This window comes from Fringilla coelebs, assembly GCF_963513975.1.
Source record: "Fringilla coelebs genome assembly, chromosome: 1".
Lineage (NCBI taxonomy): Eukaryota > Metazoa > Chordata > Aves > Passeriformes > Fringillidae > Fringilla > Fringilla coelebs.
In genome coordinates, this window is record NC_140028.1 from 24,872,825 (window position 1) to 25,017,003 (window position 144,179).

Genomic DNA, 144,179 nt, shown 5'->3' on the forward strand with positions numbered 1-144,179 from the left:
GTGGCAAGGAATTATTCTGGAGACTCTTGCACTGATCAGTAAAGATCAAGAGCTCAAGGTAGAAGGACGCAGGACTGTGCTTTCTCTGGGATATCTTCTGATATGTGCTTAGGAAAAAGTGTAAATTCTCTTAAAGAAGATCAAGAAGAGCCATACATTAATGCCTTAGGCTGGCAATAAAACATAAGGATTGCAGAAAAAGATAATTTGGCAGTTCACTTCACTGCACAGGTCAACAACAGTACCAGAGAACATGGTGAAGGCAGTCTGTGCCTGCCAAAGAGCTGCAGCTCACACTGACATGGACTCTGCTTTGTCTGCACAGCATCAGTGTGCCTGATGTGTGTGACTGCTTCAGGAACTTGGGCAGACCATGCTGGGCAGTGACTGATGGCATTTCTCTGGGCAGACAGGCAAGGGGCAGCAGTGGAGCAATGGAGACACCCCCAGAGCCAACTTGGGCTCATTACTTCCTTTTTAGCAACTGCAGGTGGGAAGTGCCAGTCTTCTGGAAGTGCCAGTCTTCTGGAAGTGCCAGTCTTCTAACAGGCACTTTCACAGCAGGGGAAGAGTCCTCCATGTCTTTTTTTGTCCAAACCCCCATGTCACATCTGAGTAAGAGCTTGTAAAGAGAGAGATATCAAATATTTCACTTCAGTTGCTCACTTTCTTACCTATTAGCTGGAAAATTGTCATGCCTGAATAGCAGTCAAACGTTTATTTGTTTGTTTGTTTGTTTGTTTTAATAAGAAGCAAATACAAGTTTTATTTCTGAGGACTATATTTGTATATTGTTAATTATCTTCCCCATGAACATGCCAGCTAAAGTTTGAATGAAAAAAAAAACCAGACGAAAGGATGTCATTAAAATGGGTCGCAAGAACCTTTCAAATGATTCACAGTGGTCTTGTCCTAATTAAAATTGAATGTGAAAACAAACATGCTTACAGTTTTCTAGGATGATTCTGTGTATTTATGAATCTTGTCAGTCTGGCCCATATGTGAAAAAAATTAAGCACATGCAGTTGAAGTTTAAGATCCTAATCATGAAGAGTAAGCTGCTTGAATTGAATTGACTTTGTAGGGAATGATACAAGTATTTGATCTCACAAATCCTTACAGCACTTGTAAGTACTGCAGCTTGTTAAATCATTGGAAAGAAATTTAATCTGAGTTTCAACATGTCCATTACACATAGGATAAGCATCTAATAGGAACAGGAAAGCACCTAATGTGCAAAAACTTCAGCCCTGAGTAAGTCATAACAATACTTAAGGCCCCACTCCACCTGCTCTCAGAGCTAGCATGCATATTTCCAAATTTATGCAGGGAAAAGGACCGAAAGAGAAATTTCTTTTGAATGCAATGCATTTTTCTGTCTATTTGAACACAAGGATGGACTAACTGGAGGGCACTAAAAGCTGGACATAGGTGATGGGCCATCAGGTTGGCTAGAGAAAGTGAATCATTGCCTTCCTGGTACAAACCCTTTGGCTTCACTTGGCTTAACACCATAAGATGTTCAGAACAGCTGTAGACTGGATCTAAAACCAACAAACAATTTAAAATAGACAACCTGTGGAAAAAAAAATTAAATGCAAACACCCATATCCCTGGGGAACCAGTAAGGCATTAAGGCAACACTGAACTTGTTGAGTAGAGCACAGCATTCCCTGTTACACCCCATGGGATGGGATCAGGCATCTCTGAGTGGGGGGCTCCTGACTATTTCTTTCAACATATATGACCCCATCCCATGAAGTGTATAGACATCTAACTTTTTTTTTTTAATAAAAAACAAGGTGGAGGAAGGAAGCTGGAACTCTGAGGATCTGAGGGCATTAATTCAGGACTGCAGGTGGGTGTTTGCACTCCTGCAGCAACCAAAACCAGGAATCCTTCAGACTAAAGGTACCTACCTCACTTCTTCCAAGGAATGGAGCAAGATTAACTGTTTTCTTTCAAAGTGGCACCCACTTTTTGCCTCTTTGACTAGTTATAAGTACTCCTTAGGAAAGCAAGAGACCAGAGCTCAAAATACCTGCAATAACTGCTTAAAAGCAGGAGAGGGAAGAAGAGACAGGAACACAAGCCCTTCTGTAAAAACTGCATGCCATTTCAGGGTCTTGTAGGAGAGATGTGGGACTGCAAAGAGAAAGGGACTGAGAAGACTTTGAGGAAGTGCACTGGTTTTGGATAAGGACATTTGACGAAGATAAGGGAGCACCGTGGCTCCCTCTTGTGAGATGATGACTGCAGTTTATATTAAGAAGTCACAGATATGAGGCAGAAACAGTTCTGCAGCAGTGAGAAGGTGGTAGCCCTGACAGCACTTTTTGCTGTCATCTACTTTGCCAAAAAAATGTGTCCTCTGTGTCTTTTCAGGGAAGACACCCCTCTGGCTAATCTGACCTGACTGTGAGGGAAGCCCTGTACCTGCTGACCTGGACTGACAATTTCTCAGCAGGCAGCATAAGAGCTCAAGGGAAATACCTAGGAAACGTAAAATTACTTCTGGACTAGAAACATCCAGTCTGTCTGAATTAATTTCTGATTATAGCCCTCAAGGACAAATCTTGTTCCAATTCTAAGGAATGACAAACCTCCCCTGCACTCCAGTGGGCTGTGGGAGGGATGGTATCTGTTGTACAACCCTGGCTGAGGAATCAGCTGGGCAGTAATTGTCTGCTGCATTCTGCATCTCAGTGTGCTAACACAGGGAGGAGGACTAGTGGGCACAAGGCCATCATCTCAGCAAACTGCCAGAGGGCACCAGCACTGTCTTGCTGCAGCTCATCACCACCAGCCTAACAGCCTATCCCAGCTCCCTGGGAATCCCCTGCACCTCCTTCTGAAAGTCTCTGTGGTGCAATCCAGACCCACACCACACCAAGAAGGAGACTGCAGCTGACCCCTGTTTGTTTTGCCACAGTGCAGACCATTCTGCAGGGAGCAATTGCTTTAATGCTGCAGGCAGCAATCTGCCACGTTTCTTGATGCCTGGCAGTCAGACGATAGAGGTGCATCCAAAGCTCCAGGGGCTGGTGAGGGCTGGTGGAGAACTCACCTGGCTGGGTTCAAGACTGGGTGTCCAAGCAGTGCTTGGATGTGCCACGGTCTCTCTGCTAGCAGGATGCACGTATCTGCACTTTTGCAGAGCTAGCACTTAACTTCACCCTGGCAAAAAGTTGCAGAACACATATCCAGCACCTGTAACTCTGCAGTAAAGACAGCTGGGGATTTAGAGATGAACCTGCCCAGGGATAGAGAGTGCCATGTCTGGAGAATGGAGACAATCAAAGCCTGACATCCTCAAGGACCAAATATCTCACAAACATTTCACTGCTCACACAGTTTTCATAGGAATTAGATGAAAGGAAGAACAAACTACATATGACAGGCATTAACTGGTTAGCACAGCTTTACTGCACAAAGGTTCCTGGGACTGGTGACAGTGACTGTTAGGTGCTCATTTTTACGTACTCATGGTCTAAAAGGAGCTGTCATTGTTCCCTTTTGTACTGTATCCTTTATAAGAGGCTCAGGAACTGATTCTATTAATTTTGCAATTCATACCGTAACCTATGGCTCCCGGTGTTATCTGTGGAAGAAAATAACTGCACAGATGTACTGCAATTCAAATTGTCACCACAACCTGCAGGTTTTTGTGTCTCTACAGAAACAAACCTATCACCAAGAAGAAAAGATATATATATAAGTATATATATATATAAGTATATATATATATACTTATATAGGAAGAAGTAACTCTTCAATTAGCAGAAAACTGGACTAGTCACTTTTTGATCTGTTTCAGCTGAAATCGGTGCTCCAGATAAAACAAGATACTACAGAAATCCACAGTCAGATGTCCCATTTACTGCCCTCACTACTTTTCTTAGCACCCAGCTCTCCAGCCACGAGCTCCACACCAATGATGCGGCACTAGGTTTCCTGCCTGAACACTTTGACATCCCTATAAATAACTACACCAGCGAGGCCGCCGCTACTTTGATCCACCGCTATCGCAGAATCTGCAGCAACACATCAGAGATTCAGAACTTCTCCTCTCCCCGCTCTGGCCGAGCATCCCGAGCGGCGCAGCCCCGGCGGCAGCGGAGCGGAGCGGCGGCCCCGGGCCCTGGGCGATCGGATGCTGCCCCCTGCCTGGCTGCTCGCTCCCCGCCCGGCTCCGCTCCCCTCCCGCCACACGACTCGCACCTTCTCCAGGCTCTCCTAGCGGGGAATCACAGAACTACAGAAGAGCTAAGGTTGGAAGAGACCTGTAAGGTCATCGGGTCCAGCCGTGAACTGCCAGGTCCACCTCCACATCATTTCTCTAAGCACCATGTCTACACATATTTTTGAATACTTTCAGGGGTGGTGATCCCATCGCTTCTCCAAAGCAGCCTGTTCCAATGCCTAACTACCCTTTCAGTGAATATTTTTTCCTGATATCTAATCTAAACCTCCCCAGGTACAACTTGAGGCTGTTTGCCTCTTGTTACCTGGGAGAGGAAACCAACCTCACCTGTCTACAACTTCCCCTCAGGTTTCTCCAGACTAAACAACCCCAGTTCCCTTGGCCACTCCATGATCACAACTCTACTTCAAATTAGCAGGCATGCTACAGGAGGAAGCCAACAACAAGACAGTGGTGAAAGACAAGGAAAAAAAAGTTATTTCCCTGGGAAAATAATTTTTATAGGCTCCAGAGGTCACTTTGACTGAACAGTTGCTCAAATTGCTGAGCATCATTTAAAAGGGGAAGGGCTTAAATCCAAATCATAAGACAGTGGTAAATTATCTCAGATCTTTTTGGGCTGCACTATAGTCACTTTACCATACTTTATGAGTTTTGGGGTTTTTTGAATTTTCTCTTTTGAATGACAACCAAATCTGTAGCATCCTGTTATAACTGGGATCTGCAGCTTGTTGGAGAAATTGTACCTAAGTAGATAAGCTGCAATTAAGTTCCTTCAGCTATTTTGCTCCTTCCAGCTGTAAAAATCAACACTGCAAATCCCACCGGTTTCCTTCCAGGGTCTGCTAATTTCCCAAAAGGAATGCAGCCTCTTTTTCCAAAAAACCCAGTCAAAGTGAACCTTAAATTCTGTGGACAGACTTTGGACAGTGCAGCAGCACATTCCCCCCGCCCTGTCTGCACCCATGCTTAAGCCATAACCAGCAGTGGGAGTTGTGATGGCTGCATCCAGCTCGTTCTGGACTTGGGGGGACAGATGGCAACATGGGAGTCAAGGACTACCCAGAAAGGTGACCTAGAAGCCTTGCTGCTGTGCAAATGGAAGTGAATCATTGTACCTCATAAATAGTGGGCAGCCCTCTAATCATGTGTGTGACACTCCTGTGACCTGCTCCAACACATCCACATCTTCCTTGTGCTGGACCCCAGAGCTGGATGGAGCACTCCAGGTGGGATCTCACCAGCACAGAGTAGAGGGGAACAATCCCCTCCCTCCCCACCCTGCTGCACACACCTCTTTGGATGCAGCCCAGGACACAGCTGGCTTGCTGAGCCACAAGCCCACATTGCCAGGTCATGTCCAGTTTTTCATTCGCCAACACCCCCAAGTCCTTGTCAGCAGGGCTGCTTGCAATCTCTTCCTCTCCAGACTATTGGTAGTGAGGGTTGCTCCATCTCAGGTGCAGTACCTTGCACTTGGGCTTGTTGACCATGATGAGATTTCCAAGGGCCTACTTCCTGAGCTTCTCCAGATCCCCCTGGATGCTATCCCATCCTTCATGTGCCAGTTACACCACTCAGCTTGGTGTCAGTGGCAAACTTGCTGAGGGTGTGCTGATCCCACTGTCTTTATCACTGATGAAGATATAAAACACACTGTTTCCAACGTGGACTCTTGAAGGATCACCTGTCACTGATCTCAGTGGGAACACTGAGCCATTGACCACCACCCTCTGGATGTGACCATACAATTAATCCCTCACCCACCTGACAGTCACCCATTGAATCCAGCTCTCTCCAATTTAGAGAGAAGGATGTTGTGGGGGATCATTGTCAAAGATCTTACACAAATCCAGACAGATGACATCCACAGCCATTCTCTTATCCACTGATATAGTCAACCTGTCATACAAGGCCACTATTCTGGTCAAGCACGACTTAAACATGGACAAGCTGTGCTGGTTGTCCCAAATCACCTCCCTGTCCTCCACGTGCCCTAGCACAGCTTCTAGGAGGATCTGTTTCATATTTCCAGGCACAGGGGTGACAGGTCCATAGTTCCCAGAGCCCTCCTTTCTCCCTTTTTAACAAATGGGTGCAATGTTTCACTTTCTTCTGTCATGAAGGAATTCACCTGACTGCCATGACTTTTCAATGTCACTTATTGCCAAATAAGCATGGAGTATAATTTGGCTGCTATCTGCAATGAACAGGAGGAAGCCAACAAGCAGCTCTACATTGTTGATACTTGAACCCACAGTGCTGCCAGCTTTGGTCATCCTTACATGCAGATTTGCATACCTGGGTATCTCTGCCAGAATGCAAATTCAGGTTCTGTGTGGACAAAAGCCGAGGATTGGAGAGGGGAAATTGAGGGAAACATGAGTAGTTCTAAGGGTTGGGGGGATTTGCCATCCATTTCTAGACCAGGGGAGGGTAACTGAGGGTCCAATAATGGGAGAGAAAATGAGGAACATCTAACCATGCAGCCAAAAAGTTAAAAATGTGAAAGTACCAAAACAGACCCAGATTCCTGAGCAAATAGCTGCACCAAAGCATCATATTGTGGCTCGGAAGAGCTGTTGTCATCTTGCCATGGCAGTGCAAGAATTCTCTCAAACTTATTTTTTCCCATTGCACTGACAAAACAAGAAACATCTCAGAGGAACTTGGAGAACATGACTTCTCTGTATAATTGTATAGACATATAAATACATCTGAATGGTTTAAAAGCTGTAGGAAAGCCTTTTATTTAGAGACAGGGTAAAATTATGATACCATCAGAATGCCAGGCATTATGTCACTGCCTTCACCCATGAGTCATGATCTTATCAGCTATCTTCAGTTGAAAATATATAATTATCTTAACTATGCTTAACCAATGAAAGCCTGCAAAAGAGTAACTTCAGACTGGACCTATAATTTTTTCCTTTTGATGATCAAACACTTTCAATTTGGCTTCAATTTTACTGAAATTTAATATAAATTTTAAAATTAGTTTTTTTAAAAAAATCTAACTGAAAAGTTGAAGTAGGGTATTTGAACAACTTCTAGGCATTTTATAAGAGGTCTTACATTTATTGAAATTGTTATTTTTCAATACAGAGTTTGATAAATTTGCACTTTCTAGTGAAAAATCATTATGCTGGTCAACTTCTGAGCAACTCTACCACTGTCACATCGTGCCTCTCACTATGAGATGTTGCCAGTAGGACTTGAGGTTAGTGGTTCTGCTGATGATTTTAGCCTGCTTAGATAATGAACCCAGGTAAAATCTCTGCCAGAATGACTGGGTAGGCAGCTTTTTCCAAGATGCATTAGCAACTGGGCAGCACTCTTACCCTGCTGTGGCTGACAGGACAGGCGAGTCACCTGCTGCACCCCACTGCTCAGGCACTGCTGAGCCAGGCAGGCTCAGTGACTGCCACCTGCACACCTGGACAGATGTGCCCATTAGGTTCCATCTGAAGATAAAGAATTTTTTTCCAGTGAGAATAATCATTCACTGAACTATGTTCCCAGGGTTGTGGTAGAGTCCCTATAACTGGAGGTTTTGAAGATGTGATTGAAGAGGGTGATCAGTAATCTCACCTACACTCCCATAAAAGGTTGGACTAGGAGATCTTCTGAGGTCCCTTCCATGCTGGACTGTCCTATGATTCTATGATTTATATGCCCACATGCCCACTATATGAATAATAAGTACAACTTATTCTAGTAAATGTTGGGTCCCCTAATTTTTTGGCACTTTTCTATGAAATAGCTCTTCACACAGGAATGAAGAACACTGCTCTCCAAGACAAGGAGAAATCTGGGAGTGAGAGTTTTACTCAGTGTGGCAGACGAGGGCTGTTCCTCTTGTCCCAGCCAGCACAGCTTTCAGATGCTGTCAGGGGATGTGACAAGAGCACTGTGAAAATGATCCAAAGCCCAGAGTCTGCTCAGTACTCCTGTGTGGTGCTGAGAGCCTGTGGGGAGCAGCTCTGTGAAAAGGGAGATGTGAGAAATGTGAGAAAGGATTCATTCTGACTCTTTAAAACAAGCCATTACAGATTCTGTTGGAAGGATGGGCTCAGTTCACCAAAATGTGAATTATTGTAAATTAATGAAATTCAGTACAATACAAGGCTTCAGAAAATTCCAACAAAACCCAGTGTCAACACATTGGAATAGGCCAGACCTGGAACAGGCCTTTTAATATTTTAATACTATTATCCTTAAACTTCTGGAAACAAATGATGATTGAAACAATAACAGGAAAATATTTCTGGTTATTAAATAATGAGGGAATCCTCACTAACAGCATCTGCAGACATCCAGTAACAATTAATAATTAATTCAGTAACAATTAATAATGTTTAAGTGCCAAAATAATACCCAGGCTACACTGGTGAACTGACTTTTCTTACTCAGGGTTTGAGCCAAGTTGTGGCACTCCAAGGAAGGCTAACAGTAACTTCAGCAGACAGATGTGACTCCAATATAAAATCCACTTCAAATGTATAGTTAAAAACAGAAGAAAAGAATTCTTGAGAGGACCCTTGCCTGTATCAGTGATAATTTAAAATTATTAAGGCTATATTGGTGCCACACCAAAGGACTCTCTGGCATATTAGTGTACCAAGCAAACGGGGTTTTTTAAGGTATAAAAATGGCCTGTTTGAAACAAATTTTATACTTCAAAGCTTGCAATTTTCATTTTGGCATATCTTGCATCCTTCTTCTGCTTTTACTTTTTCTCAGATTATGTTATTCTTTTTTTCTTTATTTTGTTTCACTGCATTATTTTTTTGTCCCTTGAAACTGCTTTAACTACAGAGAAAGAAAACATCCTAGCTACTATATTTATTAAGGTCTCCCTGCTATAAATGAAAAATTAATTTAGAATTTGTTTTGAACTTGTCGTGTGGAAAGAAGAATGGAAGAATTAATCAGAACTATGAGACCTGCCAGCCCCTTGTAAAATCTTCCGCAAGTCTAAGCTGCTAGGAGGTAGAAAATGAAAATAAAATTAAGGCCCCACCCATTAAAGGCACAAGCCTTGGTTCCTGTGTCTTTGCAAAATGGCCATATTTATATTCAATGCTGAGTAACAAGGTTTCCAATAATTCCCTCTAAAATGATGCTTTTAAACATAGCAAAAAGTTAATCTTCTAAAGATCATCCATTTAAGCAATGAGAGCAAAGGCCAAATAATGGAAGGAGGGACTTGAGAAGGACATGGCTGCTCAATGTGTGCAGTGTGAGGAAAATCTCTGGGCACAAAGTACTCTATTTGCTGCTCTGTGAAATGGAAATATTTGAGAATTCCAGTTTAAACCAAGGAAAATGCTTGGAGACAAAACCCCAACTATTTTTGCAATGTTTGATGTCAGCTGAAAAGCAAAGGCCAGGCAATCTCAGTCTGCAAAGCTGAGCTGAATCTGGAGAGAGGCATTCCTGACTCATGAGTCATTTGGCTGATGCCAGCCAGGGCTCATCCACACTCAGGCTTGCAACAAGCATTGTGACAGATGTAGGAAATAACAAGCAGAATGCTCTTCAGATGGTGCTTTCCAGCATGGAGTCACAGGGAGTAAATTCAAACATTGCAAACACTTTTCCAAAATTCAAAGCAGAATGTGAGTGCTCCAACCCCCCCTGACTTGAGTAGTTCAGCCCTTCCTTCCAGGAGCCAAGGAGCTGGAGGGCAGCACACTGGGCAACATGCAAACATCATGCAGCTTTTGTTTCAGCAAATGATGGGGGGTGTTTGGTTCCCACTGAGAGGCCAAGTTTAGGAATGTCCAGAAGGTTCACAGATACGACACCAAAACAAAGTGCTTCTTACACTGTTGTACCTCTCTGGCCTTAATTTAGTCCCTATCAGTACATGAAACAAGTTATCTGGTTTTCTTACAGGTGAACCTGATTCCCATAAGATACCAAGAGGAGGACTGAGTTTTGCTAACCATATTTAGCAACACAATAATTTCTAGGTAGCTCAGGCCAGAAGTTCATTTAGTGAAAAACTAGAATAATAAGATTTACCAGAGGATCTACCCAGTGATAATCAGTTATAATCATCTCAATAAATTCCCTTTCCAAAGTCAGCTTCTATCACAGGGGAGTAGTATTTCTTTCTAGGCTGAGATCTGCATTAAATAAGCTCAGACAAATTTTAGCACCAACAGTTCTGTTATGTATGGGACAATGATAGAATTAATATATCATAAATGTCAGGATCAAGTTCTCATAAAATACAGGACTAATCATAAGGACAAAATTTAAAGGAAAAAAACCCCACCTTGTCATGAAGTGGCTGTTCATCTTCTACGTGGTGAGATGGGCAGGCAGATCATAATTTCATGCTTATCCACTCAAATACCAATTTCTCTCCTAAATCAGTCCTGTCAGTTCAAGTATTTTTCAATTCTTTATCTTGTTAGTTCTTCTGAAACTGTTCAAGCTAATTTATTCTTCCTTTGAGGACCAGTATGCATAATGAATTTTAGAAGGTGTCTTTCTGCCAGTCTTTCAGGAAGATAAATTTGCATTAATTACAATACAGTGACATTAGATTCTTCAGGAAAGGCTTGTTTGGATTATTGACTGAACCAGGAATACAACTGCCAATAAATCCACACATCGTATTTATATATTTAATAAATCACTCTTCTCACATTCCGTTATCCTCTGTCTTCTATACCATCTCCAAAGCCAACATAATAGTTTTTTGAGAAAGTTACAGGAAATCCATAGTTTGCAGTCAAAATGTACTTCCTAGGGTGCCTAAAATAGCTTTCACCTTTAAAGATATGGAAGTCATTCTAATTTCTAAATGCACTCATAAAATCCTGCAAGTACTTCAGTTGTTTATGATATCATTATCTCTGTGACAATGACACAGACACAAAGATAATGGATTAATTTCTTCTTGACAAGACCGTTGACAGGTTGATTGTAAGAAACCCTTTCTTTTATAGTTCCTACTTTTATTTCCTTTCATGGCCGTTCAATATACGCTTTCCATATTACAAAATTGGCTTATTTTCTTATACACCTGTACAGAAAAAGCTTCACCTATCTGTATAGGGGTTTTTTTCCTGCATTCAGTAGCATGCATAGTAGATAATGATTCAGTCAGATCACTTAGATAGGTTTTTTAATTATTATTTTCATACTATATTTCTACTGTAATAACTCTAATCAAAATGGAAAATCAAAATAGCACTGTGGTCATCTTCATGTCCCAAGGACCTACCCAGTTACATCCCATGAGAAATCCAAGTTACTGGTTTGGTGACTCGTCTGGTGGCTCTGGTGGCACTTCAGGACTCAGCAGGGTGAAGCTACAGCATGAGGAAAGGGAGATGAGAAGTCCCTGGACCATGTTCTGCTGCCAAGCAGGCTCCTGATGGCTGACAAATGTGCAGACAAAGCTGCAGTGCGTGGCGCTTCAGAGCCAGCGCTCGTGACTGCCACACTCCCAGGCACAGATGCACATCTGGTCACAGCTGTACTTTGAAAGACACAGAAATGTCATCGCTTGTGTCTTGCATAGAGTGCAAATCTGACCAAGAGCCAAGCAAAGGAGGACGGTGGAGGCTATTCCCTGTATTGGATCTTGTCTAATCACCAGCATATTGCTTTCATAGAAGTTCTGTATCAAATCCCTGCTGAACATGTTTGCTAGAGAATAAAGACAATGCATAGACATACAATTTTGCTCCCTCTTCTCCTTCTAGCTTAGAAGTGAAAAGAAAACAGTATTAAAGTGAAGTTGAATAGCTGCTTTTTCCTCCCCTCTTTTCCAAGTGAGTATGGATGTTGCACTTGCCATTTGCCAAAGCTGAGAGCTACACAAACCCCACCAGGACCAGATTCATCCTTCACTGCTTTTCCTGCCCAGGTAATCTCAATGCTAAGTACAAAGAGAAACAGTGCTTCCTAAAGACACCATTAAAAAAGCAGTTAATACAAAAGAAAGGGAAATTTTTTCCTAATTTCTGTAAAGAATGTGTCCGTTTCCTTTTAAGAGTTTGCCTTTCACAAATAACCAATTTTAAATTAATAAAAATTGAAAAGGATTATATCGAGAAAATCTCAGTTTTTTACTTCAGATGGACCTAATTTTATTTTGGCTTTTCATAATTAGATGTGGAACGTGTTTTGTGACTGGAAATATATATAATATAGAACATCAAAGAAAAATTGCATATAAGAGCTGCCTACAAATTCTATTAAGGTAAAATTTGAATTTTTCGAACACAAGTGGACAGTTTCAACTTTGACAGGATCTTTCATTTCCACATAATCTTCAGATATGATATTTTAAGGTTGAAAATGCAGTACATTATTCCAGTTTTACTAATGTTTGACTGAAAACCACCACTAAATAAAACTGCAGGCAGATCGGGTCAGGGCCATTTTGCATTAATTCAGGATGAAGGGAATTGTTTCCTCTCAGAGTCCTTGCCCTTGCCAAGCCTGATGCTATTGGCAGCAGCAGCTCCAATAATGTAAAATTAATTTTACATCACTTGAAGAGTGGTGGGAAAATTTGCTGGTCTCAGCCATTGTACCTTGCAGCACATAAGCTGCTGCTGTGAATAAAAGGCTGGCTGGGCTCCTCTGGAGAGCATCTTCCTTTGCAGAGCCTTAGCCTGGCTCTGCAAAAACACCTCCAGAGCTGGTAACCATCTACCACCCCTCAGGCTTGCACGTGAACCCCCGGTGTGAAGGGCTGGCATACGACTGAAAGGCTTTTTGCACATTAATCCTTAATGATTTGCTGTGCCTAAAGCCAGGCAGCTGCAGGACCGGCCCGCCTCTGCCCAGCCCTGCGCTACGAGCATCACCCGCAAGGAGGAGCCCCGCTTACAATAATTCATTAGAGAAAACAGGAGAGTTCTGCCTTGGCCCTAGCCAGGCTGAAGAGACCAGCGAAGAACCGCTCATTGATAAAAGGAACAGTGGCGTTCTTTTCAACTAAACTCCCATCAGAAAGAAGATTCGCCAGACAGGGGCTGTTTGCCTAATTACATTATCCCAACTTTTCCCAATTACAAGGAGAACAGATGTTTTGTGACTGGAAATGAACCCAAAGGGAAGGATCATCAAAGACCAACTGCCTACAACAAGAACCTACGAAATCAATTTTTTTCCTTTGCACTCATTTATGATGCCAAGGACGTTTTGCCCAGGCAGGAAGGTGTGATTAAGTGAAACTGCTTCCCTGGGAACGACAGGATGATGCTGAAAGAAACACAGTAAAAGTTAGTAGAAAGATTTCCACAATAAAGTTACTGCATGAATGTGCAACAGCCGTTTTCCTTTTGAATTTACTGTGCTTATTTCAGAATAACCCACAAAGCTTAGTTTAACTGAGCATTGTCATTGTGAATAGCCCCATTACTATCTTACAGCTATATCAATCTGGAGAAGAAGAGTAAGAAGAGCAAATGTGCCAACAGTTGTGCAGTTGTGACTTCCCTTGCTCGATTTTCAGGTGTACTGAGCCTTTTGAGAGCAGTTTGAAGCCAAAAGGGTGCATGTGCACTCTCAGCCTGGGCACGGGCTTTTGAAACTGTAATCCAAAGCCTGAAGTTTGCAAATTAAGTGACTGTGTTTCAAAATTTCATCTTGATCAACTTGCTTACAGTTACCCAGTCATGCCTGGTAGAATAAGGAACAAAGTCCATACCAGTCAAAGATAAATAAAATGCTGCCAGATACCTCAAAAGCACAAGCAAGGATTTATCTTGATTTCACATGAGGAAGATTTCATTCAAGATTTCTTTTATGTAGGTAGGTTTTAGCTCAGTTTTCAGCTCACTCACTTTAAAAGCAGTGTGGTTCTTCCTTCCTGTTTGTACATTTATTTTACATACCCAGAAGTCACAGTAAGGTAAGCAGTTTCTCTCTTTTTTATCTGTCTGCTGCTATCTTGATTGCTTTTCAATGTAAGTTGTTGCCTACTTTGCAAAATAAAATCACCTGAGCTGTTAAGATTTCAGAAAAAAAAAATCTCATAATATTTTTTCCTGCATAATTCAGAAACAAGTACCTTCAACAGACTGTTTTCATAAAATTGATTAAATGCTGTACCCATGCATTCTAACAAAACTCTGCCCTGCTCTGATACTGGCTGGAAGGTCAATCCAGAAAGACCCAAGCAATCTCAGGGTTACTGGAGTGAGCAGTTGCTAACAAATATGATCACAGATCTAATGGGGGCAAAACATTCTGCTGGACCCCACACTTAAAACCAAGGAATACAACCAAGGAAAAACTCATCAGGGATGTGAAGGTCACGGGCAGGTTTTGCTGCAGTGGCCATGAAATGGTGGTGGATCTCACAAAAAGGGAACAGGAGAGCAGGTTGTGGCCTCTCAAGGAGTCTACTTGGACCAATCCTGTGCAATGCATCCATAGAGAGAACAGTCAGTTGAGTTTCAAGTATCACCTCCTCCAGCTTCAGAATGATCCATCTGACTATGCAGGAAATCAGTCAAAGGCAGGAGGCAGCTGCAAATATGAGCATGGAGACTGACAAAGCTCAAATAGAAAAAGGAAGTGTTCTACAAGAGGTAGAAGCAAGGATGGGTGAACTGCCAGAAATACAGAGATGCTGTCCAAGCACACAGGGGCAGGGCTAAAAAAGGCAAAACCCATCTGGAGTTGAGCCTGGTATGGAATTGTGGACAGCAGCAAAGACATCTATAAGTATATCACCTGCAAAAGCAAGACAAGGAAAAATGTGGGCCTGCTGCTGAATGGGGTAGGGGACGTGGTGACAAGAAAGCTGAGGTTTACTGGTAAGGCCAGCCTTCAGGAACCTCATGCTCTCAAACCTGTGAGAAAGTCTGGAGCAAGAGGAAGAAGATCAAGTTAAGAAACATTTAATTAAGAAAAAGGCATATTAAAGTCCATGGGGCCTTATGGGATGTACTCATGTCTCCTGATAGTGCTGGCTGATGTCACTGAGGCTACTCTCAATTATCTGTGAAAGATTGTGGTGATCAGGAAAAGTTCCTCAACTGCAGAAAGGGTGAATGCCACTCCTGTCTTCAAGTAGAACACAGGGAACTACAGGCTCATTGCCCTCATCTCCATCCTCTGGAAGGTGATGGAGCAAGCATTCCTGCAGAGCACCTCCAAATAATTGAAGGACAGGTTTATGGGGAGCAGCCAGCGTGGACTTCATAAGCACAGAGCCCTGTAATACAGTGTAGGCATTGCTAGCAATGGGCCATAAGCCTTGTACTGAATTTGCCTCAGGATAGTCTTCCAACTTGCTTTATCCACATTTCTCTTGACCTACCTGAAGCTTTACTTAAATGGGGTAGCTGCAACAGCAATTTTGCTAACTGACCAGGAAGTTAAACAGGAGAGTTGAACTAGATGATGCCCAGAGGTTTCTGGCAACCCCCACTATTCTGTAAAAATAGTCTAATGAAATTCACCTAGAATTTGCCTCCCGTTTAAGAAATGTACAGAGCATCTTTTAAATTCTTTGACTTAAGACAATTTCAAACCACAATTTCCTCCTTATTCTGACCTCTCTTTTTTTGACTCAAGTGAAGGAATGCTAAGCAGAGTTGATGCAACATGTTTGGGAAGAGTTTAGAAATACAGAATGTCTTATTCAAGTTCTTAATTAAAAAAAAAGTTTTCATTTAACTGAAATTTTAAGAAAAAAGATAACTAGCAAATAATGGATATTTAGGATTGCTCTTCATTGCTCCTTTGAACAAGTAATTCAGGAAATTCATGTTTAAATCGTTGTTATTTAAGCATATGAAAATTAATACACATTTTGACTCCAAGATGTCTTTTGCAGCCATTTAAACTTATGCTGCTTCTTAGTTTTCTCTTACAAATACGTCTGCAAACACCTGTTTCTTGAGTAGGTCTGTTGATTTTTTAAAATCAAGAGTAGATCACAACTATCAATTTGCTCAAACATTATCTCTGTCATTATAACCACCAGCTTTTCAGATTTTTACCTTTCTTTTACAAGAAAATCTGGAACTTACAATGGAAATTATTTGTTTATTCTAGATGTGTTAGGCTTTTTGTTGGTTTTGTTTGTTTTTTTCAGCTGGAATGGAATATTTTATTTTATATTTTACAAACTTTCATCCAGACCAATAATGCTTTTATTGTCATGGTATATACAGGATTACACGCTAAATTATTAAGCTTAAGATCTGAGTAAAGTTTTCTTTTTACTTTGGGTTTTGTTTTCCTGTTATGTTTTGCTCTCAGGTGTGGATGCATTACTGTCCCTACTGGTCAAATGCTCTAGAATGCAATTTTTGCTTAGTTCAGTCAATAATTGATCAATTTGCTATAGTGAAGTCAAAATGTGTGTTGCAGCTATGTTCCTGGCAGGTCCTGCCCAAACAATCACACCATCACTACAGACATATTCACTCACCAGTGGAATATTCTGGCAACTGAATTTTTCTCAGAGGAAGTTTCTGGAAATGAAACACCCCCAAAAGTCCTATTTTTATGCTATGATAAAAATTTTAGTTCTCTGCCGGTGAAGCTGCCAGGCATCATGCTCCCAGTTTTGCAAACAATTCAGTCATCTGATTATTTACTCCCCTCTTGGTAAGAGTTGACCCAGTTGTCTCTGATGGACTGGCAGGATCTCCAAATGCCTTGAGGAAATGCTTTCCATTTAAGGAATGCACATGGACACCATTTGCATACTTGCAGCAGCTTGGCTGAGGGTGATTTAAGAGAGATAAAATGAACTCTCTGTCTTCAGGATAGCAGTATTCACCTGAGGTATGGAGAACAAGAAAAACCTGTTGAACAAGGGAATGCCACAACCCTTAGCGTTCATTTGGGCAGCAACTGGTGGAATGCAGGAGAGCAAAACTTTCGGTGTGGCATTTTAACTGTGAAAATGTCAGTATGTAGTTGCTTTTCACTCTACATTCTAAGCCAAACTTAACTTTTCATGGTCTACAAACATAGCCCCAGGGCTCAAATACCTCTGAAAAAAACCACATAGGTATTATTCAAATTGGAATGACTGAAAAAGAGAGACAGAAAAAGAAGTGACAAGTTCTCCTCAGCTCCGATTTTCTTTCCTTTACTTAGTTGTTTCTGACCTTTTTTCTTTCATCCTCACTCACAGCTTTCTTTCTGTCTCTGTACTGAGGTGCCATTGCAATGTAAAATCAGGAAAGAACTGTTTTGTAATGTGCACTGCCCTTGGATTTTAAAATTTCCTGCACCCATACATTTGACTCTTGTCTCTGTTTTCATATTTGCACAAAGGCAGTAAACATTTAAACATCAGAACAACAGCAGCTGTTCTTTGTTCAGCTTTTGCTGTTTTGGGGTTTGTTTTTTTGTTTTGATCTTCAGCTTAGACATTCAGCCATTTCTGATCTCTCGATCTCCTGTTTGTTTGTTTGTTTTCCTGAGCAGGACCATTTCACTAAGCAAAACTGATACAAGATCTTTCTCTTCATGGCCATCTCTGACATTATTGTGGTTTACCTCTGCAGTTATTTTATGACACACACCTAAGTTCTCTTTCATGTGTGCAATTTTAGCTTTAAAGACACATTATATAACAGTTTTTTTCTCCCTTGCATTTTCCTACTTTATCCTGAATTTTTTAGGATTCACACTCTTGTATTTGTGTACTTTTGAAATATTCCATATTTTGTTGCTTATCTGAATCTGTCTCCTAACTTCCTATTCCCATTTTGGTCACTGCTTCACAGCTTATGATGGGCTTTTATGTCTCTTCATCAGCTAGACAGACCTTGTGTCTCCTTTTTTTTTTTTAAGAATTAGCTGCTGCAGCCAGTGAGAGTTTCCAAGCAGGTACCCTAGGAACACCTGATCTCATATCAAAGGGACTTTTATGATTCTCTGACTGCAGAACTGAGCTTTTAATATCACTACTGTGAAATGCTTCAAATGCTCCTTTAAGCTGCAGCATTGAGAAATAGGACCAAAAACACTCCAATATTTCTATTTTAATACAGGTTAACAAATACAGCAGACATCAGAATTGTCTTTTATCAATTAAGTCATGACATGACCAAATATCACTGTCTGAATCCTTGTTGTAGCTCAGACAATTTTAATTCCCAAAATTCTGTATAATACAGTGGCATCAAAATGCAGTACATCAGCTTAAATGCTTGCCATCTACCAACCTCGAGAGCCTGTTATTTTTGGGCCCTAATCTTGTGTCATCTTCTCATTGCATTTTTCTGTCAGTTGGATTTTCACAACAGCTCCTCACATATTCTTCACTAAGTAGTAGGAGTAGAGAGGAGCCTTCCTCAGCACTAACAAGTGTCTCATACACATTGATTCCATAGAATATAGATTCTTTTCACCTGTTTGAACATGATTCGGCATGAAGTTATATAAACATGGCCCAAATGCCAAAAATCTCCAAATACGAAAAATACAAAGTGTCTGTCAAAAATAAACATGTAATTTTTTGCTTATCTGTCTTTCTGACATTGAGCTAGCCAGCTTCTCAGACTCCTTAAGTGTCAGTGTTTGCTGAGCAGTGAATGGTACTTAGTGTTCATTTCCAGACACAGGACTGCCTTGCATTGCCACACTACAGTGCTGCCAAGCCACCCGCTAGAAGACTCTTCTGCCTTCTCTACTATGAGCTCTAAGTTCAGGCTCCCTTCTTTCCTTAATTAATATTTCAGCCTTCTACAAGCTGGACTATTTTGTTAAACAGACATTGTCTCCTCAGTTTTGGATATTTTACTTCTTTGTCATATGAAGGAGGACTATGTAAAGACCTGGATCATCTTTTATGTAGAGCTGATCTTAGGATTGAGCTTTGTAAAAGAATGAGTAGAAGAACATAGATTCCTCTGATCAGCTGTGCTGGAAGCTTTACAGATTCCTACACATGCAAGCAAGAATGAGTGCTCAACACTGTTCCAAGTGCAGGCTTCAGAGGTTATGCCAAGGAAATCGTTTGTTACTCACTTAGTTGTTGAACACTGTCAGGGCTCTGGAGCAGGGGAGATAAAGAGCCCTTGGTGTAACAGCAACACCTCGCAGTGCACAGCAGTGACATCCTACACACCATCTGTGTAGGTCAAAAATGACACTGGAGCTTCAGCTGCACTTCCACATACCTTAACAATCAGAGCAAGAACAAGCCCTTAGAATAGGGCTAATTACAGGACTGTTAGGCACAAGGCAATAAAAACTCTGAAGTAATTATGCAAAAGTGGCAGATGCAAAAACTTCAGGCCTATCATGCCTTTGAAGACCTGGGAAAAAATGTTGAAGATTTGCCTCCAGAAAACACCTGAATGGAGCTACCTATGTGTGGACAAGGTAACAAACCTGCTATTGTGCTCAGTAGAGCTGGATGTAGGCATGGCTTGGGCTGAACAGCTACTGAGACACCCCCCCATATGCTGAACACAGCTCCACCACCTCTAACAAGCACTTCAACACTCACAAGGCAGCACACACACAGAAGGACCCAAGTCAGGTGTCTTAAGGAAAAGCTGGTAAGGGATCTGCCCGTAAGCAACAGTACTTTTACATACACAGGAATACACCAGGTTTTGCAGGGACATTTAAGCTACTTTCAGAGTAGCAGGGTGGCAGCATGCTGTACAATTGAATACATTTTGCTTTTTAGCAGGAGTAATAAATCCCTATTAAACACTACTGTGTTGTGGCTAGGTCTTCTGTACAGCAGCCAGGTTCTGTTAAGAGAAAGATTTCCTTTCTCCCCCTGTAGAAGAGGCTGCTACCAGGGAAGCAACATTCATTCCTCTCCCAGCTGCCTAAACCTGGGAACACTGATTACTATTAGCCATTTAAATCACCTTGCACAAAATGCTGGAAAATAGTATTCTTGTTATTAGCCCAGCTGCTGCACTACCACAGTGGGCATAGTAGTACTAGGGTTGAGCAACAGGAAAGGTTACAGAATTAATGACTATAGGCTTATAGCAATTTTGACAGACTCATTTCATTAATACAGAGCTTTTGAATGAAACTATGCCTAATGCATGGCGTGTATCAGCTCATGGGTGCTTTCCTGTTAACATCAGTGATTTCCCTATATATTGGGCATTTTCCTGTCTTGCAGCATCATGTGACATGAACATGAGAGTCAATTAGCCAGCCCTAATTGAATTATTTTTGCAATTAAGATGTGAGGCAACACATTAAAGGCTACCCTACACATTTTGGATATTAAAACTGACCAGTTTGTTCATGATGCTATAAAATAGTCTGGTATTTGCAAGTTTTATTAAAGAAGATTTTCTATCTAGGAAATCTAATAGAAATGCTGCATAAAACATCCCCTAAAATCTGTAAGACTGATTACTTACTTATCCAGACTAGAAACCATAACAGATACATACTTTTCAGTTCTTTTCCTTCAACACAGAAAGAGGCTATATAGGGAGAACGATCCTAAAACAATCTTGTACTGTGCGGTCCTTATTTTTTCAGCTAGAGAACTTTCAGTCTACTCCTTTTATTTTTGAAGTACTAAAAAAAAGCAAAATCTAATTTCTTATTAATTGCCACAAACAAAATAAAGTACCTGCTTATCATGGTATATACTGAATAGTGCCTGTATTTTCTTATGCTTAAGTTTTATGTAATCCTGGAGTTTCATGACTGATTAGATGAGTCATTTTCAAGAAATGCCATTTCAGAAGACCTGCACACTAATCAATACATTAGATAAGATGCTTGGCGTTTTTTTACCCTCAGACCCGGCAGAGCAGATAGGAACAGATCATTTATGCATCTCAGATTGCTTTTCATTTTGCCACACAATTCTCCTGCCAGCTTATACTTAATATGTGAGCCAGTTATGAAAGTCAGATTATCCTTTCCCTCTACTGAGAAATTTATTATTAATACTCACAAGCAGCAAATAAAACAGCAGGTATAACCAGCATTGTAACAATAGGCTTATCTATTGCATTGCAAATACAACCACCACCATCACCACATCAGTGGTGTGAGCGATAATGAAACCTGTCAGGGAAACTTTTGAATACAGATCTACATAAGCTTCAATTAGAAACAACACCCTTTGTACAACTGACTTGGGCTGTGCTTCAGCATTCAGATGGATGGATGCAAATACAATGCACAGACCACTGAACACAAGGAAAACAGAGTTAACAGAGCCTTAAGCTGGAAGTACAGATAACATATCTCCCACTCCTCTTCTTATATAGTATTACTGTTGAACTGACACATTCATCTAGAACAGTTTTGAAAATTAAGGTAAATCTTGTGTTGATTCAACCATCCTCCATGGTTGAACCACATATCTGCAGCTGTGAAATCCTTATTTAACAAAGTACTCCCAGCATCACCCTTATATGCACAACATCTGTACTTTCCACAATGCAACAATTCTGGTAGACAAGGCAAATGTGTCCTCAGCCTGTGGTACAAGATCTGTTTCTGTTTAGCTCACCATCAGCTCATTCTTGCCCCAATTTAACCTGCACATATTTTAGACTGTTTATGGAATTCAGTATTGCTTGATACAGAGTACAGTATCCAGCTTTAAGATCCAAAATCTTCTGCTTCCTCAGCAGCATTGTCCCTGAAGGTACTCATGGGGTGCTGGGATCTGAGACACAGCAATACTGATGGAAGGATGTGAGCTTTGCTGTCTGGGGGAGGCAGCAGCAGAATGCCTAAGGCAGGGTGGCATTGAACCTCACAGTGGCACTGAAGTGCTCTGAAGTTCAATTCTCTGTTTCCATTTATACTTCACTCCTTCACTCTCCTTGGCCATCTGATGTATTCCTAACAGGGATCACACAAAATAACAGAGTCCTAACAGGAGAGAGATCACATTCTACATCAACTCAATACACATGGATTTCTGCATAATTGATCATTTTATTGGAATCTGTTAAAAGATGTTTGTTCAGATCACCTGTTCAGCAGGCAGTTATGCTGCTTCTGTTCACTGCATACATACTGAGCAAGTCTCCAAGCATACATAAATATGTCTGACAATTCCAAAATATTGTCTGACTCCATACTTAAGTATATTTACTACAAAATGCAGGTTTTCCTCAACAGAAGTTGTATCCACGGGACCAATGTGCATTTCTTCTAGCTATGACTTGTACCAAATCCATATTAACAATCGTAGGTTAAATACATCAATGCATGTTAATAGAGCTTTAACAGTAAAAAAAGTAAGAAAGTTAAATACTGCAACAGCTGAGATACATACTGCATTCAAATGATAGAACATAGTCTATTGACCTAGTAAATGACACAGTCACCAAAACACAACATACAGAAGCAATGTCAACTGCCAGTACTTGTCTAAGCATTTTAGAGTTTCCCTTTTCCCTTCAAATAAAGAAGGGTTGTGTACATCTTGAATGAACTTAGGCATCATTAACCTTACAGCAATATTGATGCTGATAGTTAAGGTTAGGTAGAGACATACTAAAGCTGCAGGCCACTGAGGACACACAGCATTTGTGAGTTTGAGGAGCCAATGTTTACTATAGCACAGGTTCATTGTTCAAACTAAATGCACCCTATGGACAGCAGCATTAATTGGCAAGACATATTTAGTAAAAAATGCCACTTTAGAAACCTAGCATATTTCAGCTAAGTGTTGATTCAACTAGCTATGATGAGGGCTAGGGAGGTATTTTAACTGAAACACCTTGGTAAAGTGAAATAAGTTGACCTATCATTGTTCTCTAGAACCCAGGAATAAATGTGTTCTCTCAGTCATCAAGGATTAGTATTTCAGCAGGCATTTCAGGTTTTAACCTAAGGGCAGATTAAAATAAATCTGTACACAATGCAACATACGTCGAATAGATGCAATGATGACCAATTAGCTGTCAGTCTCTACTTTTACCATTACAAGCCCAAGAATTTTGGCACACAAGTACAGCCAATCTTTTTAAGTTCAAATTCAACCATTCCAAGCCAGAGAGACCCATTTCAGAGACTGCTCTCCAATACTATTCTGGACTGTAAAAACATGCATATACCAGTTGCCCAGAAACACACAACTAAAAGAAATTGCTAGAAATAGCCACTGAACATACACATGCATGCCAGTCAGCTTCCCAGTTAAAATGCTATTTACAAGCCATACTTCAATTTTTTTGTAGTTTGTAGTTTTTCACTCAACTTACACATATGAGTTCAAGTGAAGGACATGTACTGTGACCTTTTGAAATATCCAAAGTGAAAATGAATGCAAGTTACAAAGCTACAGAGGTAAGCAATGATTTCCTGATCTTTTCAGGTGAAAAATTATTTAGTAGATAAGCAATGCCAGGGAGAGGTGGAGTCCATGAAGGACATAACCTTTAGGAAAGCAAACACAGCCTTAAGCAACAATACTGACTTTTCAAAAAGTCTGAAAGTTTCTTCATACTGAAAACTGAAGTCCTCCATGACGTTATCTGCTATCTTGCTGCATGTTGTAATGTGTTATTGCCCTACAAGTTGTGCAGAAAACCACAGCCAAGTATTAATGCACAAGAAATTTAGGAATTACCATGCATAAGATATGATTAAACTGTAGCAGAATCTCAGGTATTGATTATGGCTTAGACCTGCCTTGAAAGTCAACACTTAGACAAATATCCTTACATGAATGACATTGTCCATATGAAAGTGAGACAACTTTGTTACACTGAAGACTTACTTGGTTCAAGTGACCTTCTGCTTAGAAGAAACAATAGACAATATATTCACAGATAACCATTGCAAGAATAAGCCCTGTAAAAAATTCAACAATACTTTTTACTTATCTTTTCCCTAAGCATATATATTTGCAGATATTTTATAAGCAAGCTGTTTCTTGAACAGCCAGATCTTGGATAGTTAATTCTTTATCCTAGTTCCTCCCTCATCCAAATTTGCCAAATTCAAGACATTGTTTTAGCAGCATTCATGAAATCAATAGTGCAAAATTGTTATAAAAAACTCTTTTCCCAAGCTAGGACATCCTCTTCAAGTTCTGTATTGGTTCAATAGCACTTCCCATGTTTTTAGATCTCTGGGGAAAGGCAGGAACAATAGATATGCTGAATCCAATAAATGAAAATTGTTTGCCAAAGACTTTTTAAAATTTATTTTTGGGTGGATTTTTTTTCATTTGCTGCTCATACTGGCCCTTGTTACAACTTTAATAACTAGTTCACTGCACTAAATTCACAATTCCTCATTTTGATATGCACCTATAACATGTGAATTGAACTGCACCACAATAATTGTAATGTCATCTCTATACATTCGAGCCAGCTCTTCTGGAAGACTAAGCATCTTGGACAGTCGCTCATGATCCACAGTTCCAAACTCATTGTTACCCACTGCGTGACGTATCAGGTGAGTTGCTGCATTCTGATCTTCGAATACTGAAGAGATTCTTGCTCTCCTTTCTGTTAAGAGACCATGCATCTGTCCCAAAGTTACCTTATAGCCACCAACAGCTATTGGCTGTTGGTGGTGAACACCAGTGAGGTACTCCCCCACAATTCTAGCCACATCTTGCCTGTGCATTGTCTCCCACAGCCCATCCGTGGCCAAAACCAGGAACTTATCCTGTGGCCGTAACTTGTGATGTATGACTTCTGGTTCAGCTGTGAGGTATGGGGGAGTGTAATAGTTTGGAGGAATAAACTTTGTATACTCATTGTCATTCAGCTGATCTGGGCCTGATTCCACTACTCTCTTCTGCAGTTCAATACTCCATTTAAACTTCACATCACCAAAAGCTCTGAAAGGCATCAAGAGACCCAAGAGACGATCCTGTTTCACAAGACTTTTCTCTTCAGCCTTTGGATGCTCCATTTTCACACGTTCCACTTCATGTTCATTTTGTGCATTGTGGTCATAGGACAAATTAACTGCAGACCAAGATCCATCTTCTTCCTGAACGCCGAGCATTGCTCTGCTGTCACCTGTGTTAGCAATGTGCAAGTCGACACCATCCACGTGGGCAACACAGGCAGTTGAGCCAGAAAATGCTACTCGCAGTACTAGGTAGTTGAGAAAAGAATTTGGATCTCCTACTTGAGCTTCCAAAGAAATATCATTATCAAGCCTCTTAAAGGCATTAATTAAAGCTTCTCTCACATCAGTAGTCTCTCCACTGTTGAGATCAATCAGCTCCTGCCAGTAAGTTCTTAGACTGTTGAAGTAAAGCTTGGAAGCCTCTTTGCTAAAATAATCGTTGGGATGCTTGTGCCACTGTAAAATGGGCAACAGAGCTCTGCCACTCTCCACAGCATTTTCTATTTCAAGTAAAGTTTCATGAGGTAACAAAGAGACAGCAATGTAGTAAAACAGTCTTTCACTAACAGCTTGAGCACAAGCACAGCCTGCATGGCCATCAAACACACCCAGAAGCATCCCTCTTGTCTGTAAACAAGTGGCAGCACTCCTCCGGTCCTCTATCGGAGCATTAGCAGGCAACTGGTTGCTGTCGAAGCCAAGAACAGAACTTACATTTTTACCATCAAATTCTGGGACTTTGAAACTGTATTCATTTGCCTTCAGGATGCTGTTAACCTGTGGAGGGGTGAGGTAAAACCTCTGTGGCGTAGAAGCATAATCCCTTGCGTGAATAAAGTGATTAAAGTGCTCCTTCGGCCTGTAAAGTGCCGCAAATTTCTTCTGTGGTGCATATCTGAAGTGACTGTGAGCAAAATGAGATGACAAACAACACAGATGTTTATGGTGGCAGTAACACGCAGTACTGCCTATTCTGCTAATCTCACAGTTACGAATCAATGGGAACAGATGAGCTGGTGCTGGCATGGCATCAGACAACAATGGCAGCCTGGAGCTTCGGACTGGAATTGCTGAAAGACAAGAGAACAACTATGCTTAGCGGGACAGCTAAGAGATTTTTTTCCTCCCCAGAATTCTGTGTTAAGATGTTTACAGCTCCTAACCAAGTTGCTTATTATATGGAGTTCATAGCTTCAAAGGACTTGACAAAGAGGCATTGCGAGGTGCTTGTTTATAGACACTACATTAGGCTGTAACAAAAAAACTAAACCATACTTCAGCACAGGAATTTTAGCTCTTCTACCCACTCAGACAGCAGGCAGGAAGTGAAAGCATCACCCAGACAGTCAATGAACCTTCAAACAACTTAGCACAATAGTTAGCATGGAGCACTCTACTGAATTGCCACACGACTTTTACACCTATTTGTTTTCTTGGTGATTTCACAGCTGACAGAGACAGATGTGGCACACAGGGAAGAAAACTTTTTCTGTAAGGCTGAAGAAGAGAAAGCATCTAACAGGGAGGCTTAAAAAACAACTCTGAGATGACATACAATGAAGATTGTTTAGACAGCAGAAGCAAGAAGTGATAAAACTGATACTCTTTATGCAATCAGAAGTCAGTAGCAGGTTTTGTTTCTTTCCCCTCTTTCACAGGTAAAGCCTAAAACTTGTGTTACGTATACAAAACAGCCACAGCAATCTATGCAGCAATTTTCTAGCTTAAGATGTAAGTACAAGAGATAGAACAGAAATACAGCTTTTCAACAGCTATTTCATCCCAGTACATTTTAAGATTTTAAAACACCTTGAAAGGCTACTCAGTTGAAGGTCTATATGCAAATTGTTTGCTTCCTTGACTAGAACAGAACCTTGCTCAATACTCTAAAGCTAGTTTAGTGTTAAGATAAGCCACTAGTATCTGAAAAAATATTCTACTGCTACTTGCCACACCTAAAGAGCTTTCTGTACTTTTCACTTCCCTGAATAAAGAGTATGCTACTCTTTCTTGCCTCCATTTACATATCAAATCACAACATTAGTGAGAGTGCCTCTCAAAAGCCTTATTCACTATGCCTCATTAGCAGGAAGTCTTTTACAATGTAATACTTGAGAGACAACTCCGGAGTGGAGATGGAGTTCAACTGTGCCTTGTGTGAAGTACACACATTTAAGGCAAATTCAATTTTCTCTTTTATGATCAAGTTCCATCGAAAAGCTTTTTCTCAGAAGAGGCCATTAAAAGGCTTACTGCAGCCATAACCACTAATCTATCAGCATTGCTAGATGTCAAATTGTTTTACTGAAGAAATGGATATTGCTGTGTTATGCAAGGTGCTTCAGTCAGTAAGTGGATTTTTTTTTAGCCAAGCAGGCATACCAGTATTTCAGAGGAGACTCAACCCCAATAAAATATGCAACAAGCCCCAATACTCAGTCTAAGTGATCATGCAATATAGGAGAAACTGCATTTTGCAATTTCTATTGGCTTTTCATAGCTTCAGCCGTGATTCTGATCACCTGGGCCAGCTAAGAAGTGTCTGGAAACATACGAAGCTTCACCCCATTCTCCTTGTTTCAAGAAAGGGAAGCAAGCCATACTTTCCCTCCAAGCTTGTTTGCTCTTTTTAAGTAAACCAGAGAAGAGCCCATTTCTGTGATACGTGACATCTAAGTGCTGAAAGCAGAGTGGAATTCATGTTCCTGTCACTCCACTGACTCCCCAGTACTAACGAGTGACTGTTGTACATTGACAAAAACCTCTCCTGAGCCCCCCCACTGACAGCTGAAGATTGAAGTTTTCTGTTGTGCAGGTACCAGGAAGAGCCTGGGCTGTAGTCCAGACACCCAGGAGCAGTGAATTGGTTGAAGCTTCCAGATGCATACTGAATTTATGGTAGCCATTTGCTACTCCAGTCCAGGCTTCACATGCACACAGCATGACAGCAGTAGACTGTAACTCCAAATATAGATTTTAAATTCTATTCACTGCCTTCTAATTATATAGGAGCTATTTTGGTAACAGTTATGTATATTTCTTCACACAACATTAAAAAAACCAAAAATTTTGCTTAAGGTTCTATGGATGTGCCTGGCCTACAGCAGCACCTCAGCTTCAGCACTGGTCTCCCATTAGAGTCCACCTGGATCAAGCTGTCCTGACTGCTCAGCATTTATGTTTAGTGCTGACCTACAGTGGTGCCTCAACTGCTCAGACAGTTTTTTTGCTTCATGATGAAGCAAAAATACAAACGTACTGCTGCTGTAACAGTTCTGCAGTGCCACCGGAGGATATTTTTATGATTTTTAATCACTAGTTTATCAAATGAAATCCAAGAGGAAGTAGTAAGAAGTTGACCTCACATTTTCCAAGGCTCATATCATTTACAGCAGATCTATGCCAGCTTACGAGATCAGTCTGTTGCACATACCAGCTTCAATAATTCCAAGTTGATTAAGTAAATGCCTAACTCCAAGTGTTCAAACATGAATTGAAATTAAAGTCTCTCCCACTTATCCCTACAACACAGCTGCCCCAAATAAAACCAGACACTCCAGCTGCTCTTTAAATAATTAAGATCCCAAGATCATTATGGTTGATCAAAGATGGCAGAAAAAAAGAAGTAGAAATGGTACCCTTCAATCAAGATTTGTCAAGATATTAGAATCAATCCATCAATCCTTAGAGAGGTAAATACCTCTCCAAGCCCAGAGCAGGGTACAAGCACTATTTTTCAAGCTGTAAATACATTATGACCAATAATGAGTCAGATAGTCAACTTAACGGGTTTTGTAGTACTACAGTAAAAAAATAGGAAAATGTTCTACCTTTCTTTAATAAAGGCTCGTTATAGCTATACTGTTAGGGCTAATTGACACGGCACAGACAGGTTCCTCCAAAACACTGTGCCAAAGACACCGATGGCTTCAGGTAAAAACACTCAGGTGTCTTTCCTACACTTGACAGACCTGATTGAGCCAGCTGGAGAAGCCGAGGAGGTAGGGAGGAGGAATAAGAAGCACAAAGCAGCACCGTTAATCCTTCCTTCCGGCCTCAGCCCTCAGACACAGCCTAGCCTCGCAGCCCCTTCCCCGGGTCCCATCCGACCCCCGAGCCCGTCGCTCCACGAAGGGAGATACATACCGATCCGCCTGGGCCCAGGACATACACACATTCTCCTGTCACAACATGAAGCCGCCAACATCCACAAAGCAGAAGCCCGGGGGGCGGGGGGAGAAGCAAGGCAGAGAGTTTGTTAGAGAAGACGTAGAGCTCCGGCACGGAGGTGGGACGGCAGACAGGAGGAGACAAGCACACACAGCCCTTCTGCGGGCGGACGGCGCCGCTGCTGCCGCTCGCCCAGCGATGGGACCGAGCCAGCTCCGCAGGGACCGCTCGAACCCGCCGCCCGTCTGGGCACCGAGCCCCGCCGGCCCCGCTCTCCCTTCCGGCAGGGCGACAGGCAGGGCCCGCTCTCGCTGCGCACCGCCGCGGCGGATACCGCTGCCCGCTCAGGCGCTGCGCGGCCCCGACATGGCCGCCCCTCCCCAGCCGCCCGCCCGCCTCCGGCACGACCACCTCCTCCTCCCGTCCCGGGCACAGACCTGGGCCTTTCCCGGGCGGCTCAGGGAGACGGGTGGAAAGACCGTGCGGCACAGGAAGGGGAGCGGGTGGAAGGACAGGACCGCGCCGCCCCGAACGCACCCGCCACCCCCGAACCCCCCGACAGCCACCGCCTCACGCCCGCGGCCGCCGCGCCTTTATAAAGGGCCCTGCGGCGCGCGGCGCGCTGCCCATTGGCTGCAGAGGAGGGCAAGGCGGGCACGTGACGCGGAGGCTGAGGGAGCGCGCGGGGGGCGGGGGAGAAGGAGGGGGCGGTGCGTGCGCGTGCGCGGCGCAGGGGCGGGAGGGCGCGAAGGCGGCGGCGCGCGCTGTGCGCGGTCCCCTCCCCCAAGGGGTCCGTGAGGGCACGGAGAGCCCTCGGAGCGCTTTGGGAGCGGGAAATGGCCGGGGCTGTTTGCCGTGGAATGTTCGTGAAGTGCCTTTAGCAGGTACGAGGCACGGTAACTCCGCAAGAGACCGCAACAGTCTGTCCCCTAAGCCCTCTCTGCCTTGAGAAAAGCCCCCCCATACTCACTCCTTTGGTCGGGAGTCAGAGTCACACAACTTCTGACTGTTACAGAGACTCAATATGGGAAAATGTCTTAGAGTGTATTGCCATTTACTCTGAATTCCTTTTAAAGAGTGGTGCTTTTTGGGTTTTTCCCCCCTTGAAGTGTTCGAGTTGACTTGCAGTCACAAAGCTTGTTAACTCTGCAGGAGACCACTGAAGCTTGTACTGCAACATGGGGGGTCATGTTTGGTTTTGTGGGGTTTTTTTGGTTTGGTTTGGGTTTCTGTTTTTGCTTTTTTTTTTTTTTTTTTTTTTTTTTTTTTGCTTTTGATGGTTCTTTGTTTTGTTTTGCGTTTTTTGTTTGTTTGTTTTTAATTAATTTGCTCTGTGATGTTTTGTCTTCTCCAGAATCCCTGGGGCAGAGCAGGCTGCTGTGCAGTGGAGCAGACCGGGCCCTCTCTGCCCTGACATCGCCACATTGCTGCCCTCACTACCGGCAAGGAACTGCTTGAGGGCAGTGGCTACGAAGAAGGAGCAGCCCTTCCAGCCGGTGCAGCAGCAGCAGCAGCCTCCCCTCCTTCCTTTCTCTCCCCTCTCTGAGTTACTGTCCTGTCCCTGTTCCACATCTCTAGGGTGACACTCCATTTTGCATGTTCTTCTGAGGTACTCTGATCCAGACTTACTCTCCATGTACATTTCTGAATATGAAAAGTATATAAGTTTGACAGTATTTTGATTTCTTTGATCATCTCTCTGTTTACAGGTGCCTGTGCTCTCAAGCCTTACTATTTTTCAGGGTGTCTGGGATGCCCACTTTGCTGTGTGTTGTTGGCAGCAGATGTTAGCAAGCCTTGAGGTGTTGCAATTAGCGTTCCCTCAGCAGCTGTAACAAAACATAGATTTTTGACTATACTTCGGTCTTTACTCAGTTGATAGGATGTGTATAGCTGTGTACCAAAACCAGGAGAAGAAACAAAGGAAAATCTGCACTTAGTGCCAAGAAGGCTCAAGAGCTCTACTTGAAATGTAAGAGTTTGGAAAGTACTGCTCTGTGACCCTCTGTGTGAAAATCAGCTAGAAAGATAAAATAATGCCATCCTTAGAAATGCAAGTCTTTCATGGTAGTAGTTGAAAACACAGAGTATTAAAATTTTCATTTATTGGTGTTCTGGGTGACTTTTGAGACATTTATTTGTTTATCCAGAATGGCATGCCATTCTGGTGCATGCCAAAGGTGCACTATCAAGCCACCTTCTTAGCTTGTCAGAAGGAAGAAGGCTGTGGGAAGACAGACCTCTGCCTGGGTGAATTTGAGTCATCGTTCTAGGAGCAGATGCACTGAAATGGGCTGGGATGAAATCACCACCGATCACCTAATATTTCTCTAAGTGAGGAGTTTGTAAAGTGGCTTCATGTATGACTTTCACAGAGAATGTTGCTGTCTAGGTTGCCTACCTAGAAAAAACATTCCACAAAATAGTTAGCATTTAGCACTTTTGGTCTTCAGAACATCTTGTGCCCATTAGTTCAATTCTCCGTAATTTGCTGTGCAATTGAAAGGTTAGAGATAAACAGTTCCCTGTTTATTGATTTAATTATCCTTTTCTTCCTGATTTAAGGCCAGGAGAGGAGCTGCTTTTAGAGTTGGTCTTGGAATTTGTAGCTCCCTGTCTCACAGTATCTTACTGATATATCTGAACATTAGAGAAAATGAGAATTTTAAAATACTGAATGAGAAAAGATTGTGGTCTTAGCAGCCACATATAAATCCCACCAATTACAGACAAAATGCTAAAATTTGGCTGACATTTTGCTTCTTGAGTTTATGTGAGTTTGCTGGTGTGCTGCCAGAAGTTGGATGTTGCAATTTAACTGGATAGTTAGATTTTCCTTCTCTTCATCTTGCTGCTGCCAAGACCTTTCTGTGCAACTTTGAGCAACAGTCCATTTTTGCTGATGCTAAAGAATAAAAAACATTCTAGTGAATAAAATAATAATGAATAAAAACATATTGTTCCACATTTAACATTTTACACCAGAGAGTGATGGAGAAGCAATTACTTGTAACTACTTCAAGGTATGCAAAGTCTCCCTGTTTCCCTGGATGAAAGGATTATCAACAGAGTGTAACAAGAGACATCAGTTCTTGTCTTAATGTGCCTGTTGCCATCAGTGGCTAATTCAGCACTGCAGAACCAACAGGCAGCTATGCATTATCACTGCAGCTAAAGTGCTGCAGTACTTACCCTAACATGCATTTCCAGAGAAACAATTACAGATCATCAAAATCCATTTTCATTTGAAATCAAGTGTTTGCAATAACCTTTGAGTTTAAATAGGTTCCTGTGTCTGATGTATAAATATTTTATTGATTCATTTTTATTATTGACTCATTTTTACTGAAAGCTAGTTCAGGTGCAGAGTTCTTCACCTGTTTTTGTATCCCTTGACTCCTTAACATTCTTATGATATCCTTGCACACAATGTTACAAGAAATGCCATGTTGCTCCTGTGCTTGTTGAAAAGAGCAGTTGCTCATAAAACCAGTCTTAAAACTGAGTGCAGGGATCAAACACTTCCTCTTGGCAGGCTGCCATACCAAGCTGGAGCAGGAAAAAAGGACAGAAGAATCACAGAAGTTTTGAGAGCAGAAAGAAAAGCCTAACAAGGGAGAAAATAAAGGAGATAAAAAAAACAGGTATGGAATAAACAGGAAGGATTGGACACAACTAAACTGTGTTCTTTCCTTTCCTGAGAGCATTACAGAAGCAATGACAGCAATCTAAGTATTCTGTTCCACAGAGCAGCAATTTATTTTTTATTTTTAGCAGAAATCAGGAGCATTATGTGGCAAAAATAAATGTGTTAGTAGAGCTCAGAGCAGAGGGAGTACCTGCAAACAGCGGCGGCCTGTGCTCTTCAGTCTGCTTCAAAGGGAGAGTTGGGTTGCACATCCAAGTGTGCTGCTGCCCTCTCAGGGAGTGGCTGCTGTGGGTGGTGCATCTGTCCTGCCTCAGCACAGCTGGGCTCCTGAGTACAGTGAACGTTTCTGAAGTTTTACAATGAGCTCTGCAAAAGGTGATTTTTAAAGAACGCTTAAGAGTATCAGCGTTAGAGTAAGCCAGCAGCACTGAGCCACATGATTCATCTCTCCCCTGTCCTTTCTAAAGCAAGTCCAATGGCGAATCACAAACAGTTGCTTTCAGTGGGTATTTTGCTTTCACTGTGGGATTCACGGATAGTTTAATTTATTTTGTCTCCCCTGGAGACCCTTTGTATCTTCACTCTTAATTCCTTTCTGAAATGAAGCAATGGGTCTGACTCATTCAGCAGTCCAGATCCAGCTTCCTAGACTCAGAGAGTAATTGAGGTCAGACAGGACCTGCTGATAGCAGGGCCACCTTCAAAGCTAGGTCAGGTTGTTCAGGGACTTGGTTAGTCCTGTTTTGGTCATCTTTGAGGACTGAGGTTCTCCAGTCTGCCTGGGCCCCAGTTCCAGTACTTCATCACTTACATTTTGAAGATTTTTAATTTTTAGTTAATCAGAATCTTCCATGTTAAGCTTGTATCTGTTCCCTCTTGCCCCTCAGGACTTCTTTGTACCTTCTTATTCTTTGTACCTTCTGATTCTTATCTCATTAGCAGAGAATTAAATAGGTTTTTTTCATTTTGTAGTAGTTGTGCACTAGTTTGCAATCTTCACCTGGGCTGGTTTTTCAGGGTCTGATGTCCAGTTTGGGGAATACAGCATTCTGACAGCTTGATCAAGTGAAGGAAATTCTGTAGAAAAATAAGTTTTTGGCCAGCTTCAAGAATGATACTTAGGACATTATCAGTGTCTGACTATGAGGAAGTAGTTTCAGGATATCAGGAAGTTGGATCCAGCAATTACTTTGCTTTTGAAGGCTCTGATCCCTTTTCCATCTGTAGTTCATCATGTGCACTTTTCATATTTCTTTGTTACAGTCATTTTCAAAAGTAACTACATTTGCAGTTATAGGCTGCCATGCAAAAGATTCAACAGACTTCAGGGGAAATAGTGGAGATTAAAATTGGGAGGGGAATCTGCTCGCATTTTTCCATGCAGAGAATAGCTTACACTTTTCAACAGATAAAATATTGTTTCCCTAATGCTGCTGAAACAATGATATCCTGGGTTCATTTTATCAGATGTGATGTCCTGAAATAAAAGATTGCTCAGATGCTGGTAATTAAATACAGCCTTTTGTCTTTACTTGAGGTCACTGGAGTCAAGGGACGGAAGCCAGTGGTTGGTCTGTAGAAACAGCTGGCTTGAGTTGAGATCTTTCTATGCAAATGTGAATGTTGAAGACTAATAACTTCTCCAGCAATTAGGAAAAGCAACCAATGCCAACTACTAGAAGTACTGGTGTTATTGTCTTAGCATGAGGGGGTACTCAGTCATACTTTTCACTTTGAAGTGAAAAGTAGTTATGGAAGATACAATTAGAAATTTAAATTTAGAACCAAGAGTAGGCTCTGAACCAGTCTCTTAGGTGTCTACATTTCCACTTGTAACAAGGAAGTTTAGAAAGAATACCAAAGTGACCTCCTTCTCATTCCTCTTTGCCTCAGTTTAGCCTTACCTAAATGCTGGCTGGACCTTGTATCCTTTGGGGTTTGTATTTGAACAAAAAAAATAAGCATTTGGGGTTTCTTCAGTAGAAAAAAGATGAGTTAGGTTACTGGTTTCCTTAGTTGATAAATCAACTTATTATCTCAAGTAACCCCATCTACAAAAATATTTACCATTTGCTTTATGTTACAGGTTTCATTTATATTTTTAACAACAAACCAAACATGTAACCTCTTCCCTTCCCTGACTAGATCCAGTATTCTGTTCTTCCAAGCAGGTGTCTCAAGCAGAAGGTTACAGAGTCTCATTTGCTGCCTCTGAGCCAAGGAGTGGTGGATTCCTCTGTGAGTGACCAGTCTTCACTGCATGATAAGGCATTGCCCTCACCTCAGCTGACCTGCAGCCAGACAGTAACAGGACTCCCTGGAAAAAGAAGCAGTGTGGAATGAAGGTGACAATTACACCAGCCTTTTACAGTTAAAAGCTTTAGCCATTAGGCTGTTACATGGTAAGAGAGGAACAAGCAGAAGGAGCAACACTGTGTCTTAAAAGTGGATCTGGAGCTTTGTTTATGGTATTCAGGAACTGGAGGCAGCCAACTCCCTCTGAGAGATCCTAGCCATGTCAGCAGAGTGAAGCTGTGGTCCTGTGCCAGGCTTTTAATCAAAAGAGCAGGCCTGACAGTGATAATTTCCAGCAGGCCTGCTGTAGGGGTGCCTTTCTTCCCCTCGGGAATTTTTTATAAGGTCATTTAGAGATCCCCATTCTAATTTTGCCCTGCATTGGCACTGGGGTGCTTCCCTTGAATCTGAATTCCAGCCCAGGGCTGGATTTGGCTTGCAAGTCTGAATAACCTGCATATTCAGTTGCACAGATCAGTGATGTCCCTGTGGCAGAGGCCAGGGAGGTGGTGCAAGATCACATGTTCCCCCACACATGGGCTGTGCCTCTGAGGAACCTCCATGGAGATCTGGGAGCACTGGGAGGACATTCAGGAAGCACAAGATGACTGCTACCCTGCTGCTTCTCAGGAGCTCAGGACACGTTTCCTGCAAACCTTTGGGGCTTAAGAGTTAGCAGCACAGGCACCTTATTCCTTCCCCATGGTCACTTTACTCAATGTGTTTCAAATGCCCTGGAGCAAGTCCAGATTGCAAGCGAAGTGTTTTAGAGTAGTATTTTAAGAAGAAGGATTATTTTTTCTATTGTGTTGACTAAACACTGGAGCGAAACACCAGCTGCATCAGGCTGTTTCTCTGAAACTTCTTTGAACTTTGGATGCATCTCTGCAGCCTGGAGCCTTGTGTAACTGCAGAGGTTTGTTCAATTTGTCTGGATGTTATATAAGCTGTCTTTTATTTTCCTTTTGCTTGTGATCATGTTATGTAGGCTGCCTTCTTAAATTTCAGGAACCCTAAGGCAGCCTGAGTCATATGTATGAGGCTCTTTTTTGCACTGTTGTGTAAGGTAGTGAATTGCAAAGGTCATGGGAATGAGTTATTTAAAAACTGAAACACGCTGGGCTCTATCCAGCTCAGAATAGATGAGCTCAGAAAGGCATTTACGTTTTAAATTACAGTTTGGGTTATCAAGGACTGATTCACCTAACTCACTATTTCAGTTTCCTTAGCAAACTGCTGTAGCACACAATATTTTTATTTCTTTTAAATGTGTTGCTGATATAATCATGCATTCCCATGGGATAATGAATAAAATATTTACTTTCAATACTAGAAAACAAATGCATTCAAAAACATTGTCATCATAGGCACAATCTTCACACTCATTCATTTTTGGTGCTCACAGCAATTAATCTCCCTTACCATTTGATCCCAATGAAAGGTTCACGTTCAAAGTGCACAGAGGGCTTTGATCTACCCAGTGAACAACTGGGTTGTGATGTGTCACTGAGCCCTTGTGTAAACTGGCTCAGTCATACCAATGCCATGCAGGTTAAAGGTACCAGAACAGATAACCCTGGAGTCTCTAGGGCAGATCGCTGTGTTTCTGTTCACTCTGTCCACTGTCTGGTTTAAGCCATCCAACTGTACCCTCATTTATAGAAAGACCTTTCTTGCTTCCTATTTCATGTCCCCTCTGAGGCCCTCCAAGTCACCATACATAAAAAAGTGAGTGTATCCAGCCATACTTTAATGTGGAAGTGCTCTGAACTCTCCCAAAAGCACTTTTCAACTTGGATAATTTCACAGAGCAGTTCAGGGCACGACTCCACCAACTGCTCAGCACACAGAGCAGGGCAGGCAGCAGTCTCTGGCAGCAGGGAAGGACATTGCAGCAGGCGAGGGGAGCAGGAGGGAATACAAACCCACACCCTGGAAGTGATTTTTGTTCTCTCCATCAGTCTGTAGAGCTATCCCAGCATCATTTTGGCCATTTGCAAAATTAATGTGCGCAATTGTAATTTACTTCCCTTTTCATGCACTAAAATGTAATCAACTTGTGATCACATCAACTCTTGTTGAAAATAGTAAGAAAAAGGTATGTGATGAGAAAAAAATACATTAAACTGGTTTGGCATGAGGAAGCCATTAAATGACTCTGATTACTGAAACCCAAACCAGTACAACCCACCTCCCCAAATATTGCACCAATATCACAAAATTAAGTAATGGCATGTCCCCATATAGGCTTGCAATGCAGTGTACTGGTAAATGATACAGACAGAAAGTGGTTAAGCCAGAAATTGTGGAGTTGTACGTGTGCATGTAGGAGAGGGGGAAAAAACCTATTAAAAAAAAAAGGCTAGAAATGCAAAGAGCACAGTAAAATGAGTTCAGGGACATGATACTGAAAGGAAGGAGAACACTGGGGCAAAGGACTTCCTGGAAAGGGCTTGAATGTAAACACAGGTGAGCTCTTGCTGTTTGCCTGCTTTTTGCTGTGTTCAGAAAAACAAGAACTTTTTAAATACAAGAATTGTGCATGTGAGTCTATTGCATTATACCCAGCATCATGACTCAAGGTGATTGCTAGGAACAGCTAAAAGAAGAGCTGGAATAAGGGAGGACAGGGTCTATGAAGTGTAAGGGTTTAAAGATGTTAGAAAAAAAAATCCAAGTTATTTTCCTATATTCAAGTCATTCTGATTTGTATTTGCATATATCAGTGGGTAAAATATATGAGTCAGAGGTGAGGATTTTTCCTTGCATGTTAATAATGGGCACCTTGCCCTGAGTCAAAAAGCAGTGCCTTAGGTTAATCCAGGAAACACTTCTTCACTTCTTGAATCTGCCATCATGTGAAGACTGGAAACAAGCTCACCTTCCCCGGAAAAGAGCTATAAAAACAAGCAAGAGAAATTGCAAACAGAAAGTCTGTTCACTTCTCTAACACTGCTCTTAACCTCTTGGACTATCTTGGGTCGAGCAGCTGGAAGACAGCATGTTCTGTAGGCAGACAGCTCCTGGCAGGCAGTCAGTACAGCTGCGAACACCACACTGTGCCAAACATGAGTCTGTAATTTCTCTCCAATGGTCAGCTTTTTGAGGACAGCATTTAGTCATTTCCTGGGAAGACAAAGGGTGCCCATCAGAGCTAATGATACTTTACTTGCTCACGCGTTTCCATGTGGGAGGTGACTATAAATCACACTTGGAAAATGAGCACAACTGATTCAAAATTACAGCAACGGTGTTGATGCAGGAATTTGCTGCCTGGCAGTTCTCAGAATCCCTGCACTCTTTGTCAGACAAGGAGGCATTTTCTTCTGACTTACTTTTCTCAGCCATCTGAATAGGAGAGCAAATGTGCCTCAGGAGAAGTAAGAAGTGTGTTAGTTTTCATTAACTTTTAATTTGAAGTCTGCATAACTGAACGAAACCGCTGTAGTAATCTGGAAATGGTATCTGAAAGCCCTGTTGAATCAGAGATAATTCCTCCCTTCTCTCTGAAAAGTACATATTTAAAAGGTGCTTTGTTCAGAGGCACAGTATCCCTGCCAGTACTTGCAAAGAACTCAAAACAATGGGAGCAACTCTAGAAAGTCATTTCAGGCTGCTGAAGCATTCCCAGGGCTGTAGTAAAGGTCAGTGTGTGTGTGTCCTTCAGCCATGTGGAGTTTTGATTAGCAAATCTGCGTCGTTGACAACTCTGGACTGTTTCCAGACAGCCAAAATCAGGGCTCCCATGTGCACAAGAAGTGCACTCCCTGTGCCCAGCTTGTGCTTAAAGGCATGGGACTTGCTGCACAGTATTCAGCCTGTAACACATACTGCAGCCAGGCTCACAGCCAAACATTCCAATCGTTTCAGTGAAGAAAAGTTTAAAAATGTTGTTTTTCTGATAGGTCTTTCTTTAAAAAAAAAAAAGTTACAAAGAAAGCTTAAGGGGAAAGGGACTATAGCAAAACTGAGTCTCTTCCCACACTGTACCATTTTCCACGTTATTCCTTAAAGGCATCTTTACAGCACTCACAGTGCAGAAATTCCTATTTTCATGATTTCTTGCCTGCAGCAATTATAATTCTGCCAATGCCTTGCCACCTGTGCCTTTTGTTTTTTTTACTGTGGCCAAACCTGCTTGGTCTTGCTGCCAAGGCCAAATCACCAGATGTAGTGTGATATTGGGAAGCCAGATGTCCCTGACCCTGTTGGGATTCAGTGATGACTCCTGCCAGAAACGTGCCCATCCCTGTGAACTAGAAATGCCTTCTTTGTTGCATCCAAGCACCACTAACCAAACTTGTGTGGCCATGGATTAGCTGAAGTGTTTGTCAAACACACGTATGGTGCAGTTGCTCTACACGATGCACTTGTGTAGTGAATGTTAAAATAAATACAGCATCCAGAGCATTCTCTGGCTTCTCTTGGACATCAATAGATAGCAAGCAAAAAATTGTTCATTGACTGTCTTGAACCAAACACCTCTATTAAGAAAGGTTTGTTTGAAAATTATTGTTTTTCATCCTTTTGCTTTGTCTTCTGTCAGTTACTTTCTGTACCAGAAGAATAGAGAAAAATGCTGTATAAAGCAGAGATGAACAATGGGCTTGTACCACATACCAGGGAGCAGCTGGTGAGTGAAGCACTCCCCGACAGCCCAGAACACCAGGGGAGCTGGATGTGGAGAGGAAATGTGCTATATTGATCTATTTCTTCTGTTTTGTTTCATTTTCTGTTAATACCACATTACTCCTTTATTTGAGCTTACATATGGGGAGCATTGGGAACTGTGACAATGCAGCAAGCTGAGGCTGCTGACGCCAGTGAAGGTGGGAGGGGAAAACACACATACAAGTGAGAGAAGAATTTGGCCCAGTGTCCCCTTTTGACTTTGTACAAAGTAAAGGAAAAGTAAAATACTGTTGCTGACAGTACCAGCTTTTGACAGTAATTTCAGAGTAACAGGACATTGTATTAGAATTTTTGTTAATACTTAAATTTGTTGGGTTTGTTTTGTTTGTTTGTTTTGTTTTGTTTTTTTGCCTGTCCTCTTGAAATGTATCTCCCTTAATGCTTGGCTTCTTTGAAAAACCAGGTCCCTGTAGTTAACATGAACAGGCAATGAAGACATAATGTCAAATGATTTCTTCAAATACAAAATTCTTATAAAGTAGGGTTTTTTTTTTTTGGTATAAGTTAATGTTTTTGAAATGTTTGTAAGCTGGTGAGGTAGTGATTTATTCAAGCTTACAAAGTACAGTATTATTCTACAGTCTCAGTTAAATACTGTGAATGAAGATTGCCATAGTTACAGTTGAGTTCAGAAATTGGCACTATTGTATTGTAATTCTGGTTTCTTAGCTTGCCTCTCTTGCTCTGGTACAGTGAGAGACAGATTTCCATCTCTGTAATTAACCATGGTGTGAAAGATCCTGCACATTAATTTAAAAATGCTTGAGAAAATGTGAGATGAGGGACATTTTCCATTGTCTTGTTTTCGCCAAAACCAGTGAGCAACATGGTACTTCCTGCATACCTTCTGTGCATATCTTCAGCCTAGTCCTTGAAATTCAGTTTGGCATTTTAATTCATTGCAAAAATATACACCGCCAAGTAAACAGGTACACCGACGGCTTCCTTTTATATAGGATATATTCCATGTAAAGACCTGCACTATGTTGGCATTTATTTTGACAAAAAACAGAGGTCCCGACATGACTGCAGCTGGCAGGTCTTAACAATGACTTCTGTGTGGTTTGGATAGGTCTCAGGATGGTGGCTGGTCAGCAGGAATTGTCAAGGACTTCATGTAATATCCTCTTAAAATCAAATGCCTTCTTCCCTAGCTGAGGAACAACAGGGTATGTCTTACTGTCAGAACAACTTGTCTCTATGAGCTGCTTTCCAACATATCAAAAATGATACATGAATAATTGGCAATGATTCAGGCGTTTCGTCAGGCTCCTGAGTCATTACAAAGCAGACTGGGACCTGGGTCGTACCGCCCTGCAGTGAGTACGCCAGAGCTGGCACATCTGGGTCCGCCCGGTGCTCACCGGAGAAAGCGATGCCTCCCCTGCTGACGGGCCCGAGCGGGGCAGCGGCTCCGCGACACAGCAGTGACAATGCATCCTCACCGCGTCCCCGCACCCCTCACCTGCAGCCCATCCCCCTTCCTTGTGCCGCTGTCATGCTTCACAGACCCTTTGCCAGGACAATACAACAACTTCCAAAGCTGGAAATGGCTATTCTTTTATTTTTCTTTTTTCTTTATTTTTTTCCTGCGTTGTGTGCTGCTGGTTCAGTGAATTGATTCTGCCCATGGAGGAGGCAGGGGGTGGCTGGGCTGGGGCGGGGGGAGCCATTGACCTGGGTGGAAGCAAAGGGGAGCAAGGAAAGCAGGAAAGGAGGTCTGCTTGTCCTCTTGGCTCTTTTCCATCATCCAGCTGTGCCTTTTGAGCTTAAAGGTATGTGTTACCATAGGATTTGTTAAACAATCAGCATCTCCTCTTTAATACAGTAGTGAGAATAAATATGCTTTATTCTCCTGAGATGGTGGGTGGGAGGGACCATTCACAGCACAAGATGGGATCGGGCCAACTTTTGTCCTGCGAATATTTTCCTGTAATTTTTTCCCAGACAGGTTTATGCACGTATGTGCCTTACAATCGGGATCCCCTGGTCATTTGGGACAAACCACTACAAACTGACATGAACAGAGCTTTGTTTTGAATATTTGATACAATACTGGTAGAACTTTAAGGAAAACCGGCATTCACCATGCTTTCCTATTGTAATTGAGCTCTCTGAAGTTCTATGCCCAGCTTATCTGCATAGTGGACATAATGAAATATGCATTTCATACCCATAGTGAAATAAATCTTCAGTTTGCTTGCTACCTGTGATTGTGATGCCATATGCTTGCAAGGATGCCTTACACTGGGGGCTGAGCTCCTTGGTGAGTCACTGCAGTAGAATGCACGGTGGAGAAGGTTCATTTCCCCAGTTACTCAGAGGTAAAATATTTCTGGATTCATGCCTGGTTTGTGCTAGGAATATTAAGGATGGTTTTGTTTTTCTGATAAAGTTCCATTAAGAGAGTGATTGATCATTGCTCCAGTTAGCACTGAATTCTCTCAAACTGCAGCTGAGTTTTCCTTTGCAAAACAGGTATGTGGCTGTGTCTGAAACATGCCTTGAAACAGTATGGTTGGTTTCTGTGTTGAACACACAGGACTGCATTTACTCTTTCATCTTTGCTTTATCTTTAGCCCCCAATGGCAAACTGGCATTGAGCCCTCATCTGAAACATGAACTGTAGCAAATCTATAATTTTTCAAGCTTTGATGCAGTAATTAGAAGATGAAAAATCATGTGGTTTTTTTTTTCTTAAAGCTCTGTTAAAATTACCATAGCTCTTCAAAATTATGAGTAGAATTAAAGCTATGTTTTTAATCAAAATCAAAGCACTGGAAGGAGTGCCCAAATTTTCCTGTGGTGGAAATCTGATGAGGCCTAGAGTGAAGTAGTGCTGGAGATGGAGGTCAGTCAGTAAAGGCATGTTCTGTGCACAGGTGTCTGTGCAAGGTGTTGATCAGCTCTCATGACAACTGGATGTGAGTGACGGAGTGCAGAACTTGCTCTGCCAGCAGCAAACACAGCAAAAGCTGACAGCCAAAGAGAAAGTGGTGAAGGACTGAGCAGTCTTTTGTCTCTGAGTTCAGTAAACCTATGCCATCAGGATAGGAGAAGGACCGGCCAGTCCCCAAATCAAAGTGTTTGTCTCTCCATTTATTGAATCCTAACCGCTTCTTAACATTTTATTTTTGCATTTGTTCTGTTTCTAAGTGTGGGGGGGGAGGCACCTGGTTTCAGAGGGCAGCATTGCCATCTGAGCTGCCTGTGGTTCTGATGGTTTTTTGACCAAAAAAAGCACCACGCTGGGCATGGTGAGGATTTCTGCTGGTTTCTGCTGAAGATGCAATACTACAACCTTGAGGCCGGTACTTTTAATGCACAAGGTGATCTGGTAATCAAGTAATTGTAAGAAAAATAGGGTGATGCATGAGACCATGATTTATTTGACATCAGAATATTTGCATCATTTCATAATCCCTGCTGTAGGCACAAAGCCTTGGTGGTGACAATGGGGAAACCTTTTCTCTCCGCATCATCCTTCCTCATGTTCTCTTCTCTTGTTGTTCCCTATGTCACTTGCTGCTTTTACTTCCCTCAAGCAAAAGAAATGGGATGTATTTAGTGCCTCTCCTCAAAACCGTGTGGAACTATGGGACACCTTCTCTGCTCTCAGCTTGGGTCTGACAGTCTTTGCAGCTGGAACTTCTTTATGCCCACCAGGACCATGTGAGGCTGAACCAGAGCTCTGGAGGAATCCCTGGATATCTGATATGGTTGTTAATGAGGAGTTCAAGCTGGTCCTTATAACTAAGCAGATGATTAGGCACAGGTACTAATCCACAAACAGCAATGGGACCACTTCAAGTTGTGAGGGAGGTTATAAGTGTGTGCCTTTGTGGTCTGGGAAGTGTGTCTGTCAGAGCTAGGCACCTGCATGTGTATGAAATGCCCTGAATGTCACCTTTAGTGTGAGCCCTGGGGACCAGTTTTCTCTGAGCCGAGGGCTGGAAAGGCATCCAAACAGCTCTGCACGGGTAAGACAGTGAGGGCTTGGACTTGTCACCTGGCATGAACAGCCCATGGACTGCACACTGTAACCTTTGCTCCCTGCAGCAGCATTAAATGGACATCCAGTCTCACCCTGGTCGTGGAAGGAAACATTCATCCAGAAGAAGAGACTATCATAGCCAGAGCAGTGCAATCCTTATTTGCCCTATCTCTGCATCTCATACAGGAAATTTCACTCTGTCATACATAAAGGAAGCAACACCTGTTATTAAAACACCTTGGAAATCATTGGCAAATAGCCATTATAAACATCAAACACGGGAGAGATAAGTACTTGGATAAAACAACAAATTGTGTGCCCTCAATGCCATGAAGGCAGCACTGAGGGAAATGCATTTTCCCATAAGAAATATTCAGGAAAACCTGCAGACCCTGCAAGAAGTGAGAGAAAAGGATGGAGACTTAGAAAGCACAAGCACTCTGCTTTCTCAGGGGTGAGAGGACAGGTGGTGGGTCTGTTCCTCACAGACAACAAAGGAGATATTCAATTTCAAAATGAAATATTGATAGTATGAACCCTGAATGGAGATCCTGGGTTTTAATTGGTTTAGGGTATGGTGTTCCTAGAAACTTCCTTTCGTCCAGGAATTTCATTCTCTGTTAACCAAGTCTTTGTTAATGTGTCCAGGCTCCTTGTTCCCTGGGCATTGGAACCTTTATGTCCTTGGTATGATAGGATGTCCAGGCTCTGTCCTGTTCTGCAGAAACCTATAAGCCCTATTTGTGCTAGGCCTTTCCAGGCTTCTCATCCCTGGAAAATAAAATGTCTGAAATAATAGCAGCCCTGTGAAGCTGTGGATGTGTGAGTCCTTGGCAACTGTGCAGCTCAAGAAATCAGAAAGGAATGAGGCAGGTCCTGAAAATAATCAGTTTAGGTTTTTTTTTCTTAGAAGTTCATTAGAAACTGCTCTGCTGGTTCAAAGCCTGCTGAATTTGATGAACTGGCATTTTCTGATTAAAACCTGTTGTTTTGACAGAAATTCCTGCCAGCTGTAGGACATCCATTATTGCCTGGTGGAGCAGCAGTGACCAGTGGGAGCCAGGCACACTCCGAGCTCTAGGGTGCTATGCAGGGAGCTCAGCCCTGCTCATTCTGCGCCTGGCCAGGTCCCCGAGCTGCCTTCCCGGCAGGCCAGCAGCAGAGGGGAGCAGCGTCACAAGCAGCCGGGTCCCTCACAGCCCCTGCAGCCGCTGCCTGGAAGGGCCTGGCCCTCCCCTCCTTTCTCTGTTGACGTAATGGGGCTGCCAGAGCTCTGTCTCTCCAGAGCAGTTTCTAATTTGTTTATTGATGTTGACAAAAGCCCATTTTTACTTCTGTCAGCAGAGGTGATGTGGCTGTAAATGAACAGGGTGCTCTGCCTCCCTCATTATCAGCAAAATTGCCGGCTAAGCACTAACTTCTGGACCCTCTGTGGCTGATACACAGAGCAGAGCAGCAGAACAAGTGGTCTATTTACATTTTGCTATGGGGGTGAGAAAAAATATGGCTTTAACCCCTGAATTGACTGAGTTTGTAACCAAGGAATGTACATGTGTGCAGGTAGCCCATAGCTTCATGGAAATGTATTTCTGATCATAATTGATCTAAAATAACTGGGGTTTTGGTAAGGTCTAGCTATTTTGCCTCAATTTATACTTTCTGAATAAAAGTCATAAGATATAGATAGGGATGGCAACAAGCTGATAACCCTGAAGTGATTTGCATGTTGTTCCATATAACATATACATAAAAGAATGTTAACTCAGATTATTGTAGGCATGACATTACAAAATGACCATTAACTTGAGATAATTACAGGGAGACTGCTTTAATTAAGACTATACTTTCACAGTTGTGCCTCTCCCTTACTGAGATCCTATTCCTATGCTGTTTTGATACATATTATGCTTTTGTTGGGCATTTAAATAAGTGGACTGGTTCAGTGGGGAGATTGTCACAAGCAGAAGTGGAAGGCTGTTCCTTTGGCTTTGGTCCTGCGGCAGCCAGCAGAAAGACTGTCTGACACACAGCCATGGATGGGTGGTCAGGGGAGATTGGCACAGCTTTGTTCATTTTGAAGAAGCCTCAGCATTGAAACCCTGCTGGCAGCACTGGGATCGCTGTTGGAAAGGCAGTGTTTAGGCTAGAACTTGTCCTTGTGCAAGAGCAGGCTGCACAGAGCGGGCTTGGGCCAGGGATATCCAAATGCTTGGCAGATATTTGATGACAAATAGGTGATAGAACATTTTGCAAAGTATTTGGGAGTATTCTAGAGTGTTTCAACCACCATTCTCTGTGGGCATCCCTGACTCTCTGTGCTGCAGTTGCATCACATAAATTAAATTGCCATATCAAAATGTTCAGCATTCAACCGAGGTGTTTTTTGAAAACAACAGGTAATTTCATCAAAAGGCATGCATCCAGATGTTTTTACTCTCTTTGGTTCAGTGCTCTCTATCCCAGGAAACAAATCCTGTATTGGTCCTGGGTGGAGAATTTCCCTGGGCCAAGTGTGGTCCTGTAGTTCCTTTCTGTCCAAGAAAAAGCTTGGCTTTGTCTGGCCTGACTTCTGTCTTCTGGACAGGATGGTGGTAGCAGAACTGCCTGGGGGCCAGCCCTGGCCCCGTGAAGAGACTGCAAGGCAGTGGCACTGCCTGCCGTGCGACACAAGGGCAGGGGGACGCTTGGAGTGTTGCAGTGTGGCGGTAGTCAGAGACGTAGTGATTGGAATAGGCAGGTGCATAAGGTGAGGAAGTGTCCTTAGAGAGGATGAACGAGTGGACTTGAGAGTTTAGAAGGGAAGAGGAGTTTGGGGCGACAGCCAAGCAACTCCCAGCAACACGTCCAGGACGAGCGCGACAACTGCTCCTTGTCCCTCGGGCGCCGGGCCAGCTGCCCAGAGCCTCTGCGGCTCCTCGTTCTGCAGCAGGAGGAGTTTCCTGCTGAGCAGAGCTCGGCCTGGCGGCAGAGCCGCTGCTACGCAATGGCCTCGATCCTAACGCGGCGCTTCCCGGCCAAAAAGGCCCTTTGGGCGGCGGGCGGGCGGCGCAGGGCTCTGCGAGCGCTGCTGCGGCTGCGCTGGGAGCAGCAGCTGGAGGGAGGAAGGGATGCCAGAAAACGCCCTTCCTCCTTCAGCCTCCGCGGCTTGCACAAGTGTGCCTCTTGTCCCGCAGCTTTACAGGCTCCCAAAGGTGCCCCTGCATACATCACCCCTTTCAGATCTATTCCACGTTTTTGGAGTGCACCCCCTGACTCAGGAGCCAGCCCAGCCGCAGCAGGGCTCCAGCACTGGCACAGCCTTCCAAAATCACTGCTGTGAAGCTGAATCTCATTTAAACCTGCGTGCTCAGGTATAGGCAAAAGGGGAATTACCAGCTACTTTAATTTGTGCTTTTCCACAGCCCTCCTTTTTTTCCTATGATGGGCCAGTGCAGCCTTCCAGCAGAATTAATGAGCACAGACAGCTGCCTGGGGAGTGCCAACCCCTGCCACTGCCAGAAAGAACCTTCACTGAGTGGCCCCCTTTTCTCTTCACATTGTGAAAGGAATTTAAACTTTTTCAACAGGTAATCATCAAGACAATATTCTTAAATCAACACTGCTCTGGGACTGAGCAAACAAGAAGGAGGTTGTTTGAAACATTTCTATTCCAGGTTTGACTTGAGTACAACCTTTTTATGTGTGCGTAAACCCAGAGGAAAATTGTGTTTAACAGTGTAGTTTGTTGGGAGCATGAATACCTTCTCCTGCTAAGAAATTAACCCTAAAAATAATTCTCTTGGGAGCAAACTGTGCAAGAGCCTGTGCTATGACACAGCAAGGCCACCAGTGGAGCTTCAGCATGTGCTTGGTGGGTTTCTTTGAGAAAAAACATTTTCAGATAAAGCAAATGGGGCAATTTCCTCTTTCTTTTAGCTAAATCACTCCTTGGCAACAAAGGAGACACAGACCTGTAGCATCCCCAGATTTTGGACAGGGATATGACCTTTGGAGCATTTTATCATTACTTACAGCCCTCCTTTAAACTCTTAAGCAATGACTTGGGGCCAGGAAGGTCACTGGTCTCTACCGACTCTTGGGCTAATGGTTACAAACACCTGGGGGCCAGGTACCTTTAACCTGCTGGCGTGGCTGCCCTGCTGGGAACCATCAGGTTTGTTTGCAGAGGTGGTTTGCAGGAGGAAAGTGCACTCTGGGGTTACCCAGACCCACTGCTGGGAGCCCTACAAGATGTTGCTCTCTACTCCCCACCTTGCTGATGGCTTCAGTCCTCCCACAGAGTTTAATTTGGTTCATATAGCCTTCTGTACCATGGATCTCCTGTGCCTTCGTCATATGGAAAAGCTGGAAGATGGCAACTTCCTGGACTGTAGGCACTTTTCTCAAGAAATGCCTTTCTGATGTATTTGCTGGGACAATGGGAATCTGGCAATTCTTGGCTAAGGTCTGAATACAAAACCATATGAGAAGGTGTCATCACTGGGTGATTGTCTCTGCTGCGTTGGCTCAGGTCCCTCAGTGTAGTCCCAGTTCCCCCCTGTTGGGTGTGTGGATTGCCAGCAGCCAGGGATGGGGCAGAACTGTGTGTTCAGTGTTCACGTTTACTGCACGCTCTCCTTGCGGCAAAGGGGCTGCAGAGGAGCAGCACACAAGAATGGGCTGCCTTGTTCCTGTGCAGGGCCAAAAAACAGCTGAAAGAGCTCGTGATCCTGGGCTGGTGCCGTGCTTTGCTCCGGTGTCTCTGGGCAAAACTGAGGCCTGCTGCCCCGAGCACCTCTGCCCAGGCCTGGCTCCGCCACTTTTTCCTCCCCTCGCCTGGTGCCACCAGCACCATCCTGGCCCTGCAGGACAGCAGACCCTGCCAAGGGTCCTTTCTCACCAACAGCCCTCTGAGCCACTTGCCCAGCTAGATCCATTTCAGTCCTACTGCACAGATATTATCAGGGGCTGAGGCTGGTTCCCAGCTGTGAGCTGGGTTCTGGAGGCACTTATTTCCAAGCACAAGCATCTGCAGAGCTGGCTTGTGCTCCTTGCACATGTCTGTGACACTGTCCGTGAGCCAAGAGACTGACAAGGGATGTGCAGAGCAGCCAGGCTTTTACTCTCCTGTATATACACAGGCAGAGAATGTGAAAGCTTCCACCTCCTCTCATATACACTGTGGCTTCCAGTACAGCTTTTATAGCTATGGATGGCATGGCATCACTGGTGGGAGGTGAGACTTCGAATTCTCTAACTTTTGCCCTTACCTAGTGCATCTATTTCAAGCTCTCCCAGGTAAAGCAGGAGACAGAAGTCATTCCCCAGAGGAGATAAACTCCTTTGTGTTCTCCTATCTAGATACATTTAAATGTCTGCTACTTAATTGCATCATAAAGAATCCCAGCCCTTCCCTGGCAATGGTTGCTGCGAAGGCAGCGGTTCCCTTGATGAGGAGGGATGGGGAATCAGTGTGACTGTGCCAGAGGAGCTCAGAGCCCTGAGTGGCCACCAAGGGAGGTTCCATTACCTCATGGTCTCTTCTGGCTTCATGTCTGCTGAGCATGGGCAATGAATATTATTATTATTACAAAAAAGTGTGTCATCAAAGCATTTCTCTGCATTTATTCAGACTGCCAGAAATAAACCACTGGAGCTAGCTCTAAACAGCTAAAGAGATTGAAGAAATTGCGGTTTCCTCACAGTATTTGGGGTGAGGAAGCAAAACTTCCTCACTGAGAGCAGCCAACCTTTCCTTACAACCTGTATAACAGGGGTGTCACAGCTGCACAGTTGCAGCTGCAAACCAGACAGCATCGCTGTAGGATCCTGCTCTTCCTGCTGACAGACCAGATGGTCCTGATCCACAGGTCTCAGACCCAGCACTTTCCCTCACCATGCTCACAAATCCCTGAGAGTCATCACAGCATCTGCAACCTTCAGAGGAATTCAATTGTGTTGCCTTCCGAAGGGCACAGGGCTGGGGTTTCTGCAGATGCAAAGACAGGGTGTCACCTAAGAGAAATATGCAGTAAGATGTTAGCCACCAGTGAGCTGCAGCTGCCTGTGCAAGCCAGGCAGCCATATTCTCTCTCTCTCTTTTTTTTTTTTTTTTAAGGAACTGTAACCATGTCTACACAGATGCATTTGTCAGGCTTTGCCTCCAACCTCATGAAAAGGTGTACCTCCCTGTCCCTGTGGATTTAGGGTGATGTGGGGAGAACCCAGAGTCTCATCAAGTTCTGCACTGAGCTTTTGGCTGCCCCATGTCACAACACTCACTGCATTGTAATTGTAAAAAAAGAAAACATTGCAAATAGGAAATGCAGCCTTTTCCTTTCCCTTCCTGTCTCAAACTGTTGAAATAATAAAACTAGTTTCTGACTGCATAGTTTTAGGAGAAATGAGCACCTGAGGGGTCCCTCTCCCACCATCATTGCTGCTCTGACCTTCCAGGATAGTGCAATAAATAACAAGCTTTCAGCACAGCTGTTATTAAACACAAAGATTTCAGCTTAACTCCTGCAATCCTCTTGACAATGTTTCTGGGGCTTGGCTCTCTGCAGGCACAGGTGAGCCTGAAAAGGAGGAGTCTGAAAAGGAGAAGGGCTGGTGCAGGTGGGGCAGCAGCCTGGGGATGTGCCCCAAAGGCAGTGCCCAGATCCATCCTCCAAGAGGCTGCGGAGGGGGAATGCTGCCCCAACAGCTCCATAAAGGAGCTCACGTGCTACAGGGGGAACTGTAGCACATGAAAGTGCAAAATTTATTCATCCCAGGTTGGCTACCAGTGGCAGGGCATGGATAAGAAGGGGAATCAGGCTCTGGGAGTACTGAGCTGTTTGCTTGTGAGGTCACTTGGTGCAACTCTTCTTGTCCCAGAGATCAGACAAAGACAAAAGCAAATAACCCCATTCAGCATTTGCAGGAAGAACTGGAGACTTATTTCTTGTATGATTTGAAGGGGATTATTTTCCTGCAGCTGTCAACCAGGATGAGAAGATTATGGCAACCATGGGGTTACAGGTAATTTTATCCATTCCTGTGTCCTCTATACTGCATGAGCCTTTCTGCTACCCTGACATACAGACCTGTAAAATGGAAATTTGATAATTCCATAATAAAAGGCACTTAGAGAAAAAACCCAACCACTGAAATAAACCATCTAGATCTGTCTCTTAATTGCTGCAGGTTTTCTAGGAATAACTGCTTTAGTGCTATGGCAAGTGCATTTCCTCTCTGCTCAGATTCAGCCTCTGGTTTGGTTCCATGATCACCACAGGTTGTGAGTAGGTTGACAGGTGTGGGCTCAGCTTTCACAGATTAACAAAAGAACAATTCTGAACATTCAAAGGGAAATCCTCTGTGTCAGCTAATCCAGTGCTGCCTCCTGACCTCTGCAGAGCTATTCCACAATGAGCTTTGAACATCAAATATTCCCTCAGTAGCCCCAAGGGCTGCTTCACCTCTCCTAACTCCCAGGCTTGGAGCTGCTCCTGAAGTCACAGGGGAAAACTACAGGGGTGACAAGTCTTGAGTAGCATCAGTAGGTTGGTAAAGCAGCTGGAACAGAGACAGATACAGCTGGTCAGGCCTTTGGACCATCACAGCTCACTGAAGCTCCACCAAAGTAAAATGTAACTCAGCTTGCAGAGAGGCAAATGCGTCTCCCATGGAGTTCCCTGGGGATTGTCCCGCAGGCTCCAGGATCCCTAGCCAACCTGTGGATCCAGGTCCTCCCCATGGGCACTGGAGCCCAGACCTGCCTGCACAGCTGTGCCCATGGAGGCTGGCCCAGTTTGGCCACCCTGTCTGCACCCTGACAGCCCCGCTCCCTTTGGCAGCCAGTGGTGGGCCAGCAAGGACTGTGACTTTCTCACAAGGGTCATCTGTCTGCTGTGTCAGGGTAAGAGCGAGGAAGGGAGGGAGGGAGGGAGGGTTGGTTCTGGGATGGAGACGGTAAGTAGGCAATAGACGAAACAAAGCTGTAGGAAGCCAGTGCTCAAAGAGCAGGGGTTTTTTGAGGCATCACGGTTTCATTCCTTCTTTTAGACATGCATGGAAGTTGGGACTTCACGCTTTTAAACTGACTTTTAAGGCTATGTTTGGATTTTCATTCTTCTCACCAAAGAACCTGTGCTGCAACCCTGAGGCACACCTTGGCAGCATTCTCTTGCTGAGGTCACATCTCTCCTCATTTGCCCAGGGAAGTGGAGAAAGGCAGCATCTGCCCCGGCAGGGCGTGGCTGCCAGACCTGCAAGAAGAGAGGGGCAGGATGTGGCTCTCAGTTGACAGTGATGAGGTGATGGAAGAGGTGTCAGGCACTGCCTGAAGACAGTGGCTTGGGGCACAGGAGAGTTGAGAGCTTTTAATTAGTGAAAAAGTACAGGAGAAATGGGTGTGGTACTGGGTAGAGGAAAAAAGTTAGGGCAAAGTAGGTAGCGTTGAGGGAGACCAGTTTTGCGAGGTTAGGTAGTTACTTCCCTCCATCATCCATTTACTTGTGATTTTCTTAGAAGTGTGTCACAATCTCACTGTCTCTTTCATCCACTGCTCAAACACTCCTGCTGAGCCTGAAAACAAACCAACACCCCTCGAGCTGGGCTTGGCTGGCATCACCATGCTGCAGCAGCTGATGGAAGGGTGTGAGCTGAGCACCCTGCCAGCACCACTTCTCATCTCTGGTAGGGCTTACCTCAGTCACAGACCCACCCCTGCCATTCAAATGAATGTTATAGTAAAATGGCAAATCCTCACCAGTAAATGCAAACTGTAAATGTTAACATATTTTTGAAGTTACTGTACTTTGTCTGCACATAAAAATTTTAATTATTGGTAGAAATAATTTGTTTGGTATCTAACTTGGCAAAAAACAACCATCTCATTCCATTAGTTTTGACTATCCAAAACTACAACCTCCACCGTTGCATGGACTGCAAAACTCCTTTCTCACACTTGTTCTGACAGAGCTCCTCCGGACTGCAGTCAGCAGCAGCCGCTGGCCCTACTCTCATGTGCATGGAAGAAGAAATGTTGTAGGTTTGGGTCAACTCAATTAACAAGTGGGAAAAAACCTTTCTCAAACCTTTGACATTTTTTTATTGCTCAGAGAAACAGACAGGAGAGACTGAAATGCCATGTGGGCAAACAGAACATTTAGAAACCTCAAAGACACTCATCATATGAACACATCATAGATGCATATTGATGTTAAAAAATAAGAACCATTAAGCTGGAACCACAAGGGATATTTCTGGAACAAATATCAAGCTTGATATTTCCTGAACAAATATCAAGGAATAGGGGAACAAAACTCAGCCAACCTGTTTCAAGTGTTCACTGGACAGCAAGAGTGGAGAAAACCTTCTTTGAATTCCTGGAGCTTTTGCCTCCCGTAATTATTTCCTAAATCATGTAGAGTGCCTATGTTAGGAATATTAACATTTTAGACAAATGATCTGGAAAAATAAAACAAAACAGAGTAGTGTGTACACTGAGGAGAAAGAGAGAGACAAGTGACTGAACTGTTTTGACAGGATGTTTTTAGATTAATTTATCATTTATCTGTTAAGAAGAGTTGCTTTTAGCAGTTCTTGCAAAATGCAAGGTCATTAAAGCTTTCATGTGCCCTACTGTGCAGCAGATAATTAAAGGCCTATCTAAAGCAAACTCAGAGCAGGAGTTTTGTATGGAGAAGTGTACCTGGGTAGCACAAGCATTGAGAACAGGGTACAGAGTGAGAGCCCCATGCTGAAATGTCTCCATTTCTGCAGGTACTGAACTGATGAGAACTAATTGAAACCACACACCTACAGATGGCACAACCACATCTTCATTTTGCTTTCAGACATTCTCTGATTCACCCAAGTCTAGTTAGTTTAGTTATTCTGACTGAAGTTGGTCATAAATCTGACCACTCTGGAGAAGACATGGTTGAGGTGTGGTACTAGAAACACTTCATGATCATGAATACATCACCAGAATTCAGAGCCTGTGCCCACTGACAGTGATGTACAGTTCTATTCACAGTTCTGCTGGCCTAAAGACCAGTATTAGGGCACTGCACCAGGGTCACTCTCGCTCATTAATGGACCACAGCAACTCCCTACACCCCTTTAGTCACATCTGTTAGCCTCTGTCAGTAAACATGGCCACATGACAAAGATTTTATTTCCTCTCATACACTGACTTAGCAGGGACTTTTAAAGACTTAAGTTTAATTAAGCTATGCAAAGATATCCACGAAAGAAATACAGGGACACCAGGTGAGGCTAACTTTGCCTTGTGAATGTCCTGCTGCAGACTTTTTGTCAGATGGCTCCTTAGCTTAATTTACACTTTTGGCTCTCAGTAGATCACTAACAAGAAACCTCATAACTAATGAGGTCATATAGTCATGGTTCCCAGTGGAAATAAGATTTTTGGCGGTTTAAACAGATCCAGAACCTAATGGACACTTTAATCACTACATTCACCATAAATGCAACAACCTTAATTTTATTGATCCTGAACACCTTACTGCATTTATCCTGACTTCACTCTATTAGAAACCACCTTTTTTGAGGCATAGTGTGCACCAAGAAAATAAGAATTGTGTCCATAAGCAGACAGAAGCAAGGAAAGCATGAAATGGAAATGTCCATGCTAAACTTCACATTAATAAATGGATGCCCCACTGCAAATCAGATTTTCATTTATCTCTCTGGTCACAGCCTTACTGGCAGGCACAGTTCTATCACTCAATACAACTGCATAGGACTTGCAAGTGACACAGGCTTTGCAACACTAAAAGCAAATGCAGTGAAGCAATAGCAACTGTGAGATTTATGCCCATGTTACTCTCAGTTTAGTATGATATGACATGGTACCAACATGAGAACATGTTCCTCTTTATGAAGCCAAAAATTGTTTGAAATGCAATGCTGCTTCAACTCAGATAAGCATATATGCACTGGAAATCTGCTAAGTTCAACTAGTCATGTCCTCAGTCTGTTTCAGAATAAACATGAGATAATTGTGACTGATATTTTTCTGGTATTTTTGCTCCTGTAAATCGCTTGTTGAATCATCTAAAGACAAGTAACAGCTATAAACCCAGCAAATACTATTCATGTTTAACCATTTATTGAAAAACATTAAGTATAAAAAGACAGGGAGACTTTTCAGTGACAAGAATGGGAGGTACACACCTCAGTTTAAGGTGATTTGAAGGCCATTCACAATCTCCCTTGGCACTTGAGTAATAATTAATCTGTCTAAATTCCAAAAATATGATGACAGTAAAATGATATGTCTCTGTTATATATAAAGATAATAAAATCAGAAAATTAAGAGACCATGAGCACCTGTGAAAACAATTCTAAAAAGATTTTTTAAAATTGCTTCCATTTCACTTGTGTGGAAAAAGTTAACAGAATAATTGCTGTTGTTTCTCTGAACATCTTGCATCACAAGACAGAAGATCAAGAACAAATCCCAAATACTGATGACCATCTCCTCTGCTCTATCATAGCCTCTTTCTCTACATCACTGTAACACAACTGTACCTCAAATACATGTTTGAGATGTCATGTGTAGGCCACACCCAAGAAAAACAATGATAAACTCCAAGAGAGGAGACAGAATTGTACAATACTGTATGACACAAGACAGAAACATCAGAATTTCAAGTGAAAGTTGCTGCAAATAAGTGATCTTTAAAGATTCCTCCTGAAATACTAACTTAATTCAGAACAAATCCCGTGCTCTGTAAAATTAGACACAGATTTGCTAAACATTACAGCTCAAAATAACTGAAAAAAAGAACAAATATTTTCAGAGAATTTCAGAGTTGGCAACCTCTCCTGTCAATCAGATGCTCAAATTGTTGGCTCAAAGTCAGCGGTCCACATCTTATCAAAAGCCATAAAATAATTTTAATCTTATTCTAATAATAACAAAAGTAAGTTTACTTCTTATTTGTATGTACCTTTCTTTTTAAAGGTCTATGGCTTAGTGTTCACAAATTAAAAAAAACAAACCTATAAATACAGAAAAATAAAGCTTAATAGCACACAATATAAAAAATGACAAGTTTAAAACCCATTACATTGTTATTGTTGAAAAGTGCACTACAATTAATCTGCAGGTCAGAGATGCTTTGATCATGTTCATATTTTCCATGATTAAATCCTTAAGAGTTTTTCATCTTCTCAATTAAATGAGAAATCTTTGATCCACCAAGGTTTTGGATGCCAAATTCTTCTGCCCAAGTGTAGTACGAATAAACCTAAATATCTAAGAACATTTTGGAAAACATGTATTAATGAAGAAATACTTACACTAATATGTTTCAGTATCTAACATAAATAGTAAATTCAGATCATCTTTAAATTGTAAATAATATGAATTAGGTGCTTAATTTCCTTTAGCATTTTTAAAACATCATCCACTACCTTTCCACCCTAAGTTATGATAGAATTATGTGAGAGTAATTTGAACAGATATTCCTGTTTTCTATTGAAAATTATTTGTAACCTCTTCATTCAGGATCACCATGTGAACAAAATGAATTTCTCACAAGTCTATTTGACAAAATAAATAAAAAACTACTTCATAAGGTCTCAGTACAATCTTCTCTCACTGCACACTGCTAACTCACTACATTTATTATCTAGTTAACTGTTTAAACTGCCATACTGACTCCCATTTAAAAAATATTACTTTGTTCTTAAATTGAAATTTACCTCTTGTTGCAAATATGTTAGAATAGCTGCTAGAACAAAACTTTGGGAAGCTAAATCCACAACTGAGAAAAACAGGATATCAAAGATGAGCAGTGTTGTTTCATTGCCATAATAGAGAACATCAGTGAAGGAGTGTCCTTCATCTATGGAAAGAGAACATTTAAAAAAAAATTAGTATTTCTGTGAGTTGCAAATTTGGGGAGTTCATCAGTCCGTGTTAAGGAAGCTGATAAGAAAAAGGAAGATCAGAGACAGAGCAATTTATGACATTCCATGGCAACACAGAGATAGTCCTGTCATTCTATTGACAAATAATACAAACTTATAAAATGTCATCATACTGATGAACACAATAGGTAAAACCCCTGTGTCACACACAACTCTATTTACTCCTAAAATCTCAATCAGGTCAATTTAAAAAAAGTTGTTTTAAATCAAGAAGCAGATGTAGCTTCCTTGTCAGTGAAATTTTTAGTAGCTGTTAGCTCTAGCCCCAACTCAGCAAAATCATAAAAACATATGCTAAATGCCTGATTTAGGAGGAGGCTGAGAGCTTTGCATTATTTTTGTTTAATGGTTCTGCAGAAAATGGCTCTTTTAAGGTAAAAGTACCTTTTTCACACCCGAAGTACTCTAGACCATTTACCTACCTCTTTATTTTATCAAAATGCAACATTTCTATAAGAGAAAAGAATATGTAAACAGTTACAGAAAACATATTCTTTTCCCTTTTCCTACTTTTTCAAAAAATGTCAAATACAAGTTTGATTGGAAACAGTGTATTTTCATTATAAATTGTATTTCAGTGCCATAAAATCCTGATTTATAGCTAAACTTCTGGGAACCATAGCAGTCTAGATTATCAAACAGTGTATTTCTATCAATGCTTATAATTATGAACTTCATAAACATGTGCACATCTGTCACTTTCAGCTGCCTTAAATAAAAAAAAATCACAGTCAAATGACAAATAATAAACAGAATTTCTATAGCCTAAAGAACTTCTCTTAAATACCTCCTTCACAAGTAGTCATTCAATGAACTCTCTGTGAAGTCCATTTTAAATCCTGGGAAAGAAATCTACACAGAAACCAGGATACTTAAAATAGTACAAATACCACACATCTTTTTACCATTATAAAAAATACTTTTCTCTATTGGTTCCATGAACTCCATGCCAAGAATTCGTTCAAGCAGCAACTTATCTTTGACTATATAATCTATTTCTTTATGAACCTGTAAGAAAAAGAAAAACAACACTTCTTGTTTTATGATTTCAAATTTACTACAAAGTGAGTACAGCTACTTAGACCTTTATCAATGAAACAAAACACACTGGTCTATTCCAAGACAAAAATAAGTACATAACAAAAAAGGATTTGTCATTTTTAAGTGCAGTTTGCACTGCTGGACAGCACTCCAATTGTGGTTTTTTTTTTTGAATGAAGCACTGTTCTGGATGCCATAAAATCTTTAGCAACAAATCTTAAAGCACATATGCTTAAAGAGGAACTACTGTCCTTTAGATTTACAATTTTTAGTCTGTACTTTAAGAATATTTTCCTTAATACAGTAATGTCAATATACATACGTGATCAATAAAAGAACTGAGAAATTTGTTCATGGCGTTGTAGGCCCTTGTGCTTTGTTCGAAAGTATTTGCAGATGAGCCCAAAAGCCTGGCAGGACCCCGTTTCTGAAATACATCAAGGCCAAGACTTTACCAGAGAAATTTCATATTTTAAATAAGATTTAAAGAATACCAGTATCTCACTTACTTTTGTTAAGGTTCCATGAATCCAGTCATAATTTAGCCGCATTTTTCTTGAAATGGAAATCTGAAATGTCTGGCCATCTGTGTTTGGTAACAAACCTCTCCGACTACACAGATTTTCCTATACAATTAAAGCAATTGAAAATTAACATTATTAATGTCATTCATAGACCCAAAAATAGTCAAAAGCTTTTCATTTCTTCTCTTTCATGTATAGATAATAGTTAATATCTCTAAATATTTGAAATTACTGCACTCTTGTTCTACTGCAGCAAGATTTCCTTAGGACATGAAATCCTGACCCCTGCTGTCACAAAGTCATATTTCCATTTTCACCTGTGTTTGGTTCATTACCTCCTAATAATACATATTCTGATATTTATTCTGAAGACCTTTCTTTTAGGTCTATAATTTCTTCTATACTTGTCTCACTTTTTTTGTTTCTTTGTTTGGATTCCTGACTTTTTCCATGTTTTTTTCAGGTCACATTTAATAAATCTCAGAAGCCGCAAGAAAATAAAAAATTTGACATCTCCATGGGGAAAATGCCCTGTTTTTCCCAAAATCATATTAAAAAAGCAATTAGGAAAAAAATTGTAGGAACACCTAAAAACATCATTAATAAGATTCTAAGATTCCTCTCTATTTCAGTGTTTGAGATTTAATTTTCACATGGCTATGTTTTTTTCTGCCCACTTAGCACTGAAATAGCAATATCCTTATTTAAGGTACTTTCATAGTTGTCCCTAAAATGAAACAAGATGTCATGAAATTTAATGCAGTCCCTGATCTTGTAGTAGATATTTTATATTTGCCTGATCTTGCAGCAAAGATATAACATATGACAAACTAGAAAAAATACTTATGCAACTTAATTTCTATGAAGAATGGGTTGTATCACCATAGTAGAAGAGATGGAATAAAGGAATTGATTGGCAGATTACAAGTTTCTTTTTTAGTGTTTCAGATCTATCTCTTTATGAAAGCCTTTTGGTATGCATCGTTTTCAATGTGGCTTTGGCCTTATGAAAAGCTTAAATATTGAAAAGAAGGTTCTTAACTACATGAAAAAAACTTTTTAAGAGAAACAGGAATTTAATATCCTTGAGATGTAAAGAAATAACAAGATGAAATAGTGAAGAAAAAGAAAAATGAGCTAGTTGAAAGCACTATGAGTCATATATTTACTTACTAACAGCTGTTATCTTTAAGTAACACAGTTCAATGTAGCGCACAATTGGAGATCCACAATGCAAAGGTGCTTGGTCTTTATATGAAATAAATAATTGAGCAGATATAAACTTGAATACTTTTACTTACTGCTTCTCTCTTCAGGTTCATATTCATTTCTTCCATATTGGTATCTGCATGTCCATGCACTGAACGACCGTGGATATAATAACCAAAGCAGTTGTGTGACAAGAGAAACACTGAAATCTAAGAGATGGGGGAAGAGAGAAAGCTTTAATCAACAATTATAATTTTATTTTTCATCTTCTGAGTTCAGAGTGAAGATCAGACTGCTACAAATACAAAGTAGGAAGGTATTGAAAAAATATGGGAGAAAAATATTTAGCAACTCTTTTACAAATTAGTTTTTTCTATATGTAACTAGAAACACATACCAGCTTCAAGTTTAGTTTATCAACAGCAGGGATCTGCTGCTGCTTAATTCCATTGAGGCAGGAAATTAAAGCTATTAGTTTTTTCTTTATTCAAAGGTTATTTCTGTGCTACATAATATATATGCATGATTCCAGCTGTCCCTCTATCCAACAGAACTTCATTCAGTATGATACAATGCTTATATATCACATAAACTCCAAAGCAAATTCCTTTCTACAATCCAAGTACTATATAGGTGTTTCAAAGAAGAGGAATAACCATGGCTGGAAAGATTGATTAAAGAGGTAAATCAGTATTTTTAAGAAGTTCTGGACAAATGGGGCAATCCAGTCTCTTCTGACTGCACTCTTCTTTGGTTAAAAGGAATTCCTGCAGTACAATGCTTCAAAACCAGTATGTAAAGAAGAGAAAGTTCAGATGTGAGTAAGAGAAAGTGCATGCAAAAGGTGATAATTGTTAAGAGGGACAAAATTAAGTTCAGCAGTTGAGGAATAAGCACAAGACAGGAGCAAAAACTGGACATATATGTATTAAATAAAACCAAGACAAATTGCAAATCAGAAGGACTAAAACACAAACCAGTATAAAGAATGGCAGTAAATGGTTCCATGCCTAATTTCTGTTACAACTTGTTATGTTTGAATTCTGTATCAGCACATGTAATCAATTTAAATTGAAAAAATAGAAACAACCAAAAAACCTAAAAATCAGGTGTTTAAAAAAACATATTGATACCTATGCTTCTGAAATAATTTTCCTATTAAAGTCTAACTGAAATCTTGCAGAGTTCACCAATAAAATGAGCTGAAGAAAACATCAGCTTTGACTGTTAGCTAGTAATCTAAATTAAATTAATAAATATTATTTAATATTGTTAACACTATCTTATGTACTATTCTATTTAGAATACCATAAATGAGACACAGAAATACTTACATTGCTCACACAACACAAATCAACAAATTGGCTTATCTTATCTTCAACAAATCTTTCATAAATCACAGCAAAAAATATAACCTGAAATAAATCAACCAAATTTTCTTTCATTACTTCATCAGATTTGATATTAATAAGCAATTAATTTCATTACTTAACACCCACAAACAACAGACTTCTGTAGTGGCCACCACTGCATTGGACTTAATGAAAAGGGATTGACATACTACTTCCTTTAAGAAGTTTTTGTTTTGAACTTGTCAGATGCTTCAAACTTGTTTAAAATAAAACAAAGTATGTGCATAAATTCACAGCTTTGAGAGGATTGAAATTCTGATCCAAAGTCAGATGTCTTAGAAGATTCATTTTAATTCCCAAAGGTGTACTATGCTAAAACAACTAAACATAGCAGTTAAGAACACACCCCATGCTATGATAAGCAGTTTGGACAGTCTAGAGATTTATTCTAGCTTCCAAGAACCAGACTGAAAGTAGTAATTCAGGATGTCATGTGTTTCACATACTTGTAGGATGGCAATGGCTACCCAGAGTGCAGCAGACACACCAAATCTTAAAATGCGGCTCCAAGGAGCTACATAGCTCTCACTGCTCCTTGTAAGACTGGAAGAAGCATCCATTAAGGCCAGGTTTGAAAATCCCACCACCTGAAGAGATAAGAAGGTAATATAGCAACAGCTGAGAATGAATAGTATTAATTAGGATCTTGCTGTTTACATCGGGAAGTAAGGAACGGGAAGTAAGGAAAAATAATGAAAAAGGGACCTGGGAATAGGAGCCTGCTCACTATGACAGATGTGTGATCCAAAAGTCAATATTGAGTTCTACTGAAAAACTCCAAAAGATTCTACTGCTGTACTGCATAGGGATATAACTTCTGCCAAATTTCAGCTCTTTGGTACTATATATTCCAGTGTTAAAGCAAATTTTCATGTGCTTTGCAACTTTTAAAAGACTGATTTATTTTGTTTTTATTGTATAGAAATATTTTTTCCTCCACCATTTGTATGGCTGAATCTATTTTAAACAAAAAAATCTAGAAAAAGTTCCAAAATAAAAAAGATGAGAGGAATACTATGTGTTGAAATACTTAAGAGGTGAAAAATTAGTGAAAATCTTTCATAACAGAAGTTGCATCAAAATATACTTGTGGTGGGTTGACTATTTCCTCATGTCCTAGAGCTTGTCACTTGGGAGGAGAGACACCCACCTCACTACACCTTCCTCTCAGGTAGCTGCACAGAGCAGTAAGAATAGGGGCTCTCTTTTCTCCCTCTCTTGTAACTGCACCTAAGTTACCAATAGCAAAAATGCTCACATAGTGAATGAAGAAAGTTTCAGGACTTTCATTATTTAATTTAAAGGAAACATTTTAAAAGGATTATAAAATTGAATAAAAGTGTTAAAATATGTATAAGAACCTCACAAAAACAACTGTATGCTACACACTTTAAGAATACTTCCCAAGATAGAAAAAATTACTAAACTACAAAAGAAACAAGCCCAAACATTTTTTAAAAGCTAAAGCAGAGTTTCTCACACATCCTGAAGCTGTAACTGAAGGCATACTGCCATTGGGAACAGAACTGGCACATTTTATTTCCTGCATAATAAAAGGGTGCTGCAGCAAATTAGCAGGAAGGAAGCTTAGTTCAGACAAATATGAAATCAGAAATAAAGCTGTAGACTGTGGCAGGAGGATGCCAGTAGGCAAATAAAGAATTGAGTGTGTACACAGATTGATCAGTCTCTTAAGCCCTTTAAGGTAACTCATTACCTTAAAAAAATCCCCAAACACTACAAAGATCTAACAAAGATTTCTAAGGTAATTAAAGGTTGAATTTTTTTTAAAATCTTCCTTAATTAAATATTGCAATGACCTATACATACATATAAACTAAAAAAAAAAAAGCATTAAAATAATTGCTTTACTAAGTTACATGATTTCAAGTAAATTTAAAGGTGACTCACCATTACCACACAGAATGCAAGAATTAAGCATCAGACCCTTATGTTACACTCTGGTTGTGAATTATAAACGATGATGATGATGATGATGATGATGATGATGGTGATAATAATAATAATAATAATAATAATAATAATAATAATAATAATAATAATAATAATAATAATAATAATAATAATAATAATAATAATATTACCTCCAGAAAAAAAAGAACTGCAAGCACTTGAAAGAGAGGATTTATTTTCCTCACTGTCTGAATTTCATTCCACTCATTTGCTATAAAGTATGTCCTCCATATGCTCACAGGTGCAGCAGCACTTTTAGTAACACCTTCACCTAAAAAAAGTACATACAGTAAAGCTCTAAAATTTAATATCTAAATTTCACCAAAACTGATTATACAAAAAAGCATAGTTTGAATTACCTTCGACTGCTTTAAGAACTTTGCCCTTAGGTCTTTCCCAGTCAATAAAGAAAATATCAGTAGCAAGTTGTGAAACCAGCAAGTGTAAAAATTGCAGAGCCTAAGAGAGAAAAGTAAGGACAGAAACAGCATATACACAAAGATGGAGGAATAGTTATTGCATGGATTAGTTATTAAACATAACAAGCAATATCTTGATTATACTGCAGCTTTATTACCAATTTTTGATAATATTTTGTTTGTTTAAAAGCTTGGAATAACGTTAAATCCAAAATTATGAAGAAAATACAGCAAAGTAACAAGTAAAAAAAACCTGACTATTTCCCCATAACATACTAACCTGGACTATGAATTCCAATTCAGCATAGTACCCACAAATGATACAGTATTTGTACGTGCCATGAAGACAGAACAGTGATCTTAGAATTCAACATATTTGAATGTAATTATTTGGATCTGTCTTCTTTCTAATCAGGCACTCACAGCACTTACATTCTGCTTTAAATGGAAGTACTTGCTTTCTTGATATGATGCTATTTTATTTGGGTTTCTTTATACCTTTATCCTTGAAAAAATGACTTTTCAATCTTTCTTTTGTGACCTTCTTGAGACATTTATTTTCCTATAAAGACTCCACAAAATAAATTTCTATGGGAAAATTACTTAATTCTCAGAAGAGCATAACTATTAGGACATAATATCCACACACTAATAACTGTACAAGATATTTAAAAACAAGCCAACTGAAAAGAGGATACATACATAGAAGCACACTGACATGTATTTTATGGTGAGGAAAAAAATTATTTACCTTTAAACTAAACGCACATGCTATGTATGTAACAAAATCTTCTTCTTGAGATGGAAGAGGTAAAAGGACAGATACAAACTGCTGAGCCTATAATTGAAAAGTTACATTGAAACAGTACATTGAAACAGTGGCAGATGTGACAATATAATTAAAAATGCTTAAGTGTGAATAAACTTTTCCAGAAAAAGATCAATGAAAGCGTAAAATATTTTAAGAGACTATTAAGCAGACTGCAAGTACAACAAATCCTAAGGAAAAGAAACAGATGAACACAAAATTTAAGTATACACAAAACAGAATGTTATATAGAACTTGCCTCAACAGTCTGACAAGAAAAGAAATAAAAAAAGAAGAAAAAAGAAAATTAATGTCCATATAAAAATATATTTCATATTAGTAGGTTTTCATACATCCAAACCTGGAAGAACACTTACTTTGAAGAATACAAGCCAATAAATCCCTGTGCCCAGTGTGATGATAAAGAAAACGTTGGCAAGGTCTCCAGCATAGAACAGTAGGAACTTGAAAACTGTCTGCAATTATAAAAACATACTGTAGACATCTGTAAAGCTAATTAAGAAATGCATATGTTCACAATGCATGCATATAAAATGTTATGTAGCTCACATAGGAAACTCTAGTACTGAAAAGTAGACCTGAACAAAAGCTTTCCATAGTGGTTATATACTTATGGTATTTTCACTAGCTGAAACTCCTACATGCTGGTTGTTGTTCAAGGAAGAATTAATCTGAAAACCAAGTCTACTCAACTGATCAGAACAGCCCTGTAAATTTTTAGAGCAGCATTTCCTGAATGACAATATCAGAATCAAAAGAATGCTAAACAACTACTTCCTCAAGTGAGCCTAACTCTGGGGCACGGTTATGTGCAGCTAGGCTAGAAATTATTTCAGTTACCTTAAGAAAACGAAGTGTTATCATCACAGGGAATGTCAGCAAAGGTGCCCTTAAAGAGAGAAAGAGAGTGTCCCATTTCAGTTTGGCAGCTGTTCATACCTGCAAGTCAATTATAGAGCTCCCTGTCCGCCTCTTCCAGCCTGCAGTCTTGAGAAGAGACCATAACACTGCCAGTCCACCCAACACACCCAGTGCAATCTGAAAATAACAAAAAATTATTTGCAGATATTTTTAAAACACAAAATATAGAAGTAAATAATTATATCAACAAATTAAAGGGAATTACAACTTACATCAGTCTGAATCTGAGCCTCTCTCTGATTCATCTCATAGCTGACTGCGAAAGAAACCTGAATATTAAAATACAAAAAGAAAAAAGGCATAGTAATTCTATGTGCTACAACCATTACAGACTGTGGTAGCTTTCAGTTTTAATTGGTAGGAATTCCCATCTAGGGCTACTATACAAAATTGTCATGCAGCATCAAAATTGTTCCCTCTAGCTTAAATTTAACCTAAGACCTCTTCTGACTTTGGTCTGAAAAATTTGTCATGGAAGAGAACGTTTATCTTGGTTTTATAATATTTTGGCCTGAGTCTCTGTCACTGCACAGCTAAAATTACATAAGCATGACAATAAGCAGTATTTCTAATTAAGTTTAAATGAAGCATCACCTCCACCCCCAAAACCAATCCCTCCTTCCCAACATCTTGTGTTCCCCAAACATTTGTTCCTGTCAGACCTCCTTCTATCACCGCACTTGGACTTAAGTCTAAATATCCTCAGTTACTATGAGCTCAGTGGTTACAGAAACTGGAAACAAAACTCAATGTATCTTTTCAGTTGCATAAAATTTTTTAAATGCAACAAGACATACAAAATTTGCAATACCCAAATATATCTCACAGATCTAGATGGAAGGATGAAATAATAGGACAGAAAATGGAAGAATTGAAAACAATTGTTCCTACCATCACTATTTGAATGAATTACTTTCTAGATACAGTGCTGTCTCAGTGGTTAAATAAAGACATCATTTAGGCAGGAAGAAAATGTCTTGATTTTTCTATCTTTCTAATTCTCTTGCTTCCATGCAACTAATATGGAACTCAAGGAATGCTTCTAGCACCACAAATTTCTTCTAGCCAGATGTCTATTTGTACTGGAAGTCTGAACAGTTGAAGGCTGACAAGCAGAAAATGCTAATAATAATTTTTTTTTTTGTTCTACCAGCCTAAGATCAGTATTTTTACTTTTTAAAGCAGTGTGATCTAACATACCAACAAGAGAGAAGAATGGGACATCTGTGCTGTTGCCCATGAAAGGGAAAATAGGAAACGTCCCTTCTGCATCTGTCACAGCAGAATTGTGTGGTTTTCAGTACAGAAAGATGAAACGCTAAAGGATGTTTTAAATATATAACCAATCTTTTAACTTAAATTACAGGTGATCTGAAATGTTTGTGTCATAACAACCTCCTCTAAATGCATTGTTCTAAATAAAAATACTAATTCCTTGCATAAATTGCTTGCAGTGCTCCACAGAGTACTTTATCTGTTATTTTGTGTGTATAATTTTATTTGAACTGTAGCCCAATTTAGCATTATAAAACTAATTTCAAATTCCAAGTGTTTTAAGTTAAAAAAGACTGAAGATAAACTGAAAAGAGAATACTTTAAACTGATTTGTTTTAAAAGGTTTTAGTGAAAACTTGTAACTTCAAAACTGATCAGAACTAGAAACTGCTTATTAGATTTTTATAACCTACTACCAAAAAATGGAATTCCAACAGAACTAAAAGTATAATTAAGGTGGCACAAAGATCTCACCATCACACTCTGGGTTTCAGGGTTTTGGATAAGCACATCTGTGTAACCAACAGTAATTAGAGGAGGGTAGATGGTTCCTCTCTGTGTATGGGATACCAGACGGATACTGCAGAAATACAGAGTATTATTATTAATTAAAAAACAACTGGATGAGTGCTTGGGAAGCAATAATTGAAACATATAAGAAAATACTAAATGAACAGAACAACCTGATCAATAAAATGAGAATTTCTAACTCAATGACATGGCACTTCACATTTTAAAAGTACAACTGGAGTGTACAAAGGCATGTACAGAAATATATAAAAAAAAGTCATGGGAAGGATTGTTTACTTGTAAGAAAATACCTGAATCAATCTTTACCTGTCTGCATCTTACAGGAGGATGTCACATAAAGAAGGAGAAAAAAAGTTTCTTCCAAAGTATATTCCAGCTGAGATGAGCAACCAGTACTGACCCTAACAGGCAGTCTCACAACTTTAGTTAAATGCTACAAGCCTATTCTGGATTGTATAACAGAATATGCAATGGGTTGTAAAAATACTGCAAAAAAGAATACGGAGTATGAAATAAGATCCTTGCATAGTCAGCAACACACACATTGAAAAAGAATTAACAGAGGAGTTTTTAGGCCTTTCCAGACAAAACCTGCTTTTAAGAAGCAACTGAATATCTGCTAACTTGTATTATGCAAACATGGTCTGATCCTTGTACCTGGAAGGGAATCATGGTGATTTTAACTCCCACAAGTCAAGGTTGTTTTCTTTCACTCATCAGAACAACCTATGGAAATTCAATCCATTTCCAAATATGCAATTGAAAAAGTGGAACATATTACATATTAGACATATTAGAAAATACATAACAAAACAACTTTAGGGCAATAAAATGCAGACTGTACAATTATACAATAATCACCTTATTGTTATTTCGCTAGCAATCCGAATTACCCTCGGTGGTTTTCCCAAGTCATTCTCTTTTCCACTAAGTGCATCCACCAAAAAAAATCGACGAGTCAAAAGCCAGTTGTTCATATTATTGCCTAGAAAACATGACAGTTTCACACACACAAAAAGAATGAAATGTATTAGAAATAACACATATAATTGTATAACACATAGTAACTACTGAGGATTTAAAATTGTTTATTTTCAACTTATACAAATATATAATGAAATAAGATTATTTTATTTGTTCATATTACTGATTGGAATGGTGTATGCAACCAAAGCTTGCACTTAAACTATCAGAACTTGCCCACAAATACTACATTTTTAAAATGGAAAGAAGTTATGGTTGCTGTGGTATCTTTAAACACAACACAGTAACAGTAGTTACTTGTGTATAGGTTATTTCTATTTAAAGTTTTCAGATTGTTTAAATTCATAGAGATCTTACTATCACCATCTTACCTTGATTAACAAATTTTTCATTGTATTGAAGATTCAAATTTAAAACTGGCAGAGCCCAAAGATGTTGCTGTCCATTGCCACCATTATATTCAAGGAACAGGTCATAAAAAACTGGATTAGCAAAATCCGATAAAATCTTAGAAACTGAAATTTTGCACTACAAGAAAAAAAAGTGAAAATTAAAAGATCACTTTAACCATTTAGTAAGTTTGTCAAGCTGTGGATTCCTTCCCTACAAAATTATTGTGGAATCTGTCCCACTTCTTCACAATAAAAAAGAATCACAGAATCATCAAGGTTCTGCTTGAGCCTCCATTTCTCTGGGCTAAACCCTCAGCTCCCTCACCTGCTCCTCACAGGACTTGCTCTCCAGACCCTTCACCAGCTCTGTTGCCCCTCTCTCCATGCTCCAGCCCCTCAATGTCCTTTTAAAGTGGGGCTTTGGACACAGCCCTCAAGGTTCAGCCTCACCAGTGCCAAGCACAGAGGGCAATCACTGCCCTAATCCTGCTGGCCACACAATCCTGGTACAAGCCAGGATGCCACTGGCCTTCTTGGCCACCTGGGCACATGCTGGCTTATGTTTGACCAACTGGCTGTTGAACAATCTCAGGTCTTCTGCTGGGCAGCTTTCTAATCACTCTTCCCCACGTCTAAGCACTGCATGAGGTGGTTGTGACTCAAGTGCAGGACCTGCCACTTGGCCTTGTTACCTCACACCATGGGCCTCAGCCCACTGATCCAGACTGTCCAGATCCCTCTACAGAGCCTCTCCAGCAGATCAACACTCCCACCCAGTGTGGTGTCAGCTGCCAACTTGCTGAGGGGTGCTCTTGATTCCCTTGCTGACATCCTTGGTAAAGATGTTAAACAGGACCAGCCTCAGTCCTGAGCCCTGGGGAACACAACCAGTGTCCAGCTGGATTTAGTTCTATCCACCACTCTCTGAGCCAGACATCCAGCCACTTTTTTACCCTGTGAAGAGTGTACCTGCCCAAGCCTCGAGCAGAGAGTTTCTTGAGAATGCTGTGGGAAATGGTATCAAATGCTTTACTGAAGTACTGATAGACAAGGTATTCCAGCTATCTGCAAGCATTTACAAACTACTAATTATCTTATGCAAACTTCTTGGAAATAATTGCAATTAACTAGAATGACTAATGTGGAGAATGAAGCTCTTAAAATTTTCAACAGATTTGGTAAAAATATCCTAGCAAACCTCACAGACATAAAATTTGAAACAGCGTAAACATTAAAGTCAAGAAATGTAAATGCTGAAGTCATGAAATCTGCTTCTGGGCTCACCAGCACAAGAGAGAAATTAGACTAGTTGATACAGTCCAGCACAGGCCACTGTGGTAAGAAAGAAACTGAAACATCTCTGCTATGAAGAAGAGCTGAGACTCTTTTCCCTGGAGATAAGAAGGCTCAGGGGATCTTATCAATGTACAAATATTGTACAAGGGACGGTGTATGAGACAGAGCCAGGCTCTTTTCAGCAGTGCCCAGTAACAAGACCAGAGGCAATGGGCAAAAACTGACACAGGAGGTTCCCTCTGACCATCAGAACACAGGTTTTCACGGACATAGGTTGCCCAGGGAGGCTGTGGAGTCACTCCCTGCAGACAAGACCACGTGGATATGGTCCTAGGCAACCTGCCCTACAGGACAGGACAGCCTTCCGAGGTCCCTGACTACCTCAACCACTCTGTGATTGTGTGAAGAAGTTACATGTGAAAGCAGGTAACTTTTTGCAAATGTGAAAAATCATGCATTTTAAATATTCATATAATTTGTCAACCACTATTTCTCCAAAGCAACATGGAAAAAAAAAAAAAAGTAATGCAAATAATGGACGAAAATGACATTAAAATATACTCAGTAAGTTACTGATGTATCTATTCAAACCCAACAATATTACTGTTATTAATACTTAACAACAGGTAATACAGAATCAATGTCAAATACTCAAGATTTTAAAAAGAAAAAACCCCATACTCAACTAGACCAATGATCGTAAATAGAACATGTTTTCATTCTATCTGAAATACTGAAATATGGATTAAACAACATTAAACAATATGAAAGATAGTGTTAAATATCTTGATAAATAAAAATATTTTTAAAATATTTGTAAATGTTATTTGGTAAACACATTAAATTTCCCAGAGTAAGCTTTAACAGCTATTGCTTTTCAAGATTTTCACACCACCTAAATAGCAGCCAGTTTTGTATTTTCACACTTCAACACATCATGTGGGGAATGGTTTTCAATGTTCTATGAGTTAATGAACAATATTAATATATAGGTATGAGATGCTGTGCACATATATGGAGTTGTATAAAGATGTTTCTTTCTCCACTCCATTGCCAAAGAGACTACCACCTTCCCATCTAACATATTAAGTGACAAAAATTAATGATGCATTATCACTGGCAGAACCATTTCTGCAGCTGACATAATTTAGTGTTCTATTCCCTCTTCCTTTCCTGGTGTTTAGTAAAGTGTGAAAACCCCAACAGTGTTTTTTCATAGTTAAGACAGCTAAAGAATCTCCTTTCTCTGATGAGTCATCTGTTCAATTAAAATACGCTTTCAATCTCTTTACTGAATTCACTAAACTCAGGGCATACTATAAAGAGTAAATAGGAACAATATGCAGGCATGGCATGACCGGATTAGCCTTCTTTCCATATGAAAACTGGTCAAAGATGGTGGTAGGAAAATTTGGAGATATGATACAAAGCACATGGCTGTCATAATTCAGGCACTGTGTTCTTCCACTGCAAAGTCAGCAAGCTCATAAATACAAATGCCAGTTTAATTTACTGTGATTATGCTACGTAGTAAACAAGTTTTGTGACGTAGTTAAATAATTTTTAAAAACCCACACTAAATTTATTAAATTTCCCAAGAAAGAACTCCATGTTGTAGCTTATGCCTAAACACCAAAGGTTCTTTAATATGCCATGAGTAACTAATGACATACAAGACAGCTCAATAAAAAATTGAAAATAGCATTTTATATCTTACTTACATTTTGTTGGTAAGTTGTTCCAAAAACATAAGCTGCATTCAATTTAGTTTGGGTATCAGGACAAAGCTGAATAAAACATAGTTATAATTAGGTTAATTCAAAGGTATCATCTTCTCATGTGAAAAATATTTACAAGTACTTATGTATTAAGAGTTCTCACAAAAGATATTTTTAGAAGTTTTTTTATTAAGAGAAGGATTTATTTTGGAGTAAACACCATTATTTATTTCACTAACACTGATGTGCTTAAAATGCTGGTTTAGCTTATTCATACTTGCATAGTATTTTTCAGTTCCATCACTGAAATTTGTGGACAGCAGCATCCAAACAGGCAAGAATAATCTTTCTGTGGACTGAATATTCAGTGCACTGTATTGCCTCAAGCTCAATCAGAGGCTTCTGCTAAATTCAAGAATCCCATAAGAAAAGAAGTCCACATTCATACAGCCTTGTTTCTCTTAAGCTGGCATTCTCAGAGAATCAAAGTTATAGCAAGTAACAGATTTTTTTTTTCTTTTTCTAATACAGCACTTATATTTTCAGCAAAGAGCAGCAGATTCAGCCTAATCCAGAAAAAAATGGTCCAAAGTCTAATGTGGAGGCCAGAGCCATTTTCCCAAAATGAAAATGAAGTCTAAATTTGCATAAAACACAATTCTATTAGTGTGAAACTGAAATTCTGGGAATTGCTACAATTATGCATTGAGACCATTTTAGCACTGTGATGTCTTATCATCATGCACAGTCTATTAAAGGAGGCTTTGAATGGAAATGCTATTCCTTCCCCATTGGCTCTTGATAGCTGTAAAAAGCTTTGCCCTAGAAAATAAATGTGCCCCAAGAAACCTAAACTTATATGTCAGAATATATAATTTTCTATGCATAGTACCCATCTTAGTAACCTGTTCTCTTAAACACTAGCTTTCCTTAAAACTGGAGACACAGACACAAGATGGCTCATCCTGAGGCAATAACAAAGTAAATCCTGAATGTCAGTTGCTTTTCTATAGACGCTGTTTGAAGTGATGTTCTCCAACAAAAAAGGAACCAACAATTCCCAATTGTTCTTGCTAGTGTTCCTATTGTTGTCTGTCTAGGGAAATAGTGAGAGTGCCTAAATCACCACTGGACTGCTAAACAAATTCTATTCTGTAACATGTTGCAGCTGCCCATTGTTCTCTCTGATAGACTAATTACTATTGACCTTTCTAATTGCTGCTTACTTGCATTTTTTCACAGCCTCACTACACAGCGTGGTAGTGCTGAAGGAGAGTGTGTGTCCCTGAAATCTGAGGGTGTAGTGGCCAAGGGTACTGCCAGCCAGTATTCCCCCTTTCTATGTAGTCTCCCACCATGTATTTATAACTTTCTGTTATGAAAAGGGCACATGCTGGTCATAGTCTGCAGTTTATAGTTAAAACAAAAAGAAACAAGCAAGCAAAAAAATCCCAAGACAATGCAAAGAAAATGGTGTAGATCAACTTTCCTACCTCCCCTGACAGTGACATAACCACTGATTTGACTGTCACCCCAATGATGTGTGAAAATAGTTGACAGCATCTAATGGGGACATATGCATAGCATCATCTATAAACACATGTGGGCATAGAGCAAAAGAATACACTTTTCTCAACAAGAAAAAGAGGTTTAATAAGAAACTACACACGAGCAACTATGCGAAATGGAAGACAGAGATAGCTGGTTCTAAATGATTAACACTATTTTTCAGAGCTTTCCAATATGCCAAATTTATACTGGTCCAAAGGATTAAGGCAGTGTTGATGAATCTATACTTCTGATTTTCTAGAGATCATTGTGAGCAAGATCAAAGAGCTGTTTTCCCTAACCTAGTGCTACAGTTATGAACTGTCATTAGTGTAATAACCAAACTCTTGGCTTTTGTCTTAATTTGGCTAAAGGCACTCAGAACATTGTGTTATCAAGAGAAGATAACTATAATCAAACATACCTGTAAGAGACCTCCTTCCAAACTTTGCCACTTAAGAAAGTTTCCTGCTGCATCAAACGAGGCTGCAATAAATTTCAGCTTTACATCCTGTTGATGAAAAAAAGATAAAGACCAATGAAACTGCCTTGAAGTGGACATACACATTTTAGAAACTGCTGTCTAATTGTTTGATGCTTCCTAAAACTTTCAGCACAATCCTTAATTTTTTTTTTTGCCCTTTTGATTTTGTTTTTAATTTTGGGTTTGGTAGTTTACTTTTTTACAAAAACATACCTTTCTTCTACAACTCCACTGGAACTTATACATATGTAGACATGCCCTAACCTAATCAGGAATCTATGCAGATTTCTAATGTATACAGTGCTGGAATCTAGAGGGCTTCCAGGACCTTCAGTGTTAGGAGGAACAACAAGTATTTTAGTTATTAAAACAACTGCTACACTGTCATGTTGTTTAATTTAAAACATAGCCTTGTAGAATATGGCTGAAAAAGGCACAACAATTTTATTTTTGAGTCAATAAGAAAACTCTAGATAAATGTGGCACTATAACTGACAAACAGGTTATCACTAGTACTATTTTCAGTGATTAGCTGAACTTGAATAACCTATTTCAGTGATTTGATTTTACAACGAATTTGGAAAAATAAATCACTTTACTGTTTGATTTACTATCTGATTTCTTCATAAAAATGTGCCAATTAACAAACTACTTAAGCAGTCCATCCCTCCCAGGGATGTATATCTGGCTTTGTTAACCTTAAAATTATTTTGTTCGCCTCCTTTTTTTCCCATAATTAACTGCAGTAAGAGGAAAAGGCTGGAGTAATACACTGAATCTATCTCTGATACAATCAGCTTGTAGAGATTTGTAACAGAAATATTACAAATAAATTGAGTAGGGGGAGAAATGTGTGTGTAAGCATCAGAAAGCAGTAAACCCCACATAACACTGATGAAGAATATTTTTCTCAGCTACAGAGCTGATAAATGGATTGTAATAAAACCTGGCACAGACAACTTGTCAGCAAAAGACCTGGCACTTTGGCACAGCAGGAGGGTGGCAGTAAAGATACAGCACATCACATTTACCCCTCTTTTTCACGAGTTCACCATGAAATCTGACAAAAGGATGTACATATTTTAAAAAAAGACAAAGATCGACTTTGCCTCAGATTTACGAAGATGGAAGTAAACAACACTCTGAAGCAAAAGACAGTGTCAAAACAACTATGGACTCCTAAGGTGTCTAAAAGGTTTGTCTAATTACTAGTTTACCACTGCCAATCCAGATCCTTGGGGACACAATGAACAGTTAAAAGCTGGCATCCTTTGTTCCTTGTGCCCTGGTCACACCACACAGGCAAGCATGTCTTGGCCTTATGAGAATGTGGATATGAAAGTGTAACCAAAGGAAGAGACCAGATATTATTTTAGGTAAATATCACCTTCCTCTGCTGTAAGATCTCACACTGAATTTTGTTACACTAACTGCCTCAAATTTACCTTTAGTAGAGTCACATCTATAATAAATCTAAGCCTTTTTATGTGATTATGTCCTTTTCCTAATGGATGCTTCCTTATGTCTATCACCCAACACCTACCTTATCTGCTCCCTTAAAAGTGAAGACTGTAGGAAAATGATTTTTCTCAAGCACTTGGGATGCTAATCCTGGTTGGTCACCATAATACAGCCATGGAAGATTATGTCTCCTGAAAAGAATTACAATGTTTTCTCTAAAGAAGCAATATTTTTCATCAAAGAACATTTAGAATAATAATTCCCATAAAAAGCTATTAAAGACCAAAAGTTATGGAAAAGGCAACTTACCAGTAGGGTATTGAATGAATGATGCCTACCCTTGCTGTATTGACAAAAATATACTGAAACAAACCACAGGCATCAGTACTTGAAGAACTCAATGAGTTCATATTCATCACACACATATTTCCAAGAGCTTGGCATGCTGTTAGATTAGAGTACAACTGCAGTGGAGAAACAAGAATACAGAAAAAAAGTATTTAATTACTCCTTCCTTTTGTGAGGCAGTCATAAAATTATAATGTTTTTAGAAGCCACTCCTAAACCTTTGTGTTCATTTGTAAGGAATTTTATTTTGTCAATACCTAGTATTTTCTTCCAGGTATTCAGGTACCATATTTTTATAGATCTGCAAATCAATACTCTCACTTTTTCAGCTTATTTTAGTTGCATCCACTAGATGGTAAAAATTGACAGAAAAGTCAAAACCTGCACTTAGAAAACAAAGTAAGAATGAAAATGTTTAATACCACTTAGACTGTGTTGCAAAGATTACTCCTTCAAAGACCTCGGACTGACAACTATAGATACACATAGTATTTTCTCTTCAGCTTCATGTACCTTGTTCAGTTCTGGTAAACACACCAGTGCCAAGTGGTATGCAGAGGGGACACCTGGCATCTGTGTGTAGGGCTCATTGCACTGGCATTAACTTGCCACCTCCTTACCCCCATTTGTGTGGGTCAGACCAGCAGCTGCTCATCACATGCAGGCAGCACCTCTGAATGGCTGAGCAGAGTGAGGCAGACAAACAGGATAAACTGATGCCAGTGATAATGAATGGGACCAGTGGGAGAATTCATCTCAGAGCTGTGTGTATGAGATGGTGATAGGAGCAGCTGCAAAGGTGATCTGGGAAAATTCTGAACAAAAGTCTGCTGAAATACTGACTGAAAGAACACCTGCCAGCCTGAGAACATGGCATGGGAGTCTGAAACATCCTTGAGAAATGCAGCTGGGTACCTGAACTTCAGAGATACCTGAGATACCATCAATAAGCATGAAGCCAAGGAATTGTAACATCTGGAAAGATGAAAAAGAGTCTAGACAAGGTTTAGGGTTTAGAAGAGGGAAAACATTCCAAAAGAATAGGAATAGGCAACTGCTATTGATGGTTGTACATTAAAGAATAGGAAAACAGTCTGGAAAACATAAAAACTAGCCTGAGATATAAAATGTTGTCATCTCTTGGCTGCTCCAGGTGGTGCTGCCCTACACCACCTTACGTGTCTTTGATATAAAAATTACTTTTTTCCCAAAATGTAGAGTGAATCTGTTGTCCCTGCCTCTCATCTCTCTCTCAATCTCTACACACAGAGGAGGTCCCCTACACAAACTTTTCTATGAACTCCCCTAGGCAAGTTACCAGACTGTGGCCAGGGATGCCTGACTGCCTCCAGATTCTGCAATGTTGATCATCTTTGAAGTGAAACTTCATCTGTCATCAGTTTTGAGGCCTCACTCCTGGGAGTGGTTTCTTGAGTACTATACTGGTACTATTTGGAATAAAACATACACATATGGGTAATTCATCATAAGCACCTTTGCTGCTTTCCTAGTGATCATTTTGCAGCAACTTGTAATATTGAAATGCATGCCTGCTGCTACTATGGACTGCTGCTACCACTGGAGTACATATATACACTTGCTTTACTAATCATAACTATACTCACTTTACCAGTAATAACTTGCAGTAATCTCTTATAAAAAAAATATAGGAAATAAGACTACATGTGGTCGTGTATTACAGAATCCTGCAAATCCATATCGTGATCTTTAGAGACTTCCTGAACAGGTAATCCTTTGGGTTGTGACAGATAGGGACAGATAGCAGAACCTGAGAAGTTAAAATCTCATCTTCAGGAGAGCATTACAGAAGGAAATGAGAATGTGTGATGACAAGAGTTGGTAAAAGGGAGGCAGAGGCATATGCCCTTCAAAAGTCTCTGTAACTCTGTTGCCGTAGCCATTCTTTCACCCACAGTTACAGTCACCCAGAGCAACACAGTGGTAAATAACACTTGCACACAGAAAGCAAAGCAAAGCTAAAAAGGGTGGTTCCATGGTTATGAATAATTGAAAATCAACTAAGAGGTAAAGAGCAGGTGCCAGTAAATACTGGATATGCTCATTTATATCCAAATATATGGATTGTAGATCACACACTACCGAATATTGAAGGATTTTTTCTTTAACACCATTCATCTTATGAAAATTCCAACACTGTAGACTTGTATTAACATTTCCTAGCCCTCAATATTTCTATGCATTCCGTATATATAGTTATTTCTTTTCTATTCTCATCTCAAAATAAAATTCTTCAAAAATAAGCAAGGTAAGTTCCAAATATAAAAGTGACATGCTTTTATAGAGTACCATTCTGTACAAAAAAGCAAACTGCAGACATTAATGAAACTCACCCAACAGGCAAAGGCTGAGGACTGAAGGTTTTTCAGAAACCATGCTGATGCCAGTGTTATACCCTGCAAACAAGGAACTTTTTCACTGTCTTTGTTCACAACAACTCCTACATAGTGTAACAGTCTGGAAAACTATGTCAGCTAGACAATGCTACTTATTTTTTTCCAAGACCATTCTGTCATTTGTAAATATCTCAGTCTAACAATATCAGTTCAAAACACAACCATAATGCAATAATTTCTTTCACTTCACTAAATTAGACAAAGTATACAGGAAAAGAACTGAACTATTTAAGCTTTGAATATGGATTCTGTGACGGGGAAGTTTTCTTTACCACAGAAGGGAAGTACTAACAATTTCAAGGGTAAGATGTTGACTTAATGGAAAATCTAACTCAGGACCAAATTTGCCAAATTAATTAGTTCCTCCTTTTTATAATCTCCTTTTTATAACTACTCACATTTGAACTACACATAGCCTTCACACATACTGTAAGCAACTGAAAAGACATATTTTCAATAAAGTATTACTTAGAAGATGGCATTTTCAGGGAGCAAATGAATGTTTGATATCTGAAAAACTGAAGACTGCTCTTCACTTTCTTTCAAGTGGTAGCTTTTAACATCAGCTCATTTAGGAGCAAAATACATTTCTTAGCCACACAGTATTTCTTGAATTCAGAAACACTTGGAAAATGGTTCCAACTTTGATCAGATTTCACATTTAATGAAAGTTCATTAGCTAAAACAATGAAAACCCCTTCAAGCTTGTCAGTAGAACATATTTTTATTCATTAGCCAATTCAAGGAGTTCAGCAATTTCACAGACAAACTTTATAGGTGCCCATTTTCTACTATAGGCTCTAAGATCAAGCATTAAACTCAAGCCTTGTATTTTTTTCAAATGTTTTACACAAATACAAATTTTATATAGTGAAAAAGTCCAGAGGCACTCATGGACTCTTCAGCATGTTTTTGTGATACAAGAGTATGCTTTAAATGCACACAATTAATACAAAAGGTCACGTCCTACTAGTTTTGATACTAAAGTCATGTAAATTACTTCCCTTTTTCAGTCTCCAAAACTGCATGACTTTTTAAAAGCTTACTCCATTATAACAATGCTTGCTTGGTGTCCATACCTGTACTCTATCTTGATGCAAATGACCTTGCCATCACTGGGATCAGACAAAAAAAAAGGGAATTTGAAATATTTACTGAAATTAAGTAATGAGAAAGCTTAAAAGTGTTTTAGAATAAATACACTTACTAGCTGTGCAAAACGAACAGCTGCAACTCCCTTTGGGGGTAAGCCTTCATGAGCCAAGAAGCACAACCCCCCAGTCTGAAAGAAATAAAAGAATAAAAAATTATTAATAAGATATTGATACACTTGTCAAAATAACTTTTCTTTTTCTGAACTTCAATAAAATAACCATTCTTCTACTTACTAGAATATTTGGGCTGTTGCAGTCACAAGACTTGCTTACTTGGATGAATGTCTTTTCACATCTTACACACCTATGGATCACAAACATGAAGAATGCACTTAAAATGTAATTAAGTATGATATTTAGTCCTCAGAGAAAGTTGATTACATAGTATGCCCAGGAACAGCATCAGCAACTTCACTAGTTTGAACTGAACTTCAAAAGTGATTACTGATTTGTTTCTACTATCAGCGAAGTAGAAAATAAATCAAATAATAGTTTATCAGAATAAGAATTCTCTTCTGCTTCCAATCCAAAACCTGCTTTTTAGTCACACTAAAGCAAGACAAAAGAACCAAGCTGCTGGCCATATAAGGACCTCAGTGAGCACAAAACATGGTGGGTTTCATACAGGGTTGAGGATTTCCAATTCCCTGCCTTCAAAACTGTCATCCCAAAGAAACAGTCTGTTCCTCAGGAATATCCCATTTAAACTAGCATGACACATTTAAATTTATCATCACAAAAGGCAAAGAGCACCCACCTGCTTCCTGATGCATCTGAGGCAGAGAAGGACTGCTCACTTCCATTACAATGTATGCATGATGCTTCATCAAGCAAAACACCATCCACGCTTCTTTCCACTAAGCAGAAAAGAAAAGCAACTCTGATAAAACTGCCTGATGCAGTGTCACACAGTTCAAGATAAATGTGAAAAAATTCAGCAACTCTGCAGATCTAAAATAAATTCAAAGAGTTTATTTTGAAAAAATCAAGAGCACAACATGCAAATAACATCCACTATAAATGCACATTCATGCACGTATGTATGTGTGCACTGCTTATAGCTGTGCACATGCAGTTTAGTTTTGAATGAGAAATGCAACATTTCCTGTCTAGTTTGGCTGTTCCTCTGTTATTTATCCTGAATAAGATTCAAACAAAGGCCTCACTGCAAAGCAAAAATTCAAAACAACAAGTTTGCAAATTACTGGGAAAAAAATTACATTTAATCTGAAATGATTCATGGAAATGTCACAATTTCCAAGTTTCAAAACTGCATCTTCCAGCGACTATATCATCTGGCAAGAGATTTCAAATCTAATTATTAAAAAAAAAAGATCCAAAGAAAAGTAAAAAAATACAGTACTAATGTTCTTCCTCCACATCAAATTACAGAATCAGCTTTGCTCTCAATATTTTACCATAAAGGCCCGGAATGTATTTTAAAGTTTAAAGAAGAAGACTGGTATTCAGTGTTTTCCAGATCCCTAGGAAAATCTAAAATTATTGATCTGGAAAGCAGTGATTCTTCAATATACTCTGTTAGAAATATAACCAAAGTGGACATTTGTAATACTTATTCAGAGAATTACAGGCATTCCATGTCTTTGAAAATAAGGAAAACTAGAGGTCCCAAGAGCTTTTATGTTTTACACCACTGATGAAAACTGTACTTTGTTCTTATGTTTCTACCATGCAAAATAAGCAAAAATCCATTTAACACAAACACTACATTTAACATTATTTTTCTGTCTCCCGAATATCATCTGCAACTACAAGAGAGCATCAAGTAAGAAGCACAAGTATGGGGAAGCACATCTCAGAAAGTCACAGGTACAAGTGTCTCAGGGAGGCAGGAAATCCACTGACATTAATGCACAGCCATTTGCTTGATTTGCTCAGCCTGTTCTCTTCCACCTACTCATGCAGGTATGATTCCTTTACTGCTTTTTATACTTCAAAACACTGTAATGTTTTTATAGTCTGTATTGACATCATTTTTATTCCAACTTTAATGACTCCATCCAATGCCAAAGAACTTGAAGAAAGTGATACACCAGTATTCATTTATGGAATGTTTGCATAATAGTTTTTATTGCAATGAGCAATGGTACAGATTTATCTGCTGTCTTTCACGACAATTAAGATCAAGAGAAATGTTGAATTTTTACATTAGATAAGAAAACATATCTAAAATTTTCTTTCTTACTGAACAGAAGAGCATATCTTAGCAAACTCAAATATCTAAAAGAAGTGCTATCTCATAGTTGGCATATATTTTTTACCTAGTATTTCATTATTGGGGCATTTACAGTTTCCTTTTGAAGTCAGGCCTTTGGGGCAAGTAATACAATTCCATCCATCTTGAGTAACTCCGCTCTAAAATAAAATATAACACATTAGAATTTTCAAAAATAGAGAGATCAGCCAATATCTGTGAAGAATGCCTTATCCAGCCTTTAGTTACTAGAAAATGTGTTCAGATAAAACATCAATAACATTCATGAAGCTTTTAAAGATAAAAAAAGGCCAAACAATCTGGCAAAAGTAGTTTCTAGCAGACACACAAAAAAAAAGTTAAGCACTTCTGAACCTGTTAACTTACATCCTTCAGGGAAAATTAAAAGTACAATGTTTAAAAAGTGATACATTGAATAAACATAACAATGCATACATAGACATTTTGCATATAAATTGCATATTGCAATTGCAAATAAATATACAGAAGTAATGAAAATTGAAGAGTTCTAAGTGAAGCAGTTTATATAATTGTTTGGAATTTTGTACCGACCCAGACAATTCACATTCACACTTATTTTATACTATGAAGTAACTGCACTACAGATAAAAACCACTGAGGAAAATTAAGACAACTGCTCACCCTTAAGCGCTACTAATGTTACTCCCTTCTCCACTATGACCATTTTATCTTTGCAAAAGCCTTGGCAGTAGATCAAAGGCAAATGCCACCATAGCAGGAAAGAGGAAAGACAGCAAAAGACCACAACACGAAAGGGTGTGTGCCAAAGTCTTTGTCTAACACAAAGCCAGAAGACGGAAAGAAAAGGGAAACTACCTACATAGCCCATTAGCCACCGAACACCTAACTCAGGCAAGTAAGCTGCTCTCCTGAGAGTTCTTCTATAGCTATTGAAGAGAAAGAAATATTCAGGAAGGCTTCACACTCAAAACTTGATTTGATGGAAAAATACATTTCTTTGCTGACTATAGTGGGAAAAATCTGGTTTAGCCTGCTGTCTCTGGATCAATGCTGAGATTATAACACAAAATGATAACAATTTGTCAAGGAAGGTCAGAAGAACTGATCAAACTATAATTGTAATTAAAGTAACATAGTAGGAGCAGGTCATTTAGAAGAAATGAGATGAAATATTGTAGAAATATTGTAGATTATGAAGACACAGACTAAGTATTACAATAATAGTATTTACATAAATAACCAGTTAAGACACTATGAGCTGAAAAGCATCTTTAACATTGTACAGAGTTGTGCTCTCTGGACAAGGATAAAGCAGAGAAGAAAAGCAGTGGAAGGAACTTAAACACTTAAAAAAATTCTTATTTTGTCTGTGGGGTCAAATTTGTCATTAAAAAAAGCCTGCAAAATAATAGAAATAGACAATTCTAAATTGAAAAAAAAATACTACATATTAGCATGGTCTTAAAAATTCCCAATCAAAGACTATTATGCAAAAATATTTTAAATTAATGAAAAATAACTCGCAGTCAGGACATAATTTAAAATTAAAAACCCCATAATGGTAATGATTTCTATTCTATCATTATGGCAAACATGAAACATTCAATACTTACCATATTTTCTGGGCATTTTTCACAAGTAACAGAGAACCCACCATTACTAGAAACCATCCTGTATCCTGGCTCACATTCACAGGAACTACCTGAAGAAAATGAAACAAATGCACTTTTAATCTATATAGAACAGACTGGTTGTAACAGAATACTAAGAACAACTACTATTGTTCTCAAGAGATCAAGATGGATTATTAGATAGACACATAAAACACTTGAATGAGATGTGAATGAAAACCATCTTGCTTTTTAAAAAATGCCCATGTTACAGTTTGCACATAGATGTTTTAGGAGAATATTACAAGGCTGACTGATCTACCAGGGTGGAACAGGGACACAGAGCTTGTATTTTGTGGCTTTTTTAATTAAACCAAATTTTACCAGTTGGTCTGTAAGAGATACAATCTCTCCGTGTAAATCTTGCTACAGCCTTTCCTCTCTACAACACCAGCATTATATGTTTGTATACAGGTTTTATTTTTTCAATTTGACATCAGTCCTAAAACCAAAATGTGTTCCTATGAAAAGGTTTTTCAAAATATAACTGTTGTTTGAACTGCTGTTTTAAACTCAAGGCTTTTAAAATTGTGCATGGGGATCAAGGTTTATATTGAATGGTCTTCAGTGAGCGAACACAACATACTTAACATTTTGTATGAAATTAAACACTTTTCACAGCACAGTATAATGCCCACCTGCTAGTGCTCAACAACTACTTTTTTTAGAAACTTTTCCAGTCTCAGTGTCATGAATTTCCCTCTGTACTTTAAAACATATACCGGAAACCAAAACTGATTATATGTACTAATAAACTGTTTTTATCGTTTAAGCTTATTGAATTGTGCAGGCAAAAATAATGTCAAATTCTGTGGAAAGTTTTATAACCTTAATGTACATTCTAATGAGACCAGCTGTACAGAAACATTTGTCAAAGTGATCAAACGTTTCTACTTTATTCTAAAGAAGAAAAAGCCCAGTTGGATTAGATCAATGAAAAGTCTGAGTTGTGACACTCACAGTGACAACACCTAGATTTTTAGGCATGTCACCTGAAAGCAGAATCCAGACTGATGAGCTAGCCAAGGAGTGCAAGGGCAATCACAAGATGAATTCAGCCAAGATGCAAACAGCACTGAGTGGCACCTACCTACACTGCCTCAGTTAGATCTGCAGGTAAAAATAAACTGTTAACCTCCCCTTGGCATTTTCCTCTCCTTGAAGCCCTTTATTTAGAGGAAGATTCAGCCTAAAAAGAAGTTATGGATCTAGACACCCAGGAGATCTGAAAACAAATAGTGTATTTTTTTCAGTAAGTGAACTATGGGATCAGTCTTTAGGACACCATGGTGGTGGTGGTGAAGGTGAGCAGCTTCCACGCAGCAGCTGTGAACACAGCCCTCCACATCACTGCTTCCCACGAAGCACCAGCTGTGGAAAGAGATGTTCTTGGGTCTCAGCCTCAAATTTGTACACACACCAGGGAACTCTCACTCTTGTTAGACTGTGTATTTTATGAAAGATGGACACTTCAATACCTCCTTATGCCCCAAAGAAAGCAGGCAACTATCTGTATTTTCCATTTAGTACTGTCAGGCTGTGCTGTACCTGCTCCAAGCTCCCGTGTGGGACTTGGACTAGTATAGGCACAGCCCGAGGATCTCAGACACTTGGTATCTCAGACTTTCAAGTCTGACAAGGAGTTACAAGTTACAGAAGTGATCGAGAATCTAAATTCGGGGTCCTGCAGAATTTTACAGATGAAAATGCAAATACAAAATAATGCTTGAGGAAAAAAAAGGTTATTAGAAAAAGGTCGAAAGTGATTTCTCTGAGCTGTATCTCAGGTACATCACAGCTGCGCTGGGGCCTCTCAGGTCTTTGGGGGATCCTGGCCCTTTCGCGGCTTTCCCAGGTCTGTGTTACCGCCACAGCCTGAGCCCCGACTGCGCACCTCCCGCTGCTGGGGGCGGATTCAGCGCGGAGCCGCCCGAGCTCCGCCTCCCCATCGCTCACCGCCCGCGCTCTGCCGCTGGTGGGCCCCGCAGGGCGCGCAGGCCAGGCGGGAGCTGTCGAAGTAGTGTTCGGTGCCGCAGTCCTCGGGGCGCTGGAGCGGGACGGAGAAGCCGCGGGCGGGGGGCAGCGCCGCCGACACCGCCATGAGCAGCGCGGCAGCGGCGGCCCCGCGGCCCCGCGTCGCCATGGCCACCGCGCGCCCCGCCCGCGCGCGCCCATTGGTCAGAGCCGCGCGGTACGGCGAGCGCCGGGGGCCCGCCACAGCACCACGCGAAGCGTCCACGGGGCGGGGCGGGGCGAGGGAGGGGGCACTGGCTCGGGTTTGTGTTTGGTCTATTCAGTTTTGTTCGTCTTGTGCGAGACCGGGAGCGAGAAACGAGAGGACACCGAGGCCCGGTTTGCACTTTCCGATACCTCGTCTCTAGAACTGATGCACAGCGTATCATCCAAATGGAACACGTGTTTCTAATTTCTCCCCAGAGAGGGAAGTGGTGTCAAGGTGAAATCACAAAATGCCTAGAACAATGGATACTCAGCCAGTGTTACTCCCCTTTACCTTTTACACCGTTGTCACACTCTTGTTCACATCGCACAGAAGCACAGAATGAGTCTGGCTGGAAAGGACCACAGAGGGTCATCTGGTCCAACCTCCCTGCTCAAGCAGGGCCATCCCAGTGCACATGGCACAGCATTGTGACCAGAGAGTTCTTGAATATCTCCAGTGAGGGAGACTCCACAGCCTCTCTGGGCAGCCTGTTCCAGTGCACCCGCACAGTAAAGTTCTCAATACTCAGGTGGAACTTCTGTGCCTATTTCTGCCCGCTGCCTTTTGTCTCATTCCCTCAGATGTTACCAAAACTCTGCAAGACACCATGTCCTGGATTTTAGTTATTTCTGATTGTCCCTCTCCTGTGTGCTAATTGCCTATTATTATTTTCGATATTAGCATGTTTTATTTCTCATTTTGTTTATTTTGTTGGCTCAACAACTGTTAAAAGGTTGAGTTTATGTTTTCAAGTCGAATTACTTGTCTCCAGGCTCAGGTTCATGTAAATTTGACTGTGTAAATACGTAACTTTCTTACTGGCGTGCTTGATTTGAGGAAACCTCCACATTGTACCCCGCACAGAATAGGCAAAGTCTTTTTTCTAAACAAGACTCCATCTCTGTGTTGAGAGAGCTCCTAAAGTCGGTAGCATTGCTAGGTGAATCTTTCATAAATAGTACAGGGGTTTTTTTCCTACGTAAAATGGAGCAGGTAAGTACTGGATATGCATAAAGAGACGGGAGAACGTAAAGTCAGGGAAGGCAGGTAGAATAAACATTAAGATAAATATACCTCGCTTGCACAACCAAGGTACTCTGCCTCTGCCCTTCCCTTTACTAAATCTTGAACCTTTCCTTCTTCTCCTCCATTCCTGCATGCCTGCCGTGCCCTCCTGTCAGAGCCCAGGCCGGAGCCGGCCCCGGGCTGCGTTACGAACCGTGCCAAGGGCTCGGGCCCGCGGCGCTGAGGGGCGCCTGAGGCTCGGCACGCGCCGGCACCGACGGGAACGAGCCTGAGGGCAGCGCACAGCGCGGCAGCGGCGCCCGGTCCCCGTGTGACCGGTCTCTCTAGACAGATCTGTCACGGTACAGGTCTGTCTCTGCGCATTTCTACAACCAAACCGATCTATTATTACACAGCTCCCTCACATTCACATCCACTTAAGCGCAGACCGCACGCGCGCCTCCAGCGCAGCGAGCGCACGCGCACGCGCCCGGCAGCGGAGGGGGCGGGGTCGCTCCGCCCGGAGGGTGCGCGCGCAGGTCCGCGCTCGCGCAGCGTAGCTTCCCCTCAGCGTTGGGGGGGGGCAGTGGACGCGGCGCCATCTTGGCGGAGCCGTGCCGGGACCTGCGGCGCTCGCTGAGCGGCGTGTCCGGTGGGTGCGTGGATGGATGGCGTGAGGGACAGAGCACGCCTCCCCTGGGTGCGGCGTGTGGCCGAGGGCGGCGCGAAGTTTGCCTGTTCTCGGTCACCCGACCTTCGCGGAACCCGCTGCGCGGCCGCTCCGTGTGCCCCGGCCCCGTGTGCCCCCGCCTTCTCGTGTCCCTGGGCTTCCCACCCCACTTCCCCGCTCCCGGTGCTTCCCTCAGCCCTGTCCTTGTGTCGGGAAGCAGACGGGCTTCTTCGTGGGGGCGCGGCACCGGTGGCTCTGGCGGGCCGCAGCGCGTGTGGCGCGGGGCGGCCTCCCCTCGCCCCGTGCCCCTCGCCTGTTCCCTGCCATGCCGCCCGCGGCGGGTCTCTCCAGCAGCGCTGGGGCTGGCGGGCCGGCTTGCTCGGAAGCGGTTCCGTGCTACATTCGGCACGGATACGTGTAGCGTGTAGAGGGGCCAGCTGCAGAACTCACTCATGTTTTCCTTCAGCACTGTGCAAACTGCTATTCGGAGCAGCCTGCTTCCTCTATTGAGGCTTATTTTGAAGAACAGAATAAGAAACCTTCCCCTGTTCCGCTGGTTATTCTGTACTGGTCCAGTTTCGTGGACGGGATGTTTCTGTCGGTGCTCTTTCTAGCTTGCAGTCTGTGTGTAATCTTTCAGTGTTACGTTAAAAATCCTAGTCTAGTGCAGACTTAGTTTCCTACTGCGTTTACAAGTTGTGGATTATTTTAATGGCATTAATGTTTGGAATTTCCTGAGACTGGAAGAATAGGCATTGTACTGTTTTCTAGCCAATTTTGCTCATATATAAAATTTCATAAAACTGTACACTTCTCTGCTTTTAAGCTGTGGCATGAAGTTGTTTATTTATTCTCCAAATCCTTGCTCTCTGAAGTCCTTGTTCAGTTAATGAGTTGCTCTTACTTTTCATGACAAGTCAATTCTTTTTGTTTATGCACTTTAAATTTGGATGGCTTGTCTGTGCTTTCTGCTCATGTGTGATGGTTTACTATACAGTCAGTAAGAGCTATTATTTGAACTTGCATTTGTTTATGGACTTCTTAGAGATCCCGTTATGATCTGGAACCACTGGTCTGGTTTTCACCACTGAAGGTTGTGTATTGTATCCCTGGTGCATCGTGGAGAACTTGCTGTTTATCACCGAAGAATTATGGAGGAGAGCTGTTGAGAATGATGTTTAAAAATTGGGATAAGAAAGCGGAGTTGTAAATCCAGAAGTACTACAGATTAAATACATCACGAAGTAGCAGGGCAGCGGATTTGCTTTTTCAAGACATGAAGGTGCTGTATGAAAATTCTGCCCTTGAATTCTCCATGCTTTTTTGGCACTGTCATTGCATCTGTTGAGAAGACACATTGTAAAGTGTTCTGGGTCTGGCTGGGATGGAGTTAACGTTCTTCACAGCAGCCCATACAGTTGTTTGGATTTGTGGCTAAAAGAATGTTGAAAACACATCGGTGTTTTGGCTGTGGCTGAACAGCGCTTGCACAGTATCAAGGCTTTATCAATTTTCCCTACTCTGTTCCTACAGTGAGTGTGCTCAGAGTAGGTGAGAAGCTGGGAGGGAACATGGCTGGGACAGCTGACCCAAACTCACCAAAGGGATATTCTGTGACATGTAACATCATGCTGGGCAACGAAAACTGAGGTGGAGGAAGAAGTATTTTAATGGTTTTGGTTTCTTTGAGAGGATTTTTTCTTGGCTCCCAAGGCAGTTGTTATTTGGAGGAAGGCTGGACATCAGTCAGCCTGTAGGAGGTGGTGAGTGATTTCCTTTGTTTTGTGTTTTTCTTTCCACTGATGGAACTGTCTCTATCTTGACCCACAAGTTTTCCTGACTTTGTTCTTTCCCATCCCACTAGTGGGGATTAGGAGTGAACAATCAGCTGTGTGGGTGCTTGGCTGCTGGCTGGGGTCACCACCACAAAAGTACAGAGAACAGATGGTGTTTAGTGAAGTTTCTAAATGGGCAGTTGTTTTTGGTTCATTGTGCTTATGGAGTACTGGTGCAGAAGTGACATGGAGTCTGACAGAATTTGGGTGGAGTGGCAGTAATGGTTATTGGTAGGTAACTCATCATCAGGATCTAGTGCTTTATTGAGCAAGGTTTGTAGAAGGAGTGTTTGCAGATGCTTGGAGCATTGGGATGTTGTGTTTGTTTTAAAGGGATGCAGTCATTTGCTACAGAGGCTTGTGTTGTTCTGAGAATATTGTCCTATTTGTTGTGTGATGTTAGAAAATGTTGAAAGTCAGGGTATGTTAAGTCAGTGTATTCAAGGTCTTCTTGTTCTTATGCTTGAAAGGCAGTAGAGTAAGGATTTAGGGAAAACACTGAAGTTGGCTTTGTAAATTCAGGTACTTTCTGAAGTTTCTCCTTGTTGGATATTTTTGCTCTTTCATTTGATGGTCTTCACTGTGTATGTTAAGTGCAGTGCTGGACTGGTGAGTAGCATACTCTTGCGAAGTTTGAAACCAGGTGGATTTCAGAAGAATGGACATGTCGTGTAATCCTGAGATGGACCTAAGCACCTTTCAAGAACTCAGCTGAGAACTGTTCCCTCGATACACTGTCAGTCTGTTTCATTGCGACAGTTCATTGTGGCACAATTGATGACCAAGTAATCTCATCGTATTTTCATCGTTTCCAGAAGTCAACTTAAATTATGAATTTCTTTTGCTTCTAAAATGGAAACAGAAAGATGCGGTGCGTGGCATTTTGGAACATGGAAGGAGTTCTTCACATGGGTTCATAACATGCTTGGCTTTAGTATTAGCCGCTGCTATGGATGGGCTGCAGCAGTGTAGCACAGTGTGTAAAGCAAAGTACAGGTATCAGCCATTAATTATGTTTCGTTTTCTTTCCACAGTTAAGTTGATTTTACAGAATTTATCAGGTCTCCAAAGCAGAAACAGGTAAGCTGTCAAAAGCTTAACACTTCTCACTGAGTATTGTGGCAAGATCATACACAGCCTTTTTTCCTCACAGACTTGTGGCTGGCAACTAGGATATGCTTGTGGCCACTGCAGTTAATACTCTGACTACGCCAAAGAGACAACATTTTTGAATGCTGAGAAAACATACATTATTGAAGAAAACTGATCACTGGGTAGAACAACTTGTCAAAGCAGTAAAGTCATCACTGTTTGTGAGTTACTTCATTTTCCAGTGACATAGTTATTCTTTTTCCTTTCTCCTTTTATCAATTAGTGTCCTGTTCAAAAGTAAAACGGATTTTTTTTGTTCCTTAGGAGTGGGTAGAGATCTCTGGCACATAGTAACTATGCCGTGAAAGACTTGAGGTGTTCTTTAGGTATTGTGGATGCTGAGGAGAGACTTAGGTGGATTTTGTTGCCCTTAGGGTAGGGAATATTGATAGATTTGTGCACGAGTGCCGGTGGAGTAGCTAATTGTTTTGACTAATCAACATTCAGTGAATTGTTTTAATCTCGTTCTTGTGAACTTGTGGGTTTTTGGATACCTTCTCTCTTGATGAGACAAGGGCATTCAATTAAAAGGCTCTAGCTTCTTAAGTGATAAGATACTGTAATAGCTGAGTACTAAAGACGTGCTATCATGTGTACCTTTTTGTCTGCAGGTGATTTTTGCTGTGGGTTGAGCTCAGCATGGCTGTAGTCATCCGTTTACAGGGGCTTCCTGTTGTTGCGGGTCCTCCAGATATTCGTCGTTTCTTCTTGGGATTGAATATTCCTGATGGAGGTGTGCATATTATTGGAGGAGAGATTGGGGAGGCTTTTATTATATTTGCAACAGATGAAGATGCACGGCGTGCCATGAGCTGTTCGGGAGGGTTTATCAAGGACTCGCGCATAGAGCTCTTTCTCAGCAGCAAGGCAGAGATGCAGAATACCATAGAAATGAGCCGGAAACGATTTGACCGTGGGGGACGAGAAACTATGTCTGGCTCTAGAAGAACAGGTACTAATGGTTCTAGTACATCAAGTATTGGAGATATACCACATTTAGTTACAGCTTCCCCAAAAGGAATAAGGAAATCTAGTTATGGGCCACCAAATCGCCTGGAGGCTGGTTTCCATACCAACGGCACAAGATATGGTGATATGGGTATACCTAAGTCAAACTATCAGTTAAGAAAGGATTCCCACCCGTTTAACCCAGATGATCGTTACCTATTTCTACGTGGTATACCTTACTCTGCAACAGAAGTTGAAGTACGTGCTTTCCTTTCGGGGATTCGCGTGGATGGAGTGATTCTGATAAAGCACCGCAATGGTTTAAACAATGGTGATTGCTTGGTAAAATGTGCTACCCCTGGCGATGCCTTAGAAGGACTTAAACGTCATAGACAATACATGGGTCAGAGGTTTATAGAAATTAGTCCAACTACAGAGGAACGGTGGATTGAATGTGGTGGGCGGATAGACGTGCCAGATGAAATGGATCATTTTTTGTGTGAAGACCATTCTCCAAGAAGTTCAGGCTACATGCATTCAAGCAAGCATTCTCGTTCAAGATCACCAAGGAGACAAAGAACACATTCTCGTTCATCTCCTGGCCAGGAATATTACATACACTTAAGAAATCTATCTTTTAATGTGGAAAAGAGAGATTTGAGAGATTTTTTTCCTGAACTGGATATACACAGCAAACAGATCAAGATTCTAACAGATAAGCATCAGAAAAGGACTAGAGATGCCTTTGTGGTTTTAAGGAGTGAGAGAGAATATCAGGCTGCTTTAGAATGTCATAGAAAGGTTCTTCTCAATCGTCCTGTGTACATTTTTCCAATTTCAAGAAAGTCAATGTTGAAAATAATTGACTCTTGTGAGAGGAAAAGATCACCGGACAGAGATCATCTTGGACAGGCCATATCAGAAAAAAGTTACCGAGAAGGTCATTCCAGCCCTAAGAATTGTGTTTATGTAAGGAATTTTCCGTTTGATGTGTCAAAAATTGAAGTGCAGAAGTTCTTTTCAAGGTTTGATATTGATGAAGATGATATTTACTTGCTCTATGACGAAAAAGGAGTTGGACTGGGAGAAGCACTAGTGAAGTTTAAATCTGAAGAACAAGCTATGAAAGCAGAAAATTTAAACCGTCAAACGTTTTTGGGAACCGAAGTGTTAATAAGACTTATATCTCAAGATCAGATGCAGAAGTTTGGTGTCGCTGCATCATTATCTGCACCAAATGAAATGCATGGTCATTCACATCCGTATGACAGAGGTGACCTCTCCCGTCCAGTTGGTTCACCATCTGGGCCACCACAAGGGCCACCCATGCATTCTTTTGGTCCCCCTGGGAACTTCAGGCATCATTCTGAATTTAGACATCCCCCTGAGGACTTCATGTGCCCTCCTAAGGATTTTAGGGGTCCACCACCCCTCATGGATTTTGGTGGTGACAGTGAACCTTTTGGTAGAATGGAGTTTGGGAATAATAAAATGGGAAATTTTCCTGAAGGAAGATTTATGCCAGATCCAAATTTCAGTGGTGGTTCTGAACGTGTTGTTCCTATTCTGTTGAAAAATTTACCTTTTAAAGCTACTCCTAATGAGATTCTGGATTTTTTTTATGGCTATAGAGTGATACCGGAGTCAGTTTCTGTGCAGTACAATGAACAAGGATTACCTTCTGGTGATGCCATTGTTGCTATGACAAACTATGAGGAAGCTGTGGCTGCTATTAATGAACTGAATGATAGGCCCATTGGTCCACGGAAAGTTAAGTTGAGTTTGCTGTAAAGGAGGAAAAGATGCTCTAATAACACGTTCTAGGTTTGACAGTATTGAAGTTGTTTTAACTTTTAATTACTAGAAGATGCAAAACAGTTTCCATCAACGGTTGTAAATACCCAGTTCAGTTGTTTAGCTCTTGGTTGAAATACCTGTAGGACATTGAATGTCTTACATCAAGGTATAAAAGGATGGAGTTGTAATGCTTTGGGTTTTTTTTTTTAGATTAATTCCAGTCTTGTGTCTTTGCACCAAATAAAAACGTAAGTGCTGGTTGACTGACCACACAAACGGTTCAAATAGAAGATTTTCAGTGCTACCTGCATTAATAAATGACACTTCTTACTGAGGTTAGCCTAATAAAATTTAAAAATTACTGATTTTTTTTTTCTTTTTGTGTAAACTTTACAGGTTTTATTCGGTTTCATATGTTTGCAGGCATTCCTGTTTAAGAGCTTGCTGTTCTCATTAGCTGGCTTTGCAACTTTTTTAAAATAAAAAGGAAATTGCCATTTAAATGTGTGTCTTATATTTAAAACCTGTTTAGTTAATGATCTCAATTACTATGCTCAGCAGATCTGAGTCTTGGTGAGAATGATGCTGGCTGCTTCATCTGGAAAGAGTGAACTGGTAGTTTGTCAACACAGCAAAGGATTGGTATTTGACAGAGTTTGCAGAGGCTGTATTTATCAGTTAGGCTTTTTTCTCACTCACTGTAGTACCTTGAGGCAGAGAACAAATGTTGGAATTAGATCAAGAATTCTGACTTCAGTGGTTTTGTTTTATTTTCACATGCTGCGTAATATGAATACTAACTGGCTAATGATGTCTGGATGCATTCCAGGTCAATCTGTGATTAGTTTTTACTAACATCTGTCACTGGCAACCAAGCTGACAAGCGTTATTTTCTTACGTAATAAAATAAATGCTTATGTCAGCATTTAGAATGTGTTGTTTTCATTGGTTTGTTACCAGCATGTTTAAATTTTAAGAAGAAATCAAAGCTTGGAAAAGCTGTGTCTCCAAAATTAAGGTTTAGTAGGAAACTTTGATTGTGTGGGCAGGGACTTTCATTGACATTACAACTGTGCAAGATAGTATCTGTAGTACTAAAGGATTAAGTCTCAGTCCACTCAAACGGAGACAACAGAGTTGCAACTTGGCAGTGAAAACTTCTAACCTTTGCTCATTCAATAACCAGAATTCTTAAATTCGTGAAGTAGGGAGGTCTCTAGTCCAGTTCACTCCCCAGAGCAAGTTTTGGCTTGAATGGGCTACTCAAGGCTTTGTTTTTAATAAAAGCATCTATAATAGCTTTTAAATATAGCTATTAGAGCATCTTTAATAGCATTAAGGAAAGAGCTGTCCAGGCAGCCTTTCTGGCTAATGATCCCCCCTCACTGGTGGTCAAACCTTTATTAATTTATGTGAAGTCATCCTTGTGATTGCAGAACTTCCATGCCAACTGTTTGATAGAAGAAAACAAAAAGAATGTGATTTTTTTGTTCTGTAATATTTAAAAGGTTAGTGTAGCTTTATTTCTTCTGCATATTATTTATTCTGTGTTTTAAGTGCCAAGAAAAAAACTTTTTGAATGATATGCAAGGTCTGTATATGTAGATTCCTCTGAGCAAAGAAACACAATGGCCAAGTTTTCAACTTTGAACACATCCTGATTTTTGCTTTCTGGTAGGAATTAGCTTCAGAATCACAGTGTTTTGAATCCTCCTCTGAACTTAAAAAGAATTAAAACCCAACAATTTTGTGCTTTATTTAATAGCTACTTTAAAAGAGATCAAGGAGCCAGAAGATGTTGCAGGAAAAATCAAGACATGAGAATTCTCAAAATAAACTTCCCTGACTATCATGTTGAAAACTTCATTGTGACTATTTTTGTAAGCTATCATCTTTTACTAGTAAGCTGTGTTGAAAATGTGAATACAACTAACTTCTCCAGTTAATCAGTTTTAGATGATTTATTGATTTTTAAAGTGCTTCTAGTTACTACACAGTAGATTTCAAACTTGGAGGTTGGAAAGGTAAGAGAGTTTAATAGGTTGCTTAGCCAGTAAAGTGTGAGATTATCTTTTAGAAAAAAAAACTGTTTTCAGAAAAGGTTAAGAGTAATTGCTGATAAGATAACATTAGTTTTTCAGATGGTAAACCTTACCCCCCCCCCCCCCCCCCCCCCAGTGAACATATAAAAGGTATCATAAAGCTTGTAATGGCAGAGGTCATAATTAAGGCATTACAAAATGGTCTTTTGATTGCCCTGTAGCTGATTTGTATTTAATCTAAAGCCAGATTAGAGTTTATGACTACTTTAGGTTAATCTGAAATGTTTGATTGATACACGAAAAAAAATTACTTTTTCACAGTGTGTAAAGGGCTGCATCTCAAAGTACGTACAGATGCACTGAAGGATAGGAAACTTGGGAAGGGATGCCAGTACATCAGCTAAATAACAAGGTTAATAGGACAGCTGGTGCTTAGTTTATAGCTCTTACCTAGTTGGTGTTTTGGGTCTGAGTGTGTCTGTATGCCTCTGTTCCCCCTGCCTCTCTAGACTGGGCATTATATTCTGATTCTGCCTGAATAGATGGTACAGGTGCATGGTGCGATGACAGCATTTCCTGATTACAGGGTTTTCTAACATCAGATGTTTAGTGGTTTGGAGGCACTGTATTTCCAGTACAAAGGACAAATCAGAGACTATCTATAATTACATGGCTTGAAATCCTGTGCTTCCTTTTAAAGTACTATCGATATAGTAAGGAGCAGTAAATTAAATGTTACATTTGGTGATGCTTATATAAAACAGGAAATTTATGTCTTCTCTGAAGTTGCTTTTGCTACCGTTGTCCAGAAATTCTGATGTAAAAGAGAACGGTTTCTGTTGTCAAAAACTAGAAATAGTGATCACCTGTGAAAGCAGCTTGAGGCATTTAGGGAAGGTCTAACAGGACAGTCTGATGAGTACCCTTAATCCCTAAGGAATGTGCCAGTGTGTTCAACAGAGAGGCAAAATAGTCTAGGCAACATGGATACAAGTCTGCATCATCTAGGGCCAGTAATAAAAAATACAAATGAGTGAATGGAGTAACTGCAAGTCATTCTTGGAGCATGCACATGTACAATGAGAAAATTCTTTGCAGAAGGATCTTTAGGTAATATTTAATTATTTATTAACATCCTAAATTATTATTCTGGCTTCTACTTCTGGTGAAGTATTTTAGTCAGGGACTTTTCATCTGTAATTCTGAGGTTACAATTTCTGTGCAATATGCAAAGTTAGGACATCACGCACGCAGGACAAAGTTGCCCTAACACTGTACTTTTCTGGAAGTTTTTCTGTGATTCCTGGAGTTGATTTTTTTGTGATGTAGGGAGAATGAATTTTATGCTTGTGGACTGCCTAATCTTTTAGAGGGTAATTTATTTAAACAAAACTGCTTTTTTTTCCAGAATTGCTTTCTGAAGGCATAGTACACAAACACTTGCTATTTGCATCTATGTATATGATAGGAAAACCTGAAGTTGTTATAAAGTTAGCCATCTGTTTTGGAGATGGACTACTTCATTGCGTATGAAATGGTAAAGTGGTGATCACCAGAATTCTGATGTGATATTACTATTTATTGAAGAACCTTAGTTGCTGAAATAGGAATTAATTACACAGATACTTTTAAAAGTTTTGCTCATTGGTATTTACTCCTTGCCAGCGGTAATTCAATGTCAATGGTATGTAATGCTGGTGTAAAATTTTTTGGGGGGTTTAAAATAACCCTGTATTGTGAACTTTTCATTTATTTTCATCTCATTAATTTTTGGCAAAACCTTTTTTTCACATGTCAAAACAGGTATGCATTGCATACTTTGCATCAGTGAACAAAAAGTAGTATCAATATTATAAATGCACTTCTTTTTTTTTTCTGTAACTGAAAGGAAGATTTTGTTGTAACTTAAAATTGTTTTCTCAGTCACAAGTTTAAATTCTTCTGCATTTTTTCTTTAGCATCTACTAAAGCTGGAGGTAAACAGTGTGGTAAACTTTCTGTCAGACAATCATGCACTGTTAAAAAATGAACACATGTAACCTCTACCTCCAGACAGGATAAGAAACTACACCCAAAATGTGTAATTTCTTGTATGTTTGATGCAACCAGTAACTGAATCGTGTAGCTAAACACGTGAAATTTGTACTATGTACAGCATGTCAACTAAAATAACAAACATCAACAGCATAAAATATCCACTAGTTTTATCATGAAGGCACTTTTATTTAAAAGCAAAGCAGCATTGAACATAAGATACTGGGCCAGGTCCATATTTGTGACTGTTCATTCTGTATGTGTAAAGGAATCAAAAGTCATCTGTACCTGATGAAAGCCTGAGAAAAATGAAAATAAGATAAAAAGTACACCTCACCATGCCTTCTGCCATCCAGGGTGGATAGCAAAATGAAATCTTAACAGGTTGTTGCTGCAAACAGTTTCGTAATAACCACAGTTACTTTGGGATGTATAAACCCAATTAGTTACAGCTAGAGTACTTAAAAAATCCAAGAGGTGTATAGCTAGAGAGGTAATATATTGGCAACGTAAGGAGAAAACAATGTTCGTAACTGCTTGAAAGCTTAGTGCAGTTTCTGGACACTGTTCATCACGTAAGTTTAAGCAAATGTGATTACAATATAACATCTATGCAAATATAATACAGGCATCTATTTAAATATTTAATTTTCTAGCTACTGAAATTGCCCACTTGCAGTGGATTTTTTCGCATTCTTTGAAACTGGTCATTTGTTGTCTGGCACTCTAGAATCAGCACTGATTTTTGCTCCTGCTGGAATTCTAGATTTATATCCCTGGTGAAATTTTAGATCCAACATACAAAAGCCTTTAGGTATAGGGGTTTTTTCCCCCCCTTAATAAAAAAACCCCTCTTAGAACAGCTTTGTTATCTCACTTCCTTAGAAGTATCTAATTCATCCTCCTCATCATCCTCTTCATCATCTTCATCTTCCTCCTCATCCTCTTCTTCATCTTTTCTTAGCATTCTGCGGGAAATCTGATAAAAATCCAACAGAAGGATATCAACTGTTTGTTTTCTGCAAACAAAAAGTAATTCCCCATTGGCATTTTCAGCCTAAATGGTTGTAGGGTTTTCATTTAGGGGAGGGGGTAAGTTGTTTATTTGTTAACTCTTCATAACACGCACACCAATGGAAAGATATATGCACAGAATGAAAATACTATAATGATTTTTAAAAGCTAAAAAAAATCCATGTAGTCTTTCAGCACTATTATAGGATGGGGAAAATGTTTTTTTACCAAATTAATGCTAAAAATCAACAAGATGCAAATCACTTTTTTCCTGGGTTGGCTATTGAAGCAGCAGGCTGAAGAGGAGTATTAGGGCCTAATATTATCTTGAAGACATCAGACCTCATCAGTTAAAAGCTCCAAACCATGCTGCTCTAATCTTTTTACCTTTTTTGTCCCCCAGAATTAATTAGACAAACTTAGAATCTCGATTCACAGATGAATTTCTTTCCCTGCCCATCAGTGCCTGCCTTTACAGTGACTCCTCTTTTTGGTTCATCAAACATTAAAAACAAGTGCCAGCTGCCAAGCTTTCATCTCATTTGACAGATTCTGCAGTCTGTACTTTTTTTTAATGAGGGCTCAATCTAATTCCTATTGAAGATAAATTCTTCACAGACAATGCAACATTTACACTTTAAAGAAGGATACATATTTTTTTTCCTTTCCCCATAAGAAAGAGAACATTGAAGACAGTTATCCAAGTCATCTGGAATGCTTTTGAAAAATTTCAGGTTCAGTAGTTCTCTAAGGGCATCTGCAGCTCTAATTTTGGTTATATTTTCTGTGTCTTCTCACATACAGTGATATAATAAAAACTTCTGCACTGAAGACAGAGCTTGCCTTTTCTTTTAAGCAGCCCCCTATTTTAAAGGTCCTTAAATGCTCATTATTAAATTGATTTCTGACATGTTATAATTCATACAGCCATGTATGTAATGTAAGTTTTTTGTGTGTGCATAAAGCAAACTGTAGTCATTGAACTTCTGAAAGAAGAAAAATCCTGAAGTCTTGCTCACGCTCACCAAGTACATAATTTAGCTTGAAGCAAATAGTTGCTTACAAATTCCTGAACACAACAGAAAATGGAGTTAATCATTGGGTGAAGCTGGGTTAACTTGAGCTGAAATGTCTAAAGAAGCAGTCTCTCATTCCGTGAAAGAAGAAAAAGACAATGGCAGTGATTTGTAATTGGAGTTTAAGGAATGCTGCAGATTGAGCCTATTAAGGTGTAATGAATTTCACAGACTTAATTTTCTCATTTTTTTCCTAGTTCAGAGTATCTGAAATTCTTCAGCAGAACTTGCATCATATTTCTGAAGAAAAGCTCCCCCCCCTTCCTGAAATAGGAACTGTTTTGGCTTTACGGCTTTTTTCCGCTCACTACTCAAATACCTCTGACCATGCAGCATTTAACTAAATAGTATGTTAAATATTGCTGGTGGTGGCAAGATGGCTATCCCTAAGAACCAAATTGCATCAGTGAAGGAAGGTGATTAAAGAAATTATGCACTTTAAATCCAAGTTATTGTGCCAAAGAACTAAAACATACCACTACTGAAATTTCATTTTTCATAACTTAATGCAATAAAAGAAGAATATGGTAAGTTTTTGACCATAAATATTTTTACGTAAAAATTACTTCTATGAGTTGCATGCAGGTGATGACAGTCCTTGCTGTCAGTTCCATCTTTCACTGCAGATGCTACTTCAGAAACATGGCAATTCTCTCCATGCCTTAGTGCTGGAACATCTGGATGCAGCCATTTTCAGTAACAGTTAAAATGATATTTTTCTGTCCTATAGAGTGTCAGTGCAAAAGTTTGTTATTTTTAATGCATGTAGATAAAACTTGTGTAGTTAAACTTGATTTAAAATATCTGGAAAAGGTCATTCTGTTTTGCTATAGTTCTAAAATACAAGCTATATCAACATGAATTGGTAGACCAAAACACTGAAGATAAATTGCCTAGTGAAGCGTTGTAAAATGAAGGACATAGCTCTTTGTGAGAAAATGAATCAAGCTCAAGTAGTACTTTAGATTTTTAACATACAGATAATACAAAAAGTTAGTCCACGGAGCCAGAAATAAATTCAAGGATGGTATGTGTTAAATCCTCTGAAAAGACCTGAATTGTGTTACTGGCACACTTTATTCCATCTGGTATGCAGTGACATCCCACACTGTCCCCCACCTACAGGTTAGTGTTAGGTTAGTGTTTATGTGTGTGTGTCTGTCCTCCCCTGCCTCACAGACTTGGGCCGTGTGATTCTGTGAACTGCTTCCCACATCATTTATACTGCTTTACACTGGAAATTGCAAAGTACTACATTACAGACAGTAAAGGATTACTGTGCAGCAGGAAACTAGATGTGTCAAAAATTTCAGAGTGAAAGATCCACAGAAAAGATGAAACAAATCACCTGAAGATTTTTCTGAATGCAGCTTTTTTTTTTTTTTCCTCAAGAGATGTTTGGTGGTTCCAAAGATTAGAGCCCTTAGTGTAATTCAGCACCATGGCTATTTACAGAATCAGAAAGGGCTGCCCTTTCTTCACTGCCCTATGGTGACTGCATTAGTAGGGTGTTCCACCCCTTTTTTCTGCTGTATGATCCTCCTCTGCACACTGCACAGCCAAGTAAGATGACCTTATTTTGAACTGCATTGCAGTTTCTCTCTAGGTCTAGATGACTTCCTGTTCTTTTCAGGTAAGTTAGAGGTTATGAGAATCCTAACACGCAAAGTTATAATTAAGAGCAGTCTAGGAAATGAGAAAGGTTAACCTGCAAGTTAGAATGGAGTTCCACTCCACCTCTGGGAGAAATCACAATGTACATACTCTCAGTTTTCTCGTTCTGTGTTTTTTCTCATATTTTCTGAAGAAGCTTGAATATGAAATTTGCTTGAGTGATAGAGAGGTCTGGCAAGTTACTCAGTCAAGGTAGTACTTCATGCACTGAATCACCAGGTTGTATCTCTTCAGATGACAAAATTCATACTTTCAACAGAACAGCTCAACTGTAATAATTGATCTGTTCTGTGTTGAGAGCAGAGAAGGGGTTAAGTGTGTACGAAGTCAAGAAAAGTTTTCCTTACTACAGTATCAATGCCTGATTCTATTCAAAGAAGAAAGGTAAGATACATGCATTTTAAATATGGTTTTGTCTTTAACTGAAACACTGGTAAGAATCATTGTAGTTACAGGATTACAGTTGCAATCAATTAAAAACAATTTAACCATTTTTGCAATGTCTGCAAGTTTGTGGCTGTAAAAGTCGCAGAGATATTTGCAAGGTAGCTGGTCCAAAAAGAGTGGTACTGTCTTCAACTGTTTCACTCGTTTTTATCATCCTTTTCCTCACCTGCTGTGAATTTTCAGACTATGAAAGGACAGGTGTCACCCTGATTTTTTAAGATTTTCTAAGCCTTCTGATGTTGACATTCTTCTAGAGAACTTTCTCACACACTTTCTGCAAATAGCACATTGTTTTGCATTCTTTTATGAAAGAGGAGAACTTTGATGGACTGTTGATTTGTCCAGTGTCATTGGAAAGGTGGCACTGTCACCCTCCAATCCACTGTCACTTTTGGAAAACTATAAATGTTAGAGTCAGAAAATAAACTTCCCTTTTGCTCTTCACCTTAAAAGCAGTGGTGTGCGCCTGTGTTCTTTCGTGTTCCATAGCGACAGGTCTGTTGGTCATGGGTTTGCTCTGCAGCTAGAAGGTATCCCTAGTCTGGATTAGGATCTGGTAGAGAGGCCACACTCTAGAATCTGAGTACTTAAAATATGCAAGTACTTAAAGTATGTCACTACTCTTTCAAATAAGCTCCTAGATCTCTTCTCTGCATGATGCCACAGTTTGTTGATGGAAGACCAAGTTTTGCTGGAAATGGCATTAGTCAAAATAAGCAACAGAACTTTAAAAGCTCAGGGTTTTTTCCCTTCAATAATAAAGCTGCATTATCAACAGCCTATGATGATATTTATGCCATTGAAAGTTTCTTTACATTTCTGATGGTCCTGAACTGAATGAAGACAGTGGATCCATATGCGCATGAGCTAAAAGATTATCTTAAGTAGAGCTTTAATATAGTGATTTAGTATTTAATTTTTTTCTTACCTGTGCTGTTCTCAGTGAAGATTTTGAGGAGCCAGTTCTTTGCAAGGGGGACTTGGAATTTGCACGAACTATGTCTAAGCGAGATTGATAGTCTGGTGGATAAAGTGAGCTCCGAAAAACCTAATCAAATGGAGAAAGCTGTGACTTAGATGCTTGCAAGCCAAGAATCACCAAGACTGAAGCTTGCAGAAATACATCATTGGGGAATGAAACTTGATATAGAGATGTGCATTGACTGTAGTTTGGACTGATCACTTTTAGCTGAAACAAAGTCCTTATTAACCTGGGACACATCAGCATACTTATGTGGTAAAGGTAAACATTCTTCAATGCTTTAAGGGCATTTACACAGGGAAAACTGCAATGTTTTCCCACCAACATATGTAGCTGAGTTTCAGGCTAAGCTAGAAGTGTGAACCCCAGCAACTCCTTCAGGCTCTCCATTTCTTGCAGAGATGAACTCAACCCCTTCACAAGCAAATCCCTGCTGTCAGACACAAATGCATCAGAAAGATGTTACTTGAATTGTAAAGAAGATGTACAACTCAAGAAAAATTTGGGAAACCTCTCAGATTATAGGGGAGACCATGACATCCATTATATTTTCAAATTATTTCAATAACCAATACAGCTATTTGTGCAAGACTTTAAGTCAAGAAAATGGTATATTATGGTCATTATTTTTATGAAAAATAAATAATTGTCCAATTAACTGAAAATTTAAAATGAGATTAAAAATTTGGTTGTGAAAGACAAAGTACTGACTTCAAGGAGATTTCTGAATTGGTGTCGTGTGACATTAAAATTGTGAAACTAAAATAGTACAAAATTGCCATGGCAGTTTAAATGAAGTAAAATTACCAAGTAGTCTCAAGTATGACTGTCACTGAATACTCATGGTTTTCTAAGTCTTGTGCTAACTTGGTGCTGAGCTATGTCGTAGACAGAATAAAATGACGACTGGTAGGATTTACAAAAAAAGACTGAAAATGATCCAACTTTTTTGACAAACCAAACACATACACAACACACACTTCCATGGTATTAAGTTTAAAGACCCAACATCCAGAAGAACTGCAAGAATGAATAAAGAACTGAAAAGCCTTTCTTGGGAAAGAGAGAATATAATTCAGAAAGAAAAGAAAGGGTGACTTGGAGCTGGTTACTGCCACAAGGCAAAAAACCCAATGTAGTAAATAACAAATGTCTCTTTATTCTAGAACAGCCTAACAAAAAATGATTAGAAGATGAAAACAATCAAGCAAAATTCAGGTTAGAGTGAGATCTTTAATGTAGTAGTTAGTCATTACATCATCTTATCACAGCAGTATAAGATTTTTTCTGTGTGCATCTTTAGAGCAAGACACTGCAGAAGTGTTCTGTAGAAACTGTTTTATGTTTAGCTGAGCTTGGAGTGGCAGGTAATTTTGTGAGTCTCTTTTCTGTGTTTTGTGGGAAAGATTAGATTGCCACTGCAGTTGCTCTCTGTGTTCTCTGAGATTACAAACCTGCATGCTCTTGCTGAAGAAGTGCAAAAAAAAAAGCTTGGTATACATGAGTTTCTTCTGGGAACCTGAAATATTTGTTGCATTTTTTCTGTGTGGGACATGTGTAGCCCAACTGTGAAAACTGTATATAGGAAGTAAACAGAAAAGCAAATCTCAATCACTCTTACCTCCAAATCTTCATTTTCATCAATATTTTGGATAATTTGATATGCAGCAGTATAGATCTCTAAAGCTTTCCCATGGAACAACATTTCAATAGTTATAAATTCAGAAAATATGTTCTGAAAGCAAATGAAAAGAAAGATTTTCTTAAGGCAGTATATTTGCACTTCCAAATATTACTGTATTCTGTGTTTGGTATTTATATGATATAAATAACTGCATGATACTTAGTACTTTTAAATAGTCAGATTTAATCTAAATGAACTTCAGACATTAACATAAATTCTGGCTGGGCTATCACTTATGTAGTTATTATTTAATAATAAATTCTAAATAAATACTTCAAAAGTAAAGAGGAAATGTATTAGGAATAACAGGTCTTATTGAAAAGCCACTTGATAATCTCCAATATGTAATCCCAAGATATGGTCTGTCAGAAACTTTGCTGTTTTGAAGACTGTCTTTTATAGTAGGATAAGTTATCTGTAGATTCTATATCTATAATTTACAAATCTCTGAAATATTAATGAATAACACAAGATTTGCATTTCAGTGAATACTAGAATGTTGCTAATCTTGCCCCCAACTATCTATAGTAATTTTATTATGCAAGATGAAATGTGAGTACACATACTTTGATGTCCCTTATCTTCTGTTTCTCAAAATTATCAATGGTTTCCTCTAAGTGCCGAGTTGTTCGAGTAGCATCCATTGTCGCTCTCTGCAGTTCATTTTCAGCCTGGTAAAGTAACACAAAGGTGACATTAGTCTTGCATTTAATACAAAGCTATTTGCTGTAATTGCCATTATTTAAGTCTGAGTTTGCAAGACAATACATATCTGTGTTACAGTATTTTAAATCTCTAGCTTAATGAACGTATAAAGATGCCTTCTACACTGTTGTGACTTTGATGTGAAATACGAAGAGTGACCAGCTGCAGCCAGTCAGGAAAGTCCCTCTGCCTTGATTCATTGTCTGTAATAATCATGAGAGAGTTTTACTGAGCCAGCCCTGACATCCCACTGACAGCACAGTGACTGGGTTTAGGTACTTAGCACAGCCTGAGTGGTGGGAGAGCAGGAAAGATCACCCCTTGTTTTCTACTGCAGATCAATCTGATGGGTCCAGAAAGATTCTTTTCCAGTATAGTGTGCTGAACGTCATCTTAGTAAATTCTTACAAATTATTTAAATAGACAATTATAGCAGCAGCTGGAACTAATGTACTTGTCCTGTAAATATCTCAATCTTGCAGGCTAGAGTTATTGTAATTTTTAGATTCAAATGCATTTCAGGTATTTTATGTTTTTAATATTTTTGTATTTTTAAAATATCTTATAAAAAACATTTTCAACGGGGCACTGGGAAAGGGACACATCAACCAATTTTTAACACATAAATACACAGTTTTTCTTATTTTGTTACTACAAGAAACATTTTGGACAGCTATTTTAATTAGATATAATTATAAACTTTATAGAAAGTTCACTACCATTTAATGAAAGATATTGCAACTATTCTGATTAAGTCAAGTCTGAGAACTGTGTACTATTACAAATTAACAATATAATAGCTTGCACTTGAAATCTACAAGATTTGGCCCTAAACTTCTGTTATTTTCCATACCTTATTGGTCAAACATCATACACTAGTGATGCTTACAGGCTCAGTCAGTAAGTATCATCACAAATCTATTTTGTCATGAGATTTGAAGGTAGTATATGCATCAGTACTGTATCCTATCATCAAGTTGTAAGGTTCTTCCCATTTCTACAAAACTGCAACTTGAGAGGATTTTTTTTTAATGGAAAAAGACACCACAGGTCCAGTTCCTGTGATCTAGCTTTTAGTGTTACATATATGGAAACCTAAGGAATAAGGCATGCTCTATTCACTTCTTTGATTGTAATCTGCTAACGTTATTTTACAGGATTAGCAATTTGAAACAATCTCCTTTCAAAAACAGCCTAAAATCATAGACACAATTCTGCCATTACGGGGCAAACAAAATTGATAATGATCTTTAGTAGTACATAAGGTCACATGTTCATCTCTCTTTCTTGATTTTGCCCAAACCACAGGAGGGAAGAAAAGACATTTTGTGTATTTTCAATTACTTCAATCAGTCAGTCTGTAAGTGATGGCAGCTATTATGCATATGCTTACACACACAAATACAGTATGTTATTTCTATGGTAATCACATACACCTCCTCAATAAATTTTAGATTGGACATAATTTGTGCACATAAGCTTTGGGAGAGGAATTCTGGTAGTTTTAGAGTGACGTGTCCCAAGTCGCAGAGCCTGCATAGTTTGGACAGCAGCAGTTTGGTATTTTCTGAACACTCACCTGTGACTGGAAATATTAGTAAAGGAAAAAATAGCAGTGTAACAATCAATATTCATGGACGTGTTCATTTTCACTTCTACTTTTAATATACTTTGAACAATTTACCTTAGTTATTTCAAAACATCTATATATTTAGGACTATTTTTATGTTGTCTGAAGCCTCTGGCTGTAAGATGTAAAGTTTGTTAGAGCTTTGCTAGAATTCAAGTATCCAGGCTGAAACATTTCAGGACAGCTGTCTGTTTTGGACTGAGAGCTTGGTTATTTATTTTTAAAAGAATAAAATAAAAAGCAGGCAATCTACAGTTTAGCAGACTACTTCAGGAAAAAAAAAATCTATTTTGATTTACACAAGTGTTTTTTTTTAAATCTGGTAATGTTTTCCTTTCAAAGCTGTGGTAACACACCATTTGTACGATGGGAGTGAGTACAGATTCTTTGCTATCTGTGGCCAGAGCTGTTCACTGCTGCAACATCACAGTTGCTCAAGAATAAGAGAACTCCTGCAGGAGCCCAGTTGCTGTGCTCTAAAGTGGTAAAGCCTCTTTCAGAGCTGAAAACCTGATCTGCATACATCCTCAAGAGCAAATGAACACATTCCTGCTCCTAATACCTTTTTATGTGTTTTAAGTGTCAATCTGACCTTTTTGAGTGTCAATCACTTTAAAATGCTAATAGGCAGCATTTGGTACTTTTGCCATGTGCAGAATTAAACTGTACTGAGATTTTGTAACTCTTCAGGCAAAGCCTTAAGTGTAAAAAACAGGTGTTACATACAAGAAGCTAAGTCATAGAGGAGTATTTGAGAGAAGCTTAGAAAAGAAACAAGAAGAAATTAACTAGGTGCCAGTGACATACTCATGAAATTAAATTAAATGGAAATTAGCTCAAGGGAGAAAAATGGGACCAGTCTCCCTTTGAGAAAAAAACAGCTTATTGTCATAATTTATTCCCTTAATTCCAACAAAAGAGAACTTTGCAACACAGCTCAAGTTCTAACCCTATGGCTAACAAATGTCTGTATTTATTACATGAGGAATCCTAATTAGTCATTACTTGATTTAACTGATTTGATTAATATTAAATAGAAATTCCCTGGCAAAGACAAAAATAAAATGTAGTTCTCCTGTGTTCAGTTTGACCACACAGTCATTTTCACTCCTTCTACAGTCTCACACCCCAGTCACTACAAAGATCCTGAAGATTCTGAGAGTTGATAAAATCCAACAATGAATAGGACTCCTTAACTCCCAAGTTCAATGCTAAAATGTAATAAAAAGTAAACAGCCCATCATGAACCTAGATCCTGCATCATAATACGTAAGCATTAAGGGACTGACATAGGATTGCCTTGATCCATTTATATTGGCATTCCCTAGATTCTGATTGCTTCAAAATTTGAAACTTCAATAAGACTTTATGGAAATTCTAAATCAGTTTGATGGAGGCTTAATTTTTCCCACTGTGATACAGAATAGTACACTGGGGAGGGTGACTGGTCTTTGGAAAGGAAGAGTAGTCTAGATGAGTATTCTACTAGCAGAATAACAACTTATCCTTTCATGCAGCTGGAGGAAACTCATATCGCATCTAGGTACCAGGAAGCACAATAACCAAAATGGCAGGGAGAAAAACAGTAAATCCACAGAAATAAAAAATAAATTGTCTGATAACACTTACTTTCAAAAACTTCCAAATTCCTGGATGTAATCTATGCCTACCTCTCTTGCATAAACATAGCAAATAATTCATAGTTTCTTTTCAATTCAAAAGTGAGTAACTACTGCTCTATAGCAGCTCTAACTCTACATTAAGTTTAAGAAAAGATTCGACATTGGGAACAGTTCCTCTAAGGAGCATTATTATTATAACTACTTCGTAAACATAACAGTTTAATTCCCAAGAAATGCTAAAAATATTTCTCATAGTGACTAGAAACACAGGATACGATAACGTGTAGATCTGATGGATTCCGCTGACGTGTCTTTTCCAGTTGAGATAATTGCTTGGCTTCTCGGCTCTTTGCTGTTAAAGTTGCTCTAAGATCATCCTGGAAATAAAATGTTTTAGACATGTTTGAAATACATCTAGGATAATACAAAATATGCTCTCCTTCATACATGCATTGCCTAGAAAACACGGACAAAAGTTCTGCTTCAAATAAAAAACAGATTTTAGTGATCTGTTAATTGATCCTATGAAAGAGAAGTCAGTGGGGACTGAGAGAGTTTAGCGCCTTGTGCAACTGCCTATAGCACATGTTATAATTGAAAATGTGGGGAAGGAAAGAAAAAGATATTCACAGCTTTACATAAAAAGTATAGCAGATGGTCACAAGCTGAGATTCCCAAAGTGTTAAGAAGGCAGACTCATTCCTGACTTAGCAATAGAATAAATGTGGTACTTAGAAATAAAAAGCAGCATCAAATAAAGTGGCATTATTAAAAAAAAACCAAAGCAGGCAGCAGTCAGTAGTATGGAGAAGTTATGAAGAAAATGTAACTCTGTCGCCTGTCCACTGCCAAGTGCTGTCACTGCTGACAGTGGAGCAGAAGTCTGATGAGGAGTGGCTGAGGGAGCTGGGAGGGTTTAGCCTGGAGGAGGCTCAGGGGGACCTTATCGCTCTCTACAGCTCCCTGAAAGGAGACTGTTGTCAGGTGCGGGTCAGTCTCTTCTCCCAGGCAACCAGTGACAGGATGAAGACATATAAGCTGCAACAGGGGGGGTTAAATGAAACATTAGGAAAATTTTTTCTACCACAGGAGGGGTGGTCAGGCATTGCAATAGGCTGCCCAGGGAACTGATGGAATCACCATTCTGGAAGTGTTCAAAAAAGGTGTCGATATGGCACTCAGGGACAAAGTTTACTGGTGAACATGGTGGTGGCTGGGCTAATGGTTGGACTCAAAGATTACAGAGGTCTTCTTCAACCTAAACAATTCTGTGCTACAAGGTACCATAGGAATTCTAAGGGTTAAACAGCAGATTTATATATATGAATTTAGTAAGGTGTTTAAAACCATTTGAAACAAAATACATCCAAGTAATGATGGAGCTGTAGAAGATAAAACTTAACTGATCTAGAAAAGGCAGAAACTGTTAACAACTGGTTTTGCTCCATTTCCAAAGGAGAAGTAGTATGTACTTCTAGGAAGACCTGTGACAATTTAAGAATGTTCATCTACCAGTTTTCTCAAATTTTTGTTCACGCTACAAAACTGTTTTGCAAACTGTTTGGTATTCATGGAATGTAAAATTGTCAGTCAAGTATTTACCACTCCATTGATGCTCGTATGGAAAAGGTCGTTAATTTTGATGGTTCCAGTTTAAAGGAGCAGTAGTTTAGAACAAGCAGAAATACAGTCTAAAGTCTAATAAAATCTGAGGTAGGATTGGACATGCATTTCAAATGACCTTTCACTCTAAAATACCACTTCCACTTTTATTTACTACTCCAGAATGGAGTTAGAGCTATAAGAAACTATCATATTGGGAAGTAGTCTGTGCTCCTTCCTTGGATTTCACAATTTTAATGCTTGTATGTTGCCGTAACAGAAGGATATGCGTCTAAGAATATGTCTTTCAGTAAGTTTTGTGATCCTGTGACCAGGTCACTACTCAGTGACAAGCACAAGATTGTCAAGTTTCACAATGCTGTGTGTTCCTTCAATAACAAGGCTGAACATGAGAACACGGTTGAAACATGCAATTTCTTCCTTGTTTCTATTCTTACTGTCTGTATGTCCTTGTATATAATTGTCATTTAGCTTCATCTCCAGGGACACAGAGCTGGCTTCTGATAATAAAAACTACTTCATCTTCAGCCCATCCATGCTGGTTTTACTGCTGTTCTTTCAGAAGGGAATTTACACAACCTCTAAGGTCAAAGACTACTGAAAAGGGCTTTTGCTTTTATGAGACCATGTGGCTACAAGAAAAGCAATAATAGAATTTTTTAAATTGTTTTTTCCAGTTTTAAATTTTAAAGATAGAGAAAGAGAAAAAGAATGTATTTATTTCTGAAAAAACAAAGTTTTTCATCTAATGGTCACAGCTGCATGTTTAATGCTATTTAATGACTGAGCCCCATTAACAGCACTGACTTTCTTGGCCCATTTAAAACAGTCAATCAGATTTAACACTGTGGCTTCAAAGGGTGCTGACTTGCACACAAAGTGTACTTGAGGATGCAAAGTTCTAGTCACCATTATTAAATTCAGTGTTTTCTTTCTAGCACATAGTGACTTTGGAAATATCTACAGAGACCAAACTGTTCCCTCCTCTACCTCTGTTTTCTGTAGCAACAGCCACCATGAAACATACTTCTCTTCTAGGTGAAGTGTGACAAAGAATTAGTGCTACTATGGCCGTAGTGGCGAAGCTGTGTACAAGTTTTGGATGTACAAAAGTAGGGCACAGTTACATACGTATTTTGTCCAAGAAAAGGGTGCAGAAAAAACCCAGTAAAAATATAAAAAAGCTGGGGAAAATGTAATTTATGGTGAAAGAATCAAGGTGTACATTACCTAACAGAAAAAAAAAAGAAAAAAGAAAAATTTATTTTATTAGCATCTAAATACCTTCATCCAGAAAAAAACCCAGAGCATTACAGAGCTCTTTCATCTCAGTGGAGCACGTAACAAGAACCGAAGATTAGATGAAGTCTTTCATTTAAAACAAAATCCCACAAACATCAACTAACCACTAACTACCACCAACAGTCCTACATTCACCTCCAGTGTCTTTAGACCAAGTTTTGACATGTTTTTGGAAAATATACTTTAGTTACACTCAAGGAAAAAGGGAATGGAATAGGCAATGAGATAAAAGGTACAAAGAATATAAAATTATTCATAGTTCCTCTAGGTTTTAACTATGAATTCAAGTGACATGTAAGAACTCTGGTCACCCATCTATTTTCAAATCATACAGAAGCACAGCTATAGTTCCTCCACCAGACAATGGGCTGGCAGAGTCTCATCACTGTACTGTTACCTGCTTTAGTCACTGAAGTTATTAAAGCAAATCAATCCTTTCTTCTGCATGTGGATCACCTTGGTTTTATGATGTCCTGTTTTACAGGAAGAAAAGGAACCAGGAACAGAGTTGCCAAAAAGCAGAAAAGTGAAGATTGATAAATAGAACAATGAAACAGAAAGAAATCCTCATATCCTACATTTAAGCTGTGTTACAGGACAAGAATATTGTTTTAGCTTCTACTGAAGCTATTCAGCATCATAAACCAGAACAAGTAAATGAAACAATTTTACTGCATTAGCAGATCAAGGACAACACTACTCTGATTGACCTGGGCCTTTTAAAGCATTTAGTAGCACAAGACATTGTTGTCTTAGACCACAGGCAAAGCACCAGTTGTTTTTAGATAAAGCACAGAAAAACTGCTGTGTACTTCTGGAACAGATCCAGTAAGTAAGTAAGCAGCAGTGAGAATATCCTCTTTATACAAAGTAGCTATAATGACATACTCTGCCTGATTTTACTTAGTCAGCTAATGTAGTTACAGCTAAAGCAGTCCTAGAACTAGCAGCTTGTGCTAGATTTACATGAGTGACAAAATTTCCTTTGTCACGAAATATGTCCCAATGATTACAGATGATAACTGAAGACCAGGCAGTTGAAATTTTAACCAAGGTTTATGGTCAATGTGCAAAGGGGAAAAATAACCATTTAATGGCCTACATCTTTAGTGAACTCTATCTTAGTTCAAAGGTAAACTGGTAAAATTAATGATCTCATCTACGGTTTAAAAATGCTCTTGTACTCCTCACTGTAGCTAAAATAAACATTATGCAATGCTTTCTGACATTCTGAAAGGCAAAGACCACAGGAAATTCAATTCACTGTTGCAAGCAATGACTTGATTTCAGTTGCTTCTGTCCTCAGCATTACTTACTGGCTGTCAGTGGCACTGCACCTCAAGACAGTCTCTTCAATGCTTTGGAAGCCGCAGGCATTGCTGTAATGTTTTGTGTTTCCTCAGCAACCCTACTGCCACAAACACATGAAACTTGTCTTCCACCCCCAGCATTTATACCCTACAAAGTACCCAGTTCTAGATCTCACAAAATGGTGACCATTAAGGTTTTAGGCACTACAGTCTACAGCTCTGCTAAGGACTACTGTGGGGAGTCCTACTCAAGCGAGAATGCATTTCCTTTGCAATTGTTTCTCTAACCACCAAGTGAGGTAACTGTGCAGGAAGTCCCAAACACTACTTGGTTCTTCACCATATGGAAAAAACCCCACAAAAAACGCCATAGGAAAACTGCTTGCTTGAGATGGAGTGCCACCATCTACTCAAATTAATCATGATGAACACACCGCAAGATTTTTGTTTCAGTATTTTTGTAAAATACCACCAAATAATAATAATAATTTAAGCTTCTTATTTATATAGATTATGGTACAGACATCTACATCAATTACAGATTTGAGTTTGCAGGACTAAGGTATTCTCTGTATAAGATACAAGTATTATGAAGATCTACTTTTAGTATCTGCTTATTAAATTCCTTGCTCAAGCTTATCTTTCCTGGAGGAAAGAAACTTACAGGTATTTTAAGGGAATATTTCAAACCCCTATAAATACTGTTTCGAAAATATAGTGAATGAAGAGACCTCAGAGTTTTGTGTATCTTCAGGTCAACGTGAGGATTTAATGGAGAGGGATCTAGGCACTACCTACTTATCAGGTTCAAATGTGTTTTCTAAGTTATGAACTGTAATGTAGAGCTTAATTCTGAGTTAGAAAAGCTGTTAAAGGCAGTATATTGATGACTAAAAGCCAAAGCAGTAATAATAATAATAGTAACAATAATATCATCACCATCATCATCAAAATCACACAATAATAAATGACATTATTAATAAATAAAAAGTCCTGAATTTACACTACCCAGGGAATTTCATACTAATGCCTTTTCTGAGCATTTGTTTGTGCTCAAAGAGCCTGAATATCCTTGTCTTCACATCAAAGCTCTTTCCTCTAACATATATATAGCTTCAGTTCAGATGTCTAATTACATAATTAAGTTAAACTGATTACTGAAATATGAAAAATCAGAACCATTTTCCCCATTAAAAAATGTTTTCAACTGAGTGGCCAGGACACTGAAATGTACCTTGTGAAATGAAATGTACCTTTTGAGAAAACACACGTTTAACCTACCCTTTTAAGTTTCACTATGGTCCCATAACATTTCAGAGGTTCAACAACCTTGGCTTCCAGCCTGTCAACCTACAAAAAGAAATCACAAGTTGCTAAAATCATCCATATCCATGGCGTGCAGAAATGGGAAACAATTACTTTAATAGTGACTCACCTTATTACAAATTAAATCCATATATGCTGAAAAAATATTAGGATAAGGGTTTTTAAAAATTTTGTAAAAACTACAGTCAAGTACATTAACAAAAAAGGAATTTATTTTCTGAAGAGCTCAAGCTGATTTCTTGTGGAATTCCTTTTTTCTTAATTAGATCAGGATAAATGAAACATGGAAAATTATGAATACATCCAGCACTGCATCTTGGAGTTCTGTAGTTTTCTATCTAAAGATCAGTGTATTTGTTCTACACTTACTGACAAGGTTACAGACTAAGCAATCTTTGCTATCAAATACACTGTGCAAAATGGAACACTTCTTAAAAATAATGGAAACAGCATCACTGGTACTGAGTGCACTAAAAATACCAATAACAGGGTATGTAAAATGCATAAATGCTCTCACAGATGAGTGGTTCTGAATTTTTGTTTCAGTTCTCCTAATCAGAAAAACAGCTACATATGGTCAGACAGGCAATAGGATAAGACCTGCTTGTCAAATCTGACAAAACTGTCTGAGCGGCCCCAGCATAATCTGCCAATGACTTATGGACCGTGAGTGAGCCCTGTGGCCCATCGCTGCTACATCCAGATTAGGACAAGGTGCATACCTCTACTGGGAAGGGACGGTTCCCCCCATACTGGTAGTCACCAGTCAGCCAAAATCTAGGCCAGATGAGCAAACATTTCTCCTTGATACCATCTACTAGTGCACTGTCAAACAATTTCACTTGAATTGCCAATAGGATAGAAAGGAATAGGTCAGAAAGGCTCTAAACAACACACTTATTACAGACGAATCAAATAACCTGCCCATCTTACTTATTTACTCTACCCTGTGCTGTGGTACCTCACACCTCAGTATTTATGTACCTAGCACTGCAGCTAAAGACCAGAAATTGATAATCCTTACAAGCTAATTTTCTCTTGCCCACTTTGCCAGCATACAGGAAAACTGTAAAGTGACTTGATGCCCAGAAGAAATACAGCTGAGATAATATTTTTTGTTTTCAGGAGCAAAGGAGAACTTGATTTAAAAACTAAAAGCTTCTCTTTTCCTTTACTGCTTCTGCCTTTTTTCTTTCACAGGACAATGTTGGTTTACAGACAGGCATGGCAGCAGGGTGAAGCCAAATGTCAAGTTTTTAAAAACACATTTAAAATCAACAAAAGGAAAACTCAAGGTGTTACATATGTACCTCAAAATTACAGGTTCACAGTTTAATGATGAAAACAGAGATCATGCAGTCTGAGTTTACATTCACCTTTGGCCAAAATATAAATGCAATAGCAGAGGATAATTTGCTATTACATCAATTGAAGCAGAAGGACCTACCTGTGGCTCAGCTGGAGCCAGATGTATAAGGGCTTATGGAAAATAAAAATCATTTCTTATTACTTCTTAAAAATCCCTCCCTAAATAGATTGTTAAAGATCCACAACATTCCTTGTATTTCAAACTCTCTGCTTCCCACATCAATTACTTTTAAAAGGTTTTCTTTTTCCACTTTGTTATTATGAAGAGATGACTTGCAATGCTCTCCAAAATAAAAACGTCCTATCTGAAGGCATAAAGAATGTCAACTACTTCAGTCTCTTTTTGAATTATAATGGATCTCAGCTGTTCAAAACTATAAATGGGAATTTTCTATGTTCTACTTAAATAATAGATACATACTCCAAAAACTAGTTTGAGTACATGTGAATCATTTTTTTTAATCTCAGTATTTGGAATTCTGCATCATAAGTTACAGTTTGACTGGCACCACACATAAATGTGTAAGTGGCATAAACACCTTTGTTTGCACTCTCACTCATCTAGCAGAAATGTGACTATATAGTCACATATGGTCCAAATCAATTTGCACTTTTAATGTTGAACTACAAACTTATGAAATCTACAGTGGTGCCTGACAGTACCTCTTCAATACTATTTCTGATAATGCTCAGCAAAAGGAAAATGACTGATTTTGCCTCAGCTGCTGCTAGACAACTCAAGTCACACAACTAAAAAGAACACTTTATTAACTATAAATCATAATCTAAAGTCTAACACCAATTAAAAAAAACTTGCTCTTTTTCAAATACTTCAAGTGTTCATATGGATAGTTTTCCCGACTTCAACAGTACTAATTTTAGGCAGTTTTCCCTGAAGTGATTAGGAGTGTAAATGATGAATGCTTTGGCAGCCTACCCTGCTTAAACATTAATATATTTAGACGTGTTTTCTCCTGTTTGTCTTCTGATTGCAGAGTATATGATTTCCCTTTTAATCACAGATAAGTAACTGAAAAGTTCAGATGGCAAACACAACATGTACAGCTTTAATTTTGTACCTCTGCCTGGCGATAATCTTGAAGTCTGGAGAATTCATCTGCAAAGTTTTTCAGTCCAACTTTTAAGTTCGGTGTCTCTGTAGCTGCATATGCATATATTTCATTTACTAGAAGATCTGCTTTGTCTCGTAGTCTGGCAGTTTTACGTACATATCCAGCAAATATTTGGCACAATTCACCAAAATGTTTTTCCACATTTGAAACAGCATCTTGCATTTGTCTAGTCTGATTGTCCCTGGATACCAAAGAGAAATGAGAAAGGCAGGAATGTTTACAACACATACAGAAGAAAAACTATACAATAATACCACTAATAATTTGGATATCTCATTTCAGTGCAAAGCAGAAATTTATTCTGAAAAAGAGAATGTTGTAACCGATGTAATATGTGCTTATTTATGAATGAATAACAAACAAACAAAAAAGCAGATTTGCACTTAAAGATTCAATAGATGACAATCGAAATCACAAAAATCTGCTTGGAAGTTTTCCTCCTGAATTTAAGCAAAAGCTCACTACTACTAATGTTATCAGTTACTAACATTAGTGGTAACAGTTGCTGTCTCAAACAAGACTTCTGCAAGACCACCCCTTCCTGCTATGGCCTGCAATCTAAACAAGCAAGGCAATGGCTGGAGAAATTAGGCAGTTGAGGACCAACTGCTAAAGGTATTAAATGTTCTTTAAATTGCAAACAATTACCAAACTGCACTACAAAGGATAAAAACCACTGAGAATTAAAGAAGGTAAATGGACACAAGAGGTGAAAACTGTACTAGACTGAAAGCACATTCAACACACTAATAAATTACTTTCTTTTAAACGACCTAAATATAATTAATTTCTTTCATCCAATGCCTGTATGTTTCATTATTAATGATTTAGATAACTTATTCCAGTAACTCACAGATTTCACTTTGTATGTTGCTTTCATATTCCTATATTATTTAATGGTCATGTGAACTCATGCCCGTTGTTGATCTGAGTGAATCAGCTGTAACACAATTAATTTAACAGTACCTGCCAGACACTGGGTCCTAGGATGTCTCTGTGGTCCAACACAAGGTTATTGATGTGAAGTGATAGAATTCTCTGCAAGAGAATTCACTCCTACCACTATCTCAGCAAGGGACAGAAATAAAAAATTCCTTCATATCTGTAAGGTACCCCAATACTGCTGACCAGTATTTAAACACTGACTTTGTATCCGGATATATGACCATCAGAAAAATTTGAAGAAATGTGGTACTTTGAGACTAAACAACAATACAATCAATTCAAATGAGGAACACCTTTACTTCAGGAAAAGTACTTCATGCCAAAGTTCTGCCAAAACCCAGCTGGGTTGCTTCATGGCAAGCTGTCTGGAAGACTGTTCAAAAGAGATTCCGTTAATGTTAAAAAAACCCAAGGAAGTTATTCAGTCCTCCAGGACACACTGGAGCACAGAACCGCTTGAATAGGGATGGTTTCATCTGGTGAGCAGGCAAGTAAATATTTCATTAAGTACTAATAAAGCTGTTTTTCAAAATTATATTCCCTGACAAGATTTTCAGTAAAAGGTATATATTTCCTATTTTCTTGAAAGATCTTCATGTCAGAAAGTGTTTCCCTCCAGGAGGAAGACGTAATCATCCACTTTACAATTCAAATCCTACAGTACACCCACGCAATCAGTATTTAATTTTGGGATGAGAAACACTACGGTTTCTTATGTGGGGGTGTAAAAGTTTTTATTCCACCCTCGTTACCGTGATCGCTTAGAACTGTCCACAGAATTATTCGCGAGAGGTCCAAATAAATATCGGCAGCACATCTTTACTCCATCTCTGCACAGCACGCTAGGCCTGGAAAAGTTTTGCGGCCTTTACGGGAGGAAGGCAGAGGCGGCCCCATCTCCTAGGGAGGCAGATGCTAAGAAGGACCAGGCCCGCATCGCGCTCCCCGAGCCCCGCGCCTCCCCCGGGCACGCTGCTGGACGCGGGGTCTCCTCGCCGGCAGCAGCCCGGGGCTCCCCCGGCCCTCCGCGCCCCCGTACCTGGCGTCCAGCCCGCGGCCCAGCAGCATCATGGTGGCGATCGCGGCGGCGGCCGGCGGGAAGCAGGGAAGGAGGGCGGCGCTCCGCGTGCGCTCCGTTTCCATGGACACCCGGCCCGGCCCCGCCTCTCGGCCTGCGGGACGGGCCGCGGCAGCTCCGCGGCCGGGAGGCGCCGCGGGCGGAGCGCACAATCCCCGAAAAGCAGAATCGGTGCGGTTGGAAAGGAGCGCTGAGATTATCGAGTCCAATCTCTGTGCGAACACCACCGTGTCAGCAGGAACATGGCACTGGGTGCCGCGTCCGGTCTGTCCTTGAACACCTCCAGGGACGGTGACTCCGCCACCTCCCTGGGCAGCCCATTCCAGTGTCTAATCACCCCTTCTGTGAAGAAATTCCTCCTTATGTCCAACATAAACCTCCTGTGATTTATGTCTTCTTGTCCTATCAGTTGTTACCCGGTAGAAGAGGCCGAGCCCTGGCTACAGCCTCCTTTCAGGGAGCTGTCCAGAGCGATAAGGTCTCCGTGAGCTCCTGTGCTCCAGGCTAAACACCCCCAGCTCCCTCTGCCTCTCCTCACAGGGCTTGTGTTCCAGCCCCTTCCCCAGCTCTGTTTCCCTTCTCTGGACACGCTCCAGCCCCTCAATGTCCTTCCTGAAGTGAGGGGAGAACTGGACACAGCACTCGAGGTGTGTCCTCACCAGTGCCCAGTACAGAGGGACAATCCCTGCCCTGCTCCTGCTGGCCACACCATGGCTGATACAGGCCAGGATGCCATTGGCCTTCTTGGACACCTGGGCCCATGCTGGCTCATATTCTGCCACTGGCCACCAGCCCCCAGGTCCAATTCCACGGGACAGCTTTTCAGCCCCTCTTCCCCCAGCCTGTAGCACTGCAGGGCGTTGTTGTGACCCAAGGGCAGGACCTTGCATTTCGCCTTGTTGAACCTCACACAGTCAGTCTTGGCCCTTTGATCCAGCCTGTCCAGGTTCCTCTGCAGGTCATTTCAACACTCCTGCCCAACTTGCTGTCATCTGCAAATTTATTAAGGGTGCATTTGATTTCCTCATCCAGGTCATCATTAAAGATACTGACTAGGACCGGGATCAATACTGATTCCTGGGGCACACAAGCAGTGACTGGTGCTCCCCACACATGAGCCTGCCCAAGGCAGGGGCAGGGTCTGTTCAAGGACAAGTGCAGTGTCAAGGCCTGGGCTGGTACAGGAGCAGAAAGCCAGAAAGCTCAAGCCTTTCCCATTACCCCCACCCCAAAAAAAAAATTCAAAAGGCCAACTTGTCTTCACCTAAGGGAGAGCTGTTGAGGCTGGGCAGCCATGGGAAAAATCCCATGGAGCGCCAGAAAAGATGTTAAAAAAAAAAGAACAACACAATAAAACGAAACCAAAACCATAAAAAATCCCCTAACCCCCTCTCTGTAGTGGTAACGTATTGGGAATGTGGCTTCAGAACTGTGTGGCCATGATCCTGTTGGAGTCCCTGCACATGCTATATGAGACTAATACAGAAAAGACTCTTAAAGGAGGAGAGTGGGAATTGTGCTGTGTCCAACATTAGCCCCTCTGATATTACAGTGGTCCATGAGAGCTAAGGACTCAGACAACTGGCAGCATGAGGGCACAGAGGTACATGGCAACAGCTGCATGCAGATAACAAACTTTAATTTCCAACTAGAACCAATGGCCAAAAGTAATGAACAAGGTGGGTAACGGTGATGTTTCCATGGCATTTAGCAGGTTACAGGTTTGGTGTACCCCATGGGACTATGCTGCTACACAAAACTGTACATGGGCACACACACACACACACACACACACACACACACATAAAGAGGCCTCTCACTCAAGGGCACCCAGAAGATCTAAGGGTGAAAGGATCACTCAGCGATATCCAGTCTGAAAATAGTCACTGCTGTGCAAGAGAGTGGTGAGGGGCACTCAGACCAGGGAAGTCTCCTTGGATGGAGGTCATGGTGCAGAAATGTCTCTGCCCTGTTGGCTGGGGTTCTGCCTCTTCCCATTCCCACCTTGGGTCATAAAAGGTTGGTTGTCCCCATGTGTCAGCCAGGGAGAAGGTGAGTGCTACTACCACACATGTATGAAAATAATTTTATAAACTTGCATGAGCGTGTGAATAGAAACTGATTTAGTTAAAATTTGATTTTTAACTTTTCATCTTGGTTTTTCTCTTGAAAGCAGATAATTCAGATCACTTCAATGAAAACTTCAATTCCATAAAGCAAAATATTCTTCAAATAATGAGGCTCTAATTAGTGGTTTGGATCAACTTAAGCTAAAACAAAGTGTTGCCAATTTTTCTTAAGGCAAGTTTGTGAAACCAGTGGTAAAACTCACTCCAAAGGTTTGCAGTCTTTAAGGACTTGGTAGTGTAATATGTCTAAATGGAAAATGTCTTTCAGAGGATGCAAGGGTGAGAGGGCAGCTGTTACCTGGAAGTCTTAATTTCTCAACTGCAGGCCTGAGAGGAGAGGCTGCAATGTTTATTGTTGAATCTACCCCCTATTAATAATCTAATAAATCAGCTAAATGACCTAGCAAATAATGATGTCACTATTATTACTGTGCAATTCTGTAGTTCCTCACACTGTAGGAAGATCTAAGTTTATCACTCTAGGATCCTATTCATTACATACAACTACCACTGAATTACAACACTATCACCCCTCTCTTGACTGCACTACACTGCTTGCTATCAAGCTGTAGAACAATCCATCTCTGGATGGATTCCCAAATTCTCCTTCAGTTATGTAGTTTTTACTGTCTGCATGTTGTTTATGTGCCACACTTTCTGAGACATATTCCATTTTATTCCTTCCTTCACTTAACTCCATTTACATGTAAGCACATTATCCTATATGCAGACAATTGACATACCAGAGCAAGGCTTATCCTCTTTATTTATTTTTTTCCTCACTATTTTTGTGCTCAGAAAGCATCCTGCTCTCAAGTGCCTAATTACAAGTCATTGCCCTTGACATGTTCTTTGGACAATCTCCTGGTCTCCTGATGTAGTCTTGTCTCTTCACAATGACCTGTGAAGCAGAACTTCCCACTCACAAATTTTAAGAGCTCTGAAAGTTGAAAACATCTATTCCATTACTGAGGGCACGTTTGGACTTCAGCACCCAGGAATGGTCAAGCAAAGCAAGTTCCAGAATACCCAGAAATTCTGAATAAACAGCAGAATGGTGCTATATGAGATACTGTACAAACAGTAAAAAGAAGTACAAGTCTATTTGCTTCAAATTATGGGTCAATGAGAAACAGAAACTGCCACTTAATGAGAGACTAAAAGATTGAAAATAAGGAAAAGTTACTTGTGATTAAAGTTCAAGAAGTACTTGTCATTGGAGTAAGACATGAAAGAGGAATCACAGCTCATCTTCAGTTATTGCAAACAAATTCTGCTTCAGTCCTGAAGTATGGTACTTGGCATAGATATTAAAAAACTTAATTTATATATGCTGATTTCACACATGGTTTGACTTAATAGTTCTTAATATGATGCTGTTGATAGTCCTGGAATATATGGCCCACCAGCTCCAGCTGCACATAGAAAGTTGGAAATAATGTCATGAGGGCCTGTTGAAATTTTGAGTCATCAGAGTGTACAAGAGCACAAGCTGCATAAATCATGGAGTGGAAAAATATTTTTGTACGATGATTTAGAAATAATTACGGAGAATTATGTTGAAAGTAATGCCAAATTTCCTGCTCATTACCTCTAAGTAAGTTTCCAGAATAACATACTAAAGATGATGACATCTTATAAATGACAATTTCTGCAGATAAGAAAGCTCTGAAATATCCAGTTGACAGTGTTTTCCAATATTCCTCCAGAGGATAAGCAACAGACTCCTCCTGACTTAATTCAGCTTGAGTAAATTCTCTGTACTGGTTTATTGAACAGCAGTATGTAACTCCAGCAGTGTTCAGCAGCAGTGAAGAATTGCCTGTCATTACTGCATAGAAAAAACAGGGTATGCATAAGTCTGTGGAAATTTATGAAACATTAATCGGGATAAAATTTCTTCCATCATATTTAGGGAATGCCTTAACCATTAGTAAGGTAAAGCCATATTTCTGTTTGGAATTTAATCAATGAGTGTGTTCTAGATGTATGTAAAATACCCACAGAATGTTCAGTCAAGTTTTGTTTTTGCTAACTGATGTTAATTTATATGGTGTAGTAATTACAGAGTGATCCATACAGGTCCAGAGGTTCATCTGTGCACTGTAGTTGATTAAATCTGTGTGTATTGATGAGCTGCCTATATATTCATGTTACTACTGCTTTTCTCACTATGTGTTCATAACTTTAACATTTTTTTTGCAATCTTTGAACTTTTTATATGGCATTCCATTTTCCTGTTCACCTATGCTATTAATTCTTATTATATGTATTGAAACATGATTTTAGCAGAGAAGTTTAGCTCCTAGTGGATTTGGCATTATATAGATTTAATAATTTCAAGTGTTTTCTCCTTCTGTAACTGTTTTCCTCTTTGTGCTGTTTCACTTCTTTGGGCCTGCAGCTCCCTTACTTTATGCAGGAACTAGACCACCTCTTATTCCTAGCTCTGTGTTTCCTCAGGAACAAGAGGCAGCTTTTGCAAAACATCCTTCTCTGATGCACAAGCTTCCAATACCAAGTTTCAGATCTTAATTAAAAATCAGTTAGTTTGTTAGAGAAAAAGTTGTCAAGATAATTAGAAAAGCAGTAAAACATTGTTTCCTCAGGCTAATACCCGCAGGCCGGTATAACCTTCTGTCATCCATTTTGTCAGCATTGGTGAAAGCATAGCAACCTCTTGATGATTTATGCATTTGCCTGTTGTTTTCTTACTTCTGTAATAGAGCTTTAGCTGCTGTCAGAGGCAGAATGCTGGGCTAGCAGGGTCTTTGTTCAGCACAGGCACTCATGTTTTGAAGGTGTTATTTTTTTATAAACAAAGAGGAGTCCTTTTGTTTGCTTGAGTTCCTTGTTTACTTCTGTATAAGTATTTCTGCTCCTGTGCTTCTCTTTATGCAAACTAAGTTCAAAGGTGAAATGCAAAATATGTCTGGAACATGCTGCTGTACAAGTTTTTGTTTGTGTCTCCCTTCAGTGATTTGTCAGGCAGTAAGGTTTTGTTCAGTGTTACTGCCACTTTTTTCTACCATGTAAACTTTCAGACTTGCTTCTCCCAAACTCTTATTCATGTAGTAAGACCCCGAGTCCTTGGCTGGCTTCCCCTGCCTGAGTAATCCATGTTGTTTCTGGTTTATCAAGATCACTGCTCAAATATGGACAGATGATGTTCTTTGTTGACACTGGTTTATACTCTGTTTCAGGTAATAATATTTGTTGTGATGCAGACCATGATCTCAGTAATGTTTGGTGAGTGCTGATTCATATTCCAGGGAAGGAATTGGGAAACATCTGTTTCTTGGATTCACTGTCTATGTGATTCTGAGTGTTCTTATTCATTAGTATCAGTAAATATGCTCTGATTTTTGTTAGTTGCACTGTAGAAATCCAAGATTAGGCTGTCAGAATGCCTCACCTGAAGCCTGCTCATGGTTCCTGAGCTGTTTGGGCACATTGTGAACATTGCCAAGGACAAAGGGCCTGTGCCAATCTACTTCTGTTCTTGGAAAGACAGGGACGAGGGGACTTTTGGAAAGAGACTATTACTACACATCTCCATGGAAATCTTTAGTAAAAGGCAAAGTATTTATTTGAACTTTGTGTATAGATGGTGAGGAAAAGCAGTTTTGGATAGCAGGTCTGTTGCTCTTTCTGCAGTAGTGTCTCTCCTTTCTTCAATGGCAGGAGCACTGTCACAGCCTGCTCAGCTTTCCAGGGCTCTGATTGATGAAGGTGGGCAGTGGAGCCAGGCTGCTTTGCCATTCCCCTCAGGCTAGTGCCAGAAGCAATCTAATCTGCCTTTTGTTTTCAGATAACTGTGTTAATAAACACATTAATTAAATAGACAATCTTATTATTAACATAGTACATAATTAACATACATAACATAACTATTTAATTAGTAAATAGGTTTTTTCCAGACATACTTTATAATTGAAATGAGTATGAGTCAACAAGAACAAGCAAGTCAGAGTTACTCACTTTCAATTTGGTATTTATTAAACTACAAAACTGGTGGCAAGTCACTTGGCTGCCTGAAAAGTAAAGCAGAGGGTTCAGAGTTCTTTGATTGGCCCATTCAGCAGGCAGGTGATTTCTCCTAGGTCCTTCACAACTGACGTGAGTGAGATTGGAAGAGTGATGATATGGATGGAGCTCATGTATTTGAACCGGGAATCTCCAGCATGTTCCAGGTGCAATGCCTTTGATGGAAGGTTTTTCATGTCTTCTATGCAGACTTATGCTGGTACTCATGGCAGAATTCCTGAAGGATGTCTGTAATGCTCTCCAAGAATGAGATCATAGACAGGGAGTGTTTCTAACTTACTTCTCACATAACAAACTTCTTCCCTGAAATCCCAACAAGTGGCAGGAATTGTCTTACACCCTTGCTGTAGTTCCTGGCTCAGTAGAGGTAGAGGCTGCCCACCCCTGTGCTGTGTGCCTGGATGGATCCTGTGTGCCTCTTGCTGAGCCACTGTGGCTGGAATAATGCAAAGGCATGAAATGGCCCTCATGAGTGCTCTTATGGCATGGGACTGAGGCTATATATGTCCTGAGATGTGGTTTATGAGATATTTGCAAACCTTGCTGCAATAATGTTGAAGGATGGTAGAGAATGCAGGGGGTTAATTGCAGAGCAAACGGGCATGGCAAACCCAGAGCGGTTTCAGCCAACTGGCTTTTGTGATCATTCCCTGGAGGAAATTATTCCCAGCACTATGCTTATACTTTGTCTGAGAGAGAACAACTTGCATCTGACAAAAATCGGGTAGTGATAAGACAATTAAGCAATACTAGGATTTGTCTCATGTGCTATGACATTTAGTACCAAAGAACCATACACCCAAAGAATCAGCTGCACACAGGGTCTTTTCCAGGTACATCTGGGATCCCTCTGCAGGTCTGAACTGCAGATCTGGTCTTTTGGTCAACCTTGAATTTGCTCTCAGAATATTATAAGTATTTTATAAGATTTCAAAAGGAAGTTGGTATTGGTCTCATTTTAGTCCGTGACAGTTCTGTCATTACTAATAGGAATCAAATTTTTTCCTTAGAGAATTCTTTTCCTCTTTTTGCAGTAGTAATATTCCATTCCTGGCAAATGCCTGTACCGGGAATATTTTCTGCAACTGAAGTGTTAGCCTAGAGTGAGGCCATGCTGAAGACACTGGTATGTGATAGCAGCTACCACTTGGTGGCATCCACACCATACTTTATTTAACTGAAAACTCCACAGCCAGCAATCTGAGAAAATTTTTAGAGTACCTGGCCTGACATTCACTCCTTAAGGGTGTTTAAAATACTTAACCTTACACTGGTCTGGATGCATGACCTTACAGGGCCTGACATGCATGACCCAGTTTCTGTTTGTATTTTAGTGTGGGAGTATACACATTTATTAACTTTGCATTTGACTCAAATAATCAAAGTGATTAAACTCTATCTTGCTGCCCTTCTTTGAAAGACTGTTCAACTATTTTTTATTCACTGGAAACTTGCTTAAGCTCTTGGATCCTTGGTCTTGACCTTGCTGTTTACCTCACCTAAGTTTAAAATAATGTTTGATTTTAAACAAGTAATTTAGAAGCAAAAATATCATAGATCTGGTTAAGGGGAGAGTGTACTTAGAAAGACTTGTTGAAGCTTTGATTTTCACTTCAAAGGAAAAATATTCAGACTCATTCTGGAAAATGTGAAACATTGGCGTGACTAAAGAATGTTTATTAGCAGATAGAAGCAACTACAGATTCACTTTACCTAAATTTTGACATTTAAATGAGACATCAGAAATATATTTTTCACCTGCCAAAATCTTAATTTGAAGGTATTTGTCTCTCTCTAAAATGGCATATAGCGCAACAGTCACATTCAGTTTGAATCTTACGAGTACCTAACTTCAGATTTAAAGTTGCAGGCCTGTCCTGCTTGTATTTGTTGTCAAAGCACTGAGAAGAGAAGCAAACACAGGGTAAATGGTTGGACTTGACAGGTTGGAAAAGTTTTTTCCAATGAAAACAGTTTGGTGATTCTAAGACAATTTTTTTAAAATGGCTGCTAATTATAAATTGATTTTTGATTGATTAATGCATATATCCTTAAGTGGGCAATTTTTCTGATAGTCAGGTGTAAGGACAATGAAGAAGTTTTCAGCTATTCAAGACTTGGTCTTCAAGTCCTTGTCACTTCAGGGAATACAGTATAGCAATGAGCATGGTGTGAGATACAACTTAATGGCATTTGGCTCTTTGTGAACTGGTACTAGAACAATATTTCTACTTTTACATTTTTCACACGTAAAATCCACTTGTGGTGGAAATGAAGTAATAAATAAATGAATAAATAAAAATCTAAGAAAACTGTATATTTGTAACTTTTAATCTAATTGCATTACGTAATTATAATTGAACAGTATCTTGACATTTGAGTACTATTCATTAATTGCTTTCATGCTTAGGTTCTTTAACCTCTTGGAGCTGAAGTTAGAAGATTTGGAGGTTATCTCTCTTTTTTTTTTTTTAATTTAAAATAAATTTCCTTCCTAATTTTCATTCATTGGGGAGTTTGTGGAAATCAGGTACTTCCCAGTGGTTTTTAGCCTTTTTCCCCCCAGCTAATAAAACTAAAATAAAATTGAAAAAATTTCTAAACACTTGATAAATAATCATTATTAATAGATGAGATTGCTCCTACTTTTGGAGGCAATAAAAGATTTAATTATCAGTTGAAACTCACTGAATTATTTTGTAGTTCTTTCATCCTAACCTTATGAATCTCACTTTTTTCTCAGTGTCCTGTGTCAGTGTGGTGAGGGTTGGGCTTTAAAGCACTCATGATTCTATTCTGTTAATTTTCAGTTTTATTAAGAAGAATAAAGCAATAATCTGAATTAATTTCTTCTTGAAAGTTTGATAATCCCAGGAGGAATACATGACACTGTTCCATGTTTCAAACAGAATAACCGGTGTTGTTATCAAATAACTGAATTTAGAGAACACTTCAAAATTCTCAGTACCTCCTAGTTCCTCTCATCCCTCAAGTCCTTTGCTCTTCACTGTTGTTAGGTGCATTTTTAAAATTGCACCTGACAACAATGAAAATTGTACCAATACAGCAAGAAGGCCTGTATTGAAGTAAACTAAAGTGCATGTGTCAGTCTACTTCTAGAGGGCAGCAAATGACTGTGTTTCAGCCACAAGAGAAACAAGAAGTCTGCCAGCAAAACCAAAGGCACAATCCAGCATCTTGTAGTCAACAGGAAAACTTCCTGTTGTCTTTGATGGGAGTAGGGTCAGGCCCCTGGTGCTTTCCTTGCTTTCTTCCCACCTCCGCTTTTTCAGTGGATAAATAGTGTGCTTAAAATGCATTGGACTCCTGTTACCAGTTGTAAGATTTTTAAACTATGAACTATATATGCAAACATTATGGTTTTTATTAACATTCTGAGGCTACAGATCATCGGGTATAAAAAGTACATGACTCAAATGTAATATTATTTATATAAATATGAGTTCATTGCGGTTTTTTATCTGTTTTGTTTTGTGGTATTTAAAGGAATGTGAATGAATTCTTTGCTCTGTCCACACATGGTAGAGAACATGGGGGAGTGCCCTTCTTTTGGAAAAAACCCACCACTGGTAAATTCACAAGTGTTGCTTAATACAATCAAAAGAAAGAAAGAAATATTGTAAATAAAAGATTTATTTTAAATGTATTTCACTTTTTTATTTACATAGGTCTACATAGCATAGGTTTTTCTATAGCCCTCCTTATCAATGCCCTGGTATGTTCACAAAAGCTTATACCAATGTAGTGTAATCTAAATGGTGATGAATGGACTAAACATCTCTTAACTACTATATTTTTCTCAGTTGGTGATCTATCTCCAAAGAAGCTGTTCTAACTTTGTAGCCCCCAGGATCCCTTCCTCTTCCTTTTTCTTTTCCCAGAAAAAATACACAGTTCCTTCTCAAAATTTCCTTAGTTGAATTTGTGCAGAGCTGGAAGAATGGGAAGAGGTCAGATAGCAACTTCTTTAGTGAGCCTTTTTTTGACTCTTGATCTCTTTGGCTCTTTGCTTAGAATGACTTGAAGTTTTGTGCTCCCCATACCTAGGGGACAACCTGGCTCTAGATATAAGGTGATGAAATTGTTGAGCTTCTCTAAGGTGTGGTTTATTCCTCATGACTACCTATGATTGTAGAAGACTGAAGGCAGCCACAGTTCAGTACATTCTGCTAATGCCAACTCTGTGTTGTTGGCTGGGAACATGGGTTGTATATCCTCCAACCTAGAGGGCATTTTTACCAAGTATCAAGTATCAGAAATGGCAGTGCGACAGAATCGGGCTCTGGCTGTCATCATGTCAGTGCTATGCAGGTCAGGAAAGGGGATTGTCCCAGTAGAGATGGAGAAACTCTCTTTCAGCTGTGGAACATCCAAGAGCATTGGGATGACTCTGGCTGAGGGAGAACCACTGTGGATTGTGTTTGCTCCACTCTTGCCAGTGGTGACCTTTCTGGGGAGAGTTCCCTCAAGGGTGCTCAGAGTCCAGAGCTGTGGCAGGAGGATGTGTGTGGTAAAACACTTCTCTTCTGGAGTCCAGTGAAACCTGCAGCTATTATTTTTTGTCTCAGAGACAGCCCTTACTTCTTTCACTAGGGAATGATTCTGGTGGCAGTCCTGGTGCAAATCAGGTCTCTTTTCCATTGCATTTTAAAACATTGCACTGGAACCGCCTTTTCCAGGTCTGCATTAGTTTTTGCTCTGTTTCTAGTGCTGGTCCTGGGTATCTATGTCTGAAACCATTTACAGTTCTGATTCAATTTTCTAATAGAAAATCTAAAGAGTGACTCACACCAGAGTTTCGATTTTTCTTTTCAATGGTTATGAATAAAACATAGCATAAAGGAAAAAAAAGCTTTTGTTGTCTACTTCTGAGGGTACAAAGGAAACATAGAATATTCTGTGTGACTTAGTGCCTGAAAAAATCACAGCAAGGCTTCTAGAAAAGTCAAGAGGTGAAATACTTTAGCTAGATATGTTATCTTTGAGATGCCTCAAACAGGTCGCTGTAGAATTTTGCACCCATAAAAAGACAGGGCTTGTTCTCCGAAGTTTAGGTTTAGTTTTTGGCAGTTTGCATATCTAGAAATGATGATGTTAGCAGTCACATACTTGTTTCTCAGAATAGAATAGCTATTCATTACTCATTTCTGAAATATTTGCACAGATACTGGCCCACAGCATACTGTAGTTAAGGCTACTAACTGTATTACTTCTTGCCTGCTGACTTCTCCAGCATATGGTACTTTATTTTGTTGGCCACAGAAATGCTCTATAGCCTTGTAGTAGCTTTGAGTGTGGTTCATGGCTTTCAACTTTAATTATGCTTAATAACATAATACATATACAGCAAATAACATTTCCCATATTTAAAGTGCGGTTCTACTCTGAAATGTGATGATTTAAAGATAATTCAACAAATAAGTTCCTTGTGCTAGTCAAATCATAACTTACTACTAAACCCAATAAATTTCCATATCTGCCTTTCCCTTATGTAGTGGGGTTGATGCTGGCCAGACTCCAGGCACCCACCAAAGCCTCTCTATCCCTCCCCTCCACAGCTGCACAGGGGAGAGAAAATATAACAAAGGATTCATGAGCTGAGATAAGGACTGGAAGAGATCACTCACCAAATACCAACATAGGCAGAACAGGCTTGAATTAGAGATATCAATTGAATTTATCACTAAAAAAATCAGAGAAGTGTAATGGGAAGTAAAATAAGACCTTAAAAACACCTTCCCCTTATCTCCTCCCTCTTTACCAGCTCTGTCTCCTCCCTGCAGCAGTGCAGGGAGACAGGGAGTGGGGCTTGTGGTCAGTTCATCATGGTTTCTCCTGCTGCTCAGGTAAAGGAGCCCTTCCCCTGCTCTACTGTGGCATCCCTCCCTTGGGAGACAGTTCTCCATAAATGTCTCTGATGTGGCTCCATCTCAGGAACAGCAGGTCTCCACAAGCTGCTGCAATGTGAGTCCATCCCATGGGCAGGTCTCCTCAAACTGCTGCAGCGTGGGTCACTTGCCCACGAGGTGCAGTCCTTTAAGGACAGGCTGCTCCAGTGTAGGCTTCTCTCTCCACATGCCTACAGGGTCACAGCCTCCTCCAGGCATCCACCCTTTCTGGCGTGGGTCTTCTCCATGGATTGCAGGTGGATTCTGCACCTGCATGGCCTCCATGGGCTGCAGGGGCACAGCTTCACCATGATCCTCCCCATGGTCTGCAGGGGAATCCCAGCTCCAGTGCCTGACATCTCCTCCCCCTCCTTCTTCACTGACCTTGGTGTCTGCAGAGTTGTTCCTGTCATGTTCTCACCCCACTCTTCTCTAGCCTCAATTACAACTGTGCAATAATTTGGTTTTTTTTTTCTTGTTAAACATGTTATTGAAGAGGTGTTACCACCATTTCTAGTTGGCCCAGCCTTGGCCAGTGGCACATGCACCTTAGGAGCTGCCAGGGATTGGTTCTGATGGACCAAGAGGAAGGTTTTAGCAGCTTCTCATAGAAGCTGCCCCTGTAGGTCCCTGGCTACCAAAGCTTGGCCATGCAAACCAAAAACACCATAGCAGGGCAGAACCAGCAGAGGTGATGCCCATGCTGGTATGCCACCCTTCAACCTCCATGCAGAAAAACATCTGGTGCATTCAAGGGTGAGTCTATTGCCCTGTGGCAGCTCTGTGAACTCATCCCTTATTATAAAGATACCCTTTAGGATCTCTACCTCCACCCAGCTGAGTTTTTTATACAGCTATTATTGGTTAAGCTATCAGAAAATTCTTGAACAGACCTCAGTAAATGACTCAATCTTTTGTTCACATTTCAGCAAGGACATCAATGAGAATCAATAAAAATAATTTAAAAATCTACGGATTGCTGCCACTTTTTTCTTTCTCATGCTGTACAGAGATGATTATGCTGAGGTAGGGTTTTTGTTTTGTTTTGCTTTCTTTAATTTAGACCAGAGGATTTTGTTGTCAGCCCTTTTAAACTAGCCATGCTTTAATTTTGACACAGAAGAAGACAAGTAAGCCAGCTTGTCAGGCACAAGCTCAAACACAAAGCGATCAGGAAGTTAAGGACTGAGATAACAAAAGAGAAGTTGAGACAGCTTAGAGCTGTCAATACCTTCTTAGTATAAATCTAACCTTATATCAAGGCATAAATATGCTGTGGGCACAAGAGACAGCAGGGCTGTGTGCTACCCTTGGAGCAGGAGGTACAGCAAGGGATGGGGAGGTTGGTGCTGGCTCTGAGAGCCATGCAGGTGCAGTGTGTGCTGGCTGTGGGCTGATGGATGTGAGCTGGTGTCTCTGCACAGCAGTGAGCTGTGCACAGGGCAGCTCACCTGGAGCTCCCTGCCACAGGCTCCCTTCTTTGCACATGAGATGGCTTAATTTTCCTACAGAGAAATGGTTATGAATAGTTCCTAGTTTTTTGCACAAAACTGATAAAAACCAGGAATTTGATCCTTTTACTTTAATAACCATGACCATCTTTAGAAGCCAATAAAAAACTCCAAGCCACCTCAGACTGACATCAGTGAAATAAGCAAAATAAGCCTTTGTTGCTGCTTTGAATTTCCTAAAAAGTCCATCCTATATCTTACTGTGGAGGCAGTCTGTACAGTAACATGAACTGCAATAATCTCATCCCAGTACATGCTGAAGTTTCATGTACTCACACACACACACACACACACAAAAGTAACCCCTTTAACGTAATGAGAAAGTAATTGAAAATGGAGATTTTCTTTTTCTTAATGACATTGAAAATAACTTTATTTTAAATGGTGTACTAGTTTTCATTTCAAATTCTAGATATGGTGATATTGGATGAAGAATTCATGTTACACTTTTTCTACAGCTTCCTCAGTACAGGTCTCTGGTTTGTTATAAGGGTAAGGTAAAAGCTGATTTGAAAAGTAGCACTAAACAAGGCAACTGTTGCTTAGACTTTGTTTCAGAGATCAAGGCAGCCCAGGGAAACTGTGTCTTTTGGCAAAACCTAAACTCAAAGCTACAAAGAAAACACCATACCCTAAAAATAATTTCATAATAGATTTTCCTTGTGTCTCTGGCCAAGGCTGCAGTTAAGTCCACACAGAAGAAAGATAAATCATTGATCATTTTTGTCCTTTAGAAAGTTGCATTAACTCTGGCCTCTCTGCAGTTTTAAGCTTAGATCAGACACTGGCATTCAAGAATACCCCTGGAAAGGTGTGCTAACAGCTTTGTGAATAGGGATGTTCTCTGCAGAGGTTCAGCTAGTGCTTGCCACAAGGCTTGGAAAGGTAGTGCCAAGGGCTGTTTTGACTGGGCCTGGCCACCCCGAGGTCATGTTCTTCCCGTGGAGTTTGTCATCCTGGCTGCACAGCTGCCAGCTAGGGAGCACTTTGGCAAGTCCCCTTCTTGATGTGATACCGAATGTTCAACCCTTAACACATTCCAGGTGGAGAGGAGAAATGGGATCCTTGGTTCAGTGAAGACAATAATGGAATGTGCCTCTTCAGACTTGCTGTAGCTTATGCAGAAATTTTGCAGCTGATCATAGTGGATTGCCAGATGCAAGGCAAAAGCAGGTCTGAAAAGTTTCAGCATGGCTTCAAATAAAACACACAGAATTTTTTTCTAACATCTATAAAAATAAAATTCCTTAAGAGTGAACAAAAAATGCACAATAGAATTTATGCTCACCTCCAAAGCTTGAGAAATGACAATGACAAATTAGTGTTGTTTTCTAAGGTTCTCTTTGATTAAATGACAGAAGATATTGCTTCTGTTAACAATATATTATATTCTTTTTTCATTTTAGAAAATGAAGACTTTTGAAATGGGCATGTGTTTATTTTGGACTCACATAATGGAAATATTAAAATGTTTCCCATAATTGTTTCTAGCTGCACAGTTTAAAGCAGGATCATCTACCATATGCATGATTATTTTCAAGACATTAATAATACCCCATTACAAATGTCTCCAGCTCATAGAGACTCCAGCTTTGAACTTTGATAATGCATCATTGTGATGTTGTATCATTTGTAACAGATAATGCTGAGGGAGAGCGTACACAACTTAATGAAAAATGGGAAAGTTATTTGTTTTCAACTAATTGTATAGTTCCTCTACTACATAATATATGAATAAGTGTAATAGCTACATTATTATTTCTTCTTGAGGTTGTGTGTAGACACTGCATCCTGTCTGTCAAAGAGTTTAAAAATTACAAGGGAGATTTAATGTTGTCAGCCTTGAAGATGAGAAAATAATGAAGCATGTCCCCACAAGGTGGTTAATTCTATATTGTTCATTTGAAAGAACCTTAAAATGGTCTTTATCTCATATAAATTACTGTTAGGTACGAACTGCACAACTGCAATTTTATATTCTACCAGAAAAATGGAAATATAGAAAACACAGAAATATTTCCAGTGGCAGTTTACAATATGCTAGAAGATTTCTATGGATACACTTTTAAAATTAAAGCAGTTTGGGTTTGTGTGTGCTGAAGCTTAAAACATAATTTGTTAATTGAATGGTGAATTACCAGAAAAAGCTTGTGACAAATTTTGGCCATAGGCATTTGTACATAAAGCATGCTTCATGGAAAAAGAGGAGAAAAATGGAAAGTGATGGTGAAAAAAATGCTGGTAATTTAGTAAATTAGAAGCATGGTTGGAAAACTAGCCTGTCTGAGGGATTCAGTTGAGTGTTTGGGCTTGTTTTGGAAGTTAGAAAGTCCCTTCTTATCTCTAGTATGGTAGCAGGAGGATATATTCCTGGTGCAAACATACTTGGGAGAGCTTGCAGAAATTTTCTGAAGACTGATTGTGCTAAAGGTGAACTGCAATTAAATTTATTTTGGTTTTATATGCAAAGAGGTCTAAGAAATGAGTAGAAAACCAAAACAGAGTGAATGGTATTACAAATGTTAAATATAATTTAAATAATGACTTTTTTTCATTTATTGTTAATTTAACCTTTTATTTCTTAGTAATAGCAATGCATACTTAACAGGAAAGTGAATGATATGCTAAAAATAACTGTATTTTTTATAATATTTTCTTTAAAGTGAAGTATTATTCCTTATATTTTAAAAGAGCTAATACTGGTTTAATCAATTGGGTGGGGTTTTTTAAGCATCTCTGTTCGCAAGTTCTTGTTTTTCCTTTTAAAAATTCAATATCTTATTTCAGGATAACAGCAAATAAAAGTAGAGAGGATACTTACCTGAATAGTTAAATTATAGTAAATTACACTTGTTGCACTGGTTCTACACTTCTACTAGAGAAAATGTAAACAGAACTAAACAGGATTTTCTCTTCTGTCAACCTTGTGCTCTCTGAGTAGGAGCTTGATATTTTTACACTGGTTTTGAATTAAACTAACTGCCTGTTTCATCACCTCACTTGGTTTGTTTGGGGCACATTTTTTAATTCTATTTTGAAATTGCAGCTCTATGACCACTTACAGATATCTGTCTTTGTGGATGGAAAGCAACTTCAATGAGAAGGTGCAATGAAGGGCTTGTGAGTTGGGCTGTAGTGGAGCAAGGGGCTTGGATAGGAAAGAGAGGTTAAACTCTTAGCTGGATATAGAGGTCTGGAGGCATTGGAGAGTTCCAGTAAGCAGCTTGGTCCTTGGCGAGCCATGTACTGCGCAAGGCTGGGAAACTTCCACCAGTTGCCTTTCAGTCAAGGAGTCACCTGATACTCCTTTTTGTCTTCTGCTCCATACGCAATTGGTCACCACCGTTCTGAGAAAGTTCATTAAGCTGTTAGGCTGCAGCCCCAGCTGGCCAGGGATGCAGCAGGAGAGCTGTGTCCAGCTGTGTCCAGCTGTGTCCAGCTGTGTCCAGCACCTTGTGGGGGTCCTCTTGGTTCCTTCAAGGCCCGTGGCTAGGCTTCAGAGTGTTGCACCCCCTGAGCATTGGCTTTGTGCACGGATGACCTTCCAGAGGACAGGCACAGCTGTGAATGTTGTTCTCACTGGTTACAAGTTGTCTGTGCTGGCACAAATTGAAGTCAGGACCTCATGGGCAGCTGCTGGCTTTGCATCACCTGAGAGAAGTACAGGGCAGGCACGCTGGGTAGCAAAAGAAAGCTGATGGTTGAAATTACGGTGGGAACCATGCAGCTGGATGGAAATACATCCAGCTCCTGGGAACTCTTTTGAAGGCAACGGGGTGAAGGATAACTTTGAAATTGAAAGTTGACATTTTGCTTTTCATTGAGCTTCTGGTGTATTACCGGTGTTGGCCACAGTGAGAAGGTGTGACCACTGACCCCACCCCTGAGACTGGGCATCCTACTGAGGCACACAGTTCCTCTGAGCTGTGGTGTCTGTAGCAGGCTCTTAAGTTTGCAGGAGCCCCCCGCGGCTTTTATGAGATGCAGGTAGAGCAGCAAGCCTGGTTGCTACTAGTGACAGAATCAGGACTTTATGTGGTTAATAATATGCTCTCTGCAGCTTTAGTAATCAGTTGAGAGAAATTTTGGCTTCTTTTGAAAAATCAAAGTGATCATTAACTTACACTGAGCTGACACCAGAAATGAGTCAGAAAGGATCTTGATCTGAAAGCTTCCCTGTAGGGCACATACATGCATCCTCCAGCTTTTCTCTTCTTTCCCTGGGAGGGCTTGCCCTCATCCAGTTCATAACTCTTTGACTTTCTGCCTGATATTGGTAACTTTTGAAAAGTTGCCAAGGGGCAGAATTATCTGATTCACAGGAACATTTGCACGTTCTCCAAAAACCCACTTCATTTCTCAATAAGAAAGATTTTTGTGAAATCTCATAGGAGAGTGATCATCATTTCTGCTCAGACCATGGGGAAAGAGGCAATTGAAGCACTTAGCCTGTCTATAATCATGATTTGTCATATCGTCTGGAATTTTTTGTTGAAGTGGATGAATGGAGCAATAATGAATAAACAAAAATTTGAGCGTAGGGCTATGGAATCTGGATTGATCTATTTATGTTCACACTTTATAGGCTTTAACTGGTATGCTAGGCTAATATTTGCTTCCCCACATTTCTGTAGGATTGCTGTATGTAGTAATAACCCAGGCCGAGGGCCAAAAAAATTATAAGGCCATTTTTGCCGTGGAAATTATTTTGCTGCAATGATTGTTAACAAGAAGGAGAGCAAAATGGATCAAATAAATTGCTGGTTTCTCCCATAAATGCCAGAGTGTTACTTCTTCTAACATCATCAGGAGCTGTAAGGAACAAAAGTTACATTTGAAGACCCTTCTAGGTTTCCAGAAAAAACTCTGGGGCACGAGGGGAGGGATAGTTCATGGTTCATGCTCCTCTCCATATTTGACCGGTGAAATATTTAAGGGAAAAATGAACTTTGAAGGCAATATGAAAAAAAATCACAGGAAGGCAAGACTTCACCTTTTATTTTAGTTTGTGAGCTGCCAGAAGCAGATCTTTGATGTTTCCTGTGTGAATGGCCTCTCAACTTCCTGAGAAGGGATAGTCTGCATTTCCTCGGAAGGAAGAACCTGAGTCTTATCACCATGTGAGAGCTTCTCTCTTCACGGCCTCCTGGTTGTCAGCATCTGTGAGCAGATGTCAGAGCCTCTCCCCAGGGTGGGCAGGCTTACTGCTCCTGTCCTTTCACAAGAGGATACTTCCTGACACTGTTTCTGCATGTGTGTGCACATGCCTTCTCTCTAAACCCTCTCAAGGGCTATTAAAAAGCAGTTAAACAAAGTTCTCCAGCTGAGACCAAAGGGATCTGTTGCTGAATAGAATTCCATAGCATTGCTTTCACAGACAGAAAGAGAGGAACAAGTTCAGGGCAGACACAGACAACAGCAACTTTGCAGATTCAATAGCTCTACAGCCCTAAAGCTAAAAATATCCATCTTGTTTTGAATCTTTTGTATCTTTGTGTAATCTTTTATGGGAGTGATTTTCTACTCACTGTCTAGTTTCTGGGATTTTAGAGGTTTATTATTTGCTGAGGCCTCTTTTTGAGACCAGTTCCTCCAGCAGAAACCTGTTTGGCTGCTAAACAGTGTAAAGTTTTGGTTGTTATGATAAAGGGACAAGGTGCTAGGCTGTCCCCAGCTGGAAAAGGTGGTTGGGAACCATTCAAGTAAGTCTGAATAGCTCTTGGGAACCATTCAAGTAAGTCTGCATGATCTAGGAGAGACTGAGCAATTTTTAATAACTGACTGAACATTAAATCCTCCTGTAGCAACCCACTGCCCTCATTCTTCTGGTTCTAGTCTTCAATTTCTGATGTAAATTTATTCATGGCCATTTGCGTTGGTGTTTTGCTTTGATTTATATAGCTCTTTCCAGCCCTGATGTTGCTCCTTTTATATTCCTAGAGAGAAATTGTATCTCATCTGAGACTTGCTTTTGCTGGGTTAATAACCTGAGCTCTTTGACTCTTCCTCCTCCCCCCAACCCCACTGCCTCCCCTCAATAGTTCTTTTAGATCATTGCAGCATTTCCCCCCCTTTTTTTTTTGTGGAAATTGGTCACCAGCCTGATGAACAGCATTCTAAATTAGAATTTACTGTTGACAGTACTGCCAATGGCAGTAATGACAATCCTCTTTGTGCATTACCCAGTTAATCCTAAATTGCATGATTTGTCATGCCAAAATCACCTCCAGTGTTGATACCTTTGCTTGGGATCAACCATATAATCAGTTAAAAAACCTCTTTTTTAATTTTTAAATCTCTGGGTATTAGTAAACCAACTGGTAACAAAATTTGTTGATATTAGCCCCAAAGTGCAGTAATTCAGATTTAATGCTATACCTGCTATTCTCATTCCTGCCTATCAGGCCTGCAGGATGCTCAAGAGTATTATGGGTGCATCATAATAAAATAGAAGACATGCTCATTGTCATGAGAAACTTCTAAACTTACTCAAAACGTGACAATATGTAATGGTATCAAAATTGAAAGAGGGTAGTCTTACATTAGATATTAGGAAGAAATTATTTACTGTGAGGGTGGTGAGACACTGGAACAGGTTGCCCAGAAAAGTTGTGGATGCCTCATCCCTGGAGGTGTTCAAGGCCAGGCTGGATGGAGCTCTGAGTAACCTGATCCAGTGGAAAGTGTCTCTGCCAGTGGCAGAAGGGTTGGAACTAGGAGATCTTTAAGGTCCTTTCCAATCCAAACCATCCTATGAATTTATGACTGAGGCTGAGGTAAGTAAATGAGCTTGCAGTGTAGCTCAGAAAGACTAATGCATGGCATGATGGGATGAATAATTTTTAATTTCATCACTAAGCCAAATAGAATTTTTTATTGATGCAAAGCAGCAAACATAGCTGACAGAATGTTGGAAATCATCAGAAAGGGTATCCAGAATAAGGCAGGGGATCCTGGATGCCATTTTGGTCTCTGCATATCAAGGACATGTGGAGAAGGTACAAAGATAGGATGATTAAGAGGATGGAGCAGTTTCCTTATGAGGAGAAACTATAAAGGCTGATACACTTCAAACAGGAGACAAGAAGGTTGGAGTTGCAGTGTGATTAAATTTTTTGAAATTGTGGAGATATTGGATAAGCTGAACACAGAATGGCTTTTTAACAAATTTCTTGATATTAGTTATAGAGGGAGCTTGGTGAAGCCAGCAGGGAACTGGTTTAAAACATGAAACAATACTCTTTTTACTTCAAAGACAGGGAATTGCTGGATTTAGCTATTACAGAAGTCTGTACACGGTGTACACAGTGTCAGCAGGCTCTAAAATAGATTAGTTTGTGGACATCAGGTCTAATTAGATCAAATTACTTAGAGCCATAAACACTCAAATTGTGAACAATTCCAAATACAGAGGATCCATAACTTCTCAGCACTCCCTGGTTTACTGCATACCACCCTTGCAGTGAAAGAGATTCTTCTAATCTTTAATGGAAATTTTAGCTTGTGTCTGTTGCCTCTGCTTGCATCACTGTGTACCTCTGAGAAGACAGCAACTCCATCTTCTCAGAACTCTTCCATCAGGTAGCTGAAGACAGCAGCATGATTCTCCACTGAGCCTTCTTCCTGCAGGTAGAACAAATTCAGGTTTCTCATCCTGTCTTTGTACCAGCTCCCAGCCATACTGATGGCTCATCACTGGTCTTGCTGCAGAGTGTCCATGTTTTTCTATTGTTTATTTCAAAGAAATGTGTTAATTTGAAGCAATAGCATTTTGAACTGGTAGCTTCCTTTTAAAAACATTTATAAAACTCATCTCAAGGAGTTTTTAAATCTGGAGAGACACTAATATCATACTCATCCCCAGCACTGAAGTATATGACATCTGGTCACTGATATTGCTGATCCTACAATTTGGGTTTTCAACTTGAGAGTGCTATAAACCTCCATATATTCAAAGTGACATTTGCAAAAATATTCTTCTTCCACCTTCTAGAAATAATATCATAAACATTGTCAAAATTCATTAAGTTTAAAGGGCAGGAAGGTCTAATCTCTGCATAAGGGACAGGATGAAAGCCACATACTCCAGAATTTCAATGAGAATTCCTCAGTTAAGCTGTTCCAGTGATGGTAAAGTTCCAGGTATTATCTGCATCTCCTGTAAAGACTTTTCTCCTTTTACTTGTGAGGTAAAAATTTTGTAGCTTGAACAATGAAGTGAGCAATACTTCTGGCATTAAGGCAGCAATAATGATGGTGCAGCCATTCCACTGAAGGGAAAAAACATTTAATTGTCCTATGAAATTTCAGAGCCAAATGTAGTTCCTAAGGTGCATATCTGTATTGTACATATCTAAAAGAATGTAGCAACTTACAGGTCTCCCTCCCTGCAAACCAGCAATAAAAGTCAGATATCTGCTATGTATTGATTTACTCCACTGCTCCTAGACTGAATTGGGTAATAGCTTGCCATTAGCTCGCAGTTCATCATCTTGTGGCATCTAATCAATAGATCAAGTGGGAGCTGCACTTAATCTTATTTCTACATATCAATGCACAGATCAGCACAGACTTTTGTTTGTTTCTCTTCATCCTCTTCAAGACTGATCCAGGAATTCCCATTCTTGATGGTAGGATGGATCAAAAGACCTACTGGATGCCCTCCTTCCCCTTCTGTAATTTCCCCATAACCAGACTTGAGACATTCACATCACTATCTGAACTCAAATTTAATCTTAATATAAATTTAGACACTCATTCTTCTCTTTCTTCCATCCTTTCCATCTTTACACATTTCAGGCATATCATCAGCTCTTTCTCTTCGTCATTGGCACTTGGTTTCCTCTGCCCAGCTCCTTCCTGGAGCCCCCTTTGCAGTCCTCTCTCTTACAGTTTCCCACAAATGTTTACTTGGGCAGTTTGTTTGTCCTTTCTTTCATAAAAACAGCAGGCTTTCTCCTATAATAATTTTTGTTCTGTACTGCTTTTTGATGTTCCTGAATTTCTGGTTGAGATACCTGTACAAGACTTAATCCACAGAATCACAGAATCATAGAATGATTTGGGTTAGAAGGGACCTTAAAGATCATCTAGTTGCAACCCCCCTGACATGGACACCTTCCTCTAGATCAGGCTGCTCTGAGCTCCCAAACCTGCCCTTCAACGTTTTCAGGGATGGCACATCCACAGCTTCTCTGGTCAGCCTCACCACACTCACAGTAATGGATTTTCTTGGAACAGATCCTCCTAGAAGCTGTGCTAAGGCGCACGGAGAACAGGGAAGTGACTTGGGACATCCAGCAAAAGCTTCACCAAGGGCAAGTCCTGCCTGATCAAACTACTGGCCTTCTATGATGGGGTGACTACATCAGTGCAAAAGGAGAGGGTTACAGATGTCATTTATCTGGACTTTGTTAAACCATTGACACAGTCCCCCACAACATCCTTCTCTCTAAAATTGCAGAGGGGTGGCTTTGGTGGGTGGACTGTTTGGTGAGTGAGGAAGTGGTTGAAGAGTCCCATACAAAGGGCAGTGATCAACAGCTCAAATTCCAGTGGATATCAGTGACAAGTGGTGACCCTCAGGAGACCATATTAGCAAAAGTGTTATTTAATATCATTATTAATGACATAGACAAAGGGATTGAGTGTAGTCTCAGTAAATTTGCAGATGACCAAGCTGAGTGGTGCAGTTGGCACACCTGAAGGAGGGGATTCCATCCAGAGGGACCTGGACAAGCTCAAGAAGTGGGTCCATGGAAATCTCATGAAGTTTAACAAGACTAGGAGCAAGGTTCTAGGGATGGACAGATGGAGAGCAGCCCTGCTGAGAAGGACCTGGGGTTGCTGGTGGGTAAGAGGGGGGATGTACCTGGCAATGTGCTCTTGCAGCCTAGAAAGGCAAATGTGTCCTGGGCTGCAGCAGAAAAGGTGCGTACGTGAGGTCAAGGGAGGGGATGCTGCCCCTCTCCCCTCTGCTGTGAGACCTCACCTGGAGTGCTGCATCCACCTCTGAGTCCCAGCACAGGAAAGACATCAATCTGTTGCAGCAAGTCCAGAGGAGGCCACCAAGATGATTGGAGGGATGGAGCACCTCTCCTATGAGGAAAGGCTGAGAGAATTGGGATATTTCTGCCTGGATAAGTGACAGCTTCAAGTTGACCTAATCCCAGCTTTCTAGTACTTGAGGGAAGCTTGCAAGAAAGACAGAGAGGGACTTTTAACAAGAGCATGTGGTGTAGGACAAGGGGGAATATCTCATATGGTCCAAAAATTTTGTTTATTTTTCTAATGTTGTGTGTAAATGAATTGGTGCATGTGGTACAGCAGCATCCCTGCAGTCACAGTCCCCTGAAGGTTCAGGTCATGGGTAGCTCTGACTCATGTGTTCTGGCTTTCACTCCAGGGAAGACAGGCTCCTTCAGGGTGGAGGAGCTGGTGTGTGTGCCTGCCTTTTGCCCAAGTCCAAATTTCTGGAGTGCATATTACAGCTGAAGGAGATTGGAAATGCTCCAAGGTGCCCCAGCTTGGACACAGCCTAAAAGACAAGAACACTCAGAGATTTTGTTATTTTATTTTCATTACTTATCTATATTTGGAGTCAATTCATACAAAAATAGAAAGAAAATACAAGCCTGCATTTGTGTTACCTGCTTTCCAAGTCACTGCTTTTAGTAAAAATACATTCAGATGTATTACACAAAGCAAAGAAATAATGTTCCTAGAAATAACTGTAAGGCCTCTTTTTGAAAATATCAATAAAAATAGAAACAAATTAAAATTTAAACAAGGAGATATCTGATCTAAATTTGACATTTATGAGCCATTGGCTTCAGATGAACATTTGACAGGTCTGTATGGATCCATCAGGAAAAAAAAGCTCCTTCACTCTAGAGGAACAGAGATGAAAAAGTACTGTAAGAGAGCATGTGAGTCACATGAAATGGCACTCAGACCCACAAATGAGTAGTGTGGGCAAATTAACTGAGGACATGTGGCACAAGTTATGAAATGACAGCAACAAAAAAAGGATGAGATGAGATGAGAGTGATGCAGTGAAAAGAAGGAACTGAACAGCAATGGTTGTGCTTGCTTTGGATGGGCTGCTAGCTGGTGGGAATAATAATGGATACAGCTGGATAAATTACTGAGTTTTGGATGAATTTTGCAGCTGGGGTGGTGACATAAACTACTTGTCCTCACAGCTATTTTCCTTCATTTATAACCTGGTCAGCCATCCATCTCCAAGCATCACTTTCTTTATAATGTACACTTCTGAAATTGTGCCCCTCAGAATTGGGGAAGTCATTGGAACAATAAAGAAAAATAGAGAGTTCTTTCAAGAACTAATAGTTTTGTTATCATGTGTGAGTCAGCTTGTGTGGGAGTTGAAGAGCTTTGTAGCACATTTGTTAACTCTGTGCAGCTAGTGAAGTTTAGTGTTTAAATGAATGCCTGTGAAAGTTGTCTCATCCAACTAAATCAATTTATTTTAAGTCTTTGCAACAAATCTGTTTTTACAATCTCTTTGGTATTGGGTTAAATTCCTCAGTGTAAAATGAATTGCATATCAGATTTTGCATATTATGAAAGCTGTACCCACAGTGTTTCCAGGCTTGAGAATATTAATTGGTGGAATTTAAAGATGAATACAGATGGCAAGCCTATTAATAAATGATGGGTAGGGAAGTACACACCAATTCTTAGAAAAATATTGTATGTGGAGTGTATGGTGTAGTTTAAGATAAGCACGATTTTCATCCCTAAAGAACTTTTATATATATTTGCAAATTAGATCTAATATATGTATGTAATAGAAAAGGATAACTCTGCAGCAGGTTGAAATTGCTCATTTTTAGTGAAAAATAGAAATATTCTCATTAAGACAGAATATTTAACAACTGGCAGAGTGAACATCTCTTGGCTGAGTTTAAGGAAAAAATAAATACAGCATCTCTTGTGCAGTGTAACACAGTGAAGAGGCAGTCCTGTGACATCCAGGTGTGCACTCTCAGAGCTCAGTGCAGATGTGCATGTGCTTTTCAAGGATTTACAGGCTGTGACGGAGACAGGGCAACATTTTATGAGAATATTGTGAGTGCCAGGACCACTGACCAACCAATTGCTGCTGCTGCAGTCCTGCCTGGTGGTAACCTTGGTCGTGGTTGGGGTGCATGGGGGTGAGAAGCTGATGGCAAAATGGCACTCAGTGAAGTCTGCTTTGGAGTACAATATGTATATGTAGTCCAGGGAAAGTAAAAAGCTGCTGTGTCATGAGGTGATACAAGTATGTGCAGAGCCTCCTGGCACAGCCTCAAGAGAAGAGCACCCTGTGGGTAACTTGGTGTTGACCTGCACTGCTCTCCTGGCACTGCTGGGAGCTCTTAAGAGTCATGCAGTGAGTTTTGCTTCTGTGACACAGACAACGGTAAGGACTTGAGTTTAGCTGCTTAAAAAGAAGCCTTTCCTTACTGAAATGTCCTGCAGAAGTTATTCTGGGAAATGAAATTAATGAATTCAAGCTAGTCAAATCGTAGTTTTATAAAAGCAGTTTTTAACTTTTTATCAATAACTTGGATCAGGGGGCAGAGGCCTCCTCAGCAAGTTCACTGACAACATAAAGCTGGGAGGAGCGGCCGATACCCCAGAGTGCTGAGAGCCCTTCAGGAGGATCTCAAAATCCTGCAGAGAAGAAAAATCTGAAATTCAACAAAGGTGAATGCAGGGCCTGCACCTGGGGAGGAACAACCCCAGGCACCAGTAGAGGCTGGGAACCAACCTGCTGGAAGCAGCTCTGCAGAGAAGGACCTGGAGGGCAACAAGCCATCCGTAAGCCTGCAGTGCCCTTGTGGCCAATAAGGCCAAAGGAATCCTGGGGTGCACTGGGCAGAGCATTGCCAGCAGGTCCAGGGAGGTGACCCTGCCCCTCTGCTCAGCCCAAGAAGAGGCGTCTCAGAGGGGACCTCATCAATGTCTATCAATTTCTGAAGGGAGGGTGTCAAGAGGTTGGAGCCAGGCTCTTGATGGTGATGCTGAGCAATGGGAGGAAAATGATGCACAGGAAATTCCACCTGAATATAAGGAAGAACAGTACTGGGCAGGTGACCAAGTACTGGAACAGGCTGCTCAGAGAGGCTGTGGAGTCTCCCTCACTGGAGATATTCAAGAACCATCTGGTCACAATGCTGTGCCATGTGCTCTGGGATGGCCCTGCTGGAGCAGGGAGGTTGGACCAGATGACCCACTGTGCTCCCTTCCCATCTGACCATTCTGTGGTTTTGAGACATTTTGGTACTGACCAAAATACCAAAATACTTGAGGGGGAAGGAGCTGATGGGTAGAAGGAAGGTTGGAGAGAAAACACCCTTCATGCTATGAAATTACAGAAAAACAGATAAAA

The 144,179-nt window shown here is 40.1% G+C and overlaps 4 protein-coding genes across 9 annotated transcripts; 1 reads left to right on the forward strand and 3 right to left on the reverse strand.

The window, feature by feature from the left end:
* Positions 1-21,203: 21,203 nt before the first annotated feature.
* PDP1 (pyruvate dehydrogenase phosphatase catalytic subunit 1) lies at positions 21,204-29,717 on the reverse strand. 2 transcript variants are annotated; one of them, XM_084201716.1, is made up of 2 exons: positions 29,596-29,717; positions 21,204-26,058 (listed from the first exon to the last, which is right to left on the reverse strand). In XM_084201716.1, the coding sequence occupies exon 2, from the start codon at positions 26,012-26,014 to the stop codon at positions 24,407-24,409; it is 1,608 nt and encodes a 535-aa protein (XP_084057842.1). In that variant the 5' UTR covers positions 26,015-26,058; positions 29,596-29,717; the 3' UTR covers positions 21,204-24,406. The 2 variants fall into 2 exon arrangements, with proteins under 2 accessions (XP_084057842.1, XP_084057843.1); XM_084201717.1 differs by lacking the exon at positions 29,596-29,717 and adding an exon at positions 29,135-29,180.
* Positions 29,718-54,261: 24,544 nt separating this feature from the next.
* Positions 54,262-84,704, reverse strand: TMEM67 (transmembrane protein 67; the record flags this gene model as incomplete). 2 transcript variants are annotated; one of them, XM_084226049.1, is made up of 28 exons in its annotated part: positions 54,262-56,041; positions 56,491-56,633; positions 57,624-57,726; positions 58,082-58,186; positions 58,269-58,385; positions 59,585-59,701; positions 60,827-60,907; positions 61,351-61,491; positions 63,010-63,149; positions 63,238-63,337; positions 64,049-64,135; positions 64,483-64,581; positions 65,066-65,164; positions 65,260-65,316; positions 66,797-66,902; positions 67,715-67,838; positions 68,209-68,365; positions 71,247-71,312; positions 73,216-73,302; positions 74,819-74,927; positions 75,046-75,200; positions 77,457-77,519; positions 78,727-78,801; positions 78,908-78,977; positions 79,431-79,530; positions 80,956-81,049; positions 82,505-82,593; positions 84,518-84,704. In XM_084226049.1, the coding sequence occupies 28 exons, from the start codon at positions 84,702-84,704 to the stop codon at positions 55,961-55,963; spliced, it is 2,952 nt and encodes a 983-aa protein (XP_084082175.1). In that variant the 3' UTR covers positions 54,262-55,960. The 2 variants fall into 2 exon arrangements, with proteins under 2 accessions (XP_084082175.1, XP_084082176.1); XM_084226050.1 differs by lacking the exon at positions 84,518-84,704 and adding an exon at positions 84,456-84,491.
* Positions 84,705-86,370: 1,666 nt separating this feature from the next.
* RBM12B (RNA binding motif protein 12B) lies at positions 86,371-92,815 on the forward strand. 3 transcript variants are annotated; one of them, XM_084209036.1, is made up of 4 exons: positions 86,371-86,439; positions 89,327-89,372; positions 89,446-89,605; positions 90,056-92,815. In XM_084209036.1, exon 4 carries the CDS (start codon positions 90,084-90,086, stop codon positions 92,181-92,183), a length of 2,100 nt encoding a protein of 699 aa, XP_084065162.1. In that variant the 5' UTR covers positions 86,371-86,439; positions 89,327-89,372; positions 89,446-89,605; positions 90,056-90,083; the 3' UTR covers positions 92,184-92,815. The 3 variants fall into 3 exon arrangements, with proteins under 3 accessions (XP_084065162.1, XP_084065163.1, XP_084065164.1); XM_084209037.1 differs by lacking the exon at positions 89,446-89,605 and having other exon boundaries at positions 86,390-86,439; XM_084209038.1 differs by lacking the exons at positions 89,327-89,372; positions 89,446-89,605 and having other exon boundaries at positions 86,406-86,487.
* Positions 92,816-96,030: 3,215 nt separating this feature from the next.
* On the reverse strand, positions 96,031-117,192 carry CIBAR1 (CBY1 interacting BAR domain containing 1). Of its 2 annotated transcripts, XM_084221851.1 has the most exons (8): positions 117,146-117,192; positions 115,108-115,342; positions 112,616-112,684; positions 107,375-107,476; positions 103,709-103,813; positions 103,080-103,193; positions 101,405-101,524; positions 96,031-97,244 (listed from the first exon to the last, which is right to left on the reverse strand). In XM_084221851.1, the coding sequence occupies exons 1-8, from the start codon at positions 117,175-117,177 to the stop codon at positions 97,134-97,136; spliced, it is 888 nt and encodes a 295-aa protein (XP_084077977.1). In that variant the 5' UTR covers positions 117,178-117,192; the 3' UTR covers positions 96,031-97,133. The 2 variants fall into 2 exon arrangements, with proteins under 2 accessions (XP_084077977.1, XP_084077976.1); XM_084221850.1 differs by lacking the exon at positions 107,375-107,476.
* Positions 117,193-144,179: the final 26,987 nt, after the last annotated feature.

Coding starts and splice junctions, on each gene's coding strand:
- PDP1 (XM_084201717.1), bottom strand. CDS start 29,165: ATGTGTGTATGTCCTGGGCCCAGGCGGATCG. Junction 26,059..29,134: donor TCCTGGGCCCAGGCGGATCG/GTATGTATCTCC, acceptor CTTGTCTTTCAG/CAATTCCAGTCCGAAGCTCC.
- RBM12B (XM_084209036.1), top strand. CDS start 90,084: ATGGCTGTAGTCATCCGTTTACAGGGGCTTCCTGTTGTTGCGGGTCCT.
- CIBAR1 (XM_084221851.1), bottom strand. CDS start 117,177: ATGATGCTGCTGGGCCGCGGGCTGGACGCCAG. Junction 107,477..112,615: donor CCATAGTGAAACTTAAAAGG/GTAGGTTAAACG, acceptor TTTTATTTCCAG/GATGATCTTAGAGCAACTTT. Junction 101,525..103,079: donor ATGAAAATGAAGATTTGGAG/GTAAGAGTGATT, acceptor CCATTTGATTAG/GTTTTTCGGAGCTCACTTTA.